We start from the raw sequence: 144,179 nt of genomic DNA, 5'->3' as shown, positions 1-144,179 counted from the left end.
TGTGATCAAAGGAATTATATTTTACTGCATGCCACTGACATCATGCCTACGTCATAATCATTCTACCAATGGCGAATTTTCATGCAAATTAATTACACAGAGATTCCAAGAAAAAGGTTCCAGCCAAAGGCTTAGGAGAAGGCAGCACACTTCTCTTTTAAAATCCTCACCATTAAGACCTTGTTAAAAAGTTACCAAAGACCTATTAGTGAAATTTTATTCGATTTTTGTATTTTTATTTGTGAGCCAATATCTTAGATCAATATCAAAATTTGATCTAAAGGAACCACGACCACCAAGAGGATTCACGTGAGTTTTTTATGTTTGGGGCCCCAATCTTTTGCTTTTAAATAATTGGTTCAACCTGGATATTGGAACAGATCTAAGTGGATGTAGTGTGTGGGGTCAGATCAAGATTACCTATTCTCTGTCCTTACCTGCTCATATAACAGCTTGTATCTGTGACCAACCTCAGCTTGGGAGCGAATTTTTCGACTGTATGGCAGATGCAGCTGGAGATAATATAATTTCCTACAATAGAGCATAAAGCCAGACAAGACTCTGTTCTCGAAGTATATTCTGAACGATCTCTGGTCCTTAGTACCCTATCTTAATCCTTTGGAACTTATTAGAGACACAGTCCCTTAGATTATCTACATCAGGGTTTTTGCTCAACCTGTATGATTTTATATGCTGTTTCAACACAGGTAATAGTTTTAAGATATCCGTACTCAGTGTTTAGCCACTGCTACACTACTTCTGAAATTTTTATCATTATACAATCAGTCATAAGAAGAATCAAGGGTGAGCAAGTGTTTATGCCTATTCAGACGATTGTATAGAATCTTGTAGTGACTCAGTCAGTCTGATGTTCACTTAGCATCCACGCACACATTTGCAAATTCCTAACCTCAATACTGGGGACTCAGTACAAGATTCGTTATATGTGTGTCGACTTAACCTTGGTGGTGATAGTAATTCCCCAAGAAGAGCTTCACAATATTAAAAACATTTTGATTCTCAAATATTTTGAATTCAAATTCGGGGGCGTTTTGTAACAATAATCTTTGGGTGTTTACCAAAAACTAATATTGAAAGAAATTGTTAGGTCTCAGCACAAGAATCTGGAAATTGTTATCACCAGTTATGGTATCAATTGTCTAGAGATTGGATAATAATGGCTCTTGAGGCTATGATTATTAACAGCCAAATGAAAATGAAAGTCTTGTTGCAATTATTTAATAATATAATAATAATAATGTTTGAGGTTAGGTTCTTTGACATTAGCTAGTTGGCGACCTTAGTAATCAGTCGAGCCATATATTTGAAAATTAGCCAGACACCTTGTGGCAAATTAATTGCATCTAGGCAGCATTCACTAAGACTAGGATCAGAGGGTTTAGCTAAGCATGCCAAATAAATGAAACCAAAAAAAAGTTAAGAAAGTACAAAAATATTTATTATATCAATGAGCATGAACAAAAATAATAAAAAACAAAACAAAAAGATAGAGGGAATGGGATTTAGTTTTATCAAGCGCAATAATACATGTTACAGTCTTGGGATTTACCAATCACAATGCAGTATTTGACCAGCGCTAAAAATGATTTAATTCAAAATTTCCACATGATCTTTATAAAAATCTGTAATTGTTATAGAATGAATGGAATTATGTAATCAATATAAAATAAGAGTTTAAGACTAAAATATTCAATCAATGGATAGTAATAATATTACATATTATGCTGTTATTGTATGGACTATTTGACAGTACTAAATTACATCATCACAGAGTATTCAAAATCCACCAATGGGAGAGGATATGTAAATTTTATGTAGATTAAAAAGACAGAAGTATTGATGAGGAAGAATAGGGGAAGACCCACAGCCCACTTGCTTGCCAGAGGTCACCAGGGACACCCACCAATAATGAGAGCACTCAACTGAATCCCTTTTTATACATGAAATAATTTTGTCAAAGTTCAAGTTTGATCCATGTAGTTTAAAAATGAAATTCATATAACTCAGTGATATCACAGTATGACATGAGTTGTTAAATTTAAATATTCCTACTGGAGAGGACAACAGCAGCCCACCAGAAAAGGTTTAGGACACCAAGACAAATCCAGACCACCATCAATAATTGTGAGAAATGGACAAGTGAGTTCAATAGTTATTAAAGAGGGCCCTCAGTGCTATGAATGAATCACAATTTAATAAAGCTAGCTTGTCAAAGGTTTATTGAAAAATCAAACTTAATATTGAAATTTGCACAAATATTCAAACTCTTAAGGGGAAGTCCTAATAAGAGCAATTTATGAGAATTTAATATTCAAGTATGCACAGAGTAAATATTTATTAATATTTGATTTATTATATACTCTCACTTATTAATCTTTTTTATCAGTAATTTATAAGAATTTTTATGAAGCTCATGTTCACAAGATAAATTATTTTATTTGAATTCCACCAGAGGCCGAGCCCAAGCCCTGAGATATTTTAATATTTTTATTTCCCATATTGTTGGAAGTAAGATTCATAAATTTTATTTGACAAGCAACAGCAAGTTAACAACTGAGCTATAGAAATAGAAAGAATATATGCTGATTGAAGAAGCACATGATTTATTAATTGATGCTAATAAGCAAACTAAAACCTTTTTGTGCACTACCCGTGATAATTTTTACAATATATATTTTTTCATCTATCGTTCTATTTTTCATTATTGCTCATTGTAATTTTCATGTTTATTATATATTTTATTTGTTGAATGGTGTACCCTTCATTTATGATTCTATCTTCATGCATTATCACTCTTGTTATAGTCTATTTTATTTCTATTATTGACAAAATATTTAACTTATCAACCAACTTTATTCTTCACCAAATAAGTTGGATAAATCGGCGATATACAGCATTGATTATTAAATCTTTGGAAATATTATGTTCTCAAGATTTACTTCAATTATTCAGAATCATCGCATCCAATTTGGAAGAACACAAGGGTCATAGTATTAAGTTGCAGCAGCAATATAAATTAATAGAATTTATAAGGTATTCTGATAGAGTGTCGCCTTTGATTCCACTCGGTATCATCTCACTCCCCTGACCCCTTTGTCAGATGGTGGCGAGTGGCATTGGTGTCAATACCTTATTGTCTAGTACAAAAATCAGAACCCTTATATCTATCTACATCTTCTGCATCTATAATTGTGGAGTTGACCAGATCAGTCATAAGAACTGTAAACTGATAAAGCAGACACAGTTTGCAGCTGTTGAAAGCAGAGAATTGTTTGAGCTCCTTGAAGAGCTGGTAAGAAATTTGTGGTATTTCTCTTTTAGGAGTCATAAAAATAATAATATTATTCAAAAATCTTTTGCTCTACCGACTGCTGCCAGCAGGGCTATGCGACGCCAAATATAATGTCACATACTATACATATTACTGTTATCTCGCTGAAAGCTGTATAGTAATTATTTTCATTCTTTTCCCGATCACGCTCCAGCCGTGAAAAATGGTTTCATAGCATTCATCCAGATGTCATATTGAAGCTATAAGAAATGGCCCAAGTTTCTGGGTCTTCTCTTATAAGGAAACTCCGTCCTCGAAAGGTAGCCTCTCATAGAAATACCTAGTCTATAAAACAAATTCGAGATACTGAAAAATGTATTAATATAATTTCCGTAAGGCTGTGGATGCTTTGAATAAGTTCGAAAATTTATTGCTTCCAAGCCAATAATACATAAAATATTAATTGAATGTTCTTTCTTATAATGGTTGGAATGAATATTCAATTTACAACATTTCTCGAAATAATAAATATATCAAAATGCGCCCAGACTAATATCTATAATATTTTATAGAACGATTCAAGATATAGATGAAGAGACTGGCAGGATCTCAGATTTCAAATCGCCTTTGAACGGGAGAATTTTTAAGCCTTAGTCATTCATCCCGTTCCCGTCACCTTCATGCGTTACGTTCGCAATGCGCATATCATCGAATTAATCACCAATCACTGATCCACTAATCTATATTATTATTTTAGAATCATTTCAGAGTAAAATCACAAAACTTATCAGAAGATTGAAAAGGCATTCATGATGTTTGCTGTGAGATGATTCAATGCAATAGTATTGCAGACTCGAAGCGTGCTACGTAAATGCAGTTTCGTGGCCCGATATGAATGCATCAAGGTTTTTTCAACTCGTTTCAACAAGATCAATAATTAATCTTACAAAAATAAGTGAAAGTGCAATCTCCAATCTATAATCAATCTTGTCAAACTGCAGGTCATCCATGACTCGAACTCTTGTAAACTCTCCACCGAATTACATCATAATAATATGCGTATATTCTCAAAATGTAATTGATAGAGCATCCTCGGCTACTCATTACAATAAGGAGCTATCGAGTATTCAGGGTACATTGATAATATTAACTTCTTCCACTTGCAATGTTCAGATCATGTCATTCCAGCGTGTAAAAGAGTGGTTAAAAGATTGCAGGAGAGTATTTCTATGATTTCATTTAGAAGGCTGTAAGAAGACACTTGCTATTTGAAAAGTCTCAGGAATGAGAGAACATGCTAAAGTAGAGAACAAAATTGAAGGTTAATTCATCAAGCAATGAATTTCTATACCAGCAACAGGCAATTTCGTCTCATTTCATCATGATGACCCTTGTTTGGAAGCCAGATTTGATTAACAGTTATAGATTATAGTTTTCTCCAAGTATAAGCTTGACTTAAACTGGATTCGCACGCAACAGTGGAAGTGAACCGTAAAAATATAATTCCTATAATTTCTATTATAATTACTCACTTGGCCGGGTTGAAAATGAACAGTCCAATTAGGAACTCGTGGGAATTACACTGTTTACTGTCACTGCTGTGTGCAAATCCAGCTTTATGCTTGAGTTGAGAACGGATAGACAGTTATTCCTAGGAATGCATGACAGATAATATTTCCATAATCTTCAAGCAATCAATCGTCCGACAGAGGTATGACATTCCTCTAGTCAATTATTCAATCTGAAAAGTTGGAACTAGAATCATCAATAGAGTTATTGTCATGTAAATCAGTTCAGGACTGTCCGACTCTCCCGGATTGCCCCCTGATTGGCTGAAAATAAGTTTTTTGTGAGAATTACCCAATCTGAGAACATTCTGGGTATCCTGACGATGGTAAATAACGATCACTAATCGGTGAGTGTGAAAACGGCTGCTGTGAAATCCACGGAGTAACAGAACGAGTGCGTTCTATATGTTCTAAACGTTTATGTTCCATTTTATGTGGTGGTAAAGCGTAGGCGATCTGTCCATGTTCAAATATCTTGAACGAGCTCAGTAAAACCGGGCATGAAAGTCATTCAAGCTATACAGAATGATTAAAATTGCTGAAAATTCACTCGTTCAATGAAATTGTGTATGAAATTACAACGTTTAATACACGGAAATTCTCTACAAGGAACTTTATAGAGTATTCTAATGATTGACGGGGCTTCTAGAACGTAGTATGGTATTCCAATTTGGCTTGATTCAAGTATGATTACATTCATTAGCAGAATGAGCTTTCGAGTTCCAATGATAATTTCTTACAATTGATTGTTTCATAAAGATAACGTTTTTCAAACCTGTTTTTCAGATTGAATGATGAATTTCTCCCTACATTCATTTGAATAACCTGTAGAAGATTCTTATTCTTTAATCGAAAATCAATAATGACTCTCGAGTCATAACAATATGACTCGACGGATTAGATGACTCACATCATCTAATATTTGTGGAAATTAGTAACGTAAACAGCTGACGGACTACATGCTTACATAATCGAATATTTGTGGAAATTAGTAGGCTAACACTTGTAGACATAATGAAGAGAGAAAATTCTGACATCTACAGCTTCCAATGAATAAATCATTGATGGCTGAACAGTTCAAAACATAGAGAAAGGGCATGAATTGTCAACCCCATTTTATAGGTCAATAAAAGAATAAATTTTTTTTTAATGTGTATCTTTATTGAAATTCAATCGGTCAATAAAAAAATTAAATTTTTGTTCATGTGTATTTTTATTAAAATTCAATCTTGAACGATTTTTCTCATGTAAGCGTACGTTGAGTTCAACTGATTTCTTCATGTAAACTTCTGTTGCCTATGGAAAAAACCGACGATAAAATCGATCAGGCGAGCCGGTGTAAATTAATAACAGAGTGATATGAAAAAGTTAGCAACTCCAGTCTGCTTCCGCTGCAGTGGTCATCAGTCATCAATGGCAATGTATCATCCTCATGGAAGGAAGAATCATCTTTCATCATCTCATGATCATTAAGCTCTCACAAGCAGCATGCTTGAATGGGAAGAATACATGCTATTACAAGTGATATATTAAATAACAGTTTTTTTGTGTCTAGTTAATCAATAATATGGAGAAGGTTGGTTCTATTCCAGTTTGAGTCTGAATGGGTTGGGCTCCTTCCACCTTTTTCTGACTAATAATGAAAAATTACATGGATAAATCGAGTGGTGGTCGGAGTGGCCGATGATTGGAGACTAATTCAACGTTTCGGAGATTCTCCCGGAGATTCTAATTTTGAACATGTCGGCTTCAATATGGAGTCCTATTAAATTTTTATCGAACTCTACATCACAGTGATTTGGAATAACCTTTCCGTTCTTCAATGAAAAAATACACTAGGGATATGCTATACATATATATATATATAAAATATTTATTTATTTATTCAGTAAAGAGTTATGAGCCATAGAAAGGGTTTAATAAGTATTTATGTGCACTTGTTATTTTTAATAGACGCTATCAATATATTTATAGCTAAAAAATTTTTAGTCACATTCTATCGAAAGTTTACCATTTATTTTTATAATTCAGATTTCAGAATTCTTCTCGACTGAAAATTTATTTTCGACTGAATCATTTTATAGAAGAAAGCTAAGAAATTTCTTGTAGAAATGACGAATTCATTGATAAGACGCTCATGATAATGTTAAAACTATTGAGCATTGAGGTGATATAGGTTTTCTCCATGGCGCCCCGGGAAGAATGATGAGCACTGCATGGAAAATCAACATACAAGTAAGCCTAGATATGAGATATCCTTTCACTATTACAGGAGCATCAGCGATTTGTCAGTGATGCCTGATATGCTGTGAACTATGTGATTCCTGTCATTCGCAATGTCCGCTCACATTTTAGTTGGACAGTAATAGATTGAACAAGTTGGTTGGTTTTTACTCAGGCTCTTCCGGGTGTAGACATACCTAACTGTCTTCTCACTGTCTGATTCTCAGAAGCTTGGTTAGTGATTTAGGCTTCCAGCAGATTTAATAATTGGGTATAAAAATAAACAATCTCCTACTGGGTTTTACCCCAGGAGTTTTCTCTGTGAATCATATTCTTTGTTCTGTAACATGAACCTGTGGTCTGTCTAGAATAAGTTTAGACTTGGAGAAAATATCCGTGTTGCCAAATTGTCTGGAATTTTAATCGTTTCATACAAAGCTTGCATGGAAAGATTAAAGATTCCGCACAATTTGGCAACACGGATATTTTTTCTCAACTCATTTTATAAAAACTATAGTCTATAAATACAATCAGTATCCTGAAAACAAAAAAATATCTTTCAAATATTCTAGTCTTTTTTCTCATCTCCTCTCCTTGAGCTACTTGTAATTTTCTTATTATCAATTGCTTTTCAAGTCTTTATAAGTTCAGTCCTTATAGTATGCGGCTGAGATCGTGAATTTGAAATTCGCTACTATAAGATGGATAGAACTTATTTTAATTAAAAATCTAATCCACCTAGGATAGGAAATATTAGCAATTTTGTGAGAATCTTCCTAAGAGAAAGTAGCTATTGCTATATTATAGTTGCCTTAACAGATCAATGAACTGAACCGTCAAAATAATTCCAGTTTAGAGTGGTGTTTGTTTTATGTCGCCAGAATCGTGATGCGAAGATCATCTGTACGGCCGTGAATTATTTAGCGACCTGTCTCCTTTGACCTGCTTTTGTCACAAATTACCAGGGCCATTGTGATGCACCATATTCAATTATTATTCTCTGAGTCACTTTCACGAGTTCAGGTATGTGCAAATAACAATGAACGTTGAAAAAACTTTCCCTGCATTGACTGTATTAGAGAAGATGATTCCCTATGTAAGATATACACAATGAGAGATATACAATGAGAGTGTAAGATATACACAATGAGAATCATCTTCAAAATATTTTTGTCTTGTTCTGAATTCGTCCCAAGTTGAAACACTTCCTGAATCACTATGAAGGTGGAGCTCAGTAAAGGATCATAATAAACCAAATTGATATCAATTTCAATATTTTTACAGAAACAAAAAGTTGGAAATATTAAAAAATTTCGTGTGTTGGGTTAATTCGTGCATTAAATTTCTTCTGGCTCATTTTTCAACTCATTTCCTGATTTGGAAGTCTAAAAATTTAGCCGGAGAAAATAATTTGATCCTATGGACTGAAAGCTCACAATTTAAACTGTCCTGTAGTTTCTAGGCCTGATATTATTCAACAAAACTACTTACATTGACTGAGCCTGACATCCTGGATAATAGAATAAATAATAAATTAAGAACATTCAATGAGCAACTTCTTATTTTTGTAAGAATTTAATATGACTTTCAATGGTAACAAAAAATGTTCTTCAAATTTTCTCGAAGCTGCTCGTATCAAGAAAGAATGAAACAAACTGGAAACAGAAGCATTTAATTCAAAATGAGTTTACTGTCCGTTTAATGTGCTGTCAAGCCTGAAAAGTTATTCATTTTTCTAGACGTTATTCACAACGATTTTAGCTTTTCAAATAAGTATATTTTCAGGTAAAGTTTCCACAGCTCCAAGATATTTTTGGTAGAAGGTCTGGGAATATATCCATGTTCAAGCAACCAGGGTGTCAGTAAATGAGTGAGTTTCCTCACTGCTCAATATTGTCCACACGTCCCAATAAGACTCACACTCACAGTCACAGTGATTGCCTTTCTGATAAACCAAAATCAATACAATCAGTCAATCTTGAGTAACAAGCACGCATCACCTCGATCACCTGTTACCACGAATGATTTATAAATCAAGGTTGCTTTGCTATATATTGAAGGACAAGTGTTATTTTTTTTTAATTACACGCCTATTAATCATTTTGTAATTCGTAGAACACGCATGCGGTTGCTAACCACCCAATTACACTTATGTTAGGTAATTATAATAAGTTTTTAACATCTAATTTAAAAAGGAAAGTGTGATAATAATTCGTGACATAAGGGTGGGATGAAGGGATCAGAGGCTATGAGAGCACATTTTTGAGTGAAGAGAAAGAGATAGCGGGAAAGAGATTGAGTACCAAAGTTAGAGGAATGTTTGAAAAGGTAGATACTACATAGAAAGAAATTGATGGAGAGAGGAAGATAATATAAGAAAGACTGAGAGGAATGGAGATTGAAACAAGAGCAGTTGCTTTTGTCGTGCACATTACTTAATGATAAGTTATCAAATATAAACGGTACGTGACCGGCATAGTATTTTTCGGTCGCTACAAAAACACTCGCAGGTGAAAAAATTATATTTCAGGTGTCCCATTTTGTTTGCATCATCGTCAACTCCAATATTAGGGCTACTTTTGAAAAAGTGTTTCAAGTGTTTCACTGACTGATGAGGTTGGAGGTGTCTGATTGTGGAGGGGAGAATTATACTGACATGAATATGATTTCCATTTCTTCTTGGAGAAATGGAAAAAGAAAGAGATAGTGATGAAGGTGGAACCCTTTGCCCTGGGGGTCGCCCAAAGCTCTGATGTAACTTCCCCTCTACTCAACCATGTTACATATGCGCATCGCATAGCCCACATGATGAATGGCCATGTATAGTGGGTATGTATATAAAACACATCATTCGTTTCACTTTGAATTAGTATTTCGTTGAGCGGACGTGCAGTTCTTCTAGTTTCAAGTCCACGGTGTGTTGTGAACTTGTGAAATATGTTGCCTTCATCGATCATGGATAAGGTAAGTCATGATTTTTCAGGTAACATGTCAAGTATTCTGTTCCATGAAAATTAGGATCAAGTGATCACTGATCAGGTTCTTTGTATTATTTGTGGTCAATAACCGCTCATCAGTGTTTATATACACTCATATTGCTCACTTATATGCACTTACTAACTTTACTAGAAAAAATAAAGCTATTTATTTGAAATTATTAAACTAAAAAAATGCGTACACACTCATATGCACTCAAAAAGTTCATAATATTACTTCGGCCTCTTAAATCTATCCATTTCTACTATTTTTGCACGAAATTTCATCATTACATTGTAATAAGAGTGGTAAGCTTACTGAACTTGACCCATGTTAGGCATGGCATAAAGTTTATTGTGGGATGAGTTAACTTCAACCATTTCAAATCTTTGGACATTAATTACGGGATTGATTCTAATTGTATGAAATTTTAGAAATAAAGTCAATTTTTTGGATGAATTCGTAAAAGGATGCATGAGAAAAGTGATCTTTCCAGAACTTCTGTTCATCTCACACAATGTAGAATACCATACAATACATACTCTCACTTATAATAATACAAGCACCATTATTATCATAATCATCCTACCGGTGCTCAATTTTTAGAAGAGATTATAGAAGAAATTGGTGGGAATGGAAATGGAAAGCTGGAAAATTGGGAGAAGGGTTGCAAGTGATTTCGATGAATCCTATTTTATAACTTGCATGATTAAATTCACAATAAAACCTAATGAAAAATGAATTTTATTCATCATACCGATAAATTCATGATGTAAGAATTTTTACTGCCGGAGAAAGTAAAGTAATATAATGGACAAATATATAAGATTTTTCTTTGTTTCAAGGAAGATGATATTTTTGAAGGAAAACTGAATTAAAAATAGGATCGAACAACCAATAATTATGTTTCAATGTTCTCAAGTTAACTAAGAAATGTTGATTGATTATTGTAAAAACCTTCAATAGAGTGATTATTCAACTAACGAAAACATCGAGATACTAGATTCTTCCTATACGATATTATTCCTATGATTTCTTAATTCTCAGTATTGGGTGATTTTGTTCCAGGTGACCTTCATAACTGTATGCGTGTGTACATTATTCCCAAGTTCCATTCAGCAATCAAACTACAGCCCCACAAATGTACAGGATAATGTTGAGGGACAATACAAAGGTGAATTGACACTCATAAATTATTCCATTCTTGATATAACTGATGATTTTAACATAGCTAAACAACGTAGCTCTGGCAAACCAGCACTTAAAATTTTGACATTTATTTGACAGTTGGTTTTAACTTAACTGAATATTGGATGACCGTAGAAAGAGCTTGAATAATGTTCAAAGCTCAGCACACCATCAACCAGATAGGTTATCTGATAGGTTATACTGGTCAACCACACTAGGATTGGTTATTCAATCATTAGTAGCCGTAATTGGTTGTTCTGTTTGATTTTAAAAGTGTGCGGTATGTGAGGAAAAATTGCTATTTGGAGTAGAAATGTATCATACTTTACAAGGTAATTAGAATATATTCCCAATTACCTAGGCTCAGTCTCAGTATTCAAATTTGATCATAGTATCCGTCTTATCCACTAAGGGCCATATATATGTACCATCTAAGTTCAACGCTAAACCACGTTTACTTGTAGATATGACTGCATTTATCATAATGTGTTTCATACGGGGTTTGAACGAACAGCTGACATTTCTCCGTTTAAACCAAGTATCTGCATACGGGCCTAACAGAGATTGAAACGAGACCTGAATGGAAATAAAAGTTCCTGTCAAGAACGTGAATGAGCTACAAATTTCTTAGATCTATATATTCCTTAAACAAGTTCAAAAATATTGCTGTCAAGATTTTTAATTGAATACTTTATCATTTGAAGCTATATAGATGAAAATGGTAATCTTATGTTAACAATCACTATACGATTGAGATTGTTGTGGAAAAAATATCGAGGAACAATATTATCCCAAAAGCTCATCACTGTTGTAATATATATGAATGGTGTAATCATGGCAGGGGAATAGATTGAATAGTGTTCAATAGTAATCAAAGCGTTCCATTGCCGGAAGAGATGCATTCATTGCATACCATAATAATCAAAGTTTATGAACTATTACAGGAGCACGTTACAAGTTTGCATGATTGCAAGACTACAACTGGTATCCTACATTTCATACTGTGATAATACTTTGATGGGCCAAGAACAATGAATAGTGTTCTAGTAGATTAAGAAGAAAATTCAAGAAATTGGAATTCCTGAATCTGAAAAGTAGCTTTCTATTAAAAAACCTTATGCAAACTGAGCAATCAAACATTTATTGGGTAGAAGAACACTTCAGAGAACACTTTAATCGTAACACTTATATTGAAATCGAATTGTTTGATTTGATCGTATGTTTCTTTAGGATCTAAATTTTTCCTCACTCAATAAACAAGATAATTCACACATCGACATAATAAAATTATTCACTTTAAATTATATAATAGGCTACCATTGAATACATAATTCTTCAGAAAAATAAGCCTGTCCAACGAAAGCTGAATGAATACTATATTATCAGATTGAGTTTGATGATTTTCTTTTTTCTGTATTGAATATAATATGTATCGTATCATTCCTTTATAACTTGAGAGTACAGTTGTTGGTTTTGAATGAAGGCAGAGAGGATTTTCTGTTAGAAATTACAATATGGAAATTATTCAAAGAATGCTTAATTCCTTATTCTATTTTGAATTGGGTAAAGAATATTCCTATATTCACTCTAATGTTTATACTCCCCAGTAAGACACAATAATTTTCATTTTTGCATTGCACTATGTTTTACATAATAAATTAAATGTATTGATGAATAATTTATCGATATGAATAGATCCACAGAAGGTCGAATGTGAATTACAATCAAGAAAATGAAAATCTTGTCTTACTTGAAAGAATAAGTAGGCCTATTGTTTATCATAATAACGTTTACCGTATGGTGAACAAAGTATAAATGAGAGATATTCAGAGTAAATAAGTAAGAGTATTCATTATCAATGCGTTTTGAGTTCATATTTTCCAAATATGAACATGAACTTGGAATTAATTTTATGAAATTGTCTCACAACAGATGAAGCACACCTTGTTGCCAAGCTTGGATTACCAGTTTACAAGTCATCTACGCCGCCAACTCTGTCGAAACTATTCAAGCCACGACCTGCAGCTTTGGAAAATTACTTTGTGGAAGAAAAGTCACCTCAAGCAAATGAGCCTTTGCCGTTGAAGTATAGTAATCCTGTGGGTAAAACTGGATACGCAAGTCCGGTAAAACATTTGCAGAATTATAATTCACCACAACCGTTCAACTCTCCAGGTCCAAGAGGCCAACAAGGTCTATCGAAGTATTCATCATCAGCTCCACAACCGTCAAACTATTTGCGGCCAGACAATTCTTACAGGGAGAATGAAATAATTTATCAGGTGAGACAGTCCAGCTTCTAGCAAAATTTCGCTCAATAACTGCTATAACTGCTACCCAATAACTCAAAGAACTATTGAGATATATAAATTGACTGTACTCAGTCGACTTTTACTGGAAAAAATAATGTGACAACTTCTTAGGAGAATATAAATTCAAAACTATAGACCCTAATCTAAAGTATTCAAAATTCAATATCAATGGAAAAAGTATATTGATAAGAATGATTATTCTGTAGATTATTCAATCAGTTTCTCACTGAGAGACACGAAAATATCATATGTGCCAAAAACACACATCAGACCCATATACATGACTAGCAGGGTACCCGTGCTTCGCTACGGGAATTAATTGATCAGATTATTCTAGTAAAATATTTATAACCTGAATTCTACCAAAGCCGTTATAATCGTTTTTGAGATCCATCATACAAACAAAAATTGCTTGCTGAATATAACTTGAATGATAAATTAATATAGTCTCGTCACTGTCATAGAATTTTGTATCCGAAAAGGTGCTCTCCCTTGATGAAAATGTTATTATATATAGGACCGTTTCAAGTTTTATTCAAATACATTTCTATAATACTTAGATACTTACTTAGTAAGTGTGATGATTAGTTTCGTTGCTATCACCTCAGTTTGAACAACACATTCAACTCTGTTGAAATATACATTCAACTGCGTATTTTAAAAAGCAATCAAAAGTTAGCGATGCCTTATGGTGTCACCCAGTTCCTCTTATGCACTCATCTTGACATCAGGGAATATTTTTATTGAATCATGCAATGTTTTCAAATAATATTGCTAAATGTTATAACCACAGCTGTTAATTTCCTCTCTTCCTCTCTTTAGTTTTCAACAAACGATAAAAATTTCTGTTTCAATAAGCTGCCACATGAATGATCAATTTTTCCTCTCAAGTTATCTCAGAGATGAGACTCAGCGCAAATTTTTGTATCACGGACCTACTATTTGCTAGGAGCATCATATGATCTGCCCTCTATCGGTAATAAATAAAGAAATTAGGCCAGAGCTTGGCATGAAAATTATTGAGTCTAATCATTTAAATTATCAATTGATGTGTTGGAAGTGCTCTATTGAATTGTAGACTAATTGCAGAGAATTTTGTGGAATATTGGGCGGGGCTTAAGAGTCGACCTCGACTTTATCCATTGGCAATTAATATTTCTCGTTGACAGTTATCAAATTAGCAGTGATCATGTTATTTTTGCTTCTGCTTGATGCAATTGAAAATAAAATTCCAAATCAAGTTTATTTGGAATTGGTTGACTCTGGCTTCCATGGATCTCTTGCTTATTCTGGAATTTTCTGGCATAGCCTATCGCTTAAGCTGGTTTACACCGAAGGTGCAAATACAAAGATCCACTACACCTGAAAATGAATCTTTCTCTTAACGCAGAGTAGTTATTGACAAAATGTTGATAACTTAATCCTTACGGATTCTATTAGATTGAACAGAACTTGACTAACACATATGTTCATCAAATGTTTACATTTTGTTAATAACTTTGGTGTAAACGCAGCTTTACTCTTAGTTTCACTTATTCAAAAGTGTAAAAGCAAAAGGAATTTTTAAGTGGACATTTTAATGTTAATTTGAATAATTCTGAATAGAGTTTCTTCAATCACTTCGATTATTGACTATACCATTATATGATTTTTTATCTTAGCTTGAAACCAAAAGCTTAGGGATGAAAATTTGAATGTAAATTAACATGTAACTTGATTTAATTTCTATCCAAATTGAGAACTTTAGTATTTACTTGTGATTCACTGATATTAATATCAATGGGTTTGTCTTGTGTCGTGTAATGACTAAATAAAAAAAATATAGTAAGATTCACATCAATGTGTCAGCATTATTGAATGGGGAGCATTGATGCTATTAATGAGGTATACTGACAGTTTCAAGTGAATTTCAACGAACTGTTATGCATATTCTCCAATATTTTCATCGAAAGCTTCCTTCTCTTTTCTTTGGTAACACAACTAATGTTTGGAAATAATTGATTCATGGGAAAAGCGCCTTACTTCTATGGAAGATATTTTTACATTAGGAAAAGCAACAACAGCTATTTGGCCGTTTTAATAAATAACCCCTTTCTTCCGTCAAGTTAAATTCTGGCCGAATTTCCTCATTCTTTGCACACAGATTCCACAACGGACACTTCTGAAGTTTTAAAAATACCCTCCATTCATCATACTGAATAATTAAAATTTCATCGAAATTGTTTATGCTGTTCACGCGATCTGTCAGATATACAAACAAAATTAGTCTTGATAGAATAGGATCAATTGATAGAACTCCCGTCATAAAAGTTTGTTTTATGAAACATAAAAATTATCTATTCTCCCAGGAATAGAAATAAAAATATTTATTCTTATATTTATGAATCTGATTACCCTTTTTAAAATTATTCAACACAACATGTTTCGGCTATAAATATAATGCTATTATCAAGCGATTGGAAAATAAGAATAATAATATAATATTCTCAGGAAGAGCTCTAATTGAAGTAGCAATGCCCAATTAATTTTTCCGCGATAAATGCATTTTAATCTTCAACTTGGTGCCAACCTAACAAAGTAAACTCAATTTAATGCCAACCTGACAAAATTATTAATTTGGTTACCAGTTAACAACTGTTTCGAAGAGGTACTCTCTCTAGATTATAGTTCTATATTAACATATGATATGGACATTTTTGGATTCATGATTGGAATAAGAAGAATATACATGCCAAAAGACGAACTTTAAACCCTTAAAAACCACCCTTAGAGTTAGAATATCGCCAAAAGATTTCTTAGTGAGCACCTAGGACTTATAAGGAAGCTATATTTCAAGTTTTGTTGCAATCCGTCCAGTAGTTTTCCAGAAATCGTGATCAGTGAGTCAGTGAGATAAGAATTTTATGAGTATAGATTATTTCAATAAATCAGCTAATTCTTGAATAAGTTCATCTTGAAAAATTAGTTCAGTATTATGACTGTGCACCTGTACTCTCCATGAAGTTCGAGTAATTGGATTCAACTATCATTCATTCACTGACCAAAGTCCAAAATGGTTGTTGTCAGTCCTTCATAATAAATGAGAAGGACGTTAATTATGTACAGCACACCATTCAATACAGAGATCAACTGAAAACTTATGTTTTAATTCGAGAAGTAAATTATTTTTCCATAGTTTGAAAATTAATTTATCAACAAATCAAAGATCAGCATACAATAAACTTCCTAGTTCTATTGCTGCTGATAATCTTGTACTGAGCACTGAGGATTTGTTGTTGGTTACTATTATTAAAATATACTCCGTATTTTTCATATTCGAGCTCAATCCATGTGATCACTTTTGAAGACCATTGACCGTTTTCAATCTAATGATTTGAAGATACCTTTCAAATACAGAATTACTCAACTGTAGCAAAATTCAAGACTTACCCTACCGATCAAATAATGTTTACCAAGACTTCATTATCATATTCATCATTACTAGTTCTTTCAATTTGGCAGGATGAACCAGCCAACTATGAGTTCACGTACGAGGTGGTGGAGCCTCAGTACTACTTGCAGTTCGGGCACAGAGAGAGCAGGCAAGGAGATGTGGCGCGTGGATCTTACCATGTTCTATTGCCCGACGGTCGCACACAAGTAGTCGAGTACCAAGCTGACGAGAATGGATATAGGCCGACAGTCACATATCAGCAAAAAGCTCAGCCAGCCTACGATAATCGATATTAACCAGAGAATCAATCAATAACGATTTGCTGCGACACTTATCTTAGGATTTAGACCGTAAATCAACTCCAAGTGATTGATCAAGTGAAGTTACTATACAGTGTGAAAAATAACGTACAACAATTTAAGTACTGAACTATATAATTCCTCAACTGGTAAGAAAAGTGGTCTGGAAATTTCATCTCTTGTTGTTTTTTATTTCTGAGATAAAATCGGGAGGATTCAGTTTTGAAAGATTTTTCCGGCCTGCCAATTTGAGTGGTCTAGAGTGTCGCAACTTCAGTCCACTACAGCTGCGCCTAGTCGTTTTTTCTACAATATAATCATTAAGGGGGAGATTGTTCGATATCATCTCATCTCATCTAATCTCATTACCAAGGCACAGGCTACATGCAAAGGCTTATGTTTGGAAAAATAGAAAATTAGTATAAAACGTTGAATAATTTATAATGTTACAGTTGAATGACAAAACTGAAGTTGATGGTGTGTAATAAATAGCTCTCAATCGAACTCATGAGATCTAGGATCAACCAAAAATTATTGTTTGGGCCATTAAGGCCATTTTATTCTTGTATGTTTATGTGTGATTCACTATTATTGAAATATAAGTTATATTTTTTCAATATACTTTTATGAAATCCTCAATTGATTCCTAAGTATTTAAAATGAATAAAAACGTCATGATCTATCTCATTCATTCGTGAATGAAGCATGAATATAATATATGGATAATCTCTCTTTGAAAAATCAAAACACTGCTCATTCCACCCTCTATCCATGGAGAGGATAGAAGGTGAATTGAGTAGTATTCTAACCGGCACTGTATGTGTTTTTAATTTAAAAATATAACATGGCTAATAGTAAATTTCTATACTTGAACATTCAAATAACCCTTTCGAAATTTTTATTAGAATGAATATTAAACCATAATGTAGTAACATGTAGTCTAACCCAATTATTATTTGGAAAATATATTCACTATATGGAGGCTAACTCACATAAGCGAGTAGCCAGTTATCATTATCAAGATGAAATACGAACATTTCTAAAGTGACCGAAGTGAATAAATCATACAATCAACTAAATCTTCAAATCAGATTACTGGATCAATGACTGGATCTATCTGAGATTCATGGATATACCAAGGTGCAATATCCTTATCATTTTCCATTAGTTCACAATTCATACAATAAAACTCTAATGAATAGGTGGGATAACTGTAGAATGATGAAATAAGGTGCATTTTTATCGCACTATACTTTCACTTCAACTTCACTAAGAGCTACTACAAAACATAATCATCACTTCAAAACTGTGGATGCTCAAGAATTTTGCCTTCGAAGTTTATATTTTGTGGTCTGCCATCCGGAAAATAAACATTGAACATTCCTTTTTGAAAGTCTGATCCGTCATCGAAGTCATTACCAACCTGCGCAAAAAGAGGAGAGCATTTTTACAAAAATCTCTTCCAATGCCAATAATATACAGCAAAAGACTCAATAATGGAATCGAAATTTTTATTAGAATGAATATTAAACCATAAAAATATTTTCCAATGTATATTTTCCATTGGATTGTATTATTTATCTTATAATTCTGAAAAACAACAATGATTGAGTTCTGCATTTAACAATATAACTGGAACAACGTTGCAATAGAGGGATAAAGCAACACATTTGTTTAAAAAGTAGCATCAAAGACATATAATACTTGTATATTTTATAATGGCAAGTTGTATAATATTAATGTAATCATTTTTCTAAGGTGTCATCTACAACCACAAGAAACGCTCAAATTACTCGTCACAACGTTATAGGAATCTCTAAGGTAAGGTATAGGGTTTTATATAAGTTTCAGCAAGTATTTGAATAGCGTGTAGGATCAACCTATGGTGAAGCCTTGCCACATGAACTTTGGATTAGTGAGAGGCACGGGAGCGGAACGATTCTAAACAGCCTCTGATTTTAAAACCAATTTGTTCGCAAGGCTGAAGGCGTTGAGCTGATAGAATGGTATGGAATTTTAGAGAAGTAAATTTCTTATTCTGAGAAAAATGGGTGATATAGGGAAATCACGATGAATTCTGATTAAAATGGAGCGAGTAATTTTAATTGATAATGTCATATTAATTTTTGTATGTTTGAGTTTTGTGTCGTTCTATGCATTTTATGAGAGTGTGGATATTTTCCAATAAAATCTTTGAAAATTCAACTGGAAAAGCATACTTTATCCTCTTTTATGTCCTAACAAGACAGTCTAGTCATGCCATTCAGTGATGCAAAATAATTATAGCGTGTGAAATTCCAAATTCATTTTAATTTTTTCTAATTAGCTTATGAATCGCGCTCGTGATATCTTAAGCTGGCCACTGACGAGCGTTCCAACAAGCCAAATGGCACGGTAGCGTGCCATTGGAACGACGTGAATGGTGAATCGCGCTCGTATTTTGGTGGAGCGACGAGGCTCGTTGGAATTCCAACCGGTTGAAAATCCATCGCGCCACGCCAAACCTACGTCACTCCAACTCCTCGTGAATGGGGAATCTCGATGGCATGCTGGAACGACGGAACGACCGTGAATGTGGAAACCTGTTGGTTGTCCCGTCTCAGTGCGTGTCAGACCGTTGACTTGGAAGGATAGATTGCTGTTTTGCTCTTGTTTTGATTGTTGTTTTGTTCTTGTGTTGTTGTGTTGTCATGAGTTCGAACCGGGATTTTGTAATCTCTCCGATCGAGATGTACTCATGGGGAGTAATGCACTGTCTCATGACTATCTTTCTTTGTAATCATCGGTGTTACCAAACGAAGTAAATGGTTGTAGGTATCTTCATCCATACGCAAATAATTCTTCCAGTCCGAAGGTTCGACACTAAAATCTTGAAATAAATTCAGATGCGTGTGATTCCGCCTATTCGAAAATAAACGTTTCACCCATTTCCGTTTGGGTTTTTTTCTTTTTACGTACAAACACACAGCTGTTGAAATCAGGAGAAGTTCCTCGTCCATACTTGATCACAAACCATCAACTACTGGAGTGATGGAATGGAGTGCTCGTGAATTGACCCACAAAATATTTACGGATTTGGATCGTTCCAGCTGGAGTGACATCGCGCCGCGCCACGCCGTTTGGAACGCTCGTCAGTGGCCAGCTTTACAAACATTTCTGTAGCCTATTACTACAATCACAATTGCCCACCTCCACTCCCACTTAGTGGTTATTTCGATATTGTGATAAGTGGGACTGAAGCTAACGAACTTATACTGATCTGGTGCGCCAACGGCTAAATGAATCAGCACATCCCAACAGAAATGATTTATTCGAAATTCCATGAGTTGAAGATGGTAATTTGAGTGAAAAATGAATTATATTACTATAGCATTCCTACATGAGTGCGTAAAAGGAAACAAACAAAGGTAGCAAATCGTAAAGCCTTTAATATATTAATGATTCTCACCACAAATAGGCATACTGAAAGGCATACTAAAAGGCATACTGAATGCACTCGAATCAAGAGACTTTTTCATTTAGGTTAAGTTTTATCAGTTTCATCCCCATTTCCCCCGTCATGTGTCGTTCTGAGGTCGGTTCACGATTGGTCTGCTGCTTCCATGATGCCTCTCACTGACACGTCAGCTCGCTCGCCCTCAAGTAGGTATGATTATTTCAATAATAGTAATAATGACGCAGGTATGTTTCTAGCAAATAAGCTCCACTCTTTCAAAAAACTTTTCAAGGCTGCTCACCTTAACGTACAATCCCTCAGCTGCCACATTGATGAACTCAGAGCAATCTTCCGTTTTCAGGACTTTAATATAATCGGAATTTCCGAATCATTTTTGAAGCCTAGTATTTCATCAAATTTTGTTGCATTGCCTGGATATAATCTTTTCCGGAATGATAGATTAAATAAAGCTTGTGGGGGTGTAGCAATTTATGTGAAAGATGGTATCAAAACAAAAGTTTTAATCACATCTAAACAAGAGTATTGTTCCAGACCAGAGTTTATGCTACTCGAATTATCCTTATCTAGTAATGATAAATTACTCGTTGGTATCTGTTATCGCCCACCAAAAATAGGTCATTTCACAGATTTCGAAAATGCCTTGCTTTCTCTTATGCCTTGTTATAACCGTATACTAGTTATGGGGGATATGAACACCGACTTGAACATGACGAATCGTAACTTTGACTACTTTCAACTGACTACAATTTTCCAATGCCTAAACATGACTATTTTACCCCTCGATCCAACTCATCATACTAATGAATCAGACACACTCATTGACCTTCTCATTGTTAGTGATCCCAATGAGGTTGTTCAAGCAGGCCAAATCTCAGTCCCAGCTATTTCTAGACATGATTTGATCTACTGTGTACTTTCCCATAAGATACCCAAGCCAGAACAGAAAATTATCACTTATAGAGACTTCAAAAACTTTGATGAAGCCGCCTTCCTGACTGATGTGGCTCAGACTCCATGGCATCAAATTGAAGCATTACCCTCAGTTGATGACATGGTCAAGACTTTCGAGAATTGGACTTTGACTTTGTATGACAACATGCACCTTATGTGACAAGGAGGATTAATAGAAAACGACGAGTACCGTGGATGACTGAAGACATACTTAAGATGATGGGACGTAGAGACAAAGCACATAGAAAATTTAAAAAGACATTTGACTTGGACAGTTTGATAGAGTATAGGAGCCTTAGAAATAGGGTTAAACAGGAATTACGGAACTCAAAGATTAGGTACTTGAATTCGTTCATGACAAACATAGACAAGACTCTAAATCACTTTGGCAGGGAATAAAAGAATTCGGGCTTGGCAAACAGAAATCGAATCCACAAATTGACTTACCATTGAATAATATAAATGACCATTTCGTTTTACACTCTAACCAACGCGACGAAATTGTCATTGCTAATCATATAGATGATCTTGAAGAGCAGGTTACAAACTTAGATTTACCAATCACTGATCAATTTCATTTCCATCCAATCTCAGAAGAAGACACTTTCAGAGCAATTCAACGTATTCATAGTAATGCTATGGGTGTAGACAAAATTCCTATTAAATTTATCAAGAAGATGTTATTTGCTGTTTTACCAACCATTACATACATTTTCAACAAGTCACTTGAAGAAGGCATTTTCCCTGAAAACTGGAAGTTTGCTCTGGTTCGCCCTCTAAATAAAGTTCCATCACCCAATAAAGTTGAGGATTTTAGACCAATCAGTATTTTACCTGCATTGTCCAAAGTGCTAGAAAGACTCATTCATGCTCAAGTTGTAAAATTTCTAGACAACAATAGTAAGCTTCATAACTTTCAATCAGGCTTTAGAAAATTCCATTCAACTGAGACAGCTCTGCTTCGTGTCACTGATGATATAAGGTTAGCTATGGACCAAAGAAAATGCACCATCCTCACCCTATTTGATTTTTCTAAAGCATTCGATACTGTTGATCATACAGTCCTTCTGAATAAGTTGGCTATTCTTGGTTTCAGTCACAACTCGTTAGTTTGGTTTAAATCCTATCTATTAGGTAGGAAACAATGTGTATCTGTCGGTGACAAAAAGTCAACTTGGAAAAACGTTATGCATGGAGTACCACAAGGTTCAATTTTAGGCCCTCTCCTCTTCACTTTGTATGCTAATGACCTTTCTTCCATTATCAAATTCTCCAGTTTCCATACTTATGCAGACGACCTTCAAATCTATTTAAGCTGTCCCATAACAAAAATTAATGAAACAGTTGGAATAATGAATCAGGATATCAATTCGATAGTGGAATGGACAATAAAAATGGCCTTAAGCTTAATCCCATCAAAACACAACCCATTATAATTGGATATTCTCGTCTTATAAACAATATTGACCTTGAATCGATTCACAAAATTAGTGTAGACGGTAATGACATTCCTTACTGTAGCTCAGTTAAAAATTTAGGCATTATTATGAATAATACTCTTGACTGGTCAGAACAAGTGAACAAAACTTGTAAAAAGGTATTCTCAGCCATGCATGCATTGAAGAAAATGCACGATATCCTCCCTAGAAACATTAAATTATTATTGGTTCAATCTCTCATCTTCCCACATTTAATGTATTGTAATTCTGTTCTTAATGATATGCAAGTCACTCTGAATGATAAACTACAGCGTTGCCAAAATTATTGTCTACGTTTCGTCTACTCTCTCCAACGCCATGATCATATCACCCCAGCCCACATTGCTAGTTCAACATTGAAGCTTCCCGATCAGAGGCTTTTTCGAATAGTCAAGCTTGTTAGAGATATCTTGAAATACGGTAATCCGAACTATTTTAAAGATGATTTCAAATTTGTCTCTGAAGGTAGGAGGATAGATGCTTCACATACTAGAACCGGAGAAAGTACTTTAAGGATACCCAATCATCGAACTACTATTTTCACAAAATCCTTCTTAGTCAGTGCCTGTCGTGCATGGAATACACTTCCTGTTTCTATCAGGTCTATCGAGAGCCGAGCGAGCTTCAACCTGACTTTAAAAAAACATATTTTGGAACAAATGACTGAAACTGTCCGGCCCTAGAACGATCACATGACAACCATCCCTCACCCATTCCACCAATATAAACCTTTAAACCATGTTATAGAACGAATTGTATATATATATATATATATATATATATATATATATATATATATATTATATATATATATATTATTTATAAACTCATGTTATTTCAATTATCCACTGCATACTGCTGTATATTACTGAAATTTGATAACCCTGTTCTACTTTCAGCCTACTTCATTTTATTAATCAATTATTTGATCTTATCTACCTATATAATTATTTTACTTTATCAATTTTTTGTTTTTTTTTCTCTTCAATATTCATATTGATTAAAACTTTTACAATATTTCCATTAATAAATAAATCCTTAGTTTAAATAACGAAATTAACGTTTTGGTAGAGAGTTAGTGGGGAGGATATTTTTAATATTCTTCCCAAAGAATGGACATTGATATGTCCAAAGCTCCGCCAATTTATGTAGATGCATAGCAATATGATTATTATCTATAGTTATTATATTACAAATTGCTTTTTCATATCATATACAGTTCAATAGTTATTTTCTTAGTCTATATTATGTAAATTTCATCTATAACTTTGCTGTATTGTAAGCTATTGTATATAAGTGTATAAGCCAGTATATATTGTAATCTACATAAATAAAGTACTCAATCAATCAATCAATCAATCACAAATAATAATTATCTACTGTATATCGTATTCATCTCTACACTATCTTGGACGATTCTTAGCTCTCAACCAATCGAGGAACTATAGAGGTAAACTATAGAGGTAATCTATCTATATTTTTATTTGAAACGGGCGGATTTCAGAAATAAATGATAAGACTCTAGCATCTATAACAGAGATGATTAGATCATTTGTAATTTGCTAAGAAAAGTATTGGCTATTGGCTTATATACGTACCTACGAGATAAGAAATTCACGAATGTTGCATTATCACGTATGAACTACTGGACTGATTAACTTGAAATTTTGGGAATAGATTTTTAATATACCGAGGATGGTTATAGGTCCATTTTAAATTTTCTAAGATTTCAGTAGGTCAAGTTTTTAATAAAGACCCCTGCTGAGCATGCGGGTTACCTGCTAGTTCATGATAAGATACATTTTTACTTTCCTTGCCCTATTACCATAGGTAAGGAAAGTATTGCTTTCCGAAAAAAATTGTGTGTGTGTGTGTGTGTGTGTGTGTGTGTGTGTGTGTGTGTGTGTGTGTGTGTGTGTGTGTGTGTGTGTGTGTGTGTGTGTGTGTGTGTATGTATGTGCGTCTGTGTACACGATATCTCATCTCCCAATCAACGGAATGACTTGAAATTTGGAACTCAAGAATAAGAATTTGGAACAAATTCATACCTAGAAAAGTCATTGATAAGCTTCATCATCTGTCACAAGTCCCAGTATCTGTAAAACGTTCAGGAGCACTGCACCATCTATGCAAAGTTTGATTTTAGATTCCCAATTGTCAGGCTTCAGATACAAATTAAACAAAAAATTTTGAGCTTAAAAATCTCTACAATTAATGTTCAGTAACACTTTCACCTAAAATTGAAATTAAGCTCGAAATTCGAGAAAATAAGATTATTCAATTGCAAACTTTTGGCAACTGTTGATTCTATTAAATCACTAGCCGTCAGGCTCGCTTCGCTCGCCCCATGGCTCCGCCCCCTGGACCCCCAACTGGATCGTCCAAAAATGAGATCAGCGGGCTCGCTTCGCTCGCCTGCATGTAGACCTCAGCGGGACCTCTGTACCGAGTTCTGGACCACCGACTGGATTGTCCAAAAATGAGATCAGCAGGCTCTCGAAAAACACCTGTTACTATATCGGCGGATCTTTGGCGAACAAAATTCTTCCACCCCAGTTAAACCTGTGTACTGAATTTCTTTGAATTTATTTTTCCATCAATTATTGAAAAAGGTGAGGAAACGCAGAAAAGCTGAGAAAACGCTAATTTTGGCTAATTATTGGATAAATTGGTATTTAGGAGGTCCTGGATAAATGCATTTCAATCTTCAACTAGGTGCCAACCTAACAAAGTCAACTCAACTTAATGCCAACCGGACAAATTTTTAATTTAGTTACCAGAACAACTGTTTCGAAGAGGTACTCTCTCTAGATTATAGTTGTATATTAACATATGGTATGGACATTTCAATTATAATTTTAAGATATTGGAATAAGAAGAATATACATGCTAAAAGAACTTTAAACCCTTAAAAACTACCCTTAGAGTTGAAATATCGCCAAAAGATATCTTAGTGCGCCTCTTAAGGGCCAACTGAACATACCTACCAAATTTGAACGTTTTTGGTCCAGTAGATTTTTTGTTCTGCGAGTGAGTGAGTCAGTCAGTCAGTGAGTGAGTGCCATTTCGCTTTTATATATATAGATTCACTATGAAGATATAGCAGACTTTGTGTGTCTGCGGCGTTATTGTCCTGTCACCAGCTCAGATCTTAGAAAAGTAGACTTGTGATGCACGGGAGCACTATCGTCAGTTGATAAACTTTCATAACGGCAAGGAAAGTTGTGTGAGTGCACCACACCAATTCTTTTCAATTCTGGAGATATTAGAACTATTAATAATCTACAGATATCTTGAAAATTTCAACGTTTTTCGACTGGGAATTATGTTAAAATGTGATAAGTGAATGTAATCTTATTGCAAGCAAGATCACGATACGGGTGATACATAGTCAAGGGTTCATCAATAATTTTAATGGTGAGTACTTGCTTGAATTGAATATTTGAAAAATATGCTGCAATTATAGCGTACTGCTTACAACGTATTTGTCAAGCTTCATTCTGTGTTACATCGAATCAAGATCAAACTAAATTTCAGCTTCAGCGAAAAGAAATATAGTATGAAATTTCAACAATAACAAGAAATAAGAAAAAGACATCTAAATAATAAGAGTAGAGAATTTTTGAGTATTGTTTCGACTAAGACAAGATACTTTGAAATGAGATATACAATCAAATTATCAATTGAAGAAATTACAGATTATATAATACCATCTCCGAGTATACTTCCCTATTGGAATGACAAATCTGATCGTTAGGTTTCCATGGCTTTCATACTATGATGAACCGCCAATTCAATAGTATTCACTTTAAAAGTGTTTAGTTTTGTACTAGCGAATTTTTTTCGCTTGTTTTATCCATAGAATGTAGCATGCTTAGGCCCGCTCATATAAAGTTGGCTATGTTCAACATGTTACTCTGTAGAGCCCAAAAACCCTTGAAATGTTGGACTCCATTCTTCCATATTTTCATGTAAAAAGAGTTTAGAAGAAAATGGAGATCACCAACTACCATTTTTTATGTGGTAATGTTGTAAGAGATAGTATTCGATAGAAAATAAAATCCAAGAGACTTACATATTCTTCATAGTAACTAATAGGCACAAGTCTGTCCAATAGCAACTCTCCTAGCTCATCATTCTTGGCAAGTTCGTTGTGAGGTTTCTGCATTCTCGAAATGCGTGAAAGAAGGTCTCCATTCGGTATTTCAAACTTTGCCGTGTTTGCTCTTCCATCACTGAAGCTATTAGGCTTTATCTGGTTTGCAATTGGTCGTTGATCATCAACGTAGTTATAGGACCACTCATTTGGATCTCTGCTATCTCTATGCCTAAGTTCAGGTAAGGAGAAAATTAATCAGATATTACAAAACTTAAAGCATCATCAAGAATAATCAAAAATACAACATAATAATAAAAAACTGACATTGAGAAAATTTAATTATATTGAATTATCATAAAAAGACAGTTTCAACTGCGTTATTCATATTTTTTCAAATAAGTTAGACACAATAAATCAGATTCGAAATCACTTGCTTATTTCATTTCTCATGTTACTTTCGAAATAATTGTTAAACATAACAGCAGAACTAAGCATGTTTTGGACGTTCACACTCTGAGGAAGAAAGTACATATTAAATCTCTCAAATTAACATATTTCCATACTGGCTCAGATTTAGATTTTATATGAAAACAAGAATAATGAATAAACCTTCCAGCAACTTTGAATACTACTTATTCATACTCTACATGTCTACATGATTGGATAAAAAATACATATCAAATATATTTTACTAGTAGATCATATACAGGCTTAGAATACCTGAATGCGGAGAAATATTTTCCAGGCCCTCTAGATTCTCTAGTAGCATAACCAAGTACCAGAGAGTTCAAGTTGAATGACGAAAATACGATAAGAATTACGATTTTCTGAAACAGAAATTTGATGAAAATGTCGTTGTCATAAAACTTTATACTTCATACTGATGAAAGTTTTATTCTTCTTATGGAGTCTATTGAGTAACCGAATCAACATTGTACAGTTCTGAAAATTTCCAATAATATAGTTGTCATTGATAGTAGGAGCGTAACGTATATGTACACAATATTATAAATCTACGTAATGACATTAACTAAGATAATATATGAATAAGATCGCAATAATATTTTATAAGATGGCAACTATAGTTTTTCTGCAATGAGTAACTTTGATTGAAAAACTCAACTAATTAATTGAGCAGTATTATTGAGTTTCATCGTTTCTATTAATGATATTTGGTTTCAAAGACATGCTGAATGAAGAATAGTTATTTAACTTTGACTAAAATGACTCACCAGATACATTCCAGTTTGAGGACGTGATACGGTCAGAAGAATCTCACGAAATCCTTGTCTCGAACCCTTGAAAAATGTTTATATACTTGCATTATAGACTTCGAGGAAACTCCCCGGGAAAGGAAACAGGAAAACATAATAGGATCATCTCAAAAAGGGTGGGCTTTGTGAAGGATTTCTCAAAAACTCTTGGAGATCACAGTAGCGTGAGAGAGTTAGTTTGCTTTCTCGTCCTTACGTTCATAAAAGAATTCAAATAAAACATAACACACTCATATGGAAGACGCATGCTCAATGAGATTAAAAAGGTCTTGGCCATGCTTTACCTCTTTATTCAGGTTCTGTAAAATAAATCACTCAGACACTAATCATTCATTTTATATGCTCTGTAGTGAGCTTGCACATGACATGTTACTGCTTTGTGGTCTATAAATAAATCTGCGATTCCCTGAAGCAATCTCAGTAATCATTAACTATTTGTCAGTAAGTCAAACAAATGATCATGTATAAAAAATATCAAGACACTTTAGATTGATTGCATTACAATCAACGTGTATACAAGCTGAAGAAACGTTTAATGAAGTTGAGTATCTTATTCTCTCTTGCACATAAAACAAGTGTATTAAAATTTTCAGCTGTCAGCCATGTTTGTTTTTAAATTTCAATGCTATTTTCATATTTGTGGGTGCTCGTATCCTGGATATTTTATTTTCGGTACAAAATACTTGAAGTATAATAATTATTAGTGTAAATTATTTTGTTGATGAAATCAAACTACCGGTATGTACTAATAGGAATAAAATGATCAAATCCTCATCTACCGAACAATTCAATGGAAATTGGAATTGGAACTTTTAAACTCCAATGAGCTCAACAACATGAAGGCCGTAGGGAAGACCAAACTGAGTGAAATATCGTCGTCTTTGTTCATAACTACGAGAATGCAGTTTGAGGCAACGTATAATTTGACCAGAAGTAGGTACATGACTTTCGTCGAGATATTGAGAGTAATTTTTGGTATACGTTAATTCGCCAAGGTTTCCTAATGGACTGTAATCTTCTGTAATGAATCGTTTGATCGTACATCGTTACACCGTACAGATTACTTCTATTGAGTTAGGAACTAACATATCAAACAATAAAGTCATTAAGAGCTATTTGAAATGTCAACAATGGTTACGCTAATTATCTTAGAAATTATAGAAAAGCAGTGAGACGTAAGAATACGAGAGAGAATGAATCCACCCAGAAGGATACCGTAATTTTCAATTTTGCAACGAGATTATCAGCAGGAGTAGATTATCATCTTCAAATGTTTGATCTAGATCAAATAAGAAGCAATAGATGTAGATCATTGAATGTGCTCAGTCGAATAAATAATGTTCTTTAAAAAGGGATAAACTAGAGTTGGGTTATCCAAGTTCATGATGTAGAATTCTAAAAGCAAGACCATATTAAGCGTTTTTCCAGGCGTTTTCAGACGGCGTCTTCAGAATATAGGCATGGCAGGAAGCTCACCGATTGGCTGATTGGGTAGGTGCCTGAAAAAACGCCTGGAAAACACCTATCATGGTCCCGCCCAAATACAAGCTGTACCTTATTATCAATCTGCTATTACTTATCCTGAATGATCAAGTGTTGATCAGCACAAATTATTTCAACATGATTAATAAAACAGTAAAGTCATTTATCATAAAAGATTCTTCTGAACTCAGCCAAGTTTGCTTTGTTCGATCAACAAGCAAAACTAGACTATGTCAAGAACTTGATTGACTCTCTCTATTGGTTATTGTTCTATATGTATAGGCAATCAAATATATTATGTATACGCTTATTATTATGTATACGCTTAATATATAGGCAATCAAACGATTCCTAGTCAGATTTTAAAATTCCTAGACAAGTTCTAAAAAATTGTGATCCTGCAACCTCAAACTAACCAAAAAACGAGTATAATCATAGTAATCATAGTGATTGTGTTGGAGTTTTAAAAAGTAACGGTATCCACAAATGATATCAAGATTAGCTTGACTGACAAAATGTTAGATAATACTCTATTTCGAATACACACTAAGCTGATAGTTGTTTTATTGTTGTGTGAATGAGTTTACTACCATGTATCACATACCAGGTTGGGAAAAACTCCTATTATGAAACCCCATATTATGGAAACAGATCTTCCTTCATATGAAATGAGCACAGGTTATACAATTGATAGAATTAATAATATTGATTACATTATGAACGAGGAATAAATTGATCCTCGAGTAATTATTACAGTTGAGAAGATATGTTGATTGAATCACCATTTTCTGGTGTCAATCAACTTCCTTGACTGCATACAATTTTGCGTCCACAATATTATTCCACACAGTTATGATGATCGAATTAATAACTACCGGAATGCTGATGCAGGGATGCATAGTATACTGTACGTTACCTGACTCTACTGTCTAATTACTCTCTACATTACTCTCTACAGCACTTATTTCCTGTGGTTAGGATGAGAATGGAGAATTGCTAAGAAAAGTCAAGTAACAAATTGATTGACATCAAAGTTGATATTTTTCGATTTCATGAAGGAAGATGAGTACATTCTGATATAGTCTACGATCATAGTTCTGTTATTCTAGTAATTGCATTTATGATACCACTTCACCATGCTACAAATAATCAGAGATATTCCTCTCAACTTGTGTGATGATTGTTATGTTATCATTTTAATAAATTCAATTCAGTAATCATGTAACAGGAACGAAAAATACATTTCCAGTAGTAATAAAACATAAACATTCACATAAGTCATTTACTGGAAGTGAATTTCAATAGTTTCATACAATAAAAATAAAAAAAAGGAAGTACCCATTTTAAAAATTTTTACTCACTATAAATAATGTCTTTGTATATAAATATACTTTTGATGATGCTCACAAAAGCCTTTGCTTGTGCGTGGGAAAAGTTGATTGAATGATGAACCATGACGAAACAGCAGCGAAGCAGGCTGAAGTTGAGAGACCTCAGACCAGTCATATTATTGAGGTCATATTATTAGAAGTTATATTGTATGTTATCATCATAGGAATCATGTAAGTCGGGTGAATTGGACATAGGAGTAATGATATATATATCTTATGAATGCGGAAACAGAAAAACTCCAATGGACTCTATGAATGGAAAACGAACCAATGACCGTTGCCTTAGCAGACCGAAGCTTGTCATCAGATCATCAGGCTGAGGTGGCTCGCTACAATTTCTAAATTATATGGTAATGCTATTGGAAAAAAATTATCTCCCCTGATTTCTTACTCTATTGTTGCTGTTCCATATAATTATGTATTTTTCAAACATTATCCATGTTGTGTTTCAACATTTTAATTGTAGATCTTGATTGAAATGTTGCCTTGGAAATGTCCAGGTTTATATTATCACTACCCACATCAAATTTAAGTTTTCCTTCATAATATTATTCAGTTTTGAGTGCAACTATTCGATGCCCTTCTTCAGTGATCATGCGCCTGTTGTTATATTATATACACATAACAGTCCCGATAACATTGTTAATGGATTCAGTACCCAACTTCTATAGAAAATCAGATCATATGAATGTCGTTCATTGATAGTGGAATATTTTTAAGTTGAATTTATGAGTTGATTCTATTTATTGAATTCATGATTTTACTCATTTCTATAAATTGGAATCGATTCTCTGTACTGTAGTATTATTATTAATCAATATCAGTTCATCTTTTAACAAGAAGACTTCTCGGAATCATTCCATATCTCATACCATGTCTCGATAAATGTATATTTCAAGTACGTGTACAGTAACATCAAATCCTGTTTTATAATATAGCAGTTTGTGATGTTTCAAAAAAAATTGAAAAGAAGAGATTATTACAAAACTTGCTTTATATTCATCTTAACCACAACGAATTACATAAATAGATTCTGTTAATTTATTATTAGATCTACAAGATAATATTATACAAATGTAATTTACAATCTATGAACACTGGCCATGGTAAAGTGAGCAAACGCCGGTAACTTGTGAAATTTCATTTTCCTTGCTCCTTCAACCTTTATGAGGATAAGTCTTCACAAAGATCTGAGGATAGATAGTGTCAGTATCGGTAACCGCCGTTGGATGAGGAGCTAGGAGCTGAGTAGGCTGAAGAGGCGGGACCACGTCCGTAGCCGCCCCCGGCCGCCGCCTCCGTGTAGGTGACTGTTGGCCTGTAGCCGCCTTCGTCGGCCTCGTACTGAACTATCTGCTTGCGGCCGTCCGGGAGGAGCACATAGTACTGTCCACGTGCCGAGTCGTCCTGACGACTCTCCTTATGGCCAAACTCAACCGCGTACTCAGGTGCCGACACGTCGTACGAGAACTCGTAGTTGGCTGGCTCCTGAAATTCAACAACAGTTTTGTGGTGAAACTTCAACTCTTCCGAATACTACACGTAGATTTAAAATGTGCCCATTCAGATTTATTACAAACTACACACATGAGTTCTCAGTTGAAACTATTACAAACCTGAGTTTTCGATTTTATGTAGATCTTTTTCCTAAAGCACACGCTCATTTTCTGTTTATTGCTTCAAGTATTCTCAATTATGAGGAGGATAATCAGATGTTAATCCAAAAAAGCTTCTGGATTTCAAATGTTGATCGATAGTTTTGTGATTCCGGTAATAAAATCTTACTTGTAATGCAATCTTGGATTATAATGGTTCTTCGTAATGGATTCATTTGATTTGCAAACACAATACTTTTCACGTGAGTGGCAGACGACAATGCAGAGAAGGATATTAACAAACATTTGGAGTTCAATAATACCATAGAGAAATGAGATCTTGATCTCTATTATTGTGACTGAGAGAGAATTGAAACTTCGAATTCTAAGTAAAAAACATGAATCCAAGTCTTGCATACTGGGGATTAAAGATCATTGAGAGAAAAATTTCACAAAGAAATTAAAATGAAAAATAAATTAATAATAATATTGTGATAAATTACATTTTCCTTCCGTATATGAAGTCTTCCTCCAACTTCTTTGGACTCTTCGAAATTAGGATTGTTTGGGAAATTATCATAGAGGAAAATAGACTAGTATGAAGAGAATTCAGAACGAAGGGGAGAGAAGAGTATTATAAATTTCCAAGTTCTATTAATCACGGTTGTATGAATGGTCCTGAAATTTTCAGATTTTTAGATCATAACATTACTTTCCATTATAAAAATTCTCCTACTATAACTAACTCTTACTATTCCAACTAAATACTATTGTGAATAGAAGTACGTTTTCAATGTACAGCATTTAGGCCTACAGTGTTCATCTTAGAATGATTTCCCATTTTATTTCTCTATGATTTGATAGTCCATCTAGCCTGTTTTCTCTTGATAAATTCATACATTGTGCATTATAATAATTATATTTTCCTCAACTGGATTCATGGAATCCTCTTCATGGTGAGATTCGAATATCTGAGACCTGAAAAGGAAAGAGTATGACCTCTTCTAAGATTACAGTGAGAGATGTGGGAAGAACTCCTTTGAGGGATTTCACTAATCTTATTCCTTTAACTCTTCCCTGGCAATCGTATTCTTCTGCACTCTTTCCTGTAGTAAATGTACGAACGGAAGGAATCTGATATCAGATTATGAGTGGGGGATACAAGGAATATTTTCCAATCATGAGAGAGGGTGACTACTAACTGAACAATTCAATAAGAATATCTATCTTGGAATAATCGATACTCTCAAAGTATGACTGGCATGTCTATCAACTCTATTTTATACACTATTGATTTTAGAAGCAAATGAGCATCGTGTCACAAAGATCAAATCGATTTAGTATTTAGAGTACATTTTCAACCTCTTACACTTTCAATTCCACATCTTCAACTAATTTAAAAACCAAAATTATCTTCAATATAAAAAAGCCTAAATCTATTTTCATGTAATCATTACTATTCTAATCATCCAGGAAATGTTGTCATGCTGATGATGTCCACATGATTCTCAGGTTTGTGCATGAGTTATGAGAGGGGAGATGATAAGAGATAAAAGGAAAATGGATTCAATTTCATGAATAGTCACCTATTATTATTGTTCTTATTGTGGGTTATTTTTTGAATGAATATTCGAGCTTTCAACCCTCAAGATCTCTCTGGATATCTCCATCATATTCTTAGAAATACGCTAGTCTTTTTCTAGGAGGTATTTGGATAGAATGTTCAATAGAACTTACAGAAAGATCATCCTGTCCAGAGTAGCCATATCCTGTACCAGGTGCTCCGTAGTTTGACGATGGTGCTCCGTAGGATGAGGAAGGTGCTCCGTAGGTGGACGACACTCCGGAGGAAGACCTCTGTGGTGCACTGTAAGATGCTGAAGAGCTTCCGCCGAAGGCAGCTGGTGATCTATAAGTTGAAGCAGGAGATCCATAGGTTGAAGCAGGAGATCCATAAGCTGAAGCAGGAGATCCATAAGTTGAAGAGGGAGTACCATATGTTGATGAAGGGGCGGAAGAGTAAGAAGAAGATGACGATGGGCCAAAAGAGGGCGATTGTGAACTGTAGGCTGAGGCACCAAAGGTGGATGGTGCACCATAAGTGGATGAAGGAGAGCTGTATGTGGATGAAGGTGAACCATACGTTGATGAGGGGGAACCATAAGTGGTAGAAGGTGATCCGTATCTGCCAGACGGGCGTCTGCTTGATTTTCCCATATTGAAACTCACTCTAGCTGCTGGTGGAGCGTATGTGTTCCTAGCGCCAGCACCGGGAGCACCATATTGTCCAGAAGGTGCCCCATATTGTCCAGAAGGTGCACCATATTGTCCAGAAGGTGCACCATATTGTCCAGAAGGAGCACCGTATTGGCTGGAGGGTGCGCTGTACTGACTAGGTGTACCATACTGGCTGGAAGGAGAGCCAAATTGTCTGCTGGAAGCAGCATACGAGCTGGAAGGTGGACTGTACTGGCTGGAAGCAGGCAGGTACTGGTTGGAGGGGAAGCCAACCTGCGTCTGCTGCGGTGGCAGGTAGGACTTGTCCACTGGAGGCTCGGCCAGAACTGCCATCGCCAAGCACACTACTGACAATATTACCTGCACAAACAACATTTGCTACAAACTTTTACATGATAAAACATATTTTCGACAAGAAAGCCACGATACCTAGAATTCAACTATCTCTTGAGCAAAAGCAAATAAGATTTTTCTCAGGAACATGATATTTCCAGTTATGACATTTTACATTTTATTGTGAGCGAATAATCATTGAGAATGCTTTAAGAAGAGCAATCAAAAGTTCATTACAATTCATATGTGTTTATTTGATAAACTCATGCAACTGCGATTTGATACACTCATGCAACTGCGTTAAAGACTTCTTTGGAAAACTAATCTGTTTTGTTGTTATATCATAGTTCATATTAATGCAGTTTTCAAGATTAAGGTATGAGATTTTCAAAAATAAGCTTTATTGTTCGATTAGGTATGCTAATATCCGATAATAAGTCTATTATCCGTTTCGATTAAAATCTATACAATAAGATTTTTTCTTAGAATATCTTATCCACTCCTATATATTTCATTGGAATAGAAATTATAAAAAGGCACATAAGTAACCAAACTAAGAAGAATAGTGGAAAAATGAGATGTATGAGAAATGCTCGTTAGTTGTCAGCCGTCTGAAAACTTCAGGGATTTAAATGAGGAAACTGACGGAGAAAGATTTCCTCCGTCCATTTTATTTCACACAATTTAGAGCTCCTTCCACAATAAATATTCAAGAAAAGAAGTGTTGATGTAAGATCTATGAGGGTTGGAGCTCGGAGGTTATTCATAAAAATTATCTGGGAAATATGGCGTCAAAAATGCACTGGCATGATAATTATTCCAATATTATATTTCCCTATTCCAAAATAGATCTTCTAGAATAGAATAGAATGACTGCCTTTATTTTTTGACCTAGGATGGCGAAGTTAGGGCGCAGTCGGCCCTCTCTTACACTTGACCCTATAATAGAGAGATACCTTTCTAGCCTACAAATTCAGAAGAATAGAATTATAGAAATGAATGGGAATGGTTCAAAATTTGAAACGCTTGTTTGATAATCAAATGTGTTCTCCAAACTTCATCCAGAGGAAAAGGCTTACATGGAAAACGCTCATATATTACAAGTGTATTATATTAATTCTATATTGTAGAATTATAACGTTTCGAGAGGCTCAGAAGGCTCATGCCCAAACTGTTCCTATTCAATTCATCAAACATTCAAAATCTAGAAGCTTGTAACACTAGGGTGTACCACACCCCAAATATTTTTATTTGAGTTCTCTCTCCTTTGAAACAGATTATTGGGATACTCCACACCTATTTGATTCAATTTGTATTATTTTAATGAATTTGCCCCATTGGCACTGACTGTCAGTATGCTACTGCTCAGTCAGCGACGAAAACTTTCGGCTCTGGGGTGTAGTAAACCCCCGTGTTTTATAAACTTATGCAATTTTCCAAGTTCAATGTCATATTCAACGAGTGTTGAATTTTTGTTCAAATGATTTTCCTTTAGAAATTTACTTTTCCATAGTTGGGTAGTTTCTGTAGGATTTTTGTTAGTTATCTAAGTTTTAGTGTTCCATATGACAAAACTCATAATTCATACGATAATCAAGATTAGACTTCTACTAAATTTCTCTAGGGGAGAAAGTTTTGAAAGTAATGCGATGTCTGGATATGCAAAATTATTATTTTGGTATAAATTTCTCACATATTTCATTAGTTCCGATATGAATATGAATATGCATCAATGTTCTAATAATAATTTTCATCAAAAATAAGAACTTTAGGTAGGGTATTATAAGGAAAACCTCTAATCCCATCTCTTTTGCATGAGTACTAAATGGAAGTATTCATATTCGACTTCCAGAAAATGTGGATAAATGATGTAGAACCGATTACAAAAATTGTGAATATTTTCATATTTTCTCATACCAATCCATTTTAGCGGATAAAATTGCAATGATCAGAGAAAAATCATGTAAAACTTATACAATAATTTCTTCGTCACTAAAAGTTGTATCAATCAATCACAATGCATGTACATTTTCTGTATGTTTGTCTAAATAAAAATGATTGATTGATTGATTGATGTAACATAGAAAATATCCATGGAAAGAGTTTTCGAAAATAATCGGAATTATGATAGAAACTAAGTTGGGGTTTATTACACACAAATAATATATTAGTGTATCATTTTTATAGGTGTTACCTCTATCACGTTATCTGGATAATAAGGATAAAAAGAAGAAAAATAGAACTTTCCATGCATCAATTTCCATAAGGAATATTCTGTTTTAAAATATATAGACTTGTTTGCACATAAGCCTATTGAATTTAAATCATGATTAAATATCACGAGAGCCAATCAGAGAAGGCTTCTCTGAGAAGAAGGCTTCTCTGATTGGTTCTTGTGGAATTTAAACTGGATTGATAGTTTACAGACTTTCGAGCAACCAGGTCTATTGTAGGTTAGAATAGAATATTAATAGATCAAATATTCAAATCTTTCTATTGAGACCAAATTTTATACTTTAAAAAGCTGAAATAAACAGCTAACCCTTAGAGTTAGTGATACCTAGTGAGTAGTGTTACCTTAGCCATGCTGATTGTAGTGTGAGAAAAGATGGATGCTGGATAAGTAATGATGACCACAATGAGCAAGATGTTGGTATTTATAGAGCAGAAAGATAGTTATCTGACCTAGTGGGGGAGAGTTGAGATGATGAGACCAGTGTACTCGTTGTTACACGGCGGATAGATAATCCCTCCCCTTGCTTTAGTTCTAAAAAGACGGGTGGAGGATTGTAGAATTTGCCAGTTACCAATAGTACCAGAGGTTGCATCATTATTACCGGCCAAAGCAGCCCCACTACACTATACATAGTCCATTCATGAATTAGTCCATTCATCCTTGCCCTTGCGATGGAGTGAGTGAGTCCATCAACCTAATTCTCCTTGAATCTTCATGTTGACTCACTTGCATAGTGGATCACCAACATATCAAGTGATCTGAAATGTATCGAATTAAGTAGCAATAAAAGTAGAACTGCATTTATTAATCTCGAGAAATGAGAGTAATCTTCATTCAATGATTTTCATAATATGTAATCAATGCTAAATATTAATCATAGACTTCTTACAGCAATAATTATTATTAAGCGTGCGTGATCGAGATCAATCGAATTTGAAATCTATCGTTCATATAGGCTACTCCTTTGTGATTACTATTTCAATTGAAACTTGAATAAACGTATAATTGTGTGCCTAATGAGAACTAAAACTCTATCTTTCAACTACATAATTTGTCGTGATGAAATATAATTTATGTGTTTTGGCAGTAGAGAGCTCTACTTCTCAAGCAGCCGTAATCGAATAGGGAAATTAGAAAACGTTCATGACAATGGCAGTTTCGTTACTTTGTGTAGTTGGATTGGATCAGAAATGGAAATCAACTTAGCTTAGATATTCATTTAAGCTGGGTATTTAATTTGATTGATGTAATTCACTGTTTGATTCTGTCTACTGCAGATAAAAAAGTTGCTTCTTGCATGAAGAGCACAGTTGTATCGTCTGATGGAAAATATTTATTTCCAAACGTGTCCCTTAGTATGAGTTATCGACTAGGTTCATTAAGATGAATGTTTTTTTCTCCAAATAAATTTACTCTAAATCCCAATTATACCAAATTTGAGTGTTTACTGGCAAGGGTTGTTGATTTTTATGATTCACTGGGATATATTCCAAATGGATATGACACTAGAATGAATTGAACCACATGGAATCAATAGATGAGAATGTTGGGATGCGATTACTCCAGACAGTGATCGTTTTTCAGTGACTATTGCGATTGTGAGCTAGTCCTCATTTGATATGGTACCAACAGGCAGATTATATGGTACCAACAAGCACTTTGTTACACACTTAATAACGTCTACCTATAGCGTGATATCAACACGGAATGGTAGATATTATCCTCATTTTCTACCTGAATTAGTAATAATAATTATTATTACAGTTTTTTAACTTCATCATTTGCAAAATTCATTTGCTCTACAATCCTATGTGTAATCATTTTCAAGTTTGCCCTTGATCCCCAAGCAGTAAGAGATGGTTAAAAAAGTGGACCTATAATATTGAATGAAGGAAATGGTGATTCTCCGATGACTTCCAACGAAAAACTCACCTCCGAATGGAAGTGATTGGAAAAAAGAGATAAAAAAACTCTTGATAGCTTGGTACGGTTGAAAAGGCTAGAAATGTGTCTTCGCTGAATGGCTTTCATCAATAAGGTTTGTGAGTGTGATAGTATAGTATGAACCTACATGAAAAATGGTTTGTTTCCAAAAATGAATTGTTAGATTCATTTTTATTGTTTAGTTTTGTCATTTATATTCTCATTGCAGATTATCAGATTACTACTGATACCAACTAAAGATACAGTACTTCACTTTCTTTTTCCAATTTGCCAGTTTCAATCAAATAATCATCAACTAAATCGTGATGAATTGCGTAATCAAAAACTACATTTGCAGTTGAATCAAGATTTTAAAACTTGTATAGAACTAATAGACAATGAAAAATACAACAACATAAATCACTAGAGCCTCTCAGACAAAGCATGTAGTGTGCGACCTTACAAGTATCTCGAATTCCATTCCATTTGACACCTATTCTAGTTCTTATTAATAGGACAACTTCACCTAAAATCGTTCTTCTTTTCTACGAATGACTAACTCTAGACATATCATGTCACATAATAATATATAGAGGTGCGAACAGCCACACGAACATGCGCATTTAACTTTTCATAAACTGATGCCATGCATATTACACTACTTGTATCTGCACTCACTGTTCCTGTACAAACACAGATACAAAAGTATAGAATCAGCTGATGAGAAGCGAAATGCGCGTGTTCATGGCGCTCAAGCTTGCATGTACGTTCCTTTACAATGCTTAAATTATTGAATCCAAGTGACGCATGTGATATATTCACTTTCTTGGACAGGGTAGGCTTATTGAAAAGAGAACATATTCTAGTTAGAAAAATATCTTCTATTTCAGGAATACTCAATGATTACAGATACAATAATTAATGCTGTTCTCCTTTCATGTGTTCTATCGTTATTTGCCACTGCATTTTTCAGCCAGGAAGGTTTTTCCATGTATCAATGCTTTGAAAAAGTGGGTAGAGCATTCAACAGTGCAAGCGAACATTCAATTGATGAGATTATTCGCTATTCAATATGATAATCATTATTATAATGGTGAGATAATTCTAAGATCAAACTAGTTCTCATATAATCAATTTCACACATTATTCCTCAAATTAATAATGATACAAGCTGATACAATATAGAATTACTTTGTGTTTGGCACAGAAAATGCATTGATATTTTTTCATTGATCCTAAACAGATCATCGTCTAATTTTGATGATCAAAACTTTCTGCTTACCAAGAGTAAGTTACATGTTTTGGCCACGAAATGTACTGCCTATTTCTTCATATCGAATAATATTAATTCCATCTGAGTTAGCATTTTAATATACTAATGATCATTAATCTACTTGGAGAACGCTCTTTTAGGTACTGATCATCGTAAGTTGTCTGGTATGGTCCTTACATGTTTAGACTAGCGGCTAAGTAATGAGCACGTTTGCGATGATGCTGACTCTGGCAAGGACATAGCTCTCCAAATAATAATGATTATGATGATGATGAAGATAGTCTGTACCTCTTATTACGGTTTCTACAGCCAAGGACGAACGCAAGCTTGACTGGCCAACAAGTGGACCAAGAGGAATCATCATGATGATAGTGAAGGGAGGGTCAGTATTCACAGAAACACTATCCAAATACGGCTGCTAACTGTTTCATACTTGTTAACGTTTTGTGTATGCAACCCTGCTGCTCTACACTAGGAAGCCTAGTCATATGAAAAGACGAGGAATAAAGAAAGATGCAAGTTATGCATACCTTAAACAGTTGTTTGTCTAGGCTCTCTTCTATAGATTCCATCCTTTTCTTCCTTATTACTACTTCTGCTATACCGTACTCCTGTAGTCAACATATTACCGCTGTACTTACAATCGCTTTCAACTACTACTATTCACTTCACATTTCTATTACTTTGATAAAACAGAATCACTTAAAAATTGTGATAAACTGAACTATTCAAAACAATGAAAAATATATCTTGTTTTGAAATTTGGCAAAAGTACCAATTTTAATTGATGCAATTGTCTATAAAATTTAGGAGGTGAATAAATATTTCGTTATTTATCAATTTTCTTATTGATAATTATAATTTTGATAATTCATTGTTCGTGAAGTTTGTTCCTCAAACTTCCATTTGACGATTTTGTAATACGAAATAGAGTATAATACACTATCTACGGTCACTACAAAAGACTGCATTATTTGCAACAGGAACCGATCACCATGTATCTCGTGATGAATTATTCTTCTCGCAGATTCCAGATTCTTCATTCAACTCGTGCGATTCTATTCTAAAAAAACATGTTTTATTGTTCAAACAGTAATCATTTTGTATTACTTCTTCACCTCTCAACTAATCAATTGAGATAAACAAGAATCTTCTCCACTTCCCACATCCATTTTCTATTATGACATTGTTAGCAATCATATGATTGAAACCACAAATGATCAGTTCCCCATATAATATGCTCTACACTGCAGACTGTACTGTGTGATACACTATTGTTCCAAATCAGTTTTTTATCCACACTGTATAACCAATTGCTTTTATTTCTAAAATAATTGAATAGGATGTTACTTGTTAACCTGGAAAAAATTAAGAATTGCTGTAAGAAGCTCTATGAATAATATTTATGGCTGTTATTGGTTACAAATTTTCATACACAGAGTAAGTCATATTTATGGGAGCCCTTCAATAATTTGAAGACTGTTGTAGATCATTATAATACTGTTACTTTCAGGATAGGTTATTGGTCGAATACTTTACCTTTTGACGTACAACGGAATTTCAACCCTTTATAAGGGGGTGACTTAGGGGTTGTAACTCGAATATTTCAAAAGTAAACACCCATTTTGTGTAGGCCTACATCATTTCAAAGACTTTTTCAAAACAAGAAAATGATATACAAAAATGTTCCAAAATGGCGGCTTGTATTTGTACTTGTATCCAAATGGCGGCTGATTGAAGTTTCAAGTAAAAACTAATGTACTGTATATCCTCCATTGTCTCTGAAGAATAATTTTATCACTAGTTTAACTATCAAGGAATGTATTTTTGCAAAAGATCAATAGGATACTAAGAAGTGAATGTTCAAAGTTCATAAAATTGCAGAGGTATCAACAGTAGTGTGTATTTACTTCAGGGAATGATAAACGTGAATTTAGAATAATATCGGTGAACATTAAAGTTTCTATTAACCGAGATAATATATTATCTTTGATAATAAAAATTGGCACTCATGATGCTCTATCAAACAAAATTGGATGTCCTTACTTATCTCACATTATTCAGATTATTGATATTTGTGCAGTTGAACATCACTGGATAATGCATTTTATATTCTCGAACAATATGTTACATTGTGATCGTGATACAATCCTCATAGAATTTTATGTGCCTATTATTCAACAGGTCATGTAACATTTTGTAACATATTTCAAATTTATAGTAATTCAGTACAGTATTTTGAACAATGTTCCCATGATGAATTGTTCAGATTTTAGAATGTTCAACAGGCAGATTTTGATTATAGTTCATACTTAAATTAATTACTTACGCTACAAAAGATCAAGGAATTCTGCCTGGTAATGGATGAGATGAACCCAACATTAAAATACAAGGCTGGAACAATATATTTTGATGTTTGTAAAAGGAAAATTGAATTAATTCAAATTAATTAGGATTTCGGGGGTTATCAACTGTTCAGAATACACCTGATTCAACATTGGTGAGTTGACGCCGCAGGTGATCCAAATCCACACAAGAGGTCACCTCATTAAAATGTATGGCTAGCGCTTATAACATGATCTCATAATCCCATCTCATCATCGCATCTCCATTTGGTAATCTGCGTTTTGCTAAACCAATTAAAAACAAATATCTGGTTCTCGACCCTGCACTCCATTTATTCAGTTTTGCAATAACTGCACTGTATGACTGTATCGAGGATCCTCTCTCGCCCCAAACGATCTACTGCGGTCGATTGCCAGATTTTTCCAATGTAGCGTAGCAAGTACATTCTCATGATGCAATTCCAATACCGCCATCAAATAGGATGGGATTCTGCACAGATACTCATTTTCATTCCTGAATGATGACTATCAAATTGATGGCCTTAGGCCGTTACAATTCTCACTGCTTGAAATACCTGCAAAATCTAAACAAAATGTAACCAACATGCTGTAGATTTTAGTCAGACTTGGAATAAAATTACTGTCATCGATATTTTCTAGAAATTACGGAATGATTCCTCATCTGCCAATTCCTGAACTCTTCACGTGATTCACTCTATTTCATATCTCAATCCGCCTTATAGAAAGGAAATATTCATAGAAATTGAAATTATTCACTTCTTTCAAATCAATCTTTGCCGATTGTAGAAAAGCAAATTAACATAGAGAAAGTGTAAATACACATTGTTCTGCATTATTAAAAATTTCATGTTGATACAATTATTCCTGATAATTAGCAAATCAATTCTCAACTCTTTTTCATACTTTAAAGCATGGCATATTTTTCAAGTAATTCTCTTTTTTTCATCACTATTTTTCCTAAACTCTACCTTTGCTCAAACTTATTTCAAATCATGCATAACCAACAAAATTTCATTTAATTTCAAATAATCTTTTCTAAGTAAGGGATTACAATTCAAATCTTCCTAGTTTCGATTAATTACGTATTGTTAATAGAACTCAGGCCTTTTAAATTATGTATATTGTGGAAGCAGACTTCACCTAAGGGTCCTTTGTAACTAATATTTTAATAAAGGAACGGACTCACCGGTTTTAAAGCTTTTGTCCTTTGATAGCGATTCTCCGCCGGTAGAGCATTGGTTTTTCGGTATCAGTCTTTTCACATGCACGGACATTCAGTTTAACATTCAGTTCAATAATTAAAATAATTTATCACTATCTATCTATTTGAACTCTGCCTTCGAAATGTGTTGTCACAATATCAATATTAACTTTGATCAGATCAGAACATATTTCTGAATTTATATCAGATCTACTGTTTCCTGAGATTGTATTTCCTCAATCCCCAGCCTACAAGTAGGAAGAGCGGTGCTCTGGCGAACATATAATTATTTGAGTGTACAAATAATTAATAAAAACTTGTACTACCCTTTATCACCCATAAAGGGTACCGGTACAACAAGTTTTTATATTGTTTTTATTAATTTGTACAAAAGTAGTCCATATAGGTGAAGTGTTTTTATTCGAGTGTATATGACTACCACCTACGTAAACAAAGCCATAGTGCATTCGTGTGACGTCAGCACAGGTAGGGCTCCTACACCAATAAAAACACTAGCTGATATAGATCAGCTGAAATCAACGAATTTTTATTGGTGTAGGAGCCCTACCTATGCTGACGTCATACGAATGTACTACGGCTTTGTTTACGGAGGTAGTGCTGTGTCGAAAACCCATTGGAAGATAGCAGTACAGTAGTTCTCTTCTACTCATAATGAGCATCAATAATATAACTTGGGCGGCAAAATGTCAACTCAATTTTGCATAGAGCCTTCGAAATGGATTTGTCATAGCTCACGAGAATAGATTAAAAATAGCAAGATAAGAATTTTTGGCTCCATCAATTACAACAAATAATTGCAACTCTTGATCTGCTAATTTTTCTCATTGATTTGAAATCAATATGACTCATTTCTCTCATGATTACTTCAACTGATGAAGAACAAAACTCATGTTATAAACTTGGAATATGAATTATGGATCACATTCAAATGAGATCATGAATAATCATTAAGTTGATTATGTATAAAATGCCTTTTATGGGAATTATTATATTCATGAGTGTAATAATGGGGCTGCTCAATTTTTTTAAAGTCAAAGAAAATTTGAACTGGGAATTACTGAAGATAAGAACGTCATAGCTGTCTTCAATGTAGAAAAACCAAGGAGGACGTGAACCGCGTTGCTTATTTCCAAAGAAAGGATGAAAAAGTTCGAAAAAATTGTTTTTCTTTGCATCGTTGAATGAGAGGGGTCTCTGAAGCCGGAATTTTCCATCATTTGATTTTCCGTAGCATTGACATGAGTACATATCTTGCTATATTTTGTCTTACACTATCTCTCAATATATCCTGGGAAATACTTGAATCAAGAAAATACAAGGTGGAATGTAGTAATAAATATTATTTCAAAGAAGTTGGATTGAGCTAGTTTAGAGTGCAATAAAAAGATCACTCATTCAAAGCATGTAATTATTATTATTATTCCGAATGGTAAGACAGTCCGTGACATTAAATTGTAACTTCAAGAGGGTCGTGATCCAAGACTCTTCATGCTGTCTTCTTCTCGACAGTGCAGTAATTCATAAACGATAGTCAGAGAACTAGAACTGTATCGACGACCAGCATTTGATCTCCATTTTGGCCTTGTTCGGAAACGCATCTTGTTGACGCCTCCTATATTGCTAACAGCAATAAAAGACACCCTTCGCTTTCAACGGCTGTCAAAACTTCAATTTCTTCTTGCAACGTCCTTGATAAAACGTTCACTCAATAGTAATTTCGATGAGCAAAGTCGATAGCTAAATCCATTTCACTAGACATTTGTCATTGGCTGATGGGAATGGGAGATGTAATGAGTCTGTGGAACACGAATTGAGAGGCTCATTACTGGTTACAGATAGACAGTCAATTACAAAATGGGAGCAAACTTCTGAAATGTATCTCAAACTTATTCGACATAGGAAACATCAAAATTGGATAGTGGAAATGAGTTGATCAAATATTTAATAACATTCCAGTTGATCACAATATGTGATTGGGATGATTAAAGATTAAATATATTTTCGAAATATTCCATATTCATTCATATACAGTTTTATCTTTAAAAACCGAAAATCCATCAAATTTCCATAACTAGCTGCTCTAGCCAACTCTTGAGTACAATATTCGAAAGATTGTCATTTCAGAGTCGGAATAAAAATAGTTTCAAACGAATAATAATCACAACCATTACTGTAGTGAACTAACAACTGGCTAGCTATCTTAATTCATTGGAGAATATTTTCAAAATCAACTAATCGTTCAAAGGACTAAATCATAGATCACATTTAAAAAATTTAATTAAATCGAAACATATGACGTTTGATGTATTAAATAAAACGATACGATTAAGAGTCGAAAAACAACCGCTTCTCGCACCTAAAAGGCAAAATATTGCATCACATTGATGATGAGATATTCTATTAGAAGGTAATAAACAGAAATTATCACTCAATAGAGTGCTGAATTTCTAGGGCACGATCATAGGTTTGGAAGTCAATAGGCCATATAGTTGATCCATGTATTGCTCATTTGCATTCAGCGCCTCCTGATCTCAATTGAGTGGCGTCTTCTTAGCAGCCTCCTCAAATAAGCGAGTCGGCGTTTGATGGATCTACTCGCTTTGAATAAGTGCATCACTAAATCATTGACTACTCAGTGCTCATCACCAGCGCAACCGGTTTATCGTTCACTCTTCGGTCTGCTCGGCTTTATGGGTCCGCATTGGGAATCGTTAAGCTCTCCAATTTGTTCTCGATCAAAAGAGGCCGATAATTGTCGAAACCATTTCGAAGACGATGGATTGATTACTCGTCCGTTCTAGCCTTGCATTTCAACCCGAATAACAAGAGGCTAGAAACAAATCCAAGGTGCTGAACCAGTTAGCCAAACCATCTCTAGAGAAGACTCATCATCCTCATCATATAATATGCACTCACATACCTTATCGTGCCCGAGAGACACAGTGGAAAACTAGATAAAACGTTGAAGAAGAGACAGTACATGCAAATACACTGCCCGGCAATTACAAGACAAGTTCAGTAGTAGTTGGGATGCACAAATTAATTTATCACCGCAGCCTTGTCTGTCTACTAGCGTTTCATCTGAAGAGCGGTCTTATCTACGCGAAACTGGAACATGTGTGTACAGTTTTCGTCAGACAATCCTTGAGACTCATCTTATTCTGTTACAAAGATGTTAACCTCCAACTCCATCGTAGGAATAACATACTGTACTCACTCGTGGAAAATATATGTTAAGGTATTCTAAATAAGGACAGGCATTAATCAGCGACATATTACTTTAGAGCTAAGACGATTGTTTAAATTAATACCAATAGATAACATTAACATCAGTTTTTATATCAATGTTTGCAGTGTGTAAGTAAAATACTATGAATTCTATTGATAATGTAATACAAAATATACCAATTTCTAAACTTAAAGAATAATTTGTTACATTGAATTAACTACTTCAGATCTTGAAGACTTGAAGTACAAGTTTATCTCTTGCACTAAATCATTTGATCACTCTATGCATAGGTACTGAAATACATGACGTAGCACCAAAGTTTCATGACAAGAACATTGTGAAGTTTAAACTCCAATGATAAAATGTTCGCTATTTCATTCTTTCAATTCATAGTAAAATATTACAAAACATTTGGAGAAGGATAGTACGGTACCAAAATCTAGGGTAGAATGGCCTGGAACGGGTCATTTCAAAAACAACATGAGTCATTTTTTGGTCAAAATTGGTTTAATGCAGAATCTTATTCTTTGAAGGTAAATACAAAGTTCTCCTGAGAAACCACATAAGTCAGGCTTCTCTATGTAGGTTAGATTACAAGCCTGACTTATTTGTTTCCCAGGAGAACTTTGTATTTACCTTCAAAGAATAAGATTCTGCATTAAACCAATTTTGACCAAAAAATGACTCATGTTGTTTCTGAAATGACCTGTTCTAAATAAAAAAAATGGAATTGGAGCAATCCCACATCCCTGTAGTAACACACAAGAATGAATTATTATGACTTTACTATAGTAGGATCTTATACTTACGCTCTCTTATGCAAAAGTTGATACTGTTATTGCTCAGTTTTTCATAGTGTGCTTCTGTTTATTCTGATAGTGTAAAAATTGAACGACAACGGTCCAATCCGAAGTGAGGCAATTTAGATGAATAAGTGTCCAAAGTCGTTAACCTTTAGTAAACAAAATCATTGCAAGACGTTCATGAATTTGTGAAGTATGGGATGTTGTGTAGCATAGTGCATTGAGCAAGTAGCAACCTAATTATTGCACTGGATCGTACGAGGTTTGTGGATTGTGGCACATCGAGTAAACAATGATAATGCTCTATTGGTTCTGATTGCAAACTATGATACTCCAGTACTGTAATTTGACTGATATGATGAACTAGCACCTAATGGGTTATGAAGTAGCACAATCAATTCGTTCGAAGGAGTTCAACTAGTTGAGTAGAGCCAACCTTTTCCACTTCAATTTAATATGAAGTGCTTCATTTTTATCTCTTCTAGATTTCTTTAGATACCTTATTTTGACGTGCTCTTAGATTGAGAGTTGATTGTAATCGAAGATTTGAATCGCAATACTTGAATCGATTCAACATCGAAAACCACATCACCGATTACGGTAGAATAATTATTGGTTAAATGGCATGTAATAAGAAATCATGGAATACTTGTACTCAACGATATAGGCTACGTTCACAATTCAATGACAATTATAACAATTATTTATGAAAATGAAAATAATAACGCTTATAATAGGTCTACGTAGACAATTAGTTGAATAGAATCGTTAATTTATTGTAAACTAGCCATCAGGCTCGCTTCGCTCGCCATATCCGTCTAGCCAGGGGGCTCCGACCCCCGACTGGATCGTCCAAAAATGAGATCAGCGGGCTCGCTACGCTCGCCTGCATGTAGACCTCAGCGGAACCTCTGTACCGAATTTGAACGTATTATGTCAATTTGATCTCGAAAAACACCTGTTACTATATCGGCGTATCTTTGGCGAACAAAATTCTTCCACCTCAGCTGAACATGTGTACTTAATTTTTTTGAATATATTTCCATCAATTATTGAAAAAGGTGAGGAAACGCAGAAAAGCTGATAAAACACTAACTTTGGTCGTATCTTTGGCGTTATTTCAAATTCCTTCTAACACAACACTATTGCACCCCAGCTGAGCTTCTGTAGTAAATTTGAACATTTTCTGTTTATTTGTTCTCGATAAAGCTGAGAAAACGTTAAAAACGCAGATTTTGGGCGAATCTTTGGAAATTTTTCCAAATCCGTTCTTATTGCGCCTCTAAAGGGCCAACTGAACACACCTACCAAAATTTGAAATGTTATGTCATATTTGTATCATATGTTAGGACGATCCAGTAGGGGGTGCAGACTAAACGTCTGGCTAAACGGATATGGCGAGCGAAGCGAGCCCGACAGCTAGTGATATAATATTCCCAGGAATAGCTCTGATTGAAGTAGCAGAACCCAATCAATTTTACCGCGATAAATCGGGACCTCCTAAATAGGTAAATAGGTAAATAGGTAAATAGGTAAATAGGTAAATAGGTAAATAGGTAAATAGGTAAATAGATAAATAGGTAAATAGGTAAATAGGTATTTAGGAGGTACTGGATAAATTGGTATTTAGGAGGTCCTGGATGAATGCATTTCAATCTTCAACTAGGTGCCAACCTAACAAGTCAACTCAACTTAATGCCAACCTGACAAAATTTTTAATTTAGTTACTAGAACAACTGTTTCGAAGAGGTACTCTCTCTAGATTATAGTTCTATATTAACATATGGTATGGACATTTCAATTTTAATTTTAAGATAATGGAATAAGAAGAATATACATGCTAAAAGACGAACTTTAAACCCTTAAAAACCACCCTTGGAGTAAAATATCGCCAAAAGATTTCTTAGTGCGCCTCTAAAGGGCCAACTGAACATACCTACCAAATTTGAACGTTTTTGGTCCGGTAGATTTTCAGTTCTGCGAGTGAGTGAGTGAGTGAGTCAGTCAGTCAGTGAGTGAGTGAGTGAGTGCCATTTCGCTTTTATTACTTTCCTTGCCCTATTACCATAGGTAAGGAAAGTATTGCTTTCCGAAAAAAATTAAGGTACCCAAATTTCCAAATTTCTATACGTTTCTAGGTCCCCTGAGTCCAAAAAAGTGGTTTTTGGGTATTGATCTGTATATGTGTGTGTGTGTGTGTGTGTGTGTGTGTGTGTGTGTGTTGTGTGTGTGTGTGTGTGTGTGTGTGTGTGGTGTGTGTGTGTGTGTGTGTGTGTGTGGTGTGTGTGTGTGTGTGTGTGTGTGTGTGTGTGTGTTGTGTGTGTGTGTGGTGTGTGTGTGTGTGTGTGTGTGTGTGTGTGTGTGTGTATGAGTGTATGTGCGTCTGTGTACACGATATCTCATCTCCCAATTAACGGAATGACTTGAAATTTGGAACTTAAGGTCCTTACACTATAAGGATCAAACAATTATTAACTATAAGGAACGAACAATTTTGATCGAATGCAATACAAGATGGCGGCTAAAATGGCAAAAATGTTGTCAAAAACAGGGGTTTTCGCGATTTTCTCAAAAACGGCTCCAACGATTTTGATCAAATTTATACCTAAAATAGTCATTGATAAGCTCTATCAACTGCCACAAGTCCCATATCTGTAAAAATTCCAGGAGCTCCGCCCAATCTATGCAAAGATCGGTTTTAGATTCCCGATTATCAGGCTTCAGATACAATTTAAACAAAAAAGTTCGGAAAAGATTGAGCATGAAGAACTGTACAATTAATGTTCAGTAACATTTTCACCTAAAATCAAAAATAAGCTTGAAATTTGAGAAAATGTGATTATTCAATTGCAAACTGTTAGCAACTGTTGATTCTATTGGATCATTCACTATGAAGAGATAGCAGATCTCGTGTGTATCCAGCGTTATTGTCCTGTCACCAGCTGGCTCAGATCTTTAAATAGTAGACTTGAGATGCGCGGGAACACTAGCGTCAGGTGATCAATTTTCATATAATTTTTCGGGAATAAAGTTTTTTATTAGAATTCATATTTCTATGCATGACCAAGCGGGCAGATCAGAAACAAAATCTGGTAAGAGCCTGCACACAGAAGCTGCCACTAGCTTTTTAGGAATGTGGGATGTTCGATACTTGAATACATAGATGGCATTTCCAATAAATTCTGTGTTCCTGCAACAGCAAATTGAGCTAGTGGAAATTCTACTGTTGTCCCCATGTAAGCACGCTACACACAAATACATTAGTGGGCTCCAAATTTAAAGCTAATAATAATTATATGGAGTAGAAAAGGCTAGTCCCTCCCTAGCCAATACCAAACTACAAGGCAGCAGTCAATTTTCTTTCTTTAGCGTTTGAATATCCACTGATCTCCGTCTGCGACTCTGCGTTGTGTCCACTGACCACCCGATCGTGTGTTGATGGGAAGGATATTATTTCCTCTTCTTAAAGAATCGACAATTATTTGTTGAAACACCGCCGATTTATGAAGTTACATTACAATTTTATATTATTGTTATTTTAATTGCATTCAATCTTTATTCTGTTTGATTAATTTTAAATATCTGTAGTTTGTATAATTTGTTGAATAATTAGCATTAACGTCATTTAATGTAAATTAGTGTATAAGCCAGTAAATATTGTAACATACATAAATAAAGGAATCTAATCTAATCTGTAAGGCAGCAGTTTGCTGGTTTTGGTCCACCCCGGGTATTTGATTTCCTTAGTACCCCCTATATCTAGAGGGCATTCCCCGATCCGCCACCTGGGGAGGCCCCCAATAGGAGACCAGCAACTCCCACTCATCTACAGTGCAGTACTCTGTACTCTCCTATGCAATGTGTAAAATGGTAGACTGTTGCTTGAGAGCTCCGTTATGGAGCAGCTAAAAACACCATTATACGATCTATGGGGATTTCACTGAACATAGCCAACTGAACATACCTACCAAATTTGAACGTTTTTGGTCCGGTAGATTTTCAGTTCTGCGAGTGAGTGAGTGAGTGAGTCAGTCAGTCAGTGAGTGAGTGAGTGAGTGCCATTTCGCTTTTATTACTTTCCTTGCCCTATTACCAAAGGTAAGGAAAGTATTGCTTTCCGAAAAAAATCAAGGTACCCAAATTTCCAAATTTCTATACGTTTCTAGGTCCCCTGAGTCCAAAAAAGTGGTTTTTGGGTATTGATCTGTATGTGTGTGTGTGTGTGTGGTGTGTGTGTGGTGTGTGTGTGTGTGGTGTGTGTGTGTGTGTGTGTGTGTGTGTGGTGTGTGTGTGGTGTGTGTGTGTGTGTGTGTGTGTGTGGTGTGTGTGTGTGTGTGTGTGTGTGTGTGGTGTGTGTGTGTGTGTGTGTGTGTGTGTGTGTGTGTGGTGTGTGTGTGTGTGTGTGTGTGTGTGTGTGTGTGTGTGGTGTGTGTGTGTGTGTGTGTGTGTGTGTGGTGGTGTGTGTGTGTGTGTGTGTGTGTGTGTGTGTGTGTGTGTGTGTGTGTGTGTGTGTGTGTGTGTTGTGTGTGTGTGTGTGTGTGTGTGTGTGGTGTGTGGTGTGTGTGGTGTGTGTGTGTGTGTGTGTGTGGTGTGTGTTGTGTGTGTGTGTGTGTGTGTGGTGTGTGTGGTGTGTGGTGTGTGTGTGTGGTGTGTGTGTGTGTGTGTGTGTGTGTGTGTGTGTGTGTGTGTGTGTGTGTGTGTGTGGTGTGTGGTGTGTGTGTGTGTGTGTGGTGTGTGTGTGTGTGTGTGTGGTGTGTGTGTGTGTGTGTGTGTGTGTGTGTGTGGTGTGTGGTGTGTGTGTGTGTGTGTGTGTGTGTGTGTGTGTGTGTGTGTGTGTGTGTGTGTGTGTGTATTAGTGTATGTGCGTCTGTGTACACGATATCTCATCTCCCAATTAACGGAATGTCTTGAAATTTGGAACTTAAGGTCCTTACACTATAAGGATCCGAAACCAACATTTTCGATCAAATGCAATTCAATATGGCGGCTGAAATGGCGAAAATTTTGTCAAAAACAGGGTTTTCGCGATTTTCTCGAAAACGGCTCCAACGATTTTGATAAAATTCATACCTAGAAAAGTCATTGATAAGCTCTATCAACTGCCACAAGTCTCATATCTGTAAAAATTTCAGGAGCACTGCACCATCTATGCAAAGTTTGGTTTTAGATTCTCAATTATCAGGCTTCAGATACAATTTAAACAAAAAAAATTCCAAGTGGAAAAGATTGAGCATAAAAATCTCTACAATTAATGTTCAGTAACATTTTCACCTAAAATTGAAAATAAGCTCGAAATTCGAGAAAATAAGATTAGTCAATTGCAAACTGTTGGCAACTGTTATTCTATTTAATCATTCACTATGAAGAGAAAGCAGATCTTGTGTATATCTAGCGTTATTGTCCTGTCACCAGCTGCCTCAGATTTTAGAAAAGTAGACTTGAGATGCGCGGGTACACTAGCTTCAGTTGATAAATTTTCATAACGGCAAGGAAAGTTGTGTGAGTGCACCACACCAGATTTTTATATATATTGTGACGATTCGTTTTAGTGGTTACTTCAAAAAACTAGTTCTTTGAATCATATTATGAAAAATCAAGGCAGAGGCAGCAAACAATCTCGAAATGAAATAATTATCAACGTTACCGTTACTGATAACAATATCAAATTGAATCAGTCTCTTCCAGTAAACCAATTGAGTTCATATTACTTATTATATTATTCATTCTATTAATTTATTATAAAATTATTATATTAAAATCACATTTATAGGTTAAGGGAATGTTGTTGTAAACCTAACCTAAAACGTTTGAATGCTTAGAACACTAGTATAGAGTTGAGATCAATCAGACCTGTGTATTATATAACATAATGTGATAGCATGCCATTATTTTTGAATTATTATTTTTCGTTATTGTGTAGAAAAGGAAAAAGGAATCTATAATAATAAGCTAATCAAAATTATTAGCACAATAATTGAGTTTATTTTTGAAAAACAAATTATAAAAAAGATACAATATGCTAATGTACAGTAATAGCAAAAAAGTTACAAATACCCTTTGTATGTAAGTCTACATTGACAAACAGTATTATTCAATTCAATTACATTTATTGTTTGGATAATCAACAAATAAATATTAAATAGAAGCGATCTTGCTAGATTTATTCCTCTTTGCACGAACAACCAATCAGAGGACAAAGAAAGGGATACTAAAATTTGAATTGTTGAGATGCAACATAGAATGTCGAGATCTCTGTTATTATAATTTTATTTATTATTATAATTCACTCACACTGTTGGAATTTAACTGTATTTTGAAATGATTGAATTATATTTATGTTTTAATGTATTTATTCGTCTTGTAAGTCAGGGAATTGAATATAAACAAAGGAACCATTTTTCATAAGAATATGACGTGTGCACTACGTCACTCAGCTACAACCAATAGCAATTATTGTCTTATGCAAATTAGAAGCAGAGAGATTCAAAGAATTGTAAGCTTAATTGGTGGAAGGAGACTTCTTCTCTAGCACTGACCTTGCCCTAGTCACACGTTCTGAGTAAACTTGCATTTTTGTTGAAAAATTTTACGTGAATTGTTTTTAATAATTGTTTATTTGTGAATTTAAATGTTAATTGTAAAGTTCCTTTTGTTTGTAAAAATAATAATTAATGTAAAATACCCGATTGAATCTATATGAATCGGGTAAACCGAGAAATATACCAGCAACACGTTCTACTTGGAGGCCAGAAAATCCAGCACATGGCAGAAGAATAATTATTTGCGAACCAAGGAAAAAGGAAAACAGAGTCGCGTGAGTTGTTCTTCTAGTAAATATTATTGGGGCCCCATCTACGATTCATGAGTGATATAAATTTTAGTGAAAATTAATGGTCATGATCAGATTGCAATCAGGGGAAATCCAATTTTAATCTACATTATAATAATCATCATTAAATTAAATTAATTTATAATCTGTCTATCGATCAAGCTATTCCAAAGCAGAACTCACATCTCTGTAATTATCATTTTTATCATATCATTTTCTTTCAATTCTTAGATAATTATTAAAGTATAAATTGTACATGTCTGGTATTGTTAAACCAGAACACATTATACTGATCATCACTAGTCACTTGAAAATTATAATTTACTATCTGCTTATCTTGAAAATTGTCAATATATTGAAATAACTGAGCATATCTTCCAGTTCGTTTCTTTTCTGAAAACCTTAATATCGTCTTTGACACGTTACCATTGGTATTGTGATAGACCTCATTTGGTCAGTGTAACAAGTCGGGAAATTAATTGAATGGAAGGTTGTGGATGGTTGCTAATGTATCAGTGGATCATTGCGGGATTAATAAATATAATTCTGCTCACATTTGCTTTTACATTGGTCACTGTCGGCGGCTTAGCTTATAATTTCCAGACTAAATTAAACAGTGTATGCGGCATTTTGCAGGATTTAAGTCAATGTAACCCAACACTGATAGGATTAGATTCTGTACGGTACTCGAACCTCTTTTCAGAAATTATATTTATTTAATAAAGTACTCATTATTAATTCTGATAGCGGTGAGAGACACAATCATACATGGATTTGTGATCTATATCTTTGTTCAGGTTGCATTGGCTCTTTATCAGAACAACAACCAGGTAATAATTTTAAGATTGCTTTATTTAAGCTCAGTACAATTGGAATACTCCAATTCCAAATCTGGGATAACCTACAAATTTCTCAACCAATTAAATAGATTCTCAGGTCCGATATTACACAGAGGGGCATATATTCATGTACCCATATAAGTGAGGACTTTCATAAATTTATCTATTTTTTTGTGTGGTCCATGCCCACCCTGGAGCAAGCCTGTCACAATATAGATACAAAGGTAAAAATAAGCATTGACAAGCCTAGATGGGAATGATTATTGAAATTTCTCGTAGGCAGTTGAATGTAATTTTTGTATAAAATTTTTTAAGTCCTCCCTATTTCAATATGCAATTGAAACGGACAATTTAGAGGTCAGCTAAATAAGAAACGGTCGGCTTGTTTTCCACGAACTCATAATATGTTATTCATTCTCAAGACGAAATGCATGAGGTTTTTGTTTGTATTAAGGTGCGTACAGATTTACGCGCCGCGAACATGACCAATTCACTTATAATCAGCTGATGCCAAGCTTTTTATATCTGAATCTTACCGTCTCTGTAAAAATACAGATATAATCAGTTGATTAAAAGTGAATGTTCGCGGCACATGTTCGCGGAATAATAAAGATTGGGAAGAACACCATTGAGTTTGTATAAGTTATCTCCGATACAGCGGACATACACTACAATCATTGATGAATAATATTGGTATTTTTTCTCTATGCTGAAACTCCTATCATCTAGGCCTTCACTGTTGGTTCAGTATTTCACTATTTCACGAGTGCATTATTGAACTTGAATGTATTGGCGGCGGAATGTTCCAGGCGGCGTAAACAAACCGCAGAATTATAACATCTCATATTTATATTATTCAAGCTTTGCCGTATTGAAAAGTGTGACGAACACACACCAGTAAATGTGAATTTGTCAGGGCTTCAAAGCACTAGAAGTCGCAAGCAATCACGATACGAATAAAACGACTGAACATAAATCATGACGTTGAGATCATTTATGTATAAACATATAGATTTAAAACTTTTCTCAGATTTATCAATTTGATTAACATTTCTTTGAATTTCTAGTAGCATCAAGTAGCTCCATATGTAGGAATTTTCATATTAGGAATTAGGTACGAATTTTCAAGGCTCTGATATGACCTGGTAATGAAAACCGTTAAAAACGCAATCGAAAAATTATGCATGAGTAAATTTAAGCGTAGATAATCTAGAAGAGACGTATCTTCTGAAAAGTTGAAAAGTAGAAAGCAATAATATCGTCACTATTTGAAGTACAGGAGAGCAATTTAAGAATAATATGATATTACGAATGAACCGTATATAAAATTATTGTGCAAACAAGTAATCAGGACGTAAATAAAGCTACTCGTTACTATCAATGTGTGTATGAAAAAGTAGGTTACAAGTTACAACATGCATTAGCGGTAAATGAAGCAAATTAGCAGGTACACGTACAAATGAGTGCTATAAAAGGTCATGTGGCTTCCTTTCAAAATGATAATACTTGTGATAGGTGTTCAGGCTCACAACAATAGACTAGAGTGGACAAGCATTAGAATAGAATGACCGCTTGATGTTTGTCAACTATTAGTACTGAGTGGAGATGGCCACGAAATGAGGATAGGGAGCTGTGAAGATTTGTGCAATAGCTCGTTACAATATTATTATATTTACACAGATCTTCGGCGTAATAGTTCAGGTCGAGAGATCAATGAAGACCTCCAACCAGTTTGCTCTCGATTCACTCTTACCACATTCCGCCTGTATAGTAGGCTACAGTACACACATTATCTGATAATATAGATCACAAAGTGTACATCATACCTAAGTAATAGACTACAGTTTAATAATCATGATATTATTCTAGGACGTGGCGAGTGGGAGTGATATTGAACTTCTCTCAAATTACTTAATATCTCCCTTGTACCTACTACAGCTATTTCATTGCTATTCTCGAGGAAAATCCTCCCCAATTCATTCGCTGAATTGTAGATTTATTGATAACTAATGCTATCGCTTTAACAAGAAACGTACTGATTAGGCTTACAATTTTTTGTGAGCTTGAAAAAGTGATTTTTTCTGCGTAATCATTGTTACTACTTTTCTGGCATGAGTAGTATCATTATTTCATCCAATATTCATTCAAACGTCCTGGCAAGTTATGAATGTTCAACTTCAATAGATGAACACATGTGTATTGCAGTATGATTCAGTAGCGGAAGATTAGTAGAGTAATTGCAGAAATTCAGCCACAGTATACTGAAAGGTTGAGGTAGGATATGGTTGAAGGATATAAGGACGTGGAAGGATCGCTTGAATTGAAGGTGGCGCCACGCCTAGCACAATCTTTCGCCTCTCCTTATAAAAGGACCCGAATTAAGAGGCCATCAATCACAGTGAGCTCTGAGCTGGCCTGTTAGCGACAAAACGTCGTGGATTGCACGTTTACTTGCCTCAGCATCATTACTGATGAAGGTGGGATATTATGTTCATTCTTATCATTTCAATCAACTATCTTGAATTAACGTATAAATCTGCTTTGATGATCGCACTCTAACATATTCACCAATAGAACTAATATTATTTGGTAGGCAGGAAAATCTTTCTCTCACATCTGTTACCCTTCCAATTCAGTGTAATTGATATAAGTCGAGGCATTAATTATAATCGAAGCTTGATTCTTATAACTAATGATTGATTGATGGAATATAGAGCTCCTTATTTTCCAAATTGATAACTTTCTGCATTGCTTTATAAGAATAGTTCTGAAGAAACCAAGGCGTGAAAGCTCTTTTTCACTTTATAAAACAATTAATGTCTTGCCGGTTCAGTATCTTTTTGTATTCAGGGTTCTGCGATTATTCTAAGAAAAAAGTGGAAATACGGGTACAGATAACTTGATTTATGATACTAGACAAGCAGTTTCAAATTTTTTGAGATCTCAAAAAGTTAGTACAATGATTTTCAAAAATTCTTTTTGCTACTTGGGTACACAATATTTTAATAGTTTGCCAATAGATATCAGGAAATGTAATAATAAGAATAAATTTTCAAAGAAAATTTAAGCATGGCTATGGGTCCAAACGGATCCATGCTCTAAGAATTAACCCGGTTTGAAATTTTTTGAATTACTATTTATTTGGAGTTGATTATGTTGATAATAAATTGATAATAATGAATCCAGTTGTTTTTCAGTGTGGGTATTGTTTTTGTACGCTGCTTTGTTTTTTGTTAATTGTATGTTTGTATATTATCGTGCTGTACGGAGATCTACTCATGTACCTATGATGTCTTGTTATATTTGATTTTTTGTTATCTTGGCTTGTTGGGAATGGTGATTGAAGAGTTTACAGGATGCTACAGACGTCGTACGCTAAAATGTCTGTAAAGTAATGAACTGAACTCCAGAAAAAAATAATCTATGACTTAACAATTTAGTAATTACAATTAAATACATTACTAACAATGACCACACAATTTGTCAAAATGGTCATATAATTTCCAAAACTAAAAATGAATGTCAAGTGAAATTTATGATTGAAATAAAATTATTTATTTATAAATTGATATTTCATCATTTTCTACTCTATACTATTCACACAGTTATCTTCAATGTGCGATTGAGTCAGTAATTTCCCATTCAAGTAGCACACACGCATTATTTCTTGTTCTCTTCTCAATTTATGTGTAGATTCCGTTGAAATTAAAAAACTATCTGAAGCTGGATCCCATTTCAAACGAGTGTGAACAGTCATAGTAGAACCAATTATTTTTCCTGTGCTCTGTGGTTCTATCCTGTACTTATACAATTCTATAAGTATATACTATCTGTGCCTATCAGTTTTGAAGGAGCCTGACAGAGCCAAATAAGTTAGGTGATAAGTCTTACCAAAAAGTTATTAAAACTTTTTATCCTCGATGATATTATATACCTTTTTCAAAAATTACAAGAGTGGATTGATTGAAAATTTTTGATTGAACGAAATTTCTCCTAGATGCAGTTATAATGCTATAGTTGGTGGAAATTACAATAATTATGATTCTTGAAAAAGTACATTGCAACCCACCTCTTATGAATGAGTTGGATCGCAGTTAGGCAACCCGCAACACACAACTACCTCTATTCAATTCTGACTGATAAGGAATGCAGCTTACTATTTTTATCACTTCTGCTTCAAAGTATTGAAGTGAGAAAAAATGTATACCAAAATGTTAAAAATTGAATTTCCCCTTGCGAATATTAACCACTAATTGATTACAACTAGAATTCTAGAATTTGAACAATCTTTTCAAAGCTTAGGAGGGGTGAGTTTTATGCTGAAAGTCTTGAGGGTTGAATTTGTAAATCTATAATATAATAAACAAAAGAATTGGCTCATACACGTACGGTATAAGAAATTCACGAATGACGCATCATCACGTCTAAACTATTGGACTGATTACCTTGAAATTCTGTATATTGATTCTTATTTACTGAGGATGGTTATTGGCCTATTATAAATTCTTCGAGATTTCAGTAGGTCAAGTTTTCAGTTTGTCAAGTTTCTAATTGGACCCGTGCTCCGCCACTACCTCCGTAAACAAAGCCGTGACGTCAGCACAGTTTGGGCTCCTACACAAATAAAAATTCGTTGATCTCAGCTGATCTATATCAGCTATTGTTTTTATCAGTGGAGTAGTTCAATTATTGTGCTTCACCATTTTTCCTCAACACTCATTTGGAATAAATTGGATTTGGTTGATTAGCCAACCAATGTGATTCTGAAAGGTTGAGTAGTAGAGTCTTGACTCCGCCTACTAAAGAGTATTTTCATTTTATTCAATCTCAATAATAGATAATACTATATTATATTATATAGAGCTTAGATCACTTTTATGAAATTGACTTTTTAGTTCTGGATTATCCCCTAAGCTAATAAGATATTTCACTCTTTTATCTCGGTTATAGCATCAATCCATTCATAAAAAATCATCTTAAGAAAAAAATGTAGATGTCATCAATGAGATAAAGAATGAAACTTCGAATACAATATCGCAAGTATCAACTTATCAAGTAAGTTGATTAAATGCCACTAACGTACATCCCTATAAGTCTTGATCGAAACCTGAAAATTGAAAGTTTCTAATCTTGATCATATCATGATCTATCTACTATCCACACAAACTCCGCCACCCGCCACCCACCACTATTGATCCAGTGTTAATTGGGTTTTAAAGCGTCAAGAACGTGAATAGTGGGCCAAAGAAGCCTTCTAAACTCGTGACCGGTGACAGGTCAAAGTAAAGCAGACAAACTGCCGGAAAGTGCATGCACAGAATGTCAAGGGCCCGGAAACAAGCTTCGTGCTCATCTTCTAGGCAAATTCAATCGAACTCCACTGTTCATGAAATATTGTATAGTTTTATTATTAGTTTATTCTAATTTATTTATTTATTCTTGGTCCATTCTACTTCTCAAAAGTGAATAAAAAATCGTTTCGTAGTCTGGATTTCCTCTCAGCTTTCATTAGATTCATTCAATTTGAGAATGAGTAAATCTCTTCTGATTGATTATACTTTTTGGAAGCTACTACATCACTCTCAATATCAATTGTTTTTCACGTCACTTGGTGTACTGTGATTCAAAATGAATATTACACAGTACTTATTTCTTCTCCTCTCGTTCTTCTTACGAACAAGTATTAGGCTATAACCTGTTCCGAGTTACATCTAAATAATTATTCAATTAAACATAGAAAATCCTATTAATGCCACCGCTTGCATGGTCTACCAACATCTCTTTTGCCTACTGGCTGATATTATAGACTTTTAATGGTATTCTCTCAGCTGACATTCTTTGGACATGCTTCCTTCATTGATGCCGATTCTCCGCAACTCTTTCATTCTCGCTGTAGATATTCAATTCTTTCCTCAAATGATCTCTTCAGTCATACCCCTAGGTTCTTCGGAGAAATCTCATCACGGCTGCCTGCACTCTACTATCAAGTGGCTTCGTTTTCACCCATGATTTACTACCGTAGAGGAGGACTGGAGCAGCCATTCCCTTATAAAATTTCATATTGTGTCTGTTCTAGCTTTTTTACCCAAAGTCCTGCTGATGTTTCCACACATCAATTGCAATTATTGTCCTACTTTCTTTTCAATTTCTAATTCATCTTTGTAACTTATGTCACTTCCTGGATACCGGTATGTGTATTGAGATACACTTATTTCTTCTGAGAGAATTTATAATGTCACATCAAAACTTCAGCAGTTCAAAATTGTAACTATATAGATCGTATGGTGTTTACTGTCTATGAATGTAATCCATCTGTGAAAATAAACGTCAAGCTTTTGAGATTTTTCAATGTATCTCATTGTGAGAAAGGAGTTGTGGGAAAGGAATTGTCATGGAAGCCAAGTTCCACATAGGACTGTAGTGCCAAAGGAAGAAGAAGAAGGATCTCATTGTGAGACACATGATAATAGACTCGCTTCGCTCGCCTGCATTTTTAATTTGAGCATTTTTATCATAATTATGTTAGGACGATCCAGTCGGGGGTCCAGACTAAACGTCTGGCTAAACGGATATGGCGAGCGAAGCGAGCCTGACGGCTAGTAATATAATATTCCCAGGAATAGCTCTGATTGAAGTAGCAGTGCCCAATCAATTTTTCCGCGATAAATGCTTTTCAATCTTCAACTTGGTGCCAACCTAATAAAGTCAACTCAACTTAATGCCAACCTGACAAAATTACTAATTTAGTTACCAGTGTTAACAACTGTTTCGAAGAGGTAATCTCTCTAGATTATAGTTCTATATTGATATATGTTATGGACATTTTTCAATTATAATTAAGAGAATAAGAAGAATATACATGCTAGAAGACGAACTTTAAACCCTTAAAACCCACCATTAGAGTTAAAATATTGCCAAAAGATTTCTTAGTGCGCCTCTAAAGGGCCAACTGAACATACCTACCAAATTTGAACGCTTTTGGTCCGGTAGATTTTTAGTTCTGCGAGTGAGTGAGTGAGTGAGTCAGTCAGTCAGTCAGTGAGTGAGTGCCATTTCGCTTTTACTTTCCTTGCCCTATTACCATAGGTAAGGAAAGTATTGCTTTCCGAAAAAAATTAAGGTACCCCAATTTCTACATTTCTATACGTTTCAAGGTCCCCTGAGTACGAAAAAGTGGTTTTTGCGTATTGGTGTGTGTGTGTGTGTGTGTGTGTGTGTGTGTGTTGTGTGTGTGTGTGTGTGTGTGTGTGTGTGTGTGTGGTGTGTGTGTGTGTGAGTGTATGTGCGTCTGTGTACACGATATCTCATCTCCCAATTAACGGAATGACTTGAAATTTGGAACTCAAAGTCCTTACAATATAAGGATCCGACACGAACAATTTCGATCAAATGCAATTCAAGATGGCGGCTAAAATGGCGAAAATGTTGTCAAAACATTGGTTTTTCGCGATTTTCTCGAAAACGGCTCCAACAATTTCGATTAAATTCATACCTGAAATAGTCATTGATAAGCTCAATCAATTTCCACAAGTCCCATATCTGTTAAAATTTCAGGAGCTCAGCCCCATCTATGCAAAGTTGGATTTTAGATTCCCAATTATCAGGCTTCAGATACAATTTAAACAAAAAAAATCGAGTGGAGAAAATTGAGCATGAAAATCTCTACAATTAATGTTGATTAACATTTTCACCTAAAATTGAAATTAAGCTCGAAATTCAAAAAATGTGATAATTAAATTGCAAACTGTTGGCAACTGTTGATTCTATCAAATCATTCACTATGAAGAGATAGCAGACCTCGTAAGTCTCCAGCGTTATTGTTCTGTCACCAGCTGGCTTAGATCTTTGTTTATAGTAGACTTGTGATGCGCGAGAACACTAGCGTCAGGTGATCAATTCTCATAACGGCAAGGAAAGTTGTGTGAGTGTGCCACACCAGATTTTCATATATATAGACTACTACCATCCCTTTTCCTTGGTGGTCAGAGACTGTTAGAATTAACAGTCTTACTAAATCAAGCATCAACTTCAATGCTAGACCTAAAAGAAATAAAACCAACTATACTCATCTTGTATTGATCCCCACTTGATTGATGTGAGGTATTATTTGTGGATTGATAGATAGGTACAAATTTAAAAGCTATTGTACTACTATGTAGATACTAAGGTTACTAAATTAGTTACTGAATAATGAAACAATGCCTAACAGCATTATAAATCGAATTCGTTGGGAGAACTATAGGTTCTGGCTTATTGTCAGATCTAGAGAAGGTTGATTTAGAAGGTCTTCATTATTGTCGTGGAAAACCTGTGAGTTGGAATGGATATGAGATAGTCGTGCTAGAATCAGAATGAATGCTTATCAGGAAGATCAGATATCGAGTTGAGAGAATGTGAATTAAATAAGATTGGAACAAAGAGTGAGTAGGGCGGGCCAAAGCATAACTTCCGCCGTCTGCTGCTCCGACACGGTCATTGGTCCCAACTATTACGTCATTATTGCTCAATTTGAAGATGTGCTTTACTAGAATTTACCGTTCATCAATGAAATTGCACTTTGTTGATATAAGATTCAGCTATGAGATAAATATTGACCAACGGTCATCAGGAGCTTACACAGATTACTATACTAAATATTAGCTAAAGAGTGAATACTTTTTCTAGGATCATAGCAATGAAAATGTTCACTTGGTTCATATGAATTAAATTTAAAAAAACTGTGGACTCATCAATAAATATGATATTTTCTTGAGATGGTGAAATAATTGATTTGTGTGATTTATGATTGCTATTTTTGGTCCATATGTGCCAATATTATTGTTCCACACGCCAATAATTTGTTCAATATAACTGATTAATTTCAATTAGATGGTTCAGAGGCCAGTAATACTTTGCGGGGAAAAACTCCAAACCTGAATTTTTCGTGCAACGATTCTGGGGTATTGAACAACTATAATACAATTACAATTACTACAAACAACTACAGATATAAGTTCATATAATATGTGTAGAGAAAATGATTGAATATCTTAGTTTTAACGTTATTATACCATCTGGCTAGTAAAATTGATTGATTGAACTGAAAACTTGAATACAAAAGTCACTCCAGTGACCTACTAACACTGAAGTCTTCAAGAAATAGTACAATGTTAACAGAATACGAATTTAAACATTGCTTGCAGTATATTCTAATCTGGATGATGTCGGTACTGTGGCTGGTGGTGGAGTGTGAGCCACCGCCCCCCTACATCACCACAGTGGAGGATGGCAGTTTTGTGCCACCCCCGGCTCCAATCGACGTGTCTGAGGCGCGAAGTGTTGGTGTTGACAGCCGCCCCCGGGGCACCTCTCGCTACAAAGTATCCAAAGGTAACAGCATCTTAAATGAAAAAAAAATTAATTATTTTTCTGTTAGGTTTATAATTGTTATATTTTATAAATCTTTTGGTTTTTGTTTGTATTTATTCATCATACATCAACTGTCAAAAAATAGATCTATGAATCTGGTTCACTAGGCAATATTAGCTTTCATAGACTAGTCAGAGCAAGAACGTGTTGTATAGTTGTAGTAGAATGAGCTTGGATATCCATGGAAGCAAATATTGTACTGATGATTCAAATTTTCATTTTCATGTCATTCCGAAAATTATTTTCTCAATGGTGAAATTGAATATTGGCAGGAATAAATAATTAACAATATTTTTTTTGTCTTAAGCTTCAGGGTAGATGCATGAGTAATGATAGAAGATCTAAATTTGGGAGAGGAATAGCACAAGGATACCTTATTTTTCCTCTCCCTATCATTTCGATGATATTGTATGAATGTATGTAAAATAGATAATAGAGAATAATGAGGAACGAACCACCTTTAGGTGGGTTCCGAACCAACGGGAAGCGATTTCCATGAATTCAGAGAAATTGTAATGGTCAACTCTAGAACGGTGTAGAAGGCGCATGGATCTTTTAACTTTTAACATATCGTATCGATAGCTTATTAACGCGACCACTAATCCTTTCGCTTTCTACAGTTTTCATTTATGAAAGATCTGTGTATATTTATGTTTGTTTATATATTTTCATACTGCTGCAAATTATTTTTTCTAATTTCGTTCTCGGGTGATATATTTCTGCAATATTTCCAGAAAATATTCCTGCAATAGAGCTAAATATAATAAAAATAACAATAATATTATAAACAATATTAACTTTTGGAGGAGCTCCATACATGAGTTTATGAAGATATCTTAGAATTTTACATATGTATTCATGTTATCCATCGATTTTCATACTGTATTTTCTATTGGGAATTCATTTAATTTCAGTTGACGCTAGCGCCTTCTCGGCACGTCGTTCACAGTCGCCACAGTACACAGCTCCGCCACCCTCGGACTCCTACGCGGGACCCATAGCCATAGCATCAGCTCCGTCGTCTCGCTACGGTCCCCCCTCAAACGGGTACGGACCCCCCATAGCCATAGGCACGCGGCCCAGCTCTGTGTATGGTCCCCCCGCCACCCGACGGGCTTCATCATCTTCCTCCTCCTCCTTCTCACCCCTTGCCGTCTACTCTGGTGGACAGAAGAGTTCGTCGTCCGCCTCTTATAACGAGCGTTCGGTAAGTGTGTTTTCAAGATAGTTTACAAACTTCAAATTTATGAATGAAAAGATATTCAATAACTCTTGAAGTTATTTATTTCTGAAATCCACTCTTGAATAGGAAATGTGGAGTTTCTTCACTAATATTGTATAAGGACAGAACGAAACAAATATTGTCTATTCCCCATGTATGGAATATTTCTACATAATTCCTAGGGAATAATATCCTATTTTTATCATTCTACCTCATAAAGTACACATTACAATGCAATACAATAATGATTATTACTGGGGTAAATTATCGACCGCCAACATCCCTGGAGATGTAGGGTTACCATGATAATACATTGTTTTGTACATGCTAGGATAGACACCAGTGATAAATTGATTTTGCGTCAATCATTATATAATCTTATATATATATATATATATATATATATATATATATATATATATCCTATACTATTAAACGAGCAACTTCTGTTTATATGTTTAGATGTTGGATGTTTAGATGTTTACATAAATATGTTTTTATATATTTCACCGGTTCTCGGAAACGGCTCTAACGATTCTCACTAAATTCAGAACATAGTAGGTTTATAATATAAAGATTCGATTGCACTGGGTCTCATCCTTGAGAAAACTCGCTGAAGGACATTAGAAGGATAATTATCATTCATCCTTGGGAAAACAGATGATAATAATTATTTCGTCGTCTGTTGGTGATGGATGTGAGTGAGCGAGTTCATGTGTGTGGGACTGTGTCAAAATTATGACTCAGCTGTTGAACTTTTGTAATCATTCAATCAGGTACTAAGTGCCGGTTGCAAAAAAGCCGGGCTATTTTCAATCCTGATTAATTCCAGTAGAATTGTGTAAATTGGATGGCTTTATGCTCCCCATTTTAATTAAAATTAAAAAATAAAAAATAATAGCCTCATAAAAAAACAGAAAAAAACCGCACATTCTATCAAGGCTTAGTTCATAATCATAAACTTTGAGGTAAACTTTCTCAGTTGCATCATCTGTCGCTGGGTTCCGTTATGCATGAGGCTGTCCAGTTGGACCTGCACATAGATTATAATATTATAGTTTCCTTGAAAAAAAAATTCTTAGACCTTAGTGATTCCTTTAACAGCTATCGTAGTGACTCCTGTAGTTCTCCTTCTCTTCTGTTATCCTCATCCTCGTGTGTACGTGTGTGTGTGTGTGGGTGTGTGTGTGTGTGTGTGTGTGTGTGGTGTGTGTGTGTGTGTGTGTGTGTGTGTGTGTGTGTGTGTGTGTGTGTGTGTGTGGTGTGTGTGTGTGGGTGTGTGTGTGTGTGGGTGTGTGTGTGGTGTGGGTGTGTGTGTGGGTGTGTGTGTGTGTGTGTGGGTGTGTGTGTGTGTGTGTGTGTGTGTGTGTGTGTGTGTGTGTGTGTGTGTGTGTGTGTGTGTGTGTGTGTGTGTGTGTGTGTGGGTGTGTGTGTGTGTGTGTGTGTGTGTGTGTGTGTGTGTGTGTGTGGGTGTGTGTGTGTGTGTGTGTGTGTGTGTGTGTGTGTGTGTGTGTGTGTGTGTGTGTGTGTGTGTGTGTGTGTGTGTGTGTGTGTGTGTGTGTGTGTGTGTGTGTGTGTGTGTGTGTGAATTATTGAATTTAATTTACTAATTTTGTTTAAAGATAAAATTATATAATATGTGGATGGTTCTTATAATCATTGGTACTGAGTTATTATTATCATTATTATTATAAATCAATAAATTTAACTACATTGATTTATAACAAGCTGTTTTTTATTAGGTAAGATTCGATGTATTCTCTTCTTTTTTATTTTTGCTATAGTAACGTTTCTATTATTGAATTACTTTATGATTGGCTACCTACTGTAACATCGAATCAAATACAGACCCTAGAGGTCCATATGGGCGATTATGGAAGTGATTGTAATACTTGTTTTGTTTTTTTGAATAAAAAATTTGAATTTGAATTAGATCCATCTTTTTGAAATGGTCTTCTCTGATTTGGTTCCCGTGAAGTTAATCAGGATTAAAATTTAACCGTCTTTTTTGCAACTGGGCCTTTGTGAGGGAAATTTTTGCATTCTTCTGAGAATTAATCACAATTTAATGTGATTAGATAAAACATTTCTGTATGAATGTTATTATAATTTCTTCTTTCGTAATAAATTTTTTATGCTTTTGTACTCCAAAATATGATGAGAAAATGTGATTATCTAATTGCAAACTGTTGTCAACTTTTGATTCTATTAAATCATTCACTATGAAGAGATAGCAGACCTCGTATGTCTCCAGCGTTATTGTCCTGTCACCAGCTGGCTCAGATCTTTGTTTATAAGTGGACTTGTGATGCGCGTGCACACTAGCGTCAGGTGATCAATTTTCAAAACGGCAAGGAAAGTTGTGTGAGTGCGCCACACCAGATTTTTAATAAAAAAAGCTCACATTTCACTAAGAAATTGGTATTAAGCTTTTTGAGTCCGGTTTCCATATCCACGAGGAAGATATTGAGTTTTTTTTTTGTTCCCTCGTAGAAGCAGCTGGTGGTAGATAAATAATGGAAATAGTCATTACGGTTAGGCGCGATATACACATGCCACCGTTAGTTAAACGTGGAACTTGAGACTCTCTACCGTTAAAAAAAACCATGCATTGGCTTTTATGAGAGTGTTCACACGTTAGTAGTCGGCCAATATGTACGGTATATCAGACGATTCTTGTAACTTGAGAGATGCTTTCCTTGGCTTTGACGCATTCTTTCGGCCATCGCTCCTCGCCTCTCGAGCCCTCTTCTCACAATCCTCTATTATCCAGTTTCTGCCAATAGTTTACAAATAATAAGAGCCAATTTTTCTGAGAATGTTTTCTAAAGGCCGAAAGCTCAGGCCTTTAGACTTTTTTTCCTCATAAAAGACGGCAGAAATGAATATACTCTTCTTGTACACATACTTTGTGGGCAACTGCTTTAAGGCGCGGTGTGTGCACACAGTGACAGTTAAACGTGGTTTTGTTGTTGTTGTTTTTGCTGTTGTTTCAATGTAGCCTACAGTTCCCGATAAGAATTGTTATGCCTGTGTGGCAAAACATTGAAACTCCAAAGAATTAAAACTTACATTAAAATGGGAGTTGAAGAATATGAAAACATACATTGAAACAAATTTCAGGAGCCGGTGAACTACGAGTTCCAGTACAGCGTGTTGGACGTGCAGACAGGCGCCGACTTCGGTCACCAGGAGGCGCGGATGGGCGACGCCGCCTGGGGCGCCTACTACGTTCTGCTGCCGGACGGGCGTCGCCAGGTGGTCGAGTATGAGGCCGACCAACACGGCTACCGACCCAAGGTGCGCTACGAGGACGCTCGCAGTGCCGGCACCGGCGCCGGACATCACGGTCACGGTCACGGTCACGGGCCTTACTGAGCACCCAGCAATATAATGATTATTATATTCAAATTTATACATTTCTATCCAATTATATACATTCAATAGTTGAATGTATATTTGAATAATAATGATCATTATATTTGATTATAGGAATTATTCTATTTCTATGGTTGAAATCACCCACGGTTAAACCTCTAAGGTATATACCCAGTTTATAGGACACTTCAAATTTCAAGGACCATAGAATATTCATTTGAATTTATAGGTTTAATGGTCCATTAGATTTAATAAGTGTCCTAGAAACTGGGGCAAAGTATAGATCTGAGAGTAAACAAACCTAAGGGATTCCTAAATGTAAAAACCACAGTAGAGATTTCTGTGAGTGTTCATGAACAATATCATGTCTCAGGACCTGAGAGCTCCAGCTACGGGAAAGTGTGATGATTGTACCTGATAATCAAGTTATTCCTACTATCTATGGCGTGGTTCAGTTGAAAATTGGAAGAGAGCATATCAAGTCATATCATTGTTAGGATTAATCCTGATGAATTATTGAAATTTTTATTATTGCTGATGAATTATTGAAATTTTTATTATTGCTGATGAATTATTGAAATTTTTATTATTGCTGATAAATAATTGAAATTATGTAACAAGGGAATTATGATTCTTAATAATGATCGATTCCTTTCAGTAACAATATTTTAGGCGAAGCGTTCTTCACTAGTAGTTTTTCAAAAAGGAGTAATGGTGTTCCATTGTTTAGAAACAACACATCAAATCGTTCTATGTATTTCTACATTACTGGAATTGATGGAAAATTTTTAATTTTCACCTATATTGTCTTTCAAATAATCGATGAGATATTGTGAAGTGTAGCCTTTAATGAACATTATTGTTCAAACATCGCTCCATATCCATCAATAAATAATACCGTCAGTAAATATCAATAATCCATTGAAATACTGACTTGAACAATCATGATTGTCTTATGAACTCAGAATTTTTGATTGTAGGGTACCATCAAAACCTCCTCTAATAGAATGCCTTGCCCTATGTTATGTATCGTTGCCTGAGAATGGCAACGTTGCGAAGTGGTACTATCATTGCTGTGAACAAGTCAGCCCGACAGCCCAGTCAATTCAGGTCAATCCGAAAATTAGATAAAAACTAAATTACTCACCATTGATAGAACTATCCCTGACGGTTGAAAGCTATGAGAGGTCGAATAAGAGAGAGATTTTTCAAGTTGCATTGAGTTATTAATTGCATGCATAGTATTTATTATTGCAAGCAATTGATAATCCAACTGCAAGTTGATTGATTTTATTATTTGTATTGTCAGCATTGGATGAACGGAAGGCGTTGGTGATATTTATTAGGAATCTTGACAATTGAAAGTGAATCTCACTGGCAAGACAATTCTTAATTGCACTACTTTCCAGTGTTATGGATTTTTTGGCATGGCATTCATTGGAGGAGGCTATGGTACCGTTCTATATTGTTAAATTAAAATTTCATCCCACGATAATCTCAATAAATTACTTCCGATCTGGGAATTCATTACATATTCCAAGAAACCTCAAGGTTTTCTTAACAAGTGATTATTAGTTATTTATTTAGTGATCATGTTATATCTTTTTCTTCATTCATTAATTTACTTAAAAACTTTCAAGCATGAAATTTTGATAATCCCCACTCTGTGATAGTATTCAATCTTGAAGTTTTCTTAAACGATGTCTTGAGATTCTACTGGAGAATTTCAAGGTTCGACACAAACGTTTTCCCAAAAACAAAAACGTCAAAAGGGAAAAGAGATTGTACAGTACCTGGAAAACTTGTCAACTGTTTTCATTCATGAGATTATTGTTTTGAAAAATGTATATAATTTTCTAGCAATTATAATTATTATTTGTATAAATTATGATACTTTGCGCCACTCCATTATTGATGATAAAGAGTCCGTTACTCTATTTACTAGAATATTGCAATACATTTATGTAAAGAATTGTTATTACAGCCTAAAATCTGTTAGTTAAGTGATCTTACCACTTATGTACCACATTGATGTAATTTTGTTCCAAGATGAAACTTTCAACTGATTTGATTGTTGAAAAAATGGAATGATATACTTATTTTTGTCATTTGTGTCAGTCTCCAAAATTAAAGTGTGAAACTGTCAAAACTCTTAATTTCATTTTTACCATTATTTGAAAGTGAACTGCTGACTGGTACTTCTTTCGCTTCATTTCCGAATCAAAAGCTTGATTTTACTGTATTTCAGTCAACATTTATAAACTGTTGATTGAATCGGTCAGTCGAGGGCTTGAACATTCATTGGGATTTTATTTCCATAGCTCTATTCAAAGTCTAGAAATCTGAGTAGGCTACTCTTGAAGATTACTCACGAACTGATTCATTGAATTGACAGAATTGAGTTTCTTGAGCAAGTTTTTATTAGTATTGTCGTAACTATGGGCGAAACGCACTAAAGACTCGTCCATTTGTGGGTGTGCTGGACACAGCTGGAATACCAATGAGTTGCTCTATCAAATTGCATAATCAAAGCAACGCCTCTTCAACAACGCCGCTGCTCATCAAATCCATTCAATTGCTATTTACTGTACATTTAACATAATAGAGTAAAGTTTGTCTGTTTTTGAATACAGCTGTAACAATTATCAACACTTATTACGTCTACTTATTATTCAAATGAGGATTATAGAATTCAATAATTATGATTGAGAGAATTATTATTTTAAACCTGTAACACGTGATTACCACAGTGATTTGATATTTGCAGACTTCACTCTTTAATGCTTCGATCCTTGATTGTCAGTTGCTCAGTCCAGACATTTTTAGTCCCATTTTCTAACCTGATATCTGGCAGATTCACAAATTTAGCGAAAGAATTGCCTTATTATTTATTTGATGAAGAATGTAGATCTATACAATTTTTGTCTGATGGATGACATAAAATCCCACGTGCTACCGTACTGGAAAAATTAAATGTGAAATACGTGCGCAAAGTTCCTCTGCTGCACTCAAGAAGCCATTCCGCCTATACGTTTGGCAAACGTATACTTCTGCACATCAGCTTTGTGCAAAGCTACATACTTAGCGAAAATATTGCCAAACGTAATTGCCGGCAATGACCGGTTTTGCACATCAGCTGCAGACAATAATTTACCGATTAATCAAGTAGCCTATCACCTTTATATTGTTATCAGAAATTGTACTAACATCGGTGTTATTTATTGGAGCCAATCTACCCAGAATACATAATTATATATATTCAGATGATTTTCAAATCCATTCTCACATCGCCTCTAGAAGACCATAGCTGCAAAATTTGAACGTATTTGGTGTTTGGTCCAGTAAATTTTTAGTTATATGTTCATCGATGAACGAGTGAGTGAATGTGAGAGTGAATCAGTAACGTGGGATCGATTATTTAATTTATTATCTCAACTCATTACCCGCGCACGAGTATTTACGCTTAAGACGATCGCACACAGCAACAGACAGACATGCGGAAAGATGGAGAAAAAATCAAACGTCTGAATTCAGACGGGAGATGAAATACGCAGACTGTCAGAAGTTTGTGTGCGTTGCAAGGTTCGATAACATGGGAAGGGATATTTCCTCCGTCTGTCTGCATACATCCGTCTGATGCTGTGTGCATTCGCCTTTATGTGGATCCCGTCCAAAACAAAGAAAACAATCATGAAGAAAAAATTATATATCAATAGTGAATAGTGTCCTATATCGACTTTCTAACTTTTCTTTCTAGATGTTAAAGTTCTGATAAATCAATCTATTCCAATTCACCCTCAAAAGCTGGTAAAACCACTTTTATTCTAAATTCTATAATATTTTATTAGGAAAAAATAATCTTTCTTTATTTGGAGCAAATCTACAAACGGTGGGCTTACGAGGTTTCTCCTTTTTCTATCATCAGACTCAGAAAATATGAGCTCACAAAAATTCCTCAGTAGCAAGACGAAATTCTTGATGTAACAGATTGCAAAATGATGAAGCAGCTTCAATGTAGTCTGTTGTCGGTAACAAGCTATTGAAAGTGACTAGTGCTCCAAAAAGAGAAGTGTATTTTGTGAGTGACATTGTACTTAAAGTGGATGGTGTTGATTTATGCTTCTGATACGTTTATTAAAAAACGCAACCGGGATTTCGGAGCCTGACAAGCTGGCGAGTAATCGTCACGAGTGACCTTTGACCTCAACCTCTGCAGGTGCCCTATCTGCTTTTGGACGTGCCTTAATACTGCTACACCATTCAAAAGCATGTCGGTCTAATTCACTCCCCATTTTAATCTTACTCACTTATTAAATTTTGCAATTGCGTGTGTGGACGCTGAGTGTACACCTGACTGATTGATTCACTACAAGATTCAATACAATTGTCGGAATCGCGGGAGGCCTAAACGCTCGCTCACCCTTGATTCTTCTAATGACAAATTGTATAGTGATGAAATTTTTATAAGCGTGTAGCGATCGCTAAACACTGAAGACGGATACCTTAAAATTATTACCTGTGAAGAATGAGCATATAAAATCATACAGGTCGAGCAAAAATCCCGATGTAGATAATTTACGGGACTGCGTCTCTAATAAGTTCTGAAGGATTAAAATACGGTATTTGGACCAAATATCATTCAGAATATACTTCGAGAACAGAGTCTTGTCGGGTTTTAAGCTCTATTGTAGGAATTTATATGATCTCTGGCTGCATCTGCTGTACAATGGATGTGTTCGCTCCTAAGTCGAGGTAGGTAACAGATAAAAGCTGATATATGAGCAGGTAAGGACAAAGAATAAATATCTCGATCTGATCCCACTCACTACATCCACTTAGACCTGTTCCAATATCCAGCTTAATTCAATTATTCCAATGATCGTATTCGATCGGTTCTTGATGATATAGAACGTATCAGACACAATAATTGACAGGCTTAAGAAATAATCGAACTCAGAAAGCGAATTAACAAAACTGAAATATATTACAATAAAATATGTGATCATACAGTGCAGATTCAGAATTTGATTTATAGGTCGATAATAATTTAGCATTAACAGAATAGTTAAAAATTTTCTGGTGTTTGCATGATACCATGCGTGATTCGACAGAATTTTACAATTGATAAAATTTAACAGTTTTGAAAAAATAGTAAAAAATGAATTATAAAATATTTTAAAGTTGCTCGGGGTCGTGGTTCTGGCAGCGGAGGATAGCTAATCAAACTACAAATTCTTAGAAATTCTATATGGATAAATTCTAGGCTCTTAATAACTAAAAGCGCTTGTCGGCGTGGCCAATAATTTAACGAAGAAAAATTTATGTTTTTCTGCACTGAAATATTTTCGAAGCGTAGATTGGGGCCCCTTTTAAAACTTATAACTCACGTGAATTTCCTTGGCGGTCGTGGTTTTCTTCTTTAGATCAAAAATCGTTTGATCGGCAGCAATCCAGGCTTCGGTTTCGGCACGTGTGGAATTTTAATTTAAATATCTCCTTCACCGAATTAATTAGGGATAATTTACTTTAAACTTTTAATTTATCGATTGATGGAAATAAATTTACAATTAACAAACAGATTGGCCTAAAATATCGGCTCACAAATAGAACATATAAAAATCGAACAAGAAATTTTCACAAATAGGTCTTGGTAACTATAAAAAGAGATCTGAACGGTGAGGATTTCAAAAGGGAAGTGCTCTCTTTTTCTCTAAGCTTCTTGGCTAGACCTTTCTTCTGAGAATCTCGATGTAATAATTTGCATAAAAATTTGCCATTGGTAGAACGCTTGTGACGTAGACATGACATCAGTGGCAAGCAGTAGAATATAATTCTTTTAATTACAATAATAATCCAATCTATGTAATTCTTAAAACTGCTTAATCTTCTAGACATAGTTCCTCTCATACAATGTACATGTGCTAGCATATATGATAAGGCAGGGTGGTTGTCTGATAATAGATTAACATGTGTTGCTTTCAAACGATCACCTTCTTGGTGCTATTTCTATGCACTATGATTGGCTTAGGCTTGCCAAAGAGATTTAATTACCATGTGGTTCAGTTGAATTAAATCATTAATAAATTAATATTCTTATACAATTTTTATTAGGTTTGAGATTGTTATAATTAATTTCTGCCGTTTTATCAATAATATAATTTCATGCTATGACCTATTTAGTTACAATAAGACCTGACATATAATATAATTTCTTAAATAATAAATAATTTCAACGATAATACATACATTTTATTTTTTATTTTGAAATTCTTGGTCCTTTATTGATAGTTTTATAATTTTTAGAGATGGTATTATATCTTACGTGAAGCCAGCATGACATTTGACAATACTTTGAATCAGTCAGCTGCGTTCGAACTGTTTTAAAAACATCTGATCGATAGTAAACAAAGTGTAACCTCAAATTCAATGAGCAATTCGTTAATAATTCGTGCTTTATTTGCAAAATAATTATAATTTTATTGAATAATTTTTCTAGAAAATATTCAGTACAGAATGGTACTCTCATCTAACATATAGTTACTGATAAGTAAGCTTTATCGCTCGGTCGCTAACTATTCCTTTAGCAAATTCTTTCATTTTAAAAGGTAATCACAATTTTCTCTCTTCTCATGAGATCTATTTGAAAGATTCATCACACAAAAGCCCCCAGGATATTTTAAATAGGTAATGGGAGACGAGTCGAAACAATGACTATTTGAAAAATCCGATATTGTGATGAATACATTATTTCATCTCCTTACTTCTATGAAAACTCCATGCTTAACACTAAAAAAAATATATCGTGCACTTTTGGCTACGAGAAAATAAATAATTGATTGTTCCTTCCATTGGATACATCGAAATACAATAATTAATGAGGTCTCTTTGGATCCTTCATTAAAACAACTCCACAACTTCCATTCATGGGTGGCTTATGAGCAGACCCATAACTATGACAAATATACAAAATTTCACATATTATCCTCTTAAGATTCAAACAGTATTTGCAACAAATATAGATTTTCATAATTTTTTCATGGTTATTACAGGTTTCGACTCTTTGTTCTGGCTTTTTCATAAATTGGGTGAGAGTGTGATTTTACTTCGGTGACTTGACAATCGTCTACCGTTTGACTCGAGCAATTTCTTATTTGCGCTTAGTACGTTGTGTACAAACAGGGTTACACTTGAAATGGTTTTCTTGATTTTTATCAATGCTGGTTACAAATATTAAGTATTCAAGATTACATTTATCAATTTGAATTACAATTCATGATCTTTTGATGCAACAGTAATAAATTTCACATTTGAAGGTAAGAATTTCATTTTCTTTTTAGCTTTTTTAGCAATACATTTATATGACATAGAACATGCGCATTTCGTGCAATTAACATAAATATATATTTTTGGTTGCGTTTTTTACTTATAATTTCACATTAAATAATATGTTACATTAATTAATAACGATATTGCTTTGATTCCTATACATTGACTCTATGATTTCACACACATTGGTTGGTATGACGAAGAAAATTATCGAACAGGCTTGGTTCTGAATAGATTTTTCTATCGATTCTGTATTTCAAGGTTAGATTGATGTATTTTTTCAAATAAACTTTGTTTATTTTCTTTCCTCCTATTCACTACTAACTTCATCTTATTTCTTATTTATAATTATTTTCTGTTGATAATATAATTCTTGTTTCTGTTTTTCAGTTGTGCGGATATAACTAGGCGATTGTTTCTGTGATGATTGTAACATGAGGCAGATGGCTTGATCAGGTTGGTAAATTTTTAAAATTGTTTTCGTAGTTTTACTTTCTTCTGTTATTAAAGTTGATAATAAGTTCTTCATTTGATGTGGATTTATAATATTTTCCTCATTAGCTGAGATGCGGCGAAGTTTAGGTTATGTTGATTAGGCTGCAGTAGAAAGATGCTAGTCTGCAAAGATAATGACTCGGTGGGTAGGCTGTGACCATGAGAAGTTTGATGATTCATGTAATTCACAACGTAGCTTCGGTAAATTAAAATATTATTCCTTTCTCAAGCCCCCATCTAAATTTGATTCGGTGTCATTCAAGGTCCAATTCCGATTTATGACTGTCCGTTTTACTAAACTTTGCTTAAAACGAATGTGCCTGTGGTGTAGATCATTTCCTACAAATTCATTTCCTCTTGGTCGGCCGGTGACATGCGGTTTGATATTTTTAAACCTGACATGCCGGTGATGTGTGTGGATTCTTGTTGATAATATTTTCCTTTTCTGCATGCTGGTGTACAGTCAGCTTGATTTTAACCGGACATGACTGCGGTGGTTGTAGGTCCTTCTTAATACTGTCTTCCTTTTTCCTTGCATGCTGGTAGAAAGCTTGATGTGGGATTTCAGCCTTATATGACGGCGGTGTAGATAGGTTCTTCTTGACATTATTTTTCTTTTCTGCATGGCGGGGAGAGATTTGATATTCAATTTTAGTCTTACATGACGGCGGTGTAGATAAACTCTATCAATGCTTTTTCTTTTCCGTGGAGCTGCTATTTCACTTGGATGTTGTTTTGATTTGTAGGTTTTTACTTTCCATTGTGATTTCGATTTGTTGTGGGTTTCTGTTTTACTTCTATTATTTTGTGGGTTATCTTCATGAGTACCGGGTTCATATGTTGCAGGCGCTGTCTTCGGTGGACGGGAGATATGTGCGGTCGGCGGTCCGGGCTGCTCTTCAACTTGGTGGGCAATGTCCTTGGACTCCTGGTGTCCGGCGCGCGGTGGTACGGGCTGTCCCTCTACTTGATGGATGTCATCCTCGGCCTGGCGGGTGATGTCGGCTGGTCCCTCTCGGCGTTCTGCGGGGTGCGGCGTGACTTCAGTCCTGACATTCTCGGTAGGTTGGTCTCCCATACATGTGTCACGTTTGCTTGTCTGTTTTATGACCTCTCCTTCGAGTGTGTTTACTTCTGCATGCGTGGGTTCAGGCTCTGGTCCAATATTTACTTCCGTTGCATGACACTTCTCCTCAATTTGCCATCCTAATATCCTGCTTTCTTCCGCTTCCCTCAACTTTTGTTCTGGTTTCTTGAAACTCTGTTCACTTGTGTTCCGCATCTGTCGGATATCTTTAATTAGTTCTTCATTTGCTCGCTTGTTTTCTCTAATTAGTTCTTCATTTGCTTGTTTGGTGTCTGTAATCATATTGTTTAGTGTTTCATTTATTTGTTTCTTTTCTTCTTTTACTTCTTGGATTTCCTTCTTTAATTCTTCATTTGATCGTGTGATTTCTTCATGTGCATCATTTAATGCTTTCAGGATGATGCTCATCTCTAGCACGGGAAGGGTGGGTATGTAGCCTTCGGTCGGCGGCGGAAACTCTGTGGTGTGAGGTGCAGGCGTCTGGACTTCTGGAACGGTGGTACATGGGCGTTTCTCCCGCGCGACATCTTTCGTCTCTGAAATCACTGATGTGGCCTCCAGGATGCGGTGTGGTTCTTCCATAATTTATTGGATGATACAATGATGCGAGTGCAGTGAAACAATCGCAAATATGTGGGGTTATGTGCAAGATTACAAATGAATGACCACAAGTTGAAATAGTGTAAAAAATTCGTTGAAGTGAAGGAATACAAAAGTGTGCCTCAATAATATGTTCAGTGATGAAGTGAATCAAATTAGCAATATCGTTGACATAAAATGATAAACATAAAGGATACACAATGGATGATGCGGTGACAAAGGTACGCCTCTTACAATTTATTATTATTATTATTATAAATGTTTTACTTTTATAATTTCTTGCCGCAATTCTATATATAGGCTAGTATTCTTTGCAAAATTTTATATAAAAGGAGCCGTGTTCTGTTTGAATTATTCCGCAATATATCCGTGATTTAATTTTACTTCCCTCTTTATGTTTTAAAAATTTAAAAAATGTAAATAACTTCAATCCTCTTTTCCATAAAATTTTATAAATTGTTTTAATATAGACCTAATACTCTTAAATAGTATGACTTCTCTTATGGTATTTCTTATACCTATGACTTATAGTATGACCAATTTTCGAATAACACAATAATAAAATTCTGAGTTCGATTTTTTCTCTAAAAATTCATCAATCGATAAATTTCTTTTCTATTCAAAAATTGGGTATGGTACGACTTGTTATTTTATACAACAGTGAACAGTTAATATTAAATTCGAAGAAATTCACAACCATGAATTTTTCAAAAAATTTTCCCGTTGTCAGCGCTATAGTATACTGAGCAACTAAATAATCCTCGTAGTCGATTATCCACCTCTTCAATGCCCATCACTGTTGGGCGCCAAATCATGTAGAGCGGTATTTTACTCGCCTCACATACGTAGAGAGATTTGCCAAATCATGTAGTGCTGTATCTAAATGCCTCACGTTGGGCCGGCAAATCATGTGGTGCGTTTTTTAACGGCTTCACACATGTAGAGTGAATCTTGTACTGAGTCAATGGTGTAGCGGCTATAAATTTTGCAATTGCGTGTGTGGACGCTGAGTGTACACCTGACTGATTGATTCACTACAAGATTCAATACAATTGTCGGAATCGCGGGAGGCCTAAACGCTCGCTCACCCTTGATTCTTCTAATGACAAATTGTATAGTGATGAAATTTTTATAAGCCGTGTAGCGATCGCTAAACACTGAAGACGGATACCTTAAAATTATTACCTGTGAAGAATGAGCATATAAAATCATACAGGTCGAGCAAAAATCCCGATGTAGATAATTTACGGGACTGCGTCTCTAATAAGTTCTGAAGGATTAAAATACGGTATTTGGACCAAATATCATTCAGAATATACTTCGAGAACAGAGTCTTGTCGGGTTTTAAGCTCTATTGTAGGAATTTATATGATCTCTGGCTGCATCTGCTGTACAATGGATGTGTTCGCTCCTAAGTCGAGGTAGGTAACAGATAAAAGCTGATATATGAGCAGGTAAGGACAAAGAATAAATATCTCGATCTGATCCCACTCACTACATCCACTTAGACCTGTTCCAATATCCAGCTTAATTCAATTATTCCAATGATCGTATTCGATCGGTTCTTGATGATATAGAACGTATCAGACACAATAATTGACAGGCTTAAGAAATAATCGAACTCAGAAAGCGAATTAACAAAACTGAAATATATTACAATAAAATATGTGATCATACAGTGCAGATTCAGAATTTGATTTATAGGTCGATAATAATTTAGCATTAACAGAATAGTTAAAAATTTTCTGGTGTTTGCATGATACCATGCGTGATTCGACAGAATTTTACAATTGATAAAATTTAACAGTTTTGAAAAAATAGTAAAAAATGAATTATAAAATATTTTAAAGTTGCTCGGGGTCGTGGTTCTGGCAGCGGAGGATAGCTAATCAAACTACAAATTCTTAGAAATTCTATATGGATAAATTCTAGGCTCTTAATAACTAAAAGCGCTTGTCGGCGTGGCCAATAATTTAACGAAGAAAAATTTATGTTTTTCTGCACTGAAATATTTTCGAAGCGTAGATTGGGGCCCCTTTTAAAACTTATAACTCACGTGAATTTCCTTGGCGGTCGTGGTTTTCTTCTTTAGATCAAAAATCGTTTGATCGGCAGCAATCCAGGCTTCGGTTTCGGCACGTGTGGAATTTTAATTTAAATATCTCCTTCACCGAATTAATTAGGGATAATTTACTTCAAACTTTTAATTTATTGATTGATGGAAATAAATTTACAATTAACAAACAGATTGGCCTAAAATATTGGCTCACAAATAGAACATATAAAAATCGAACAAGAAATTTTCACAAATAGGTCTTGGTAACTATAAAAAGAGATCTGAACGGTGAGGATTTCAAAAGGGAAGTGCTCTCTTTTTCTCTAAGCTTCTTGGCTAGACCTTTCTTCTGAGAATCTCGATGTAATAATTTGCATAAAAATTTGCCATTGGTAGAACGCTTGTGACGTAGACATGACGTCAGTGGCAAGCAGTAGAATATAATTCTTTTAATTACAATAATAATCCAATTTATGTAATTCTTAAAACTGCTTAATCTTCTAGACATAGTTCCTCTCATACAATGTACACGTGCTAGCGTATATGATAAGGCAGGGTGGTTGTCTGATAATAGATTAACATGTGTTGCTTTCAAACGATCACCTTCTTGGTGCTATTTCTATGCACTATGATTGGCTTAGGCTTGCCAAGAGATTTAATTACCATGTGGTTCAGTTGAATTAAATCATTAATAAATTAATATTCTTATACAATTTTTATTAGGTTTGAGATTGTTATAATTAATTTCTGCCGTTTTATCAATAATATAATTTCATGCTATGACCTATTTAGTTACAATAAGACCTGACATATAATATAATTTCTTAAATAATAAATAATTTCAACGATAATACATACATTTTATTTTTTTATTTGAAATTCTTGGTCCTTTATTGATAGTTTTATAATTTTTAGAGATGGTATTATATCTTACGTGAAGCCAGCATGACATTTGACAATACTTTGAATCAGTCAGCTGCGTTCGAACTGTTTTAAAAACATCTGATCGATAGTAAACAAAGTGTAACCTCAAATTCAATGAGCAATTCGTAAATAATTCGTGCTTTATTTGCAAAATAATTATAATTTTATTGAATAATTTTTCTAGAAAATATTCAGTACAGAACGGTACTCTTATCTAACATATAGTTACTGATAAGTAAGCTTTATCGCTCGGTCGCTAACTATTCCTTTAGCAAATTCTTTCATTTTAAAAGGTAATCACAATTTTCTCTCTTCTCATGAGATCTATTTGAAAGATTCATCACAATATATATTCAGATGATTTTCAAATCCATTCTCACATCGCCTCTAGAAGACCATAGCTGCAAAATTTGAATGTATTTGGTGTTTGGTCCAGTAAATTTTTAGTTATATGTTCATCGATGAACGAGTGAGTGAATGTGAGAGTGAATCAGTAACGTGGGATCGATTATTTAATTTATTATCTCAACTCATTACCCGCGCACGAGTATTTACGCTTAAGACGATCGCACACAGCAACAGACAGACATGCGGAAAGATGGAGAAAAAATCAAACGTCTGAATTCAGACGGGAGATGAAATACGCAGACTGTCAGAAGTTTGTGTGCGTTGCAAGGTTCGATAACATGGGAAGGGATATTTCCTCCGTCTGTCTGCATACATCCGTCTGATGCTGTGTGCATTCGCCTTTATGTGGATCCCGTCCAAAACAAAGAAAACAATCATGAAGAAAAAATTATATATCAATAGTGAATAGTGTCCTATATCGACTTTCTAACTTTTCTTTCTAGATGTTAAAGTTCTGATAAATCAATCTATTCCAATTCACCCTCAAAAGCTGGTAAAACCACTTTTATTCTAAATTCTATAATATTCTATTAGGAAAAAATAATCTTTCTTTATTTGGAGCAAATCTACAAACGGTGGGCTTACGAGGTTTCTCCTTTTTCTATCATCAGACTCAGAAAATATGAGCTCACAAAAATTCCTCAGTAGCAAGACGAAATTCTTGATGTAACAGATTGCAAAATGATGAAGCAGCTTCAATGCAGTCTGTTGTCGGTAACAAGCTATTGAAAGTGACTAGTGCTCCAAAAAGAGAAGTGTATTTTGTGAGTGACATTGTACTTAAAGTGGATGGTGTTGATTTATGCTTCTGATACGTTTATTAAAAAACGCAACCGGGATTTCGGAGCCTGACAAGCTGGCGAGTAATCGTCACGAGTGACCTTTGACCTCAACCTCTGCAGGTGCCCTATCTGCTTTTGGACGTGCCTTAATACTGCTACACCATTCAAAAGCATGTCGGTCTAATTCACTCCCCATTTTAATCTTACTCACTTATTAAACTTTGCGGTCACATTTCAAGCATTGGTTCAACTAGTGAAAAACAACTACAGTATTTCAATCTTTAAAGTGAAAGATTAGCTGACTAGCGAAAGGGGTAGTAAACTAGCAATGCAAACTTTCAATATGTTCACCTCTTAACTACTTTCAACAAAGCTGAAACTACTTTAAAGGGGTAGTAAACTAGTAATGCAAAATTTTAATATGTTCACCTCTCAACTACTTTCAACAAAGCTGAAACTACTTTAAAGGGGTAGTAAACTAGTAATGCAAACTTTTAATATGTTCACCTCTTAACTACTTTCAACAAAGCTGCAAAGTCAAAAATGTTGTTCAAAACATTTCCTGCAATTTGTCAATTGATCCATATGAATCAGTCATTTGAGAAACACCTCATATCCATTTTTTATCAAATTTGAGTTAGACAATTATGGAATTGTTCGTAAGAGCAAGACGAACCTAATGGCCTGGAAATAACTTGACTCCACTGAGGACATATGGAGATATCACCTGTTGAAATAGTCATTCATTTGAGAAACACCTCATCTCCTGGAGATGTGTTGTTTCTCAATTAATGACTGCGGATGGCAGTGGTTGTGTTCAAGTGTCCAGCCATATGCCAATATCCAATACCTATGCTAAGCTCCTTCTTTCTCTGCGTATTTTTAAGAAGTGAAAATAAGAGTTCTTATGAAGGTCACATTGGTAATCATGCACAATTTAATCTTAAAAAGATGTGAAATATGAAATAAAAAGATGTTAAAAGATGAAATATTAAACTTCATAATACAAGTAGAACTAGTTAAAAGTGAAAACTGAAAAATTTCAAGTCATGGGGTCATATTTTATCAAAAAATCAATATGCACTGGAAGTACGGCTAGAAGCATCGCAAGGGAAAGCAAGATCGAATTTGCTATTTCAACTTAACTGTAGCTGTATCATTCTAAGGAACATTAAGATCAAGTTAAAGCTGAAAGCTTCATTGGTGGACTCAATGAGAATTCTTTTGGTTTGAAAAACAGAGAACTTATTTACCAGAACAAGTGCCTACTCGGAAAACTGCTGTGTTTCAATCAATATCCAAAGAATCAATTATCTCAAGAAGGTTGAAATGTACATACTAGAAGACATTGTTGGTGAATTTTACTCAAAAATTTATGATTGGCCAAAAACTCAAGCAGATGAGATTGAACTTTGATGAAAAAATATTTTGAATTAAATATTAATATTAAATAATCAATTATTACCAGTTCAAATAGTTAATATCACTTTTAGTAGGATAAATAAGTGGTTTTTATTATAGTTCCTGTGGTATTATCTTAAATTTCATGCCTTTACTCTGATGGACAGTATTAGAAGAGACTGTGGTTTATAACGCGCGAGGTCTACTGTTCACCGAACTACTAGTACATTGCTTTTCAAAAAGTATTTCATTTATGCACACCATTTAAAGGTTTATTATACTGCATCTGTATGTTACTGTTCCTGTACAAATACAGATATAATAAGCAAAGCATTATCTGGCGAACAGTGGAATGCGCGTGTTCGTGGCACTAAAGTCAGTACGCACATTTACAAGTTTTGATTAATTCCCATCATAGTATTAAATACTTCCTTTTAAGGCTGTGCAAAGGCTAAAAATAAACTTTCTACTGGAGGTATTTTTCAAAGTTTTTCGATTTGTATACTATCAAGCTATCAAAATTAAAAAGTTTTTTTCAGGAAAACATTTTTTTTCGATCATTAATTTTTGAGATATGAGCGCATAAAATTTAAATTTTTGTGCCAGAACATTTCAAGCTCGGTGAAAGAAAACCATGAGATTTTAAGGATGGATTCTTCATGGTATTGTTGATCTAATGAAACAAAAATTTTCTGAAAATATCAATTTTTGAGAAAGTTGATCAATTTACCAAAAATGACCGAAAATAACTCAACTAAAAGTAATTTTTGGTAATTTTTAGTGAATTGAATAACTTTCTCAGAAATTGATATTTTCAGAAAATTCTTGTTTTATTAGATCAACAATACCATGAATAATCCATCCTTAGAATCTCATGGTTATCTTTCACCGAGCTTGAAATGTTCTGGCACAAAAATTTAAACTGTAGGCGCTCATATCTCAAAAAGTAATGATAGAAAAAAATGTTTTCCTGAGAAAACTTTTCAATTTTTGATAGCTTGATCGAAAAACATTGAAACATATCACCAGTGGAAAGTTTATTTTTAGTCTTTGCACAGCCTTAATATAAGGCACTCATCACATTAGGACACCATCGGAGACACTATTATGGGTGGATGCCAGTCCAGGTCCAGGTTTTGGTTGCCAGCTGGTGTCTCACTCGAGTAGCAAGGAAGCAATCAGGTCACCGCCGGGATACCAAGATCGGGTGAGGCAGCGTTCTTCCTCTTTCATGGAGTTTCACTGGTGTCCCTGCTGGTGTCCTAATTTAATAAAAGCCTCAATGTCAGACTATTTTGGACATAATTTTATTTCTTGTCAGAAAAGTATTATTCTTGTTTTTATCGGCGCCAATCAAGAAACATAGAGAGATCGATGTTTTTTATTGAGTTTTTCATAGAAAGAGGGTAGGCTACTAACACAGTTACACAACAGTGTAGGCTAAAGTTAGTGTAGAAAATTATTTCATGACCACACGCTGACAGTAATGTGGTGTTATAGGGTAATTAAGCACGGTTTAGCAATTGATTTGGAGCACGTACTTAGCCGCTCACGCAGCTCTCGTGACACGTGACCTGTCTCAACGAACATCATCGATATAATTATTATCATGTATTTGTGGCCCCTGGTGGTTCTAATCTGTCGATATAGTTTCTTTTCATCTCGAGGTCAACACCCATGTCTCAACCTCTCCTTCACACCTACCACCATTCATCTATCAATCATACCTTTTAGAATATCGTGATCTTCCATCGGCAGCAGGATGTATCTGGATCCGAACAGTGTCGATCTGTTAAAAGGATTAGAGAAGAATAATGGTAAACGGTGGCACGAGCTCATCAGCTGCGACCTTGAACTGATTCTCTTGTCCAAACAGCATTCATTAATAGCCCACAATTATTTGGTTTATTTGGTTAACATTCGCCACTCAAATAGAAATATTACGTGAAAATTTGCACATGACTGAGTCAGATTGTGTGCTAGAGTTATAAATTACTCTTTCAAGATAATTAAAAAGCACTGGCAGATATCTTTCTAAGGTACCGTTGCTGAAGAGTAGTGATACAACGCGTTTACCGTTCACGCTTTACAGTGCATGGACTTTACAGTCCGTTATTGAACTGTTGCATTTTGCATGAGTGCATGACACTTATCAGCTGAAGTGTTGTGGCTCTACATAGTAGATGATCAAATACGAGTATGATACAGTAGTTTGAATTATTATCTTTTATCTATTTTAAAGATCTAACACCTGCTCAAGCTCCATGTTTTAAGTCTTTCGAATCATTTACATCAAATTGATGTTCGGTAGCTTTAATTCTACTGTAGTTATATTCAATTTTATGGAATTTTGTTTTTCCTTGGATTTTGTCTTTGAATGCCTTTGGCGTTGTAGTCATGTAATCACTTTACTCAATCTTATAGTTACATTCAAGTATATTCATATGTGTGTAGCCATTTTTTCATCAATACTGTATTTTGATGTTACAAGTAGAACACAGTAGTACTTACTAGCGAAACTAGTCTCCTGTTATATCGTGAATACTTTGAATATCTTCGAAGGGGGTACTCAGTGAGGAAAACCAATCAAGTTGCTTCTGGATAAAATCCAGTATTTGTATCTGGATAAAATGAATCTTTTGCTGGGCACTTGAGATAGTCTACCTTACGTTATACTTGCATTGCGTAGATATTTTATAAAGGTGAAAGGAAATTTAATCTTTGTTAACCATTATGGTACTAATAATTGATTAGAGCTCTGAATTTAATTAATATTGAAATGTGTAGCCAGCCGTTTAGCAAATGTCTTTAGACATCTAAATATATTTGAATGTCTTTTTCATCATTTCAATAAAGACATTTAATGTCTCCACATGTCTATCTGGAAACAGTTTCCACAAAAATCATTGTTGTTTTTTGGATTACAAAATAATATTTTTTATTAATACATTACTTTATAGTACCGTATATTATAACATTCTTGGAAGAATCAACAGGCTCAAGCACAAAACTGTTATTTTTCCAATTTATACAACAAAATCCACAAATAGAGTATGGTTGAGTCGCACTTCGACGATTGAACGATTCCTTTATAGCCTAATATAAAAAATTATGTTTTTCTATATGTTTCTTCTATTATCGTATTATACATTAGCCTACCTATCAATTATTCAAATGAAGGCTTCTGGGGTTTGAACCCAAATGAGACAATAAGAACACTATCATGCAACTTCAAAAGCACCATATAATAAAAAATGATGATACATTCTTTGAAGAAAATGGGTCAAGGTGAATCAGTGATCGAATCATCAGAAGACTCCAAGTATACAAGACGCCGCTTAATTAGTATTCCAGACAACTTTTCGGAAGACAGTCAAAATACATTGAGCAATGGAATCCCATCAGAGTGCAATACGAATGTCATACAAATTTTATCATTGTTAATCCTTCAAGGTGCGTACAGATTTACGCGCCGCGAACATGAGCAATTCACTTTTAATCAGCTGATGCTAAGCTTTTTATATCTATATCTTATACCGTTTCTGTAAAAATACAGATATAGGCTAGTCAGCTGATTAAAAGTGAATTGCTCATGATCGCGGCGCGTATATCTGTACGCACCTCAAGAATTGGAATATGGTTCAATATTTTAATGTGTAGACTATGTGTACACTTTTGGATTTCAATATGTCATCATGAAATTTAATAGTCATGGTTAACGAACAGATGCAATAATGTCCTTTTGATGTTGAAGTATCCAGTCCTACCGCCGCCGATTATGAACTCATAATGATAGATCAATAATAATAATATTATGATAGCTCATAACACTCGTGTTAGCTACTATATTTTCAGTGGCGGTCCCACAATTATTTCATTTCGGGTGGGGGGTGGGATGCATGAAAACTGAATGTTTGGGGGGGGGTATAGAAAACCTGCAGAAAAAAGTGAGTCTGGAAAAAATAGGTGGAGTTTAAATCCTTAAAACGTATTTTTATACACATTCGAGCTCTAAAATATGCTCAAGCCAATAGTATTAATGTTAGCTAATAGAATCTTCTATTCTATTAGCTTCTTCTTTTCTTGTACTGTACCTATTATTGTATAAACTCCTCCTCTGAACACGGACTTATTCCATATTAGAGGAGTAACTTTCAGGGAAATGTATTGTAAAATGTGCACTCTCTGGAAATGAAATTTATTTGGAAGGAGTTGAACATTTTTTCATTTAAAGTTTATTGTGAGATACCTGGGTTGAATAGGACCCAACCAAATTAAGTGGTTTTAACTTTGGTTCCTTCAGTTACACAAAGATAAATTATTAAAAGTCAATGTGATTATTTAATGAGCATGATGACAACGTACAGTCAAACAAACTTATAATGAAATGAGAAATAAATAAAGAATGAGTGTTCACTGTCAAATTTTCAATATAGTTAGGCCCTACTTCAAAAGTTACATATCGATAGCCAAAATAAATACCCAGATTCTACACAACAATGTAATGTAAATTTATTGAGTTTACAAAAAATAATATGAAAAGAAAATACAAGAGCTATATTGTGATTACCTCAAAAGTAAACGACGTGGCTTCTTGGCTAATTCGTGACTTGTAGTAGAATTCGTTCAAATATTTTACAAATTGGTTGGATGTTTATTCTTCTAGGTAACGAGTAACAATATAACACGGATAAAATTTATCTCTCGAAGAATTGGTCTTTTCTTGTTAGACTACAAATATCTCAATGAATCTAAATGTTGCAAATGAATACTGTTCATTCACCGCATGAATTGATCAATATCCTTTATTCTCACCTTTAATTCATCTTCCTCCTTTTCTCATCTGTTAATCCTCAACAATAATTGAATTATCATTTACTCTTTGCTTTTTTTTTAAGTTTTTGGACGTCTGAATATTTGTAACATGGGTACAAGTTTTCCTCTCAGGTAACCCAGATTTTTATTTTTCAAAATTTATCATTGTAATTGAATTATACAAATTGGTTGGATGTTTATTCTTCTAGGTAACGAGTAACAATATAACACGGATAAAATTTATCTCTCGAAGAATTGGTCTTTTCTTGTTAGACTACACATATCTTAATGAATCTAAATGTTGCAAATGAATACTGTTCATTCACCGCATGAATTGATCAATATCCTTTATTCATCGCATGAAATAATCAATTGAGTTTCAACCATCACATTAAATATACAAATAAGAGACATTTGACACTCCAACGGGTTCACGGGTGGAGAATAATTCAATTAATAGGAATTTTATTCAGTGAAATTAAAAAAATGCCTTTTCCAATGATGCAATGATTTATGTTCATCACGCAAAATTTGTTGGGCTTTGTTAGCCATCTCTCTTTTCATCTTTTTCTCATTTTCTTGGCTTTATCCTCCTCTTCATCTCACCTTTAATTCATCTTCCTCCTTTTCTCATCTGTTAATCCTCAACAATAATTGAATTATCATTTACTCTTTGCTTTTTTTTCAAGTTTTTGGACGTCTGAATATTTGTAACATGGGTACAAGTTTTCCTCTCAGGTAACCCAGATTTTTATTTTTCAAAATTTATCATTGTAATTAAATTAATAGATTCAAATTATGTTTATTTTATCAGGTATTTCTATTATATTCCACTGTCTCATCAACATTCTATACATTCTATAACCTTAGAGGATATAATCTAATGCTATAGTCGACATAATTTATTAGAAATCACATGAAATGGAATCTTATAATTTTAATTGTTTATGTTTAACCTGAAACTGCCAAAAAACAACGTCCTTGCCAGAAGCCTCTTGCAAATCCAAACTTTATGGACGATGCGTTGCGTTCGGCCCAATGTTCTAACAATGAGCAACTTTTTCGGGTCAATGTTATTGGCACGTACCGACAGCAAATGAAGCTTGTAAAGCAGGGGCACGTACACAACACACAGGGGCATACTAGGCCTACGATGTTTTCATTCACAAAATACAATTTGAAATAGTATATAAGCCGATGACAAACGATAGATTGACATCAGTTACCCATCACTGACAGCAACATGAAGGTAAGTGACAAAGAATTATCCAATTTGTTTTTCTGTGTAGAGAATCAATCACGATTAATTCCAAATTGTAGATGAATTCATCCTCTACGAGCTCAGTTGCCTAAAATCTATCTTGAAGCACTTTTCCCTATCATAGAGCTTGCCGAGACCGTGAGGATGAGGAAAGTATCTTCATTTTTTCCAACGATCGAATTATACTTTGCAAACATATTTTTCCATGAATCGTTCACAGCAAATGTGAGAGAAGATTCTATTCTACAATTCGAGATTAAGTACATTTTTCTATAATAGTGGGTTACCGAGATTCACAGCTTTGAATAGAGAAATTGGTTATTTTTAATGTATGAAATATATGGCTTAAAGTACACTCAACAATGAATTTCTCATTTTTCGACCAAATTTCACTTATATGATGCATGATTTTGAATCGCTTTGAAGAGTCGAGAAGAGTAAAAGAGCTATTGTACAAGGAGATCCGATCATTGTACCAAAAGATATGTGTGTTTGAATTTTTGATCCTTGAGGTGTCCTTTCTCATGCACGCCTCCCCACTAGCACATATTGAAATGAATGATTTTCATTGAACTTGATCTTATGAACTTAAAAGAGCAGAATAATTTGTAGGTTTAATCTGGGCCTAAATGATAGTCTCAGTTGAATAAATTATTCAAGTTTTATTTATCTTTGAAATATATACAAAAAGGTTAACATGCATACATGCATTTGATAGCTGAAGATAATATTGAGCTGATCAATCTCACTTAAGGTGAGCGTGCACTAGGTTGGTGGAGCGGCGCAGCGCGGCGCGTAGGAGAGCGGAAAATGGAAGGTCCGTGCACTGAGAGCGCGGCGCCGTTTTGGACTAGTTAGTTTTGTGACGTAGACTTGTCAATTGCGATTTGAGGTAAGACATAGTTTTTGAAGGTACAGTTCTAATTGAGGACAGTTCTAATTTGAGGTTGTGATAAAGTGGCAAGACGTGAGTGATGGATAACTCAGATGAAGAAATGTTATTTTTGGCAGTTGTGGTTGAAGCAGCCAAAGAAGAACTATCAAGGAAAAGGGAGTAAATGTGGGTACATCCCATTAACTTACCTTGATCATAGATAATTGATTAGAATGTGAACTGGAAGACGACAGAACAGCAGGCTTTTCACTTGAGCAGAGGTCGGAAACAGCCGAGCCCTCACTAAGTTACCCGAGCGCGGAAAAATCCGACCTACCCTCCATGCACTAGAAGCGCGGCGCGGTTCCGAACCCGAAAAGTCCAGAGACTTTCCGAGGTCAGAGTCGCACCGCGCCGCGCCACGCTCCCGGCCTAATGCACAGAGATACACTTGATCACATGTATTTAATTCTAGGTCGAAAATTTTCCGCGCCGCGCCGCTCCACCGACCTAGTGCACGCTCTACTTTATATCTACAATAAGGTGAATAAGAAGTGGTACCTTGCAACACTTCAGTAAACAGAAAGTTTCTATTGTTACACAAAATAATATTACCAATAAGAATATATGTGAAACACTAGATACATTTAAAATGTTCAACATGACTGTTAAAACCCCAAAAAGTAGAATCAATCTTGTTTATAATTATGGTGAATATGTAGATTTAGTTATCTCGTTTGCATGTAAAGAAGGAGACAGCATGATGTTATCTAAGGGGCTTTCAAAATTCTTACAATGCTCCAAAATTGATTTTAACGAATGGTTACAACTTCCTAACACTGAGGTAAAATATGTTAAGGCCTTTTCTGTAGAATCTCACTGTCCTGTATTCATTGTAGAAACAAGCAAACAAGCTCAACTAAGATTTAATAATATGCTTGCTCTACTTAACAGGTGGAGTTTGGATAATTACCCTTTAGTAATAGGAATTGATATTTTTAACTATTCAATTCAAGATAATATACCGTCAATAAGTATGCTGAGTTCTGTCCTTGAAAATGAAGCCCTTCGCTTTGTATTTTATAATCAAGGGATTAGAAATATTGATTACTTGGAAATACCCAGTCAATTTAATAACAGCGATACTGAGTATCCTGCTGGTTTATTTGAGGGTATGTCAAAGTACGAAAGATATATTAATACAATGATAGACCTGCGTAATCTCCTTGAAAAGGCGGATGCTGAAAATGCTAAAATATATAAAGAAGTTCTCAATAGTATATACAAAGACGTAACGAACAAAACAATTGATGCTGTGAAGAGAAAAAATATGAACATATTTGATAATGATATGAAGAAATTTTTATTCAAAACAAACACTTTTTACAGAATGGGGTATAGTCTAGAAGAAGGAGGCAAATATGTTGAATTCCTAGAAGCCGAAAATAATTTCAAAACCACTGAAAAATACATATTAATCACTAAAGATACAGAACTTATGCTGGATGGCGAGCTAATAACTAAAATAAATAAAATACACATTAACAAGCCTCTATTCCCACAAGTCAGTTGGATAGAAGGAGTACCTGGCTGTGGAAAATCTACATATATCATAAGAGAACACACGCCAGGAAGAGATCTAGTATTAACTCAAACTAGAGCAAGCATTAAAGATATAAGAGAATCAGTCTCAAGACGTTACACAAAAGAGAACTTATCTATCCAGCTTAAATTAGATTATAGGACAGTAGCATCCTACATAATTAATAATTCGGGCAAAAAATATGAAAAAGTTTACATTGATGAGGGACTAATTATGCATGCGGGATACATCGGATTTATTGCAGAATTGAGTGGAGCAACGGAAATTATAGTAGTAGGTGACTCCAACCAGATACCTTACATAGAAAGATCTCCAGTAGTTACCAAGTGGAACAAAATTTCAGATTTCTGTGAGCCTGAGGAATATATAACAATGACTAAGCGGTGTCCTGTAGATGTCTGTTTTGCCCTTCAATTATTCTACCACGAAATCAGCACAAAAAACCCCCAAATAAAATCTATACTTCCAACTTTCAAAAACGGCGAAACTCATCAGCTAAAGGAAGATACTCTGATACTGACATTTACGCAAAAAGAGAAACAAATTCTAAGTGATTCAATGAAAAAATATAAGTCTCAAAGAATTAACACAATTCACGAAGCACAGGGGCTCACATCAAAGGATGTAGTATTAGTGAGAATTGACACAAGAGACAATACAATTTATAACAGTGTGCCGCATGCTATTGTTGCAATATCCAGGCATACAAAAAGTTTCAGGTATCTAACAACAGGCTACAATGATGCAGTTCAGGACATAATTGATAGAGTGAAGGACAGGACAGTAGAAGAGCTTTTGTCATGGAATCGAGAAAGGTTGTTGAAAGGAGAAGCTAATACTAACAAAATTGATCATGGCTGATATCGATGAAATCCTTACATCACTGGAAACTGATAACTTCACTCCAGAAATCGATGACTACATTAATTTTGTTCCTTCCATAAATGGAAAAAATGTTGAATTTTTAAATATTTTTTCAACTAATATCCGTAGCCTCCATGCAAATTTTAACCAGCTCATTTGTTGTATAAACAGCTTAAAAACTGATATACATGTAATTGTTCTAACCGAAACTTGGCATACCGAGAACATGCCATTCACTTACAAGATCTCAGGTTTCACCGAAGTAAATAAATGCTCAAAGATGAACAAATGCGACGGTCTGTGCATTTATGTTAGAGATAATATTGATGTCTGTGAGATTGCCTGTAACATAGTTGATGCCAACTCTTTGTGCTTGGAATTGAAAATGTCGGATGAAAAAATTTTTAGAATTATAGGAATTTATAGATCACCTAGAAATCAAAACACTGAGAATTTTATCAGCAGTCTAAATAACTTCCTCGATAATATACCAAATTCAATAACTGTTTGCATGGTTGGTGATATAAATATTAATATTCAATCAACTAGCACACAGGTTCAGGAATACCTGCATATTTTACTGAGCAGAGGTTATAAGTCTTATATAAATGGGAGTACTAGAGTCTCGACCACAACTGAATCGTGCATAGATCACATATTTTTCAAAAATAACAGCAAATTCAACTATATTTTTGGAAATATTTTCAAAACAACAATAACTGATCATTATTCTGTACTATTACACTTGGGTAATGAGAAAAATCCTGAAACCACTTCACATAGAAACAGGCCTACAAATAACGTTAAAATTGCATACAACTACAAACTGATTGCTGAAAAATCAGAAAAAGAAAATTGGAATACTATTTTTGGAAATGATGATACTATAGATACCCTAGTTGACAATTTTGTGGATCGTATAAATGGTTTTATGGATTCAAGTAAAACTGAGAAGTATATTCCTCGCCGAAAGCGTCCCTTAAAGCCTTGGATTACGGACGGAATAATAAGATCAATTATTATACGGGATAAAATGCATGATAAAATAAGAAAAGGCCCTGCAGATGCTGATTCGATAAATACATACAGAGTTTATCGTAATACATTGAATAGGCTCATAAGTGAGGCGAAGGATAACTATTATAGGGATAAAATAGAACAATGTAACACCAATAGTTCAAAGCTTTGGAGGTGTATTAATGAGGCTATCGGGGAGGGGAAGAAAGAGTGTTGTAAAATTGGAGTTGATGCCAAGAGGTTGAATGACTTTTTCACCAATGTTGGGGAGAGACAGGCTAAAACTATAAACAATGATCCCACAAGCTCTCCAAATTTCAATTTCAACAACGATGTAATTGAAACTCCTCTTCCGAATTCCTTCTTTATGAGACCGACAAACTTCAATGAAGTTCAAGCGACAATAAAAGAGCTGAAAAATAACTGCACCCCAGGCTTGGATAATCTCAATAACACAGTACTCAAACATATAAGCCACACTATTTCACAGCCGCTTTCCGTGATTTTCAACAAATGCTTTGAACAAGGCTACTTCCCTAAAAATTTCAAAACCGCCAAGATAAAACCTTTATTCAAGCAAGGAGATCCCTTGAACCCAAGTAACTACAGACCAATCAGCCTTATTAGTAATCTAGCAAAAATCATGGAGAAAATTATAAAGAAGAGATTAGTTGTGTATTTGAACAAGCATAAAATAATAGATAAGAATCAATTTGGATTCCAGACTGCGAAAAGTACCGAAGATGCATTAATTGAATTTTCTAATACTGTTTCACAAAACTTGAATTCCAATTACAAATCTATAGCAGTTTTCCTGGATATTAAAAAAGCCTTTGATACTATACCACATAGTTTTCTTTACAATAAACTCGAAAGATATGGCTTTAGGGGAATATTTCTAGAACTCATAAAGAGCTACTTGAGAGATAGAACCCAGTCTTTAACAATCGACGGACTTACTGATGTCTCCAAAATGACCTCCTACGGTTTGCCTCAGGGAACGGTACTATCACCAATCCTCTTTATATTATATGTCAATGACTTATTAAAGCTGAAATTAAAAAACGCCACAACTATATCATTCGCAGATGACACTGCAGCTATTTTCCATGGGGAATCTTGGACTAGAGTACATGAAATTGCAGAACAGAACTGTTTGCTCATAAAAAATTGGTTGGACAGAAACACCCTGAGCCTGAACATTGAAAAAACCAATTACATCACCTTCGCATTCAATACAACTGGTAAACCTGATGAGAATTTAAATCTGAAACTCCACTCAAACTGCAACAATAACTGCACCTGCCCTACTATAAAAAGAGTCAAAAGTACCAAATATCTAGGTGTCCAAATAGATGAAAATTTGGGACATACACATAAAATTTATTTGCAGAAGAATGAGATATCTATCCTATAAATTCTACGAAGCAAAAAAATTCTGAACTCAAAACATCTAAAAATGGTTTACTTTGCACTGGTCCAGTCCATAATTCAGTATGGTATATCCGTATGGGGGGGGCTGTTATAATTCTCACTTAGAAGAGCTTTTCATAATTCAAAAATCAATAATCAAAACAATTTTAAATAAACCCAGACTTTACCCAACCGACTTGACTTTCAAAGAGTTTAATGTGTTAACAGTTAGGCAGTTGTACGTAATAAATGTAGCGAAATATATAATCAAACATAAAGCTAATTTTCCTTGCACAAATAACACAATCAATAACCTGTACAATCTGAGACCCTCCTCAAATAAGTATCTTATGTACAATACAAACATTGAAACCATCAGAAGACAACTTATATATTTAAGCACTAAATTGATAAATAAAATTCCTGAAGAATATATCTGCTGCGCAGAGTTGACTAAAAAAATAAAACATGATATTAGTATTTGGATTAAAACGAACTTTTTTTTCTACCTGTAAATTAAACAAAGTAAAAGGGGAACTTAGTGTTTTTGTGTGCTCACTTACCAATCTAGTGTGGACCTTTTTTATTTATTTTTCTTTATTAAATTAACTATCCTATCATCCCACCTCACCTTTTTTCCCAATCCTTTATTTTCCCTCTCAAGGATTGAAAGCCTTCCTAGTACATGGGTAACCATAGTTGGAAGAGCTTCAATCCCACCCCTTTACACCAAATTCTGAATTAGCATCTTGTACGGACATTTTTGTTTTTTTTCTACTAATTTTGCTAGTTATTTATTCTTGTTGTAATTTAATATTACTTGTATTTTATATATGTGTGTAAAGGAAAATAAATTGAAATTGAAATTGAAATTGAAGAATTGTGATAGGGAAAATATAAGTTTATTTAAGGTACTTAAAATACCTTATAATAGATCCCTCTCTTTTCAGGGATATTTTCAAGTACTTGAGAATCACATCAGAATGGTCTCGTTTTGCAGATGACGTTCACAACCCTAGCTATCCTGGCCACTTGCCTGGCATGTAGCCTGACCAATGCCAATAGATGGGAGACCTCAGCTCGAGTGCTGCTGGTCCCCGTAGGACAACGGGAGACGCCCGCCAACGAGTATGGACCACCAGAACAGATCTCCACCACCGAATACCCTCCTCAAACATCACAGGCAAGTCTTCATGAAATCTGTAATACAGTTTGGGCAAATCTTAGATTGCAGCATTGCTCTTATGGAATATGAAGCTCATAGGGAACTTAAAGTAATCAAATTATGTCAATGTAATATTGAACTTTATATCAACCCAGTCTATGCAAATCTAAGTTTACAGCACGGGGCTTTATGGTCAATGTGAAATCTCTTTCAAGGATAGGGAGGAGTTTCTGATTCTATCAAAATTATTCATTTTTTCTTTTTTCTGCACTTTCTCTCATACAATAAGCTTTGGAGTAGAAACGTGGTACCGGTACATACCTCACAGCTTAGACAATGGTAGGCCTACCCCAACAGTTTGGAGTACGAGAACCGTAAGCATAATGTCTCAAAGAATCATAATTTAAAATTTTGAACACATTCCAATCTATTTATTCATCGTGACATTAACTTCGATAAATCACTTCACTATTATAGAAAATAATATAAATTATTTTTTGATCCTGATTAAACTTATCAATAACTACTCCAGCAATAGCACAAAAATTTACTTCCTCATTATGGAGAAGCAATTCATAGTGATGGATAACTCAGATAAAGAAATGTTATTTTTGGCAGTTGTGGTTGAAGCAGCCAAAGAAGAACTATCAAGGAAAAAGGATGAAATGGTTGAATGCAACTTCATATTTTTAAATAGGAAGGTGATCATGCGATATATGATTTCGATAGGGAATTTCAAGAAAAAATGAATGGCGGAAACCGCATATCGATATCTCAAACCGTTTCGGAAAAATTCACATTATTATTAATCAATACTATTCTAAGCAGAAAAGAGAGAAAAAAGTCTGAGAACGGCTTAGTATCTCATAAAAAGGAGTAATTCCAAGATAAGTGAGATTGGTGATGTTACTCGAATTGAAAAAACTACTTTACAATTACTTTAAAAATCTGGTCCGCCATTAAGAATGCAACTTTTTTTTAAATATAAAGGTGGTCATGCGATACATGATTTTGATACGGAATTTTAAGAAAAAATGAATGGTGAAAACCGCACATCGATATCGCAAACCGTTCAGAAGATATTCACATTATTAATCAATACCACTCATTTATTTAATTTCAGATTTGCATGGTACTGATTGATTATGTGAATATCTTCTGAACGGTTTGCGATATCGATGTGCGGTTTTCGCCATTCATTTTTTCTTATAATTCCGTATCGAAATCATGACCACCTTTATATTTTAAAAAACAAAGTTGCATTCAAAATGGCGGATCCAAGATGGCGGACCAGATTTTTAAAGTCATTGTAAAGTAGTATTTTCAATTCGAGTAGCATCACTAATCTCACTCATCTTGGAATTACTTCTTTCTATGAGATACTAAGCCGTTCTCAGACTTTTTTCTCTCTTTTCTGCTTAGAATAGTATTGACTAATAATGTGAATATTTCCGGAACGGTTTGAGATATCGATATGCGGTTTCCGCCATTCATTTTTTCTTGAAATTCCCTATCAAAATCATGTATCGCAGTAGAACACCTTCTTATCTGAAAATGGGCTCTAGAACATGGGTTTCCCATAGTTGAGTAGGTTAATTTTCGAAAAAATGCAATTTATTTATATTTGTAGTAAATTTCATATATTGTATTTTTGAATATTATGTACATTTTATTGATAAGATTGTTTATTTGTATATTAATGGAAATAAAATTTATTTGTATTTAAAAAAATGATGTTGCATTCAATATGGCGGACCAGATTATTAAAGACATTATAAAGTAGTGTTTTCAATTTGAGTAGGATCCCCACTCACACCCACCGTCAAATTATCTTTGTGTATGAGATATCAAGCCGTTCTCGGACTTTTCACCCACTCTGTATAGTATTTGTTTACTTGAAAAGAAGAATCTGATAGTTTAGATTTTCAATTCAGCCTGCTCATCTATTTCATTTTTGTATGATTTCTTGGCATATTTTTGTATGTGAGTAACTTTAAAACGTTTTGAGATATTATGGATATATTATGGTTTTCATCAATCATTTTCTCTTGAAATTCTGTATCAATTGCATGCTTAAAATAAACTTTCTACTGGTGATACTTTTCAAAGTTTTTCGGTTTGTATGAATCCAAGCTATCAAGATGAAAAGTTTTCTCGGGAAAACATTTTTTTTCGATCATTACTTTCTGAGATATGTGCACCTAAAGTTTAAATTTTTGGGACAGAACATTTCAAATTCGGTTAGAGATAAATCCATGACATTCAGAGGAAAGATTTTTCATGGTACTGTTAATCTAGTGAAACAAAAATTTCCTGAAAATATCAATTTTTGAGAAAGTTTTCGATTTACCAAAAATGGCCGAAAACAACTCAACTGAAAGTTATTTTCGGTAATTTTTAGTAAATTGAATGACTTTCTCAAAAATTTTCGAGAAAATTTAGTTATATTAGATCAAAAATACCATGAAGAATCTATCCTTGAAATCTCATGGTTTTATCTCTTACCGAACTTGAAATGTTCTGTCCCAAAAATTTAAACTTTAGGCGCTCATATCTCAAAAAGTAATGATCGGAAAAAAAATGTTTTCCTGAGAAAACTTTTTCATTTTGATAGCTTGATAGTACACAAATCGAAAGATTTTGAAAAATATCACTAGTAGATATAGCCCGCTACTGTACCGTACCATATCATATATAATGTACCTTCCCATTCATTGAAATAAAGTTGAATTCAAAATGGCGGATCCTATAAATGGCGGACCAAAATGTTTAAGCTACAGAAAAGTGTTTTTTTTATTCAATCCCCAATGGATTCTACTGTCAAATTATTCTTGTGAAAGAAATATTGAGCTGTTTCTATAATTTTCACCAACCCTTCATGTATGGACAAAGAATTGGGAACTTTATCACACCCCATTGTATGACTTTTAAGGGGAAATTAAGATACATTGCCTATTTGATTGATTTGAGATGAAAGTTTTTCTTCATCACAGGCCGAAGAAGCAGTCAATGCCTCTGCATTCCCAGCCTCTGAACAGCTTCAACAGCAGCCGGGAGTCACCAGTGGAGTGTATCATGTGCTCTTGCCTGATGGTCGTCTTCAGAGAGTGGAATTCACAACAGCTCCACTCAAATCTGATGCAGCACAAAGTTTCACAAGTCCACTACAGTACCAGCAACAGCAAGCAGTCATTAACAGTGACATCAGCTTCAGCGGTCAGTACCAGCAGCAACCCCAAGAACGACTTGTCAGCTATGAGGTCCAGAAGAGCCTCAACTATGAACTAGCACCTGTACAGCAGTTTGCTTTCCCAGGTGCATTCCCACAGCCAAGTGAACAAGGACAAACCGCAAAGTTCTCACAGGGCCAAACTGCTGGACAAGCTGGCTTCCAGAAACCATCTTTCCAACAAAATCAGTTCGGTTTGAATACTTTTGAACAGACGCAGACTCAGCAGAATCAGTTTGGTCAGAGCAGTTTCCAGCAGTCACCTCGTGGAGACAAATTCAGCCAGCCACAGGCCAGCTTCTCACAATCAACAAATAGTAAACAGCAACAGCAGAGTCAGTACCTGAGTCCTCGACCACACGTTGAGTCTCAGAGCAGTCTCAGCCAGTACAAGGCCTCTCAAAGCAATGCAGGAAGCAATGGAAAATACAGTGGTGTCCAGCAGCAACAATACCAGCCCCAAGCCCAGCCCCAAGTTTTTGGATACCAACAGATATACTTCACCAAATCTCAAGTTGCTCAGACAGAGCAGTCAGATGCCGAGACTGTTCCTACACCAGCAGAAGGCTCAGGATATGTTGCCAATGTACAGTACAAGGATGTGGAACCGATTCCTGGGCCGATCTACTCTTACAATCCAGCTCCACTTGTTCGCATTCTCAGAAGATCCGAATAAAATCTGGAATAAGAAATAAAAATTGTGGAAGGAATTATGGATTTATTTATGACGTTGGAAATTGTACAATAATTATTTATGTAAAAACAGAATGTCAATCTTCAAATACACTATCACTCACATATTTCTTGTAATTTTTTTGTCAACCTTGAGACATGTTCAACTACTTAATGAATGGCAAATAACATCAAATCATAGAAATCCTGGATAGTTGAGATTCATAATTTGAAGAAATTACTAAAGAATTAAAATATCCTGTCTCATGTTTTTCATGACCAACAACAAATATCGTAATCAATTCATCTCATCACAGTACTGTACGAGTATAAGGCCTTTTGTTGAATCCCAATCACATTGTTTACTAAAGGCCTCAAACTCGTCCAATAATACTGTAAATAAGATTATATAGAATATAGATAATAATTATCACTTCAAACCAAATTCTTCTTCATAGAAATAGAATAGAAAAATGAAAAAATGCATTATATGAACAGTTCAATAAAATGATCTTATGGAAGAAATGAATCAGAAGCTTAAATTTATATCAATCAAGGAAATAATGGACATCTTGAATAATCAGTCCATTCATCACTCTCTGGCGTGTTTTTGTTTCAAAAATAGAAAATATACATAGAGCTTTGCAAATATCGACTGAACGGTATCTATTTTCTGACTAATAAGCTTTCTGAGGAGGAGGAGCAAAGAGGGAAGTGGAACACAGGAAGTAGAGCTCGAGTTGGGAGTTGGGGGCAAATTGAGTTACAAGTTGCTCCTCACATTTCAAGCTCACGTGCCTGCAGCTAACTTGAGTCGGGTAGTTCACCCTCCACATCAACAGCAACATCGCTCAAACTGGGCAGCAAACTCATTATAGTGCCTCAACTTGAATTGTAATGCAGTCAGAAAATAATTATCTTGGTTATTATAGTTAGTGAGTAATAATATTCTCAGTTAGTGTATATATCCAATAGGACTCCATTTTTATCAGAAGTATGAAGTACGGTGCATTGGAATAACTCTCTAATTTTTTATACCTGTGATAATATAAGGTGAGTCATACACATGAATGCAGGGGTGCCCACAAGGGGGGGGGGGCATGGCGCAATTTGCGCCATCAAAATTTTTGGGGGGGCATGCTTTTTTATATTTTATGTCAACATTTTTAATCATGGCTAAAAAATCAAGGTATTAAATAGAGATATCCTAATGTAGTTAATTTTAATACTTTTTCCCACCTTTACAATGTTCTATTTTGCAAAGTGTAACTCAATATAAAGCATAAAATATACAATTGATAGTATCTTGTATGCAGGAATTTTAGTAATTTTAAGCCTATGAGTTTGAAGGTGAATCTTTGACAAAAATAAATTATAACTTCATCATCCACTATTATTCTGATTTCCTTTGCTTAATTTTAATTTTTAATGGTTCTGTGTTTTAGTTTCCTTGCTGTTGCAACCTAATTTTCTTAAAAGCACAATGATAAGTTGAATTTTAATGTACAATCTAATAATTATTTCAATTTTGAAGGCGTTTCATGATGATATTAATGTCTCTGAAATGGGAATGCAATTATGAACAACATTGCAAACTCTAGTGAATTTGACAGAAGAAAAAACTTCTTTTGTCAAAAATTTGTGAAAAATATCAAATGAGGCCAATTTCAATCTTTCAAATTTACACCCTATTTACCACACAGTAATCAAGTAATTATTGTAATGCTTCATTACTTTTTTTCTGTTTTGTATAATAGTCCAGTCAGATGGTCGTTTTTCAGGAAACAGTCCGAAAGAATTTTTCGCGAAGGTTCTATATGTATTTTGGGGCGCTGAATTCTAATCTGAAATTTGCTAACACGCCAGAGAGCGGCTTCACCCCCAAAACTCCCAAAAAACCCCAAAATTTGATCTTTAATCTTGAGAACCTTTAACTTTTCGAGAAAAAGCATTCTCTAGAATATTAAAGATGATAAAATTTCCAATAAATTGAGTGGTCGCGCAGGACTCTACGATTTTTGATTCTGGAGCTAAGAGTTTTCAAAAAAGGGGTATTTTTTAAGGGGTTTTCAAAATTATGCAAACCTACCACCTCTACCCTATACAACTAGGATCTTTTTCTAGTGATGATAGAAAGCCACACATCACGTGAATCAACAATATTAATTCTGAACAGGATTCCTTAGGTACCTATTTTTGAATTTAGTAGAGGTAGGGTGAATACACCCAATAATAAAAAATCATGTCCTACAGCCAAAATTCAAATTTTCATTATAATACCTTTTCATGGCTTTCCTCACAAAAAAGAAACATATTTCGGCTGAAATCACCTTACGAGGGCTAAGTTCTATGAGAATCACTCGTTAGATTTAAGTATTTCCTAGTGTGGGCACACATAAGGATATAACTTTTGACTGAATGATCACATCTCCTCGTACTACAGCTCGTTCATATCAGATCGTCAAGTCGGTTGAAAATCATGTATCATCTCGCTAGAATTTGTTAAAAAATAGGAAATTCCTCCTTTAGTGTATTTAAGCCCATATTTCAATGCATAGAAAAATAACCGATTTCTATATTCAAAACAGTGTGTCTCGGTAACTCAAAATGATACTTGGTCTTGATTTGAAGAAAAGAGTCTCCTCTTTTATGTGAGGTGAATGATTTTTGTAAAAATATAATCGTGAAGTAAGATAAGTTTGTTTCAAAAAATCAAGAAATTTGCGATATTTTTCAGTCTTGACAGTTTTTCGATATAAACAGTAGGCCTAATGCAAGATCAATTGAAGGCAACTCAGCTTATAGAGCATGAAATTTTCTCTCATTTAAGACCAATCGCAAGTTTCTATCATGTATTTTACTCATTTCAGAGACTCTTTAAACACTAAAATCGCAAGAAAAATAAGAAAATAAAGATCATCATTCGATTGGCTGTAACTTTTGAACGGTATTGAAAACAGAAGTATAATTCATGGGAGTGAAAAAAGGAGAAAATTCATCACAGCCTCAACTACTTTTTGGATTTTTTATCTGAAGTGTTCCACAAGATACGCAACGTTGCATATGTGAGACTGTGAAAATGGGGGAAATATCACAAATTTCTCTCACATTCAAAGTTGTGTATCTTGTGGAACACTTCAGATAAAAAATCCAAAAAGAAGTCCTGCGCGACCATTCATTGGAATGGTTATTATCTTTAATATTATATAGAGAATGCTTTTTCTCGATAAATTCAAGGTTCTCGAGATTAAATGAAAAACTTGAAAAAAGTCCAAAATTTTGGGGGTGACGTCGCCCTCTGGCGTGTCAGCAAATTTCAGATTAGAATTTAGCCCCCAAAATACAGATAGAACCATCGAAAAAAATTCTTTCGGGGCTGTTTCCTGAAAAACGACCATTTGACTGGACTATAAGTTGTTATCCTATTGAATTAAGCGAGCAATTTCTGTATATCTGTTTATATTTTTCTATTTTTATATCTCGTTATCTGGCTATCTGGTTATATGGTTATTTATGTTCAACGGATCTCGGAAACGGCTCTAACGATTTTCACGAAATTCGGAATATAGAAGGTTTATGATATCAAAATTCGATTGCACTAGGTCTTATCCCTGAGAAAACTCTCTGAAAGACATGAAAAGGATAATATTCATCCTTGGACAGATGATGATTTCGTCGTCTGTCGATAACAGAAGATGCGTGTGCCTGTGTGGGAGATCAGCTGTGTAATCAATTAGCTTATCGTATCTCGCGAGAAATCTAGAAATTTTAATTGACTCGATCAAAATACAGTAATCTGATTTGTTGACATGAGATGGTATATATCATAATATTCAAAGTTAATCATTATTTTACAGTTCCAAGTGATTAGTGGATGTTATTTTGTTATTCAATTTGGTATATGTAAACAATCTAAATAAGAACTTTTATGTTTTCAAATATTTGGTTTTATTTATAATTCAAGTGTATGAAACATTACCTACTTTTTGGAATATTAAATATTCCAACTATAAATTTTATAGTGTATAAATCAAAATTCGGGGAAGAAACAGTTTTGGGCTGTGCCTGTTGGTCCTTCCCCAATCATTTCAAAGAATTGAGTTCTGTTTATCAATGAATAAATAACGAGCAAAGCTCGGTGCCCCGATATTTGGTATTAATAGATAGAATTTACAAAATTTAATTGTTCAGATGATATCTTTATTCCAAAAACCAAAGCATTTAAAGATACATTTTGTTCGACTTGTGTTATTTACTCCTGTAATGTTAGAAAGTAAATACTACCAACAACATAACATCAGTAAATGACAACCTGTTCCAATTTTTGATAAATATCGGGGCACCGAGATCCGCTCTGGAGTACCTACAAAAGCATATAAAAATTACTACGAAAGAAGAAATTATAATAAATATTCATAGTTCATACAGAATGGTTCTATCTAATCACAGTGGATTGAGATTGATTCGCAGAGGAATGCAAAAATTTCTCTCACAAAAGCATATGTTAAATTTTAAACCTGATTAATTTCACGTGAACTAAATCACAGAAGACCATCTCAAAAAGATAGCTTATCTGATTGGTTCTACTGGAATTAATCAGGATTAAAATTTAACCGGCTTTTGTACAACTGCCACTAAGTACCTCATTGAATTAGGTACAAAAGTTCAACAGCTGAGTCATAATCTTGTCTCAGTCCCACACACATGCACTCGCTCACTCACTTCCATCATCAACAGACGACGAAATTATCAGCTGTTTTTCCAAGGATGCATAAATTCTTTTAATGTCCTTCAGCGAGTTTCCCCAGGGATGAGAACTAGTGCAATCGAATTCTTATATTATAAACCTACTATGTTCTGAATTTCGTGAGAATCGTTAGAGCCGTTTTCGAGATCCGGTTAAATACAAACATATAAACATCTGAACAGAAATTGCTCGTTTAATAGTATAGGATTTAGAATACCTAAACTTGCCGACATTATATATTGTATGAATAATATCGTTCCAAATTTGTATGAATGTTCACCAAAATTGCTATGCAATATTCTTTTGCAATAAAAGAATATCAATGATATTATTATCCAACTTTTTATAAGTAACCTTAACATTTAAAAAGCAAAGCCTCCTTTATTTCTATTTCAAAAGAGATAAGAAACGATGGTATGATATTTTTACAATATTATGAAAACAGAAAGAATTCCTCACAAGAACAAAGGTAAATAATGTCCTTTGGAAGATTAGAATGTAAGATGTTAATTTTATTGTCATACACTGACTAATGTTAAAAACTAAAGGGTTGGGAATTGGGGTAATTTTGGGGGGTGGGGGCATTACACTTGGATTGGGGGGCATGCGCCATTGCCCTTGGGGGGGCCGGGCACCCCTGCGTGAATGCATGTTCTGTAATGGTATTGAAACTGTTGTTACTGGTAACTTCCTCTCTACCAAGCCATGCATAACTTATTGTCCGTTCATTGACATAGGTAATAAACAATTTGGTACCGGTAACCCCTTTCACTAGCGTCGACTCCATAAGACCACCTAGGGCTGAAGCCCATAACAAAAATCTGACCCATTATTGGAAACAGAAAAATATTCTTGTCTTCTTCCATTTATTAGGTTATTTTACAATTGATCAATGTCAATGTTGACGAGAGTAGAAATAGGCTATTTCATAACTTCCAACTTATAAGGCAACGTAGTAAGGTTCTAAGGATTACCAGTTATGTTTACTATTCTGAATAAGAATTAAATTCTCCAATTCATATTTTCTAAGAGGTTGCTGGCTCAAGATGTTGACTATAATAGTCATGTAGGAACACACCTGCATACACAAAAAACATAACCATCTAGAATACAAGAGTTTAATAAATTGAAACTTAGTCTATATTATTAGAGCTAGCCTACAGTTGATTCTAAACCAACTAAGAATCATATAATGAAATAAACTCGAAATTATTTCACTAGATCCCTCACCCACTGCCTCTCAATCCTAGGGAGGAAGAAGCCCTGGCTACCCTTTTACTGGGGGGATTCCATTCGCCCAAGCCCCCTTGGAACAATAGTGAGCTCAACCAAAGTTTTTGATAATTCGGCGCCCGTAACCCTTTTGGGGTTAAAGAAAGGAGACGGGGCCGCACTACCTGTACACTGGGCTATTGTTCCAAAAAGGTTCATCCTGCAACTCTCAACTATCACACTCTATTGTCCTCTGAATCCGCTTCATTACCCTTATTGGTAGCCGGAGTGGCCCCGTCTGCTTTCTTGAAGGCAGTTTTAGCTGGTAGGGACCATCTATAATCACCATCTAAAGTAATCATCTATTACTTTCCACCTTACCTGTTACTTGTATTCTCACTCTATTATTGAATCTAGATCAGTGTTCAAGTACTTGTTATTCAATTATTTCTAATGGTTCATTTTGATGAAACTCAACTTGCTCACAAGCTGTATACAGACTAACTTGAGTTACATACAATTCGTGGTTACACACCACGTGCGCTATTCATCAGCTGATGATATGTGTATTATATTATTTATTTGTATGAATATAATATTATCAAATAATTCAATATAATGTATCGTATGATAATTATAGCATCAGCTTATGGAAAGCGTACGGCGTGTGTTCGTGGCACAAGTCTTCTTAAATAATCTTTATAAAAAAAAAAAAAAAATACCTTCCTAGTTTGACTAAATTTGTACTTATAATCGAGAGTAATGTGTGTGTTCATCCAATCAATGTAGGCTACCACTGGTTTACAGCTGAAAATGCCTTTAAGTAATCAGACTGGGCCACCAATTTATTCCTCGGAGTGGAATCCTTAACAATAGACCACGAAAATGTCGAAACTCATTAACAATAGGCGACCACTGAAGGGTCACTAGAGCTTCTACCTGTTCATCCATTGCTTTCGGCGGCCCCGTCTCCTTTCTTTTACCCCCCTTTTGTTTTATGCCTTTCTGATTTGATGTGGAGGATGGAAGGAATTCTACAATAATTTATACTTATTGCAATAGAGTATCATAAGAGTAGTACCCTGTATAATATAGGCCCTAAATGATTAACATCACATAAAAGGCAAATTCCATATAATCTGAACATTGGCATTTGAGTGGTATAGGCTATATCATTAAAATTATTTATCCTTGAAGGGCAGATTTCAAGATGGAATTTGAAAAAAAATATGAGTACCTATAGCCTAACCCATGAAATAAGAATTGTCGATGTATTTGATGATGTATATAACTTCCAAAACCGTACTTATCAGGTAAACATTAAATACGTTATTTGAACCTCTTCTTTTCTGTGAACAATGCTAGTATATTATATTTGAAGACTAAAAGCCTGAGCTGTTAAATGTACAACCCTCAAAAATCGTCACACAGAAGAGTGGAATGACTCATTTGTAGTCCACTTGATTTACTTTGAAATTCAAAAAAGATAACGCAATATTACCTAAATAGAATTTGAATTTTATAACTGTTTTTATGGTGTTTTGAATTACTAAGACGGAATGTCAAATGAACTCGCTGCAGGAGAAACACTACTGATTGGTGATTCACTGAATAAAGTGCCTTCACTTTAATATATTTTGTACTACTAGGAAAACGATTATGGGCTCCATTCCTTGTTGATAAATGAATCAAGATTTCAGAGATTTGCTGATAACATAGAAACTTTAATTCGATAATTTATTTGAACAGAATAATTCGTTATCAAGATGGTGTTGGATGATGGACACCAATTCAACCTACCAGAAGTTGCGCCGCTGTATCCTTCAATCATATTAGATCCATACTCCCCAGCGTCTTCACCCCTCAAAAAGCCCACACCCAAGCACAGAAGAAAATTCTACCGAACATCAAATAGGAGTCCTGTCTACCTTCGAAATCCCTACAGCAATTCTCAACACTTGCCTGGTGAAATTCCCATCGAATGTCATCCTTGTGATACACATCTTGTTGTTAAGGTATTCCCTGAGTATGCATTATAGAAAGTCAACTGTAGTAATGACCACTATAGGTCTATAGCTTTGGGAATACAGTACGGTACTCACAATAGAAAATGCATGCAAGTACGCTTCACGTCCATGTTAAAGATCCTAGTAGAATGATAATAATGTTTTCTCGATTATTGATTACATAGTGATACAGGACTTGCCCTGATTTTGCTTGTCAATGCATAATTCACAGTGATACCAATATTCATTCATGCTGGAATCAATTTATTCCGCTACTTGTCATTTCAACTGAACTAAGATTAAGCTACTCTAATCTGTTTCACAAGCATGAAATAACTGTACGATATTATTTTCACTATTTTATTCCCATTGTTGAATAGTTTCCACTATTTAAAAATTGTAAGTGATTAAAATAATAATGATCCACTTTTAATACACTTCATTGTAAGCGAGTCAAGGTGGTATATAATTTGAATTGCCCAAGGAGTAAATTAAAATTGTGGGCTTAAAAATGAAAACAAGGACTATAATCTGTGCTTTTGATAAAACATGTGGTGTTTAGTGTATTAGGCTATATTAAAATTACGGTTACGAAGCAATGTTACAATAACATAATATGAAATTATGTATTACAAAAAGTTTCATGCAAATAAAACACTGCATGTTTCACATTGAAGAAAATTCTAAGTAGGATCTTAACCACAACCCACTTCTCACTTCTGATATCTCTTATTTCTAGTGGTGAAAAAATAAATGCATAGAAAATGTTTGCTTATAGAGAGATAATTCAACATCTTCAAATAAATAAATAAATAAATGGTAGATTTGCATTCTCCTTGTAAATAAATTAATTTTAGAATGTATAATTAACCGTGTATTACTGATTCCTCACAATAACAATATGGTCAACTGAGGTCTTTGGGAGTTGATATTTTAAATAGCTTGCAATCAATACTTGAGTTGAAAGAAATCAATTGCAATATTTTTCATTGTATTCTGCAATGTTTGAAGAGTATTTTTCAATATGAAAAATGTATATTTTTCTTCAATTCAAAAAATATGTTTTTTTGAATGAGAGACAATAATACCCACGGGTTGGGGTGATTTCATCCAATTTTGAAAAATATATAGACTTAAGTTCATTTTTGAGATTAAGTCAATGTTGAACCCACTGTGAATTTTCAATAATAATAACAGAAACAAAAAAATATCCACACAAAAAGTTACAAACTATTTATTGAGAATTAGTTCAGTTTCTGCTGCCCAAAGATCTTTTGTAGCGTCCGTTGAGGAGTGTTGGCTGCAGCTCCAGAATCTGCAACAAATTATAATTCAGAACGTATTAATTTCAAGCAAGATGAATATTTCGTATTATTAGATGAAATGCATGATATTTATCATATTCTGCATAATATCATAATTTTTATACCGAGACAAAGTAGCCCCAAGTTATCGATGTTGCACATCCATTTCGGGTGACAAAAATAAGAGATAAACAGATTTGAATATTTTCTCTTAGGCTGTAGACAAAGCCACCCCGTACTCTAAAGCTGCATACAGATATGCGCTCCGCGCACGCTCCGCCCCCGCTCTGAACTCGCACCGATCATGAACGTTACGGGAGATGTTAGCTCTTCTCGCGTTCCACTCTTGCTCCCCGGTCGATCATCAATCGCTCTGCTCGAGTGACGTTCGGTTGCGGAACAGAGCGAAAGTCTGTACGCACCTTTAGGCGCCACCATTACTACCCTATTACCCTGAGTGACTTAACAAATTTATTTTAATTAAAACGTTTTCCAAATCAACTCCATATTTATTGGATATGCTACTTGTATCTGAATTTTAAAATTATTATATATTATATAGACTCAATCATCAATAAAATCCCAACTATGAACTATACCTACTATTCAAAATATAATGATTTCCTGAAAATATGGTACGGTACTGTGCCATGATGAATATATGATTAAAGTTACTGAACCCTCATAAAATAATAAAAAGCTGTTTGTCATTTCTTATTTTCTGTATGAATTATTGGTGATTCAAAAATATACACAGAACCAGCATTCAACCATGCAGTATATCTACAAATAAAGCAATTTTCACATTTCAACATTACATTATAATGTTAATTGTATTAGAAAACAGCAACTTTCTGTGGGATAATCATGATCTATTTCATCAAATCCATCACTAATAAAGATAAAATATGAGAGCAATTACAGCTAATAATAGGAATCTGTTTGGATTTTATTCGTCTGAAATTAAAATTAATCGAGTATTTTTCATTCACAGGTTCTAAATTGTCAAGAAAAGAGATTCCCCAGAGAAAATCATAATCACTATAGAAATAAAACTCTTCGTGATCGGACAACTCTCAAAAATCAAGAAATGTTTATAGGTAAATTGACAAAGTCACATAAATCTTGGAAAGAGAACAACGAGTCCAAGAGTAACATCAACGATTATTATGGGAAGTGTCAAATCAAAACATTGGGTCGTGTATTCGATGATACAGAGCAAACGAAACAAGAGATGAAGACTCCTGCTCATGGCTCTGGAAACCATGTAAGAGATAATTCTTTGTCTGACAGTGCGGATGAATCATGCATTGATACAGTGGCTGAGGTACATAAGTCGGAAGAGGAGACAACAAAGAAGAAAAAATATTTCAGGAAAGGAGCAAAGAAGAATACAAATGATAGATGTGTAGAAATTATGAATAAGAAGAATGCAATGGAAAGTAATAATAATTGCAGCAATATCGAGGTAGAAGAGGAGAAGGAACGAGAACCAGTCAAGGGAAGAGATTTTAGTAGAGTAAGGCAAAAATTGAAGCTGACAAAACTATTCAGACCTGCCCAACATGAAATACAACAAACCGAATCACGAGAAGACATTTTAGAAAAAGAAGAGATCGAAGACGAAGATATAGACATCGAGAGAGCAGACCAAGCTCTCCCAAGCATAGTTATCAATAGCAATGTTTGTGAGAGCGATTTCAAAGTACCTGAAATAGAGTTTTCTCAAGTGAATGAGATAAGAAGTGAGGCTGCAGCTAGAAATCTATGTGCAACGAATAAGGGATTTGTTGGTGATGAAGATAGCAATAGGAAGAGGAAACGAAGGCCTCCTCAAATGTCACCTGCTGATGTTAACAAAGAAGACATGGTAAGTAAATCGGTGGGAATCCAAGCAACACCATTTCCCCCATTTCGTCTGCACTTTCTGCCCGAAGAGGATTGGCGGCAAACTGATGACAAGTTGCAAAGAGCACTGAAACTGGTGTTGTCACAATGTGGACTGGCTTGTGTTGTACTCACCTGGGCCATGCTCGGTGCACTCATGTTCCGGCTCACTGAAGGACCGCAGGAAACATTTCAGGTAAAGCAGCTTACTTGCCAAGCTTTTATATTTGCTAAAATATTAGTCCAGACAATATAGACATAGAATAGGGGATGTGCTCGCAATTGATATTGTAGTTCTGATTTTTTAAATAAATTATTTGGATACATGAGATAAGTCCAGAACCAATTTCTTCTTGCAAAAATTTCCTTGAGCTAGATAGATACATAGTGGCCCAAAAACCTCGTATTTTCATCAACTGTTCATTTTCCAGTTCTCAGCTATTTCTGCCAAATCCAGTGATCGGACAGAAAAATTTGCTTTCTTCTTTTTTTAGATTATGAAATTCTGAATAAAATGAGATTATTCGGAGATCTCTATCTCAATGGGTACCGTACTGAATTATGATTTTTCTAGAATGAGTGAAATTTGAAGAAAAATCAATTTTGATGATCATTATTAGTTTTTGATCATTATTAGCTTGTGTTGTACTCACCTGGGCCATGCTCAGGCTCACTGAAGGAGCATGAATAGAATTGTTTATTCTATGAGGATCAACATTATCTTCTGATTGTTACTATTTAATGTATAATTTTAAATCCCACTGGGCGTATTTTCGTGTTCTAGAATCTAAGATAAGGTAGAGTGCTCTATCTCATATAGATTCCCAGGTACACCAGTCAACAATTAGTATTGCTCCTTGTATTGTGAAAAACACCTAATTTTCAGCTTCAACCATCATCACCAACTACATTGTACTCACATGGATATTTCGCACAATGACATAAGTTCATGAGATTATGTTCTATGAGAATCACCCTTCAGATGCACTTCATTTCAGTATTTTCTAGTGGAAAGGCGCGCATAAGGACACCTCAAGGAACAAAATTTCAAACACCTATAACTTCTGACAAAATGCTCAGATTTTATCGCTTTCAGATCACGCTCAGATTTCACTTCATTCTTCTCTGCTATTCAAGGCGGTCCAAAATCAAGCATCATAAGTCAAATTCGGTCGAAAAATGAAAAATGTATTGTTGAGTGTACTTAAGCCCATATTCCAATACACAAAAAATTACCAAATTTCTATATTCAAAGCTGCATATCTTGTGAAATACTTCTGATGAAATTTCTAAATCCAGTGAGGATGTGAAAATTTACCCTCTCTCCCCACTCCAATGAATAATACTTTCGATTCCAATACTATTCGAAAGTTACAAAATATTTTTAAAATTATGATGTCAGTTTTTACATTTTTTTCGTGATTCTAGTGTTGATCAAGAGTTTCTAAAACGGGTCTGATACATCATAGAAACTCACGATTGATTCCAAATTGTAGATAAATTCCTCCTCTACGAGTTAATTTCCCTAAAATCCATCTTGAATCACTTTTCCCTATCACAGAACTGCCAAAACCGTTAATATGAGAAAAATCTCTACAACTTCCGGATTTTTTTCAACAATCGAATCTTACTTTACGAACATATTTTTCCATGAAACGTTTACAGCAAATGAAGAAGATTCTATTGTACATTTCAATGTCAAGTAATGCTTTTTTATAATAACGGGTTACCGAGATACATAGCTTTAAATATAGAAATTGGTCATTTTCTGTGAATTGGAATATGGGCTTAAGTACACTGAAAAATTAATTTTTCATTTTCGACCACATTTGACTTACCGTATGATGGATAATTTTGGACCGCCTTGACGATCCGAGAAGAATGAAGAGTAGTACGATAAAATCTGAGCATTTTGTCAAAAGTTATAAGTAGTGTTTAAAAAACACTTTGTGAAAATCGACCTAAATTTCTTTTCAATTCATTCAATGTACACAAAAAGCTATGTACATTGAATACTTCAATCAATAATGCTGGTCTATTTACTAAATAAGTACCTGGCTATTTAAATTCTATTGTAACCCAGATTGTATTGATATTAATGTGGTTGAATTTCATACATTATTCTCAGATTTCATTCATACTCCAAACAAATAGCTTCATCCACAATTATTTTATAGTTACATAATTAGGCCTACACCACCATATCTGCGTTCTCAATTTCAAGTAAATGAATGAAATCATATTTGAGATTGTTCTCAAAGGCAGAAGAAAGTTATTGAGAGATTTCATCAGCATGATTAGCTGCATGGATTATTAAATATATTTACTGTGTAATGAATCTTCATTATTAGCTCTATGGGAAATCCAATCAATACATTTTTGTAGGATGTGCCAATCAATCCCTTCAATTCTTATTGATCTGATCAACTCAATTATTGGTGTGTGAGTGATATGGCTTGGAACGTCGTTCAGTGATAAGTTATTTTTATTCAATTGATAGTAAATTCTTCATTTTTTCTATTAATAATTATTATATTATTTAATTTTTATAAGTTTTAAAAATTTTGAATTCTTTATATTTTCTCAATTTTTTGGAGTTACTATTTCTGTTATTTGTATTATTTCTTTCTGCATAAGTAAACCCTATTCCATATTTGTATTCAAACAATTTGTGTAGGAGGAAACACATTTGAGATATAACCCGGTGTCACCATTGTGAATAAATAAATGAACATCATAATTTGGATTATGTTCAAATATTCCTATTCAATTTTTAGGTCTATTAGTTTTGAATTCCACTGATCTTTTGAATAGATTGTCGAATATTAATAAAATAATATTCATACAGACTATTCTAATTGAATCACATTATTATACAATACTGTAGGCTTCTAAATAAATTCGATTTTATTATAAATGTATTCCCTTGAGAAACTTGTTATGTAGTACATGATACAATGCATAATTATTATCATTTAAATTGACTGAATCACTATATAAGCTAGATCACTAATTGACATTTTAAAAATAAAATGGCAATCACTTCATAAAGGTTCCAGAACCTCAATAATAGAGGGAATAAAAGATAATTGATATGATTGTAGGTTGCCGAAATGACACGTCAGCAATCAGCTCTGGTTGTTGGTCTAGCCACCGATTTGCGGCAAGTCATTCCGCAAGAGCCTTTCTGGCGACAAACAATCGAACGCTATGCTGCTCAGCATGAGTCACTCATACTATCCGCGGTCAGTTCGGGATATCCTCAGAGAGGAACGATCTGGACCTATCCTGGATCCCTGCTGTTTGCTACTTCACTCTTGACAACTTTGGGTGAGACATTATCAGCCTCTGAGCAAATTAAATACAATTATTGTGGCCCTCCAGGGGGTCCGGGTGAACTCCCCCGGAATTTAAAGTACCGTATCGAGAATAGCATTTTAGATTGATTATGTAAGTAGAAAACCTTGTTAGATATGTTGAATTTTGTCTATATTCTTCAGTCGAAAATACTCAAATCATAAAAATATGAATTTATTATATCATATTACTTTTCATGACAGAAGTAATATAGTATTTCATGACAATATTTTGAAGATAGATTGTAGCTCATTCATTCATCATACTGTTCTGTAAGACATACAGAATTGGTGGAAGTTTTGGAAACAGCTTAATATTTCTGTTACAAGGATAATTTGACAATATATGTTTGATTGGGGATCCTATTTGAATAATAAAACCTTCTTCGATGATCAACTAATAAAATAATATTCAATCATGAAAAATTATCATCACGTCATTGAAAATTATTATCATGAATAAGAAAATATAATTGAATTCAATCTCAATTATTATATTTGAAAATTTATTATTCAATCATTGAAAAATATGTTTTCTTGACGTTCAAAATGAAATTGAAATTTTAGACTCAAATAGTTTTGATAATTGATTTTCCTCAAAATTAATCATAGGTATGCACCTCATACAATAAGATGAAATCAAACAAATTGAATTCAGAGCTTTATAAATGATTGAGCATTTAATGACTCATCCAGTACAACTAGCATACAACTTCTGAACAGTGGCGTTTCATACAAAGCCAAAGCGACAAGTCAGTAACGATGGAACATCAGGACCATGAGATTGAGATTATCCAAATGCTATACACAAATCTAATTCAAAATGATTATCATAATATATCGTGTAAATCATAGCTTACCATTTCCATATTTACTGACTGGACGTTGTGAGAGCGAAAAGCCGATGTGGAGAGGTTCTCTGGTAGTGTAAAATTAGTGCATACTGTACGTTCTTGAAATAGTTTGTTTAAATTGTAAATGATTTTTCTCTAGATAGGACATGAATACATTCCACAGAATACATTCCATATTACATTAATTTGAATACAATATTTTTAGAATATGAAGTTGATGTTCAGGTGGGTACAGAGTGGGCCTCTACTAAACTTACTGAATATCCTTGAAAAAATTAATGTAAACCAGCTTTATATCGATTTCTCAATTGCATGTAAGGAATAACAGTAATTCTACGTTTTTCCTCTTTTGATGTTTTCAGGTTTTGGTGCCCCAGTACCTAGGACAGTGGTAGGAAGGATGTGTGCAATTATATTCGCAGGACTTGGAATTCCTGTTCATTTATTACTTGTGCTAAATATCGGCCTCTTGATAGCAGTCAAATTGACACGACTGGCCAATATTCTTGAGAAGAAAGCCAAGCGAGTAAAGCTGAAAATTCACAGAGGTTAGTAAACCATTATATTCACTAGCTAGGTACCGTCACTCTTAATTTCTCTTGAAATTCACTGATAAATGGAAGAAATACTATAGAATAGAATGAAGGCCTTCGTTTATCCAATCCATGCAAGAGAGGAATATCAGAGTGAGTCAGCCTTTTTCCTCCTTACCCTTAAACTAAATAAGTTCAGTTAAAGTTGAGTTGGAGTGTAGATTTCATAATATGGATAAGAAATTATTTGAATGAATAAATGAATTTTATTTGCCAAAAACAAAATACAAAAAAGCTTTACAAAAAATAAATATAAGTATATGCTACTGCACTTAAACCAAGATACATACCGTACATTTATTCAATTAGATATAATAACGAAATGATATCCTTTATATTATAAATAATAGTTATAAAATGAAGATTCAATTTATGTTCATATGCATAAGTACAGTAGGTGAGGCAAAAACACCGGCAAAAGGAAGATTCCTTGTGCGCCAGTGTGAGTCGTAAATCAGCTTAATCAGGGATGTAATATATAAACTTGAATTTAGCGTATGAAGTGTTCGAAAGTATAATTTATAATATGAAGTTGATTATTGTGTAAAAGTCAACGATTGGAAATAATTCAAGTTCAGCCATGCCTCTATGGCTCTTTTTCTGTATTTATTATTTCGGAAATTATGAAGTGGAAATTCACTTTCTAGTATATTTATGAATTTACTGCTAATGTAGTAGAGTTGCCTTCTAAGAAGAGCTGAGTTAGTGTTATATATTTCATATTTTCTTAATGTATTAGGTCTAAGATTATAATTTATGTCATCGGCTAGAGGGAAATTATGCTCGTATTTAAAACTGTAATTTGTTATGCAACTAAGATATAACTGTCGTATAGTTTTAACATCAAATTCACTGAACAAAATCTTACTATCATAAGTTCTAGGTTTCTTTAAAATTGTCTTTGATGAATTTTTGTATTAGAAAGAGGTTTTTAATATGGGTATCGAAAGTCCCACCCCAAACTATTAAACCCTATCGCATTAGGGATTCTACTAGTGCCGTATATACCTGTTTGCATTCTGAGAAAGATAGCACATTTTTCAATTTATAAAATTAATAAGATAGGTATTTTAGTCTCTTTAATAGGAAGTTTACATGGATGTCCCATTTGAGACACTCATCGATCCATATACCAAGATTTTGTGGTTTGATTTCCTATTAATAACAGGGCAGGAACATCTATCAATGTTTGGTTGATTTATTGAAGAACAGTTCGAATGGATTTTTAACTTATATTGATTGTTAGGTTTACCCTCTCTATTTGCTGAAAAAGCTATGTAATTGGTTTTTTCTACATTTAAACTCAAAGCATTAGAGTCCATCCAATTCTTCACAATATTCATATCTTGCTCTGCAACAATGAAAGTATCATTCCAATTATTTTCTGAAAATATAATAACTGAATCATCAGCAAAAGATGAAATTCTCCCATTTTTTAGCTTAATATTCAGCAAATCATTTACATGAAGAATGAAAAATATTGGTGAAAGTACAGTTCCCTGGGGCAGGCCGTAAGATGACAGTTTCTCTATGCTTTTATTGTTATTTATTGTTAAAATTTGGAACCTATCTTCCAAGTAACTTCTTATGAACTTTAATGAATGACCTCTGAAAACATACTTCTCCAATTTGTTGCAAATTTTATCATGTGGTATGGTATCGAAAGCCTTCGATAAATCCATGAAGACTGCAAGTGGTTTTTTTCATTTAAATGCTGCTTTTCACTAGAGTATAATAAGAGTACCTAATCTTACAATTGAATGCTGGTTTTTTACAAGATTATAATAATAGTATCTTGCAATACCTTTTGGAGGAGACGATAAGCCTTCGGTCCCGACTACCTAAAAATAATTAGTATTCATCTCTCATCATCATCCCTCTCACTCATTGCCCACGCACAAGCCTATGAGCTTATATGGGCATCACCCTCAGTATTATCATTATTAATTATTTAATCACTTTTTGCTATTAAAAAAACGATTTATTAATAAGCAGTTCGTGATGGAAAACAAGATTGAATACCGTAATTATTTAAATGATGTTTTTTTCACAAGAGTATAATAATAGTAGCCCTGAAAGAATCCAAGGTCAGGGCAGTGGACTGTGAATGATAGTTGGTATTAATACCTACAAATAAATCTTTGAATTCTGTGCATAAAAATACTGATAGCTTGAAGTGTGGTAAGTACACCAATAAAAGACTAAATGTATCAACAAGATGAGATTTAATAACAATAAAATAATAATGGGCAGATGGCCACATACAAAAACAATTGTAAGTAGATTGAGTCAAATATCTTGGGATAATTACAACATGATAAAACGTTAGAGAAATGCAAAATTTAAATGAAATTAGGTCAATGACATTGATGGCCATTGAAGCCTGACAACAATCGAAAAGGTAATATTAATGATACCTGAATTGTGAATATAAATTGAGTGCTAAAATGAAAAGTTATTGCTGCAAAGTTCAATCTTAATGATTTATAAGAGGAATAATAATAAATGACAATGATTTACAAAAGGAATAATAATAAATGACAATGATTTACAAAAGGAATAATAATAAATGACAATGAGCTGCAGATAGTGCTCAACAAATAGAGTACATTAAAATATAGGCGGCATAGGCCTTCAGTAAATTAAATGTCAAGTAGATATCAATAGTGCAAAAGGAATAATAACAAATGACAATGAGCTGTAAATAGTGCTCAACAAGTAGAATACATAAAAATATATGCGGCATAGGCCTTCAGTGATTTGAATGTCAAGATAGACATCGACAAAACAATTAATAGGCGTCACTGGCCTTAAAATATCACTTAAGAGCTAAGGGTAGCTAATAAATACAATGTAAAGATTGTCCAGGTTAAATACAGGCGACATGGGCCTTCAATGAATTGAATGTCAAGACAGACATCAATTAGAACGATTAATAGGCGACAGTGGCCTCAGAAAATCACTTGTAAAGCCAAGGGTAGCTGTCAAATCCAATGAATTAATAGACGTCGGTGGCCTTAGTGAATTGAATGCCAAGATAGACATCAATAGAACGATAAATAGGCGTCAGTGGCCTTAGATTGACACTTAAGAGCTGAGGGTAGCTAATAAATACAATGTAAAGATTGTCCAGATTAAATACAGGCGACATGGGCCTTCAATGAATTGAATGTCAAGATAGACATCAATTAGAACGATTAATAGGCGTCGGTGGCCTCAGTGAATTGAATGCCAGGATAGACATCAATAGAATGGTAAATAGGCGTCAGTGGCCTTAGATTGACACTTAAGAGCTAAGGGTAGCTAATAAATACAATGTAAAGATTGTTCAGGTTAAATACAGGCGACATGGGCCTTCAATGAATTGAATGTCAAGACAGACATCAATTAGAACGATTAATAGGCGACAGTGGCCTCAGAAAATCACTTGTAAAGCCAAGGGTAGCTGTCAAATCCAATGAATTAATAGGCGTTGGTGGCCTTAGTGAATTGAATGCCAAGATAGACATTAATAGATCAATTAATAGGCGTCGGTGGCCTCAGTGAATTGAATGTCAAGATAGACATCAATAGATCAATTAATAGGCGTCGGTGGCCTCAGTGAATTGAATGTCAAGATAGACATTAATAGATCAATTAATAGGCGTCGGTGGCCTCAGTGAATTGAATGTCAAGATAGATATTAATAGATCAATTAATAGGCGTCGGTGGCCTCAGTGAATTGAATGTCAAGATAGACATCAACAAAACAAATAAGTAACACATAAGTAAATGAAAATTGAATAGAACGATTTATGTAACCTGAATAAAATTTTGAAGAGGAGATGCAGCTAGGCAGACAGGCAATGACTCCGCAATACTCACAGGAACAGGACATCAGCAAGCGATGATGTGATCTGGCCATGCGATGACAAGAATGGAAACGTCCACCACAGCAGGCGAATCCCCCAGTGGAAATGTAGGCAGGAGCATGTAGAATCCCAAATGAATAATCCGACTTTCAAGTTGTGGAATTTTTAGAATGATTTCCAAACGGTAGAGATGATGAACTTGAAAGTTTGAGTTACACGAGGTGAAGCCAATAGTTAGAAGAATGGCAATTGAAGCCCACACGAGGTTGTGAACTTGACAAAGTTTATCAGAGCAAATATGCGAAGCAATCGATGAATAATTGAATCACAATTGAAGAATAGAACAAACGAATTAATTTGAAGAATAACTCACTTTTAAAAAACGTTTCGTAGGTCCGATGAAAATGGATAAAAGGTTTAGACCGAAGGCGTAAATGCACCTTCGACTAAGAACCATTGCAAAAGACAAGAAGACGCTACAATGCTCGTTGAAAGAAGGAAGATGCCGGATGTGTTTGAAACGTAAGCAACACGTTTACAAACATATGGTGAAAAAGTAACAAATATCTAGAAAGTAAGATGCCTAAAGACAAAATAAATTCCAAAAAATCGAATAGTACAAATATTAAAATTGCAATGGCAAAATAACACAACTAAAAGTATAGAAAACCAACTTGATTAGGGCAGTGGCAAAGAACCGTGAGTGTGACGTCACTGGTCAGCGCAGACAGACAAAATGACGACATGATGTCTACGTAGTAGCGGAACGAGTAACAAGTGGAAACCGTTCCAATAAATGCTTTGTCAGATTTTACATAAACTGGGCCCCTTGTGTCATACGGGGGTATGGCACAATAAGAAAAAGTAAGAAATATGTAAAATCTGGCAAGGCAATTGGAAATTGAGAACTGGGCCCCATGTGAGAACCAGGGGAAAAAAACAATGAAACCTAAAAATACAACATGAACCATAAGAGCAAGGGGATTAACTATAATCCTCATCAATGGGAAGAGGTGCTAAACTCGAAATAGCTCTCTTAAAAGTGCCAGAGGGAGTGAGAACAGTGACAACTCGAACCTTGTCGTCCTTACCGGGATGAACTTCAGTAATGCGCGCCAGCTTCCAAGTGGACTGCGCAGAACCAGGATCCTTCAAGATGACAACCGTACCGACCTTGAGATTTTCACAATTGTTTAACCATTTGCCTTTTTTCTGAAGAGTGGTTGAGGAGTGGGTCTTTTTTCTGAAGAGTGGTGGAGAAAAAGTACGAGATTTGGGGCCGCCTACATGAATGGAAATAGGACCGGCGTAATCCAAACCACAGTTATAAAAGGGAAAGTTAGCCTGAACGTGGACTGCTGGTAAACTACCCATGATTTGCTCAGAACGAAGAGCCGAAAAGCGAAAACACATTATGCAATGCCACAATACACTTTTGATGGTGCGACGGGTGGAGGGAAACCAAAATCGTTGTCTTACACTGGCCATGGTGGCCTGCACACCAGCATGACTTAGACGACAATGGTGAGCAACAATCAATGCACGAGTGAATTTGTGATTGCTGGGCAACAATATTTGATATTTATAATCGAAGGAAGCATTTGCATTTTGCAAACGTCCACCAACTCTGAGCAGAGAATCTGAATGAATGAATGGTGACAAGGCTTTAATAGAACTATTAGGCAATAGCTCCTGATTTTGACGCAATGCTTTAAGTTCAGCAGAGAAAGCTTCTTCTTGAATGGATTTGAAGATACAATTTTCAGCTTCTGAAATTTCAGAGATAGCTAATTGACCAAAGCGCAGAGCGACTGAATTTTGTTTCCTACAATTATGAATGAACCGTAGAACATACACTGTTGTACGAACAATTTTGTGATAGGTGGAGCAACTATTGATTATGCCTGAGATAACATCACTATGAGAAGAAGTAGTAGCTAATACCTGAACTGATTGAGAACTGATTTCCTGAACTGATTGAGAACTGATTTCCTGAACTGATACCTGAACTGATTTCTCTAACTGATGAGAGACATCATTTGAAGTTAGAAAATTTGACATGACCCTACGGGGAGCGGCCACAGGCGAAGCAGGGAGGCACGAACGAGGTGCTGCAATAGGACGAATGGTTTTACAAGAACCAAATATGACCCAACCTAGACTGGTTTTCTGAAGAATGGGAGCGTTTTGAGCTAGATACAATTTACCAGGCTGAAGAACAGATGCAAATATGCCAGCACCAAGTAACAGATCTACAGGCTTAGGCTGATCAAACAATGGATCCGCTAATTTGAGTTCAACAGGAATTGAAATTTTAGAAAGATCAATGTTCATACTAGGAACATTAGATGATATGCTATCAACTACAATACAATTTTCTTCAACCGACCACGAATGATCAGATGAAGACAAGCAAACTGAATGAGAAATAGATGATTTGGTCTTATTCTCACCTACACTATGAATCAAAGTGTCCGAATACAAAGTAACAAGTGACAATTTTTCAGCCAACCTAGTTGACATCAAATTACAATCAGAGCAAGAATCTAAAAGAGCGGTTGCTTTAATAAATTCTCCACTAGAAGTTTGAACCAAAACCTCGGCAGTAGGTAACAAAGCGACAGTTGATTGCTGTTGCAAACACAGTGATGAGGTGGAGCTCATTGTGACATGAGAGTTCTTCTGAGGCTGTTCTGCATGAGAAACAGCTTGCTTAGTTGTTTCCGCATTCTGAACCATGACGGAATTCAAAACAGCATTCTTACCCTTGGAGGGAGCAAAGGATTGAGAATGAATAACATTTGAAGTTACCTTATCCTTAGAAGTAGGCTGAGTGTCCCGTGATTGAGGATACGACCTATGAAGAACAGTGTGGTGACTCTTGCCACAAAGTGTACACGATTTGTCCGAACAAACATGATTGGGTGCGAAAGGCTTGAGGCAATTATAACATAACCTTTTGTCACGGACAGCATTCCAACGATCAGTAACCTGCAACTTCAATAATTCATTACAACGTTTTGGAAAATGACCAACAGAATTACAAAAACTACAAGGTGACATAGAAGAGGTAGTAACCTGCATCCTAGCTTGAACATTCGATTGATTTTGATTGAACTTCGGCTTGCTATGAGCACCAACCGAGTTGGATGTACTTTGCTGTACATTTCCTTGATGATGGTTAGCTGAGCTTGAAGCAACAGCTTCCATGATTTTGCATTGTGATTCCAAAAAATTCCAAAATTTATCAATGGTGGGAATGTCGTGTATACCAACACTCTTTTCCCATTCTCGAACAGTAGCAGTATCCAACTGAAACAACATTTTGTGCATGTACAATAAGTCCTTGATTTGGACTCCAAGTTGAAGTGCTTCGAGCGCGGTAATGTGGGACTTGCAAAAGTCAATGAATGCCCGTAATGATTGCGGACAGTTATGCTTTATGGTAGGCGGAGATTCAATTGCCGTGACGTCCCTGGCAGCAATTAATCTCTTATTGTCATACCTCTCCCTTAAGAGGTTCCATGCAAGCTGAAAACCATTTTCGTCAGCTTCAATGTGTTCCACTCTAGCAAGAGCTTCACCACTGAGTGATTGACGAAGATAGAAAAATTTCAATGAGTCATTAATATTATCTTGATTACCAATAATATTGGTAAAAGCACTTGAGAATACTTGCCATTTTGAAAGCTCCCCATTGAAGCGTGGAAGCGGAATCTGAGGCAACTGAAAATTTGCCAAATGTGAGTTTTGAGATGTTGGCCGCTGGGAAGCACCAGCAGTGGCCTCATTGTTGCGTTGTCTGCTTTCAAAAGCAGTTAATGCAGCGTTTGCCTTAGAGGTAATGGAGATAAACTTATTAAGTATTTCAAAATGAGTTGAAATATCTTGTGTTTGCAACTCTGCATTCCATAACTGTTCATGAATCTTATCATACTTAATTCTAAGTGAACCTAGTTCGTTTTTGACAGTCAACAATTGATAATAAGTGGCTTCAGTGTCAACAACATAATCGCTATAGCTGGTTATGAACCAATTTATTTCGTGGTGTAAATTGTCTCTTGCATTGGAAAGAGCAGAAGGCTCAGGAAGTGAATCTTCCTCATGATCGGACATGCTTAAAAACTAACAGAAAAACCTGAGTGAACGAAACGATGCTGCACTGTAGCAATGCGATTGCTGCGCCAACAAGCAACTTTGGGCGCTGGTCCAGTACGCAGAGAGGCACGCCTGTGCGTTTGAGGCAAGTTGTATCAAGCTTGCTGTGCGGCGAGTCAAGTAGCGAGCTCGCAAGGCGGTGTAGTTTGCTGTGTGTTGTTTTCTCAATGCGCAATAGCCGTCTGTGACCAGTTCAGTGCGGTTGAGTCTCTCAGGGTACAAGATAGTTGATAGCTGGTGCATACACGTCACAGCGTGCTTTGAGTTGCAGCCAGTACTGAAAATTTGAAACAAGTGTGTGAATGCTTAATATTAAACAATATAAACATACAAAGGTGCAATGGAATAAAATATACTCTAAAGTGGGACCCAATCATTGGCGTCAAGCTAGACTATTAGGCACATGGTCACTGAAACCCTAAGGTTCAATGGACCAAGAAATGGGTAATAAAAATTAACAATTATCCTAGGTAACACTAGATCAAAAATGAACGGGCTGGAGGACCAATTTTTACAATTGGTCCAATTAACAATTATCCTAGGTAAACACTGGGTCAAGAAATCTGGCCCGGATGAACCAATTTTTATGACAGAATCCAAGGTCAGGGCAGTGGACTGTGAATGATAGTTGGTATTAATACCTACAAATGAATCTTTGAATTCTGTGCATGAAAATACTGATAGCTTGAAGTGTGGTAAGTACACCAATAAAAGACTAAATGAATCAACAAGATGAGATTTAATAACAATAAAATAATAATAGGCAGATAGCCACATACGAAAACAATTGTAAGTAGATTGAGTCAAATATCTTGGGATAATTACAACATGATAAAACGTTAGAGAAATACAAAATTTAAATGAGATTAGGTCAATGACATTAATGACCATTGAAGCCTGACAATAATCGAAAAGGTAATATTAATGATACCTGAATTGCGAATAAAAATTGAGTGCTATAATGAAAGTTAATGCTGCAAAGTTCAATCTTAATGATTTACAAAAGGAATAATAATAAATGACAATGATTTACAAAAGGAATAATAAATGACAATAGGCTGTAAATAGTGCTCAACAAGTAAAATACATAAAAATATATGCGGCATAGGCCTTCAGTGATTTGAATGTCAAGATAGACATCAATAAAATGATAAATAGGCGTCAGTGGCCTTAGATTGACACTTAAGAGCTAAGGGTAGCTAATAAATACAATGTAAAGATTGTCCAGGTTAAATACAGGCGACATGGGCCTTCAATGAATTGAATGTCAAGACAGACATCAATTAGAACGATTAATAGGCGACAGTGGCCTCAGAAAATCACTTGTAAAGCCAAGGGTAGCTGTCAAATCCAATGAATCAATAGGCGTCGGTGGCCTTAGTGAATTGAATGCCAAGATAGACATCACTAGAACGATAAATAGGCGTCAGTGGCCTTAGATTGACACTTAAGAGCTAAGGGTAGCTAATAAATACAATGTAAAGATTGTCCAGGTTAAATACAGGCGACATGGGCCTTCAATGAATTGAGTGTCAAGACAGACATCAATTAGAACGATTAATAGGCGACAGTGGCCTCAGAAAATCACTTGTAAAGCCAAGGGTAGCTGTCAAATCCAATGAATTAAAAGGCGTCGGTGGCCTTAGTGAATTGAATGTCAAGATAGACATTAATAGATCAATTAATAGGCGTCGGTGGCCTCAGTGAATTGAATGTCAAGATAGACATTAATAGATCAATTAATAGGTGTCGGTGGCCTCAGTGAATTGAATGTCAAGACAGACATTAATAGATCAATTAATAGGCGTTGGTGGCCTCAGTGAATTGAATGTCAAGATAGACATTAATAGATCAATTAATAGGCGTCTGTGGCCTCAGTGAATTGAATGTCAAGATAGACATTAATAAAACAATTAATAGGCATCAATGGCCTTAGTGAATTGAATGTCAAGATAGACATTAATAAAACAATTATGATACATACGTAAATGAAAATTGAATAGAACGATTTACGTAACCTGAATAAAATTTTGAAGAGGAAATGCAGCCAGGCAGACAGGCAATGACTCCGCAATACCCACAGGAACAGGACATCAGCAAGCGATGATGTGATCTGGCCATGCGATGACAAGAATGGAAACGTCCACCACGGCAGGCGAATCCCCCAGTGGAAATGTAGGCAGGAGCATGTAGAATCCCAAATGAATAATCCAACTTTCAAGTTGTGGAATTTTTAGAATGATTTCCAAACGGTAGAGATGATGAACTTGAAAGTTTGAGTTACACGAGGTGAAGCCAATAGTTAGAAGAATGGCAATTGAAGCCCACACGAGGTTGTGAACTTGACAAAGTTTATCAGCGTAAACATGCGAAGAAATCGATGAATAATTGAATCACAATTGAAGAATAGAATAAATGAATTAATTTGCAGAAGTAATTCACACTTTAAAAACGTTCCGTAGATCAAATAAATAGCGATAAACGCCCACACGAGGTTGCAATTTTTGACAAAGTTTATCAAAAGTTTATCAGAGTAAATATGTGAAGCAATCGATGAATAATTGAATCACAATTGAAGAATAGAACAAACGAATTAATTTGAAGAATAACTCACTTTTAAAAACGTTTCGTAGGTCCAATGAAAATGGATAAAAGGTTTAGACCGAAGGCGTAAATGCACCCTCGACTAGAACCATTGCAAAAGACAAGAAGACGCTACAATGCTTGTTGAAAGAAGGAAGATGCCGGATGTGTTTGAAACGTAAGCAACACGTTTACAAACATATGGTGAAAAAGTAACAAATATCTAGAAAGTAAGATGCCTAAAGACAAAATAAATTCCAAAAAATCGAATAGTACAAATATTAAAATTGCAACGGCAAAATAACACGACTAAAAGTATAGAAAACCAACTTGATTAGAGCAGTGGCAAAGAACCGTGAGTGTGACGTCACTGGTCAGCGCAGACAGACAAAATGACGACATGATGTCTACGTAGTAGCGGAACGAGTAACAAGTGGACCGTTCCAATAAATGCTTTGTCAGATTTTACAGCCCTATCTTACAATAACAAATTATAAATTGTAATATTTCCTCATCGTAAATTCCGTAATTGTAAGCATAATATAACTACGTTTTATAAACGTAATTACATACGCACAAACCTAGAGTTCACATGAGCATCACCCTCAGCAAAATATTATACAGAGTGATTCCTAGTCCTGTTACCCAGTTTTTAATCTAATTTATAAAACGACAATTCAGTTGTAAAAAATATGTTGAGTTATTGAATACAAAGAAAATATAATATTTTATTTCTTATTTCTAAAATTATTACTAAAGATTATCAAATAACATCCTCAGAATGTCCACCGCCAATTGAGATTATACCATAGTCTACACGCTTTGACTCTTTTCATCATATTCATGTTATAAATTATAATAAAAGGCATCTTGATTATAGGACTCTCTTCCCTCGACTGCATTCTTAATTTTAGCTTGCTTCCTCCCGTTACATACCGGTAGTCAAATACAGACTTACAGGCTCGTTGATTGAAAAAATGCAAAAATACTTGAAAATGCCGATTTTGGTCGTATCACTGGCAAACTTTTGAATCTCTCTCTACAAAACACTTTCAGACCCTAAGCTCAGCCTCGCTGTACGTTTCTGTACGGATATGAGAATAAGTTATTAAGATATGAGAATTATTGTTTTCAAGTCCAGTTCTTTGAAGCGAATAATGTAGGCTAAAGAACTTTCATAAAAAACATTCATATTCACCCTTTCATGTTCTATCTAGTGTACTTGAAAAATCTAAAAGAATGCATTGAGAATCTATAGGAAAGGAACCCTTCAAATTAGCACCGCCATTCCCAAACAAAGCCTGTGTATCGAGTTTACACTTTCGCGAAGTTTAGTAGTTCAGTCCTTCCTGAAAGAAAACCCTTTAGCAGAATCTTGAATACGGTACTTCTCTAGACTCTAGCTGAACCTATGGAACAGATCTAAACGTTTTCTAATTATTTCTACTTCTTCTTGAAAAAAAAGCTTAAAAAAGCATAAAACGCCTATTATCTTTGGCGTTCCCAATTATTTCCAAACGCTCTTATTAGAACATTAATACATCTCAGTTGATCCACTGAACCAAATTACAAACTTTTCTATCACTTATTATTACTTCTCATAAAACTGAGAAAAAGCAGAAAAACGCCTACTTTGGGCGTATACCTTCGGCGAAATTTTGAAGCCTTCTAACACAGAATTTCTAGAACCTAGCTGAGACTTTGTACTAAATTTGAACATTTTCTGTTCATTTGCTCCTGATCAAGCTGAGAAAACACAGAAGAGTGCAGATTTTAGGCGTATCTCAGGTTTTAGGCGTAATTTTCATGCCCTTTCACAACACCTTCAACAGTATAAAAAATCACTATGTATTGAGTAGATATGAATATATTAAGCGCAATCATAACGTGATAAGCTTCACAATAATTATTCAAGTATTGCAGTATTTGGAGATAAATCAAAAATTGAAGGTTGATTAATATCTAGAAATAATCAACTTAATGAAATTCCAAAATACTTAAGGGAATATGATTTAATATATTTCCACATCTAGAAATCAACTTTCGATTTTTCTCAAAATACTGCAATGCTTAAATATTAATATTATTATTGTGAAGCTTTTCACGTTAAACTTGAAGAATTACAATAATAATTTCCTTACTAGAAAAAATTGAACACCATGCATTTCAAAAAATAGTCAATGATGCATCGATGCATTTATATTGTGAATGTGTTGCAGTTCAGACTCGGGAGAACGATGACAAGGAAAGTTGGCCAGAAGAGTTGTTTGCCTGTGACAGAATAATGCCACCTTTCTGGCTCAAGTTTTTTCCATTTGTGGCGATACCAACCTACTACCTGACAGGATTTCTATTATTTGGCCTGGCGAGAGGCAAAGAATTTCCTGAGATCTTCCTTTTCCCTCTGGACTTCACTGCGGCCGGGGGCGTGGCCTCTACCTACGGTCCACTCCGTATAGCATATGCCATGTACTTGGAAGGCGCTGTTATATTGGCTTCGACAAATGTTGCACTGTTGAGAGTCTCCGCCACTAGAGGATTCACTACGGCTGCCATCAAAATGGGACTCATGACCAATTCACATCGTTGACAAACAAGTTTCCATTGTCAACACTGACACTGACAATTGTTCAAGTGAAAACAATTTTTACGTGAAATCTTCATTTTGATGATAAAAGAGAAAATGTGTTCGTGTATCAGTTACGAATTTGATGAGTACTATCATTCAGGTGTCACTGATGTCATGAATCTAGTTGTATAAAAAACTTCAAATTAATAATACTTTTTTTAAAACAATGTCGATTCTTACATCATCATCAATATCTCATAAACTTGAGCAGAATGATAATGGTGTTACAACCGAAATTTTAATTTCTCAGTTTTCCAATACTAAACAAAAATGATAGTCAGGCAATATTATTCCATGTATTTAAAAAAAATTTTAACCGAAAGTAATTTCTCGGTTTTTCAATAATAAATGGATGATATTGAACAAATTATTAATTCATGATTTTTTCTCAATTTGAACCAAAACTATTTTGTCGATTTTCCAATAAACAAGTGATAGTTACTATTATATCATGTTTTTTATTCAATTTGGATAACTAGCACAAATAATTAAAACCACAATTATGGAAAAATCCATTAGAAGAGTATAATTTCCTCATATCATCAATAATATTATTGAAATGTCACACTCAAAGTTTTTTATCATCTTTATGTCAATTGAAATAGAATTAATGGTCTCTCCTGAGTAGTAGTTTTCATCATGAATCATTTAACCCGTACTAGAGTTCGGCTGTGTCCTGGATGTTGCACCTTATCTATAATGCATCTAATCTCCAAATCTTTCGCACGCAGAACATCAAGAATATGAGGGCCAAGCCACACGAGGCGTTATTTAAATGAGTCGACAGGGCAGGAAGCTCTCCGATTGAATGATTGAGTCAATCAGCGAGCGTTCGGGAATCAGCCAATCGGAGAGCTTCCTGCCATGCCGATTCTTCTGGAAAACGCCTCATGCGGCTTGGCCCTAAAGCTTTATATTTATAATTTGGGACCAACAGACAATTAGTCGCGTCAGTTAGAAAATGTCTTTAGTTTCCTTTAATCTGTGAGTATATAATCAATCAAAGCAGAACTTATTGTTGAAAACATCCTCATGTGAATAATGGCTTTATATTGCTAATATTATGCAAAATACCAAACTTGTTGAGAGTGTTTGGCTTGTGTTTAAATTTGATCGTTAAAATAATGAGAAGACTCAACATTAAAAAAAACTCAAGTCACTTAACTTTTTAATTAACTCGCAAGAAGAAACCAGTAGTATGAGGATTTTCAAATTGCAAAAGTAACTGCAATATACTCGGAAACTTTCTAATTGGAATACGCAACATCGTATACGTATTACTCCAATTCGGAAGTTATATCAGTACAACATAAGTAACATAAGATACGTGGAGTATGAGTAGCCAATTCAAGGTTATGATGAAACAGTTGGATAGTGAAGGAAAATAATCGTTCAAATGAAAAACAATATCCCATTCAAAAACATTTATTTAATTTATTGCTAATTTATTCTTACTTCATGCTATATGATATATTAAAAGAACTTTTGAATACATAAACAGACAGTTGGAAAATAGTCTAAAAATTTCTAAAGGTTCTCAGATGAACAATATTGCTGTATAATGTGAAACTGGTATTTCTGTGTTAGTTGAGAAATTTATCCATTTTAATAAAAATTTTACTTATTACAAATATTATAGATAAAAGAATATTATACTCTTACAAATGCAGACTTAGATTGAGATTATAAATATTATCCAAGATAGCAAATTGAACAAGTAGATGACGTATATGGTAATACAGAAAAAATAATATAATATATATTGAATGATTTGGTTGAATGTAAAAATATTTGTTAAGTTGAGTTCCAGTATTCCTAAGGAGGGATTAATTTTTCACAGCAAGTAGGAGATGAAAGCAATCTACTGTATTACAAAAGCAAACAGATCAGAGAAAATGCTTAAAATTAAATCTTGAGTAAATTGAAGCTGCATGAACATTTGTTTTAAATGTAATTAATATACAGACTTTTACATTCGATATGCATACACTACCTACATAGATTTGGGAAAATATAGCCTAAAAAAGATTATACAGAATAACAGAAATTGAAAAAAAAGGAATAAAAAAGTAGGCTATTGAACTTTTTTTTCTATTGGTCAATACTATAGCCATCTAGTCTAAAGACTAATGAGCTAATTTTTTATCCTAAAATACTACTTGACAAATTGAACAGTGAATTTCTCATTAGGAACTCCAACTGCTATTGTTTAATTGTTATGTACACTTATTGACTGCACTATAGAAGCTAGATTCACTCAATTACTGCTCTGCTCTTTCACTGAACACTATACTTGAACAAGCCAGTATTAAACTGGAAGTTATTTTATTTATGGTGCACGTGTATGAATTTGTTCTGTAATCGTGAATAATTGTAATTCTGTGAAAATGTCTTATGATAGTTCCAATAGCAATATTAATTTTAGGGAATCACGTGCAGCATATTTTTAGTTTATCTTAACCCTAGTGGAAGAGATCCATAGAAATCGATAAAAAAACTCTATTGATATCAATATATGCTCAAGGATATCAATACGTGCTCATGGATATCAATAGAAATCCATGGATACCAATAGAAATCACGGTAAATACAGACAATGAACTTATATTGATATCACTACAAGTTTAGTGATATCAATAGATGTTCATGGATACCAATAGAAATCATGGTAAATACAGTCAATGAACTTATATTGATATCACTGCAAGTTTAGTGATATCAATAGAAGCTCGTGGATATCAATAGAAATCCATGGATACCAATAGAAATCACGGTAAATACAGTCAATGAACTTATATTGATATCACTACAAGTTTAGTGATATCAATAGGAGTCCATGGATTGCGGATTTTAAATGCAGTTTAAAACTGAATAATTTTGGCAGATTTTTTATTTTCCCGAAACAATGTATTTTTGATGACTGATTTGGGTGTAGAAGTTAATTTGCAGCACTTTTTGTCTCTTGCAAAAATCGTCTACAGGGCACCGTTAACAATATATAGACCTTTTGCAGTAATTTTAAATGCAGTTAAAAACTTTGTAATAATTTTGGCAGATTTTTTATTTTCCCGGAACAATGTATTTTTGATGAATGATTCGGGTGTAGAAGTGAATTTCCAGCAATTTTTGTCTCTTGCAAAAATCGTCTACAGGGCACCGTTAACAATATATAGACCTTTTGCAGTAATTTTAAATGCAGTTAAAAACTTCGTAAAAATTTTGGCAGATCTTCAATTTTCCCGGAATAATGTATTTTTGATGACTGATTCGGGTGTAGAAGTGAATTTCCAGCACCTTTTGTCCTATGTGAAAATCCTGTCAGACGTGCTACTGACGTTTAAAATTTAAAAAAATTCTGGTTCATCATAAAAAATCTGTAAAAATTCATGGACGTTTCTGTTCATATTATCAACCTTGTCCTAGAATTTAAAATGATTCCATTCAAAATTGGAAAAGTTATAACACTTTTTCAAATTAGATCACAGTTTATGAGGAAAATCATGCAGTATCCGGAATTACTCACACAGACTTTGAAATGATTTTTGGGGTTTCAATTCAAATAATAACAACCTACTATTTTATCGTTTCCAAAATTATTTCAGTGTCAAGCACAAATGTCCCCCCATAAAAAATCAATAATCTCCACCTGAAATTAATATCAAATATTTTAATAACAGTAACATTGTCAATAATTTTGAAATTGCCACCATTACTATGGTATCGAATGAAAATATTGATATATTATCAATAATATTGATACTGTGAAATGGAAATATCAAAGTCTTAACAATCGATATATCAAACTAATTCTCACTTTTTTCCTGGGGAAAATTGATTTTATTGCATTCAAAAATGTAGAAATCAGGATTGTATTTTACTTTTACTTATTTAAACTATGTAATTTGAATAACACATTTCCAAACAAAGATGTAGATGATGTTTGAGAATATGTAATTATTAATAGTCAATAATTATTATTTATCGATGTATTGATAATATTATATCGACATTTTGGGTCTATCATGATGACACGACACAGTATTTGAACAAGTATTTGCAACAGCTGAAAAAAAACAAGTGGGAACAATAACAAGTGGAGAAAGAGGATCACATGTTTCTGTTGTGTGTACTATGAGCACTGCTGGACATTTCATTCCACCTGTTTTCATTTTTGCAAGAAAAAATTTCAAAAATGAACTGATTGATAGTGCTCCTACAGGCTCTATTGGACTTGTACAAAAGAAGGGCTGGATGACAGGAGAGCTGTTCGTTAAAGTGCTTGAGCATGTCACAAAGCATGCAAAACCTTCTACTAAAGACAACATTTTATTGATAGTTGATGGTCATGGAAGCCACAAAGATGTTGCAGTACTTGAATTTGCCAAACAAAATGGCATTGTTTTGGTTTGTTTGCACCCACACTGCACTCATCGAATGCAACCACTCGATGTAACATTTTTTGGACCCCTAAAAACTTATTACAATCAGGAGGCTCAAAAATGGATGAGGAATCATCCTGGTAGGGTGATAACTGTTTACCAAATATGCTCCATTTTTTCTCCAGCTTATGGAAAAGCTGCTACAATCTTGAATGCAGAGAAAGGGTTTTTGAGTACTGGGCTGTACCCTTTCAACCCTGATGTTTTCCCTGACCATATGTTTGTTGCCTCCAAAACAACCAGAAGACTCTTGGGAGAAGGTGAAGAGAATGTCGATAATAGAGAAACCACCATCATGGAAGCCATTGAAACAACTTCGGCTGCTTTGCAGATCAATCAAAACCCATCCACTAGCGGAAGGAAATTAGCTGTGGCTGAGATTTCTCCTGTGCCTCTTATTCCAAGCCTAATAGCAAAAAGACAGAAAAAAAGCTCTTTTAACCAGCTCACCTTTCATAAAAGAGCAGAAGGAGAAAAAAAGCCGAAAAGAAGAAAAAGAACAAAGGCAAAGTGCAAGACAGGTGAAAAAGCAATTGGAGTTTGAAGCAGAGGATGCCTTTGAAGAAGATGATTTTGAAGAGACTGAAGAGCAGGACCATCCCTGCATTTTTTGTAATGAACTGTATTCTATGTCCAAATCAAGGGAAATGTGGCTCCAGTGTATGAAGTGTAAACTTTGGGCCCATTTGGAGTGCACAGGACAAGAGAGCAAAAATATTTGTTTGTGAACTGTGTAAATAACAAAAATATTACTCAAATATCTACAAATACATTGTCTTATCTCCATTATTATTTTATTTTTATTTTCAGTTTGTTATGTATTAATAAATGTGTGAATTTCTCAAACATTGGCATGTTTTTACACATATTTAATAAGCTTACCATGATATTAAAGTGGTATGTCATTTTACCCTCAACTATGTCTAAAATGACATAGTTCCAGACATTTATAAAAATTAATAATTCAAAGAGCTATATAAATTAAATATGATAAAAACACTGGAAACTGTTTAATATAATATATCTGCATAGTAATTTACCAAGGTAACTGTGTTCTATTTGTAATTGTATAGACAGTTATCAGGTAAAATCAAAATGGTATGTCATTTTAGACTTAACTCCCCTAATTGAACCTATTGTAAGAAATGATGATGTAATTCCACTAGGGAAACCGCTGAAACGGTAAGAGAGGCGATAAGAGTAAGGCGGGATGCACACCTGAGAAACGCGTTTCTTGAAACAAGTTTCAGGTAACATGTTTCATGCAATCCGTTTCACTCGCGCATGCATACAGAAGAAACTGTTTCCCCGTCAGTTTCACGATGGATTCCGATGACGATGTGGTCGTTTTGTTTTGGTGGCTAAGGAATAAAAAGAAAATACGAAAATTCTGGGTACACTCACACTGGGTACAACAACGAGTTCCCTCGTTGTTGCGAACTTGCTTATAAGTGAACCTATCAAATTTAAGGATTTTTTCCGAATGTCTAAGCCACTTCTTGATCGTTTGGTGGTATTGGTTGGTGCACAAATAACGAAGAGGGACACCAACTGGAGGCTGGCTGTGAGCCAGCCATTTTGTGTGTTGTTGATTTACTGGCTCCAATTAACTATTTCAAATACTAAATAAAAATGAATACCTGAATTCTGCCCTCCTTAGCAAAAGTGCAGTAAGTGACAAAATTTGTGTTTTGGAGTTATATACATCAATGGATTCGTCTTAACCCTGCAACGCATGATTTTTCAAATATTTTGGGAAAAACTATCATTGAACTCAGAATTCATTGCTGATAACAATAAAAATAATAAAAAAAATCCTAACATTTTTCATAATTACATTTTGGGCATTTTAAGTTATGACTCCAAATAGAGTCATCATGCATTGAGTAGCAAGTTTCATCATGGAAAGCATTCATACTTCAAACACATATTTGATGCTTATGGAAAGGGTTTTTGGCTTATAAAGAGTAACTTATTTTGATTTTTGAAATAAAAATAATTATTATATTACAATAAATATATAATTAGTGAAATTATGCTGATATTTTTTATTAGGTACTCTGTCATAAGAAATGGCAATAATTTATTATCACTATTGCAGGTAAAATCTTTGAAAATGTTAGGAATAGGCTTTTCTATTATAGCCTAATAGAGTGCATTATGAAATTTCACATTTAGAATAAAATTATGAAGAAATGATCATGCAATTCGAATAACGATAGAAATGTAACATACCGGTATTTGTAGTATGTTGAGAAAAATGTTCAACTTTTACTCACGTTCTAATAAGTTCTCAGTAAGCCTACTGGTGTGGAATCAATCATGTCTGGTCAAGTCAGATGTAGAATAGTCCTTATATACAAGCACTCAGTTCTTATCAACAAGCCTAATGTGAAATCTTGTCGTCAGTTGTGAGATAAAAATGAAAATAGTTTTTATATACAAGCACTCACTATGTACGTAGCCTATTGTAGAATCTTGTATTGTTGTGAATTGTGGAATAGAAATGAAAACTGTTTTATATACAATCACTAAGTCCTTATCAGTAGCCTGATATTAGACCACTGAACACCTTGTAGAGATAGCTTATTCTCATTCCTCATCTTCATCCTCACTGTCTGATGGAACTTCTGTTTCACTGTTCTTCACTGTTTCTTCGGTAACTTCTTGTAAACTACCATTATTATTCACTACATAGGCTACACGATTTCTTCATCCATCCTTCAAGAGATGCATAAGATGAATAGAAAAAAATTTGAATTTGATCGTAAACAACAATACAATAACGATCACACGCCCGAAAACCGCATAAACATGAGCCAAAACTAGGGATATAGGTTATGTTAGAGGTTAGGTCTATAGGTCCCAACCGCGCAATGACTCCAAAAAGAATCATGAACATTTTATTGTGTGGACATAGAACATAATTTTTCTCCATTTTATACTCATTTTATTTAAAAACCTGGAATAATAATTGATCTATTTATATTTTTTCAATGAAAATGAGCTAATAGTTAATTTTTTACAATTTTTTCAAAAGTGTGATCCTCCCATACTAAGAAGGCCATGACACTCCAGATGGAATCCATTTGAAAGTGTGGTATATGCTGCTATCTGTGTGTTCCAAAGGAACTACTTGTAAGGAGACATCTCTTCTCTGTGGAGACACAAATAAAGCTAGTCTTGTGTTGCATGATGATTCCATTTGGATTCATAATATTGAATGAAAGGCACTGAAAACTGAGATAATTCCATTTGGAGTCACTATGCATTGTAGGGTAACGAGATCTATCTAGTCAACTGAGCAGAAACGCAGTAAATTATTTCTGAACGGGAATTTCATGCAAATGAAATGCAGTATCTACAGAAACAACCTTGGAAAACTTAGAAAAACGCAGTATTCTATGATTGCCAGCAGAAATGCAGTAACTACACGTACCGTAAGATGAGGTGAATAGCAACAGGCAGGTGAATAGCAACAAAACTGGGGAAAAACTTTCAATCCGTTCCTTTTTGCACATGCGTATCTAATATCAGTTCTTTTTATATTGAGAAGTCACTCTAGTATCTTGGCGCTATTTTCAAACAAGTTTTGCTATCCAGAGTGGCCAACATAAGGAATAAAAAAATAAACAAGGTGACTATGATTTTATATAAAAAAATTTATGCTCCAAAACTTCACATGTACCAAAAAAGTGTATGAAATATCAATATCAATGGAATTTTTCTTTTTAAACTGCATTTTTTACGCAAAAACACGTTTTTTAATCTTGAAAATATCTCAATTCTACAATTAATTATATTTTTTCTCTGATACAACCTCTTTGGAATCGTCGAATGGGGTGAATAGCAACAGCAACTTTTGAACAACAGTGCCAATTTAGGTTATGTTGTCAACCGATTCCGTCTGCTTTCATTTAGTATTTCGACAACTGTTTACTATTTTATTTATGTTATTTTAAAATCAAATTGTGATAGTTGGGGTTTTTAAAATGCCCCGAGTGTATAAACCTGTTCCTGGAACGAAACTGTGCAAAAAATATGATGAAAATGTGATGTTAGCTGCAATCAAAGACATCGAGCAAGGCAAAAGCTACAGAGAAGTGGGGAAAAAATTTAATTTGGACCATACTGTGTTGTATAAATATCATAAAAAAATTAAAAATAAAGAAACAATTAAACCAAAAGGAGGGCAAACAGTGCTGAGTGCTGCAGAAGAAGAGACAATTGTTGAAAGGTTAGTGCAGTGCTCTGAATGGGGGTATCCTATGGACGCGTACGATGTTAGGATACTTGTCAAGAATTATCTCGACAATACGGGAAGAACAATTCCAAAGTTCCAGGACAATATGCCAGGTAAGGAGTTTGTTTTTGGTTTTTTGAAGAGACATCATCACAAATTATCTGCAAGGATGTGCCAAAATATAAAACGTGCTCGAGCCCAAGTGACTCCAACAACAATTAATCGCTATTTTGATGAACTAGAACAATCTTTAAGAGGTGTGGAACCGTGTAACATTGTAAATTACGATGAGACTAATCTGTCGGACGATCCAGGCCGCTCTAAAATCATAGCTAAACGGGGCATGAAATACCCTGAACGTGTTATGAACAGCAGCAAAAGCTCAACATCGGTCATGTTTGCTGCTTCTGGAGATGGCAATATCTTGCCCCCCTACGTAGTATATAAAGCCAAACACCTGTATGACACCTGGACCACCGGTGGCCCAAAGGGCACCCACTACAACAGAACTATTTCAGGATGGTTTGACGGTATCACTTTCCTGGATTGGCTGAAAACTGTTGCTATTCCCTATTTGAAAAATAAAGATGGACCAAAGATTCTAATCGGGGACAACCTTTCTTCCCACCTGTCCATCGAAGCTGTACAATTATGCAAGGAGCATAACATTTCATTCATATTCTTGCCAGGTAATTCCACACACCTGTCACAGCCCCTCGACGTTGCCTTTTTTGCACCACTTAAAAGGGCTTGGAGAGATGTCCTGTTGAAGTGGAAAAAAGGAGCAGGACGGAGTGAATCTTCAATTCCAAAGTCATCTTTCCCATCACTGTTAAAAGAAGTGCTACAGACCATTGACCTCTCATCAAAAAAAAACATTCAAGCTGGCTTCATGAAATGTGGCATTGTCCCAGTGGATCGGTCGAAAATCTTAGAGCGTTTACCAAAGGACAGTGAAGAGGCAACTGATGCAACTGATGCTGTCACAAAGTCATTTATAGGGATTCTGAAGACTCTGCGTTACCCAGATGAGACAACTCCATCACGTCGAAAGAAGAAGATCAACATTGAACCCGGTCAAAGTGTTGCAGAGGACTTATTTGAAAATGATGGTGATGAATTCATGGACGATGCATTTTTAGAAGATGATGAGCTTCCAGACATCAATGTAGCTGCTTGTTCATCAGAAGACCCAGTTTGCAGTGGACAAGAATCGGTTTGTGACCCAGATTGCAGTGGACAAGAATTAGTTTGTGACCCAGATTGCAGTGGACAAGAATCGGACTGTGTATTCAGGAACAATAAACGAATTTCTAATGTGAGGGCAATTGAAAAAAAAGACTTGAAAAATGGGATGTGGCTTTTAGTGTCCTTTTTCAGCCAAACTTACATTGGCAAGGTAGTAGATGCTGGAAATATGGAAGCTTCTTTTCTGCGGCAAAAAAGAACTGTGCAAGGAAAAGAAAAAGTGGGAGAGAGCTCATTTGTATTTCCCGATATTGAAGATATTTGTTCTTTTGAATTTTCCCAAGTTATTGGACAAGTAAAAGACCCAGAAATAGGCCGCAGGGGTGTTCATAGATTTAAAGTGGATCCAACTGAATGGCAAACTTAAATGAACATTTTTTAGTTGCTGCACATTTTAGCACTCTCGCTAAGCAGATGTTAGATACTGCACTTTTGCAAAGTATTTAAAAAAAAAAAAACATCTGATTTGGTTTGGAGTAGTAGCAGTATCTACATCTGCTGTAAGGTTAGGTGTTGTAGTTAGTTGCTTGTTAGTGGTGAAAGCAAAGACCTTGAAGATGCATCTCTTTAAAGTCTTTGGGTGAAGGTAATTAATAAGTACTAGGACTAATAAAAGTGTTTAGTGTTGGTGTTGAATTAATATTTAATTTGTGGAATTAAGTACTACAACTTGTTTAGGAAAATAACTCATGACATTATGAATAAGATAAAAGACACAGAAAATAATGGAGTGAAATTAGCTGTTACAGAAGAATGCAGCGCTTTTAATATAAGTTCACTTCCGGTAGTAATAGATATAATGCCTATCTATGAAAGTAATTGCAGTGCAGGAATAGAAAATAATGAAAGTGTTAATAACTTAGAAGAAGCAGTAGAAGTAGAAGTTAGTACAACTACCTACTGAAAACGCCATCAAGAACATAGAACATGAAAGTGTTAATAACTTAGAAGAAGCAGTAGAAGTAGAAGCAGTACCAATTTGGGTAGAAGAAGATAATGTTATCATTGAAAATTTTACAGGAGACTCTGAGGTAGCCTAAGTCTAGGCTTAGACATAGGCCTACATGATGACTTAGACCCAGGCCTAGATCAAGCAAATTGTGATCTAGGTCTAACTAAAAAAGGTACAGTTAGGAAGAGGAGATTGCCAAGTCAAAGTAAAGAAGAAAGAAAGACTAAGAGAATAATTGCATTGAAGGATAAGCATTGTATTCTTCCCCCATGTGCTAATAGTTGTTTTTCACGTTGCAGCCAAAATATATCTTATGATGAGACTGCTAAATGCTGATTTCTGGCCTTCTGGTGCTCTGATACATAGATTTTTTGTCTCAAATAAGCAAGTTGTTAACTCTCATGATTTTTTAGGGAGACCAAGATCACAGAGAGTGTAAATTTTGAATCTGACAATAGTGTTGACAAGAAGATTGACCTTGTTCTGGGTCACTGGAATGCCCAGAGTGTTAGATCCAAGCAGGGTCTTCTTTCAATTAGAGATGTGTCATTCGGTCATGACCTGTTCGAATTGAACGGGTCATTAAGGTGACCGAGTGATCCGGATCACATTTATTCAAAAAACCCGTTCATTTGACCCGTTCATCAACTGGGGTAAACCCCTGTTTTTACTGTCTTTACACATCAACTGTGGTGAACCTTTTTTTTTAAGCTAAAGAAAATTAACCAATTGAACGGGTCGTGGCAGTGAACGTGAACGACTGACCCGAATCAGTAAAGTGATCCAAACTTCCCATCTCTACTTTCAATGTTTGTTGAAAAACATGAGCTTGACGTATTATTCATTTGTGAACATTTTCTGACTGTGGGTGAGGCAGATTTTTACTCACATAGGCCTATCTCTGACCTTACACTTGCATCGATTTTTTGTAGAACTGTGACCAGATGTGGGGGCCCTGCTCTCTACATTCGGAAAAATATTGATTTCACAGTGATTGATGTGTCTGCACTGTGTAGAGAACTTGACTTGGAAGTAGTGGCTGTGATGGTGCCTGCTTACCATATTATATTTGTTTAATTGTATCACTCTCCTAGTGGTAACTTTGACAGTTTCTGTGACTTATTTGAATGTTTGCTTGTTTTATTGAATAGACACTACAACTATAGGATTGTAATAGCTGGGGACTTTAATGTGAATTTTATTGGTGATGACACAAAAGCAAGATATGTTATGGATCTTATGAGAAGTAATGGCCTTTACATGACTTGTACCGAGCCCACCAGGGGAGCAGCCTGCTTGGACAATGTTGCTGTGAGCTTTCAGCCAGGCGTTTGCAGCACTCAAGTGATTGAGCTTCATGGTGATGATCACTCTCTATGCCCTGGTAACAGCTTTCCAAAATTGCAGCTCTTCTTTGGTGAATGATGTACCACCTTCTTGGCATGCCAACTATAATATCAGAAAAATACCTATACATGATGCTGCTCTGACACTTTTTAGAGATGCACTGGCCAGCACCCCCTGGGAGGCTGTGCTCCATGACACAAATTACCTGTTTGGAACATTTTTCCAGTATTTCCGGAAGAAGTTTAACAACTTTTTCTGGAAATTGTCAAGCCACATCGCAATCAAGGACCAAAAAAAAAGCCCAGGCCGTGTGAAAAGTCATCTTGAGTGGTACACTGATGATCTTGCCAGACTCAAGGGAATCATGCTTGCCCTAAAAGATAGATGTGAGTGTGGCAATGGTGATGACAGAGAAAGATACCATCGGGCCAAATCCATCTACAAAAAAAGTATTGAGCAAG

At 34.7% G+C, this 144,179-nt stretch overlaps 6 protein-coding genes across 9 annotated transcripts; 4 read left to right on the top strand and 2 right to left on the bottom strand.

Moving 5' to 3' along the window:
• Nucleotides 1-9,851: 9,851 nt before the first annotated feature.
• LOC111051450 (cuticle protein 21-like) lies at nucleotides 9,852-18,277 on the top strand. Its single transcript, XM_022337971.2, has 4 exons — nucleotides 9,852-10,047; nucleotides 11,128-11,233; nucleotides 13,180-13,529; nucleotides 17,061-18,277. The coding sequence occupies exons 1-4, from the start codon at nucleotides 10,021-10,023 to the stop codon at nucleotides 17,286-17,288; spliced, it is 711 nt and encodes a 236-aa protein (XP_022193663.2). The 5' UTR covers nucleotides 9,852-10,020; the 3' UTR covers nucleotides 17,289-18,277.
• Nucleotides 18,278-18,299: 22 nt separating this feature from the next.
• Nucleotides 18,300-28,804, bottom strand: LOC111051449. The gene is made up of 4 exons (XM_022337969.2): nucleotides 28,509-28,804; nucleotides 27,997-28,103; nucleotides 27,253-27,505; nucleotides 18,300-18,714 (listed from the first exon to the last, which is right to left on the bottom strand). Exons 1-4 carry the CDS (start codon nucleotides 28,515-28,517, stop codon nucleotides 18,592-18,594), a joined length of 492 nt encoding a protein of 163 aa, XP_022193661.2. The 5' UTR covers nucleotides 28,518-28,804; the 3' UTR covers nucleotides 18,300-18,591.
• A 3,595-nt stretch (nucleotides 28,805-32,399) lies between these two features.
• On the bottom strand, nucleotides 32,400-38,293 carry LOC111044782 (pro-resilin). The gene is made up of 3 exons (XM_022330004.2): nucleotides 38,167-38,293; nucleotides 34,756-35,616; nucleotides 32,400-32,911 (listed from the first exon to the last, which is right to left on the bottom strand). Exons 1-3 carry the CDS (start codon nucleotides 38,173-38,175, stop codon nucleotides 32,630-32,632), a joined length of 1,152 nt encoding a protein of 383 aa, XP_022185696.1. The 5' UTR covers nucleotides 38,176-38,293; the 3' UTR covers nucleotides 32,400-32,629.
• Nucleotides 38,294-55,159: 16,866 nt separating this feature from the next.
• On the top strand, nucleotides 55,160-72,452 carry LOC111044773 (pro-resilin-like). 2 transcript variants are annotated; one of them, XM_039423642.1, is made up of 4 exons: nucleotides 55,160-55,455; nucleotides 65,492-65,678; nucleotides 66,632-66,924; nucleotides 70,063-72,452. In XM_039423642.1, exons 2-4 carry the CDS (start codon nucleotides 65,507-65,509, stop codon nucleotides 70,315-70,317), a joined length of 720 nt encoding a protein of 239 aa, XP_039279576.1. In that variant the 5' UTR covers nucleotides 55,160-55,455; nucleotides 65,492-65,506; the 3' UTR covers nucleotides 70,318-72,452. The 2 variants fall into 2 exon arrangements, with proteins under 2 accessions (XP_039279576.1, XP_022185685.2); XM_022329993.2 differs by lacking the exon at nucleotides 55,160-55,455 and adding an exon at nucleotides 58,658-58,786.
• An 18,887-nt stretch (nucleotides 72,453-91,339) lies between these two features.
• Nucleotides 91,340-102,437, top strand: LOC111044774. Of its 2 annotated transcripts, none has more exons than XM_022329994.2 (3): nucleotides 91,340-91,460; nucleotides 98,244-98,426; nucleotides 101,402-102,437. In XM_022329994.2, exons 1-3 carry the CDS (start codon nucleotides 91,455-91,457, stop codon nucleotides 102,311-102,313), a joined length of 1,101 nt encoding a protein of 366 aa, XP_022185686.2. In that variant the 5' UTR covers nucleotides 91,340-91,454; the 3' UTR covers nucleotides 102,314-102,437. The 2 variants fall into 2 exon arrangements, with proteins under 2 accessions (XP_022185686.2, XP_039279575.1); XM_039423641.1 differs by lacking the exon at nucleotides 91,340-91,460 and adding an exon at nucleotides 92,236-92,364.
• A 614-nt stretch (nucleotides 102,438-103,051) lies between these two features.
• LOC111047747 lies at nucleotides 103,052-132,113 on the top strand. Of its 2 annotated transcripts, none has more exons than XM_022333578.2 (5): nucleotides 103,052-103,362; nucleotides 112,573-113,661; nucleotides 116,570-116,795; nucleotides 118,038-118,223; nucleotides 131,080-132,113. In XM_022333578.2, the coding sequence occupies exons 2-5, from the start codon at nucleotides 112,669-112,671 to the stop codon at nucleotides 131,448-131,450; spliced, it is 1,776 nt and encodes a 591-aa protein (XP_022189270.2). In that variant the 5' UTR covers nucleotides 103,052-103,362; nucleotides 112,573-112,668; the 3' UTR covers nucleotides 131,451-132,113. The 2 variants fall into 2 exon arrangements, with proteins under 2 accessions (XP_022189270.2, XP_039279574.1); XM_039423640.1 differs by having other exon boundaries at nucleotides 103,138-103,244.
• The last annotated feature ends 12,066 nt before the right edge of the window (nucleotides 132,114-144,179 follow it).

This window comes from Nilaparvata lugens, chromosome 3 (genome assembly GCF_014356525.2).
Source record: "Nilaparvata lugens isolate BPH chromosome 3, ASM1435652v1, whole genome shotgun sequence".
Taxonomy (NCBI): Eukaryota; Metazoa; Arthropoda; class Insecta; order Hemiptera; family Delphacidae; genus Nilaparvata; species Nilaparvata lugens.
The sequence above is the reverse complement of the archived record's forward strand: the minus strand, read 5'-3'. Positions and strand labels throughout refer to the sequence as shown.

Bases quoted from the DNA above. Each gene is read 5' to 3' on its own strand.
- LOC111051450 (XM_022337971.2), top strand. From the start codon at position 10,021: ATGTTGCCTTCATCGATCATGGATAAG. The intron at 10,048-11,127 runs GTAAGTCATGAT...ATTTTGTTCCAG, and splicing joins CTTCATCGATCATGGATAAG to GTGACCTTCATAACTGTATG. The intron at 13,530-17,060 runs GTGAGACAGTCC...TCAATTTGGCAG, and splicing joins AGAATGAAATAATTTATCAG to GATGAACCAGCCAACTATGA.
- LOC111051449 (XM_022337969.2), bottom strand. The intron at 27,506-27,996 runs GTATTCTAAGCC...ACCTGAACTTAG, and splicing joins AAATATTTCTCCGCATTCAG to GCATAGAGATAGCAGAGATC. The intron at 18,715-27,252 runs GTAAGTCTCTTG...CTTTTTGCGCAG, and splicing joins TTAGTTACTATGAAGAATAT to GTTGGTAATGACTTCGATGA.
- LOC111044782 (XM_022330004.2), bottom strand. The intron at 32,912-34,755 runs GTAAGTTCTATT...GTTGAATTTCAG, and splicing joins CTGGACAGGATGATCTTTCT to GAGCCAGCCAACTACGAGTT.
- LOC111044773 (XM_022329993.2), top strand. The intron at 65,679-66,631 runs GTAACAGCATCT...ATTTAATTTCAG, and splicing joins TCGCTACAAAGTATCCAAAG to TTGACGCTAGCGCCTTCTCG. The intron at 66,925-70,062 runs GTAAGTGTGTTT...AACAAATTTCAG, and splicing joins CCTCTTATAACGAGCGTTCG to GAGCCGGTGAACTACGAGTT.
- LOC111044774 (XM_022329994.2), top strand. The intron at 98,427-101,401 runs GCAAGTCTTCAT...TCTTCATCACAG, and splicing joins ACCCTCCTCAAACATCACAG to GCCGAAGAAGCAGTCAATGC.
- LOC111047747 (XM_022333578.2), top strand. From the start codon at position 112,669: ATGTTTATAGGTAAATTGACAAAGTCACATAAATCTTGGAAAGAGAAC. The intron at 113,662-116,569 runs GTAAAGCAGCTT...ATATGATTGTAG, and splicing joins GACCGCAGGAAACATTTCAG to GTTGCCGAAATGACACGTCA. The intron at 116,796-118,037 runs GTGAGACATTAT...TGATGTTTTCAG, and splicing joins TTCACTCTTGACAACTTTGG to GTTTTGGTGCCCCAGTACCT.